Source organism: Rhinatrema bivittatum, chromosome 5, assembly GCF_901001135.1.
Source record: "Rhinatrema bivittatum chromosome 5, aRhiBiv1.1, whole genome shotgun sequence".
NCBI lineage: Eukaryota > Metazoa > Chordata > Amphibia > Gymnophiona > Rhinatrematidae > Rhinatrema > Rhinatrema bivittatum.
The window spans coordinates 319,239,218-319,383,396 of record NC_042619.1 but is presented as its reverse complement, the minus strand read 5'-3'; the positions used below and the strand labels follow the sequence as shown (position 1 = coordinate 319,383,396).

Genomic DNA, 144,179 nt, shown 5'->3' with positions numbered 1-144,179 from the left:
TTGCTTTGCTTTAATAGCCATACTGGAGCAGATGACAATTTTATTTTTATTTATTTAGATTTGTATTCTGCTTTTCACACTTTTTTCAGTGCTTCAAAGTGGATTACATTCAGGTACTGTAGGTATTTCTCTATCCCCAGAGGGCTTACAATCTAAGTTTGTACCTGAGACAATGCAGGGTAAAGTGACTTGCCCAAGGTCACAAGGAGCGACAGCAGGACTTGAACCCTGGTCTCCTGGTTCATAGCCCACTGCTCTAACCACTAGGCTACTCCAGCTTGAAGGGCACAGTTTTAAAAAATGCATTCCCTACTCTGTGCCAGGGCTAAAGTGGGCAAAAGAAGAAATAAAAGCTAAGACTATGGAAAGCCATGAATTGAAATTATAAGGGTATAAAACAATCAGTGTAACAAAGGAACCACAAGGTTGCTATTGATGATGGCAGACATAAATGACAATAAACGAAGATGGGATTTGTAACCAGGAAGAGTATGAGCCGTCTCCTGTAGAAATGCACCAGTAGGAGTAAACGCTTCGGCACATCCTGTGCATGCCCCTGGGTCAGATGTGGATAGTTCCCTCTCTCTTGTAAGGCTGTCTAGAGCAGAGAGCATGCTGCATAAAGCTATCATGGCCAACCGTATGAAAGGCTGAAACCTAAACAGCATGGATCGACTATAAACAGGCTTTTGATAGCAACCTATCCCACACTCTTGGATAATTTATTTATTTATTTATTATTTTGTTATACCGACTTTCATGATAATAATCACATCAACCCGGTTTACAATTAACAATGTGGGTAAGGCAGAGAATAACAAGTAACACTATACAAAGTTTAAACATTGAAAACAATAGTATGTATGTGGGAAAGTTACAATAAAACAGGGAGAGTAAACTTGGATCTAGAAAGGGGGAGATAACTGTACAGAAGGATCGTTACAGTACGGTCGATTGCATCAATAAAGCTGTATAGTAAGATGGATCTATATGATACTGGTGTGTAGCATAATAATATGATACAGGGTAAGAGTGGGAAGATAGTGGTTTCTTATTTCAGTCCAATTTTTGAATACGAGTTTGTGCTGTTAGGTGGAGGATTTAATCAAGGCCTGGGAATGCTTTTTTAAAAAGCCAAGTTTTCAGTCTTTTTCTGAAATTTAGTGTGCAGGGTTCTTGTCTTAAGTCAGGTGGGATAGAGTTCCATAAAGGTGGACCTGCTGAGGAGAAAGCTCTGAGACTGAGAGATTTATGTAGGTAAGTTTTGGGATGTGGTACATGGAGTGATTCTTTGTAGCATTCCCTGATGGGTCTGGAGGATGTATGTTTTTGAAAGGGGATTTGTAGGTCCAGTTGAGTGTGTTGGTGGATGGCCTTGTAGATGGTAGTGATGGATTTGTACATGATTCTATAATGAATCGGCAGCCAATGCAGGTCTCTGAGGATTGGGGAGATATGGTCGAATTTCCTGGCGTTAGTAAGGATTCTGGCTGCTGTGTTCTGTACCATCTGTAAGGGTTTGGTGTTTGAAGCTGGGAGGCCTAGTAGTAGAGAGTTGCAATAATCTAGTTTGGAAAAGATTATTGCTTGCAAGATTGTTCTAAAGTCCTGGGAATGTACAGTAAAAGCTGTCACCCCCTCTACCCTCCGGGTCTTCACCTCTCTCCCCCAGAACCCATTGCTGGTGCAAGAGTATTAGGTGCCCTAAGCAAATCTTATATCCTTGCACCCTGCCCTCTCTCTTGTAAGGCTGTCTAGAGCAGAGAGGGCCAACTCCAGCCCTTGAAAGCCTCAAACAAACCTGATTTTCAGAATATCCACAATGAATATGTATCAGATACATTTGCATATGATGGAGGCAGTGCATGCAGATCTTGCTCATGAATTTTCATTGTGGATATCCTGAAAATGAGACCTGTTTGTTTAGCCCACATCCTCTCATGCACTGCTCTACCTGCGTTATTTGCTTATTCTCTAGCCTGTACCTGGCACCTTGCAGGAGAGTCCATCTCAGTCTTCACGCTGAGGTAAGAAAGTGAAATCTGAGAGGAGAGGTAAAATACTGTGGGACTGAGAGAGGATGGGGGGCTATGGGGGAAGGGGGAAATGAAAGCAGGGAGCCCAGGGCTATAAAGGAGGTGCTGGTGAGGAGGTGGGAGCTCGCAAAGGAGGTGGAGGGTTGAGAAGAGGAATGGAATATAGATGGAGGAGGAGAGCATACCCACCTCCTTAGAAAATAGGACTGCACCCCAGGTGAGGCCCTCCTAGAAAGCAATTTAAATATCAGAATTACCCCATTAGTGCTATTGACAAGTTACCAAAATCTCATTTCTTTAAGACTCAAGCCTGGGAAGTATGACAAGAACAGGGTTTGAGGCATATAGGGTGGCCAACTTCCTGGTTTTTGCCTGGACAGCCCAGTTTTTAAACATGCTGTGTGGTGTCTGGTCGGAAGTACTGTCCAGGCACTGAATCCGGTTAGTGCAGGGGCTTCTCCTTTCTCCTACAGCACTTCCCGGTTACAGGTTAGGAGGCTGGGCCAGCACCTCTCAGCAGAGCGCCGTGCTGTGTCCCTGCCCCCACTGCCTTCCCGTGCTGTGATTGGATGCCAGGGAGAGAGGAAGCAGAGCACAGCCCAGCCCTCAGCTCAACAGATGTCCAAGGCACTGGCCATTTGGGTCCTGACCCCCTACCTCACTGTGTTCTGGGCCCAGACCAATGAGAAGGGCTGCAATGAGCTGGGGCAGAGGAGGAAAAGTTGGTGAGACAGACAGATAGAGATGGCACAGGGTGGGGAGATGAACACATGGAGGCATAGAAGAGGAGACACAGAGGGGGGCATGGAGGGAAGAAGGGGAAGGGGGAGGAAGCGGGGCAGAGGGAGAAAAAGGAGCAATATACATATGGGAGCATGGGGGGGGCAAAATGGTAAGGATGGGGGGGAGAGAGATGAGGACACTGGAGAGGAAAGAGAGAGATAAAGATGGGGGCATGGGGAGGGAGGGAGGGTTAGAGACAGGAGGACAGCACAAGAGAGGGGGCAGAGAGGAGGAAGAGGTAGGAGAGAGGCAGTAGAAGAGAGACAGAGATGAAAGGCTAGGTGGGGTTAAAGGAAAAGGGGGAGTGAGAAAAGGGAAAGATGGCTGAATGGAAAAGACTGGAGAAGGAAAGCTGGGATGAGGTGCTAGAAGAATGAGATGCGGGCTGAAGAATAGATAACAAGAGAATGAGATGAGGCATGGAGGGGGGAAAGGAAGAGGGACATAGAAGGGAAACGCAGGGAAAGAAGTCAAGAAACACCAGAAGATGAAAGTAGAGGAGGAGAACAGTATGATATGGGGGAAAAAGGTAAAGGTAAAAGTGTCTTTTATTTTCACATTATCTGATTATGTGACTGCAAAGTTTTCAATGATTTTTTTATTATATTTTCAAATTCTAGCGGTAATGTCCAACATCTGCCATTGGCAGTGGTCTACTCTTTTTAGCTTTATGTTCTGCCAATTGGGTGAGAGTATTGCACACATACTGTAACAATTTCTTCTCCCCCTTTTCCCCCAACCCTGTATCCTATAATACAACCTTGGGCTGTCTTTAGAGGGGAGATTTGGAAGGGAGAGGAAGAAAAAAGCCAGTGTGAGGAAGAGAGAAACATGCTGGATGTGCATGTGTGTATGAGAAAGGAGGTTGTGTGCTTGGGAGTGTGCATGTGTATATGAGAAAGGAGGTTATGTGCTTGGGAATGTGCATGTCTGTATGAGAAAGGAGGTTGTGTGCTTGGGAGTGTGCATGTGTGTACGAGAAAGGAGGTCGTGTGCTTGGGAGTGTGCATGTGTGTATGATAAAAGGAGGTTGTGTGCTTGGGAGTGTGCATGTGTGTACGAGAAAGGAGGTCGTGTGCTTGGGAGTGTGCATGTGTGTATGATAAAAGGAGGTTGTGTGCTTGGGAGTGTGCATGTGTATGAGAAAGGAGGTTGTATGCTTGGAAGTGTGCATGTGTGTATGAGAAAGGAGGTTGTGTGTTTGGAGTGTGCATGTGTGTGTACGAGAAAGGAGGTTGTGTGTTTGGAGTGTGCATGTGTGTGTACGAGAAAGGAGGTTGTGTGTTTGGAGTGTGCATGTGTGCGTATGAGAAAGGAGGTTGTGTGCTTGAGAGTGTGCATGCGTGTACAAGAAAGGAAGTTGTGTGCTTGAGTGTGTGTATTCATGTGTGAGAAGGAGGCAGCTGCATGTTGTGACTGTGTATATATATCAGAGAGACTTTAGTTATGTTACAGAGCAAAACTCTGCCTGAGAGGGGCTGTGGTTTTGAAATAATGAATAGCAATGTGTGGAGGGGTGCTTGGGGACCAAGTGATGAGCGGATTGTGGATTGACAACTGAGAGCAGCATCTCCTCCCCTCCTTGTAGTCCTCAGACTCAGAAGGTAACATCTCTCCCCTCCCCTCCCCATCCTGGGGCTTGGAGAGATGCTCATGGAAAAGCTGGCCCCTCGAGGTGCATGCCACATTTTAGCAGTACATCGAGTGGCATAGCCAGGTGAATGAAGGACAAGCTATAGACTTCTGAGGCTCATGGTGCAGGTATCCAGCCCTGGTTCCAATTAAGCTGGATGCTCAAAAGAGGAGAGAAAAACTGCTGCCCCTCGCCTCCAACTAAAACCAGCACCCTATGAGAAATGAAAGGCTTTATGCACAAAAGTCTCCCTCCACTTTTATTTTTTTTATTAAGGAAGCAAAGAGCCAGTTTCTTCTCTGTCCAAAGGTTGCTGCATTAGCTGCCAGAATACACAAGAACCTACCATAAGCAAGCACCGCAGTTACACCTTCCCAACCTTTTCATCTTCTGACTTTGCATATCAATGGCCACAACTGAACACCAGGTACAGTACAAACAAGAGATAATGGCTTCCCTTGCTATTGCGCATCTGTTCCCTGCTCAATCTATATTTTCTATTGTTCAACCTCATTTCACATCTCAGTCACACGTCAGCTTGTGTACAGAGTCTCTCTGCTGCATCTCCCAAAAACGCATACATGTTTTAACATTTTATTTCATTTTTTTATGCCACTGGATGTGAAATAAACCCCAGGAATTTAAAATTCTGTTGTGATTAAACCCAACTATGTCACATACAGGTAGGCAGGCCAAAAACGTTTGTTTCATTTCAGGAGGTGATCTGACCAAATTTCATTTCATAGGATGACCTTGTTTTTCAGGCAATAGTGCATGATATTTCCCAAAATGGAAAAAAAAAAAAAGGAAAATATGCTGAGCAGGCAGAAAAGCAAGGGGGAAGAGATTTTTTGAATTTTGGACTCTTGCATTGGAGACAACTAAGAAGACAGGTTGGACTTCTATATTAGAGACATCCGAGCAGAGTTGGATTTGGATTATAAATTGAGAGTTTTTGGCCCAAGGTTTGAGATTTTTGCTATAGATAATGGTGTAAGGGACATGGACAAGAAACAATTTTTTTCAGTGTGACTATTGGTTGATGCTGATTTTGATTTTTTTGTGATATTGGACTGGATGCTGTTTTTATAAATTGCAGTACCACTGGCATCCTCGCTTTATTTTTATTGACTGCACCAGGGCCATGGACATGGATATCTGTGATTCACACGTGCACTTTCTGTGCAGCACCTGCTTCAACAGCTTCCAAAACCACACTGTCTACCCTTGAGCGGTACATCATGTGACCTGGAGCCTGGCAGAATTGAGACAAAAAAATTTCCAGAGTTTCCTAAACAACTAACTGGAGCACACCTTAGACCAGGGGTGAGAAAACTGAGCTGCAATCCCCCTTCCATCCATGCAATCTGTTGGGCTCCCCCACAGGTTTGGTAGCATCTCTCATATATATCCTGGTCTGGTGTTAAAGTTACTTGCCAACCAATCAAATGCTGAACCAGTTGCGAAGTAATGAGACAACCACACTGCCAACCAGTGGCTTAGACACACACACAAAGACATTTGCTGTTGTGCTGCTGCTCGTGTGCTCATTCAGCAAGTGCCACCCTGCCTCAGCACTTTCACATCATTATGTAAAAAATTCTTGCTTGTTGCCAGCCTTTCCTCAGCCTGAAGCAGCCCCCTCTCTTTCCCACTCACCTCTTCTCAGCACCCCTCTCTCTCCCACAGACTCACCGTATCCATAGCCAGCTGCTCCTCTCAGTCCAGCCACCTCTGACAGAAGATTCAGTAACACTGCATAGACACTTCTTTCTGGCTCATCCCTCCCTTTCTATGATAGTAGTTTGCCTCCACTTGTTAGGGCACCACCCCAATACATTTATAGACTGGGGAACCAGAAATAATCCATGCTGTCAGTTCCTCCAGGGCTTAAGATAAAAGAAAATTAAAACTTGGCCAAGATGACTCCTCCCAGTAGCTGTTAATCTAATTACATATATGGGTATTTTAAATGTAATACTTTAATATCAGGAGGATCTTTAATCATCTTGATAGACATGATTGTATATCCTTTCTTTCTGCTAATTTTTTTGTTTAAAATAATAGTTAATTATTAATAGTACTCTTCCTTGATATAGTTTTAAAATTGTTATTTTTATATTGATCATGATACAGTTTGTATTTTTATTCTGTTTTTATTATTTTATTTTATTTGAACTTTCAATTTTATGTTTAATATTATTGTAAACCACTTTGGTCAATCTTGTATTGGTAAAACGGTATATAAATATTTTAAATAAATAAATAAATAACAGTGAGGCTTGGGAGGGCCTGGCTCAAAGTAGCACAGCTGCAGATGGAATCCTGCTTTCCCACATGGAGCCAATGCAGCCATAGTTAGTCTACTGCAAGGGTATTGGGCAACCTAGGCAAACCTTACAGTCTTGCACATACACACCCCACCAGCCCCAAACTCTCCACACACAGTTAACAGTTGTGCATTTATACTAAAGTTTTACATGAAAATGGACAGTTGTGAAGGCTACACTGAATGATGATATATAAAATCAGTAAATAAATAAAAATATCACAACATGTATATTATATTTACATGCACCGCTGTGGCATCAACCAGAAAACCCTGCATCAAAGTAAACAAGAAAATTAGAACTCATATGATATTAGGCCTATTGTAAATGAGTTAACTAAATTACAAAATAGTAAATCTCCTATACCAAAACATCACTAAATACCAGCACTCAAATAGTAACAATCCCACCTATGAAAAGGCAACACTGCAAAACCCAAAAACCCCAATACACCTCCTATTAGGAAAATAGAACAAGCCAGGCTTCTAAATATCCCTACAAAGAAACTACATGCTAACAAAATACTTCACCTCAATCACATAGGCAGAACACAGGTAGACTCATCTAATGCAGAATAAAGAGACCATATGGAATAAAAAGAATTGTGAAAACAAAAACTAAACTGGAAAATGCAACAAACCGGATTCTGTATGCAGTGCAACAATAGAAAAACACACGTTACTACTGCTCATAAAATATCGAATAATAAAAACTAAAATATAAAACAATAGTAAAACCAAACCAATAAATACTAATAAAAAGAACACATATTTCAAAGCATACATGTTTTTAAAAATTTCCCAAACATCAATAAAATATTTCAAAAGAAGCTGTCTCTTTCCTGGCTGGGGAGAATAGCAGCTGTAAAGATGAATGCCTTACCAAATCTGCTCTATTTGTTTCAAACTTTGCCTATTTCAATTTCAAATAACATGTTCAAACTCTGGCAAAGAAAACTTTTTAGTTCATTATGAAAGAGACAACCTCCCTGGGTTAGTAGGCAAGTATTATTTAAAGCCAAATGAGATGGGGGGTCTTGGAGTACTGAATCTTTTATGGTACTATGCTGCTGCTCAACTACGCCTGGTGATAGATTGCCATAACATCCATAATATCAAACAGTGGGTCACCATAGAGCAGTCTTGGATGAATAACATGCCCTTATTGGCTACTATTTGGCAGTCGAGGCAAACCTGGCATGAGTGCTCTGGAATAGTGCCCACTACTCGTAATACTTTAAATATATGGAAAATATGGAAAGCTAAATTGGTGGATTCTAGGAAGTATATCTATTCCACAGACCTTTTTCATAACATTTCCTTTACTCCTTGCATCATTCTTCTTCATTCATTTAAAATTTGGAAAGATTGTGGAGTTGTGCGTTTAGAACATTTATGGGAGATGGGTCGATTGATGTCATTTGATAACCTACAATGTACTTATCAAGTCCCTCAATCTGAATTCTTATCATGTCAGTAGGTATGTCATTTTCTCCTTAGTAATGAGGTGAGATCCCACCTGGAACTTGGGAAACTTCTTTTTGAGGGGTTCTGTTCCATGTTCAGTAAAATGAAAGGTTCCATATCTGATATGTATGCTGTTGAGTACTACTGCTACAATGGCTAAACTCTCTCATGTTAGAGCATAGGAAAAAGATTTAAAATGCAAACTTTCAGAGGAGGAATGAAATGATATCTTTCTCAGGATTAATAAATCTTCCATTTCGTCTTTAATAGTGGAAAATGGTTAGAAAATACTATACAGATGGTATTATACTCCTGAAAAACTGCATAAATTGTACCCCAATCACAGTGGTCTTTGTTGGAGAGAATGCTTGGTGGGGGGTTCTTTCATTCATTTGGTGGGATTGTCCTGTCATTTCTTTGAATTGCCTATGAGTGACGACTCTTATCTTTGAGATTACTTCTGTTGCAATTCAGCTACAACCAGAAGTGGTTTTCCTTAATTGCTCTGTCATTCTGAGAATTCTGCCTCTGATTCAACAGATATGTATAGCAGCCCAGATTGAAATTGCGAGCTTTTGGAATCAACCAGATGCTCCCCCCTGGAGAAGGATGGTATCTGGACTGGATACTCTATGTACCATGAGCAAATTAACTGTCACTAAACATCATACGCTTAAGAAATCTGATTTGGTTTGGGGGCCGTATATGCATTGAAGAGAATCTAATCTGATTTAATTCTGTGGTCCTTTCTCAGTGCTCTGTTATATATTTTTTACTGTTTTGGAATTCTCACTATGTCATATTTATATAGAATTTGTTGAGTAAGAAGGGTTAGAGGGAAGGATGGGTGGGGAAGGGGAAATAATTGCAAAATACTTGTATTAAGTTCTTGGTTTGCATTATTATTGTTACGTTTGCCGCCGGCGGGAGGCCCGTGGCGCAGCCTTCTCACCTTCCCAGACAGACCTCAACACTTGGTTCTCCGTCGCTGGCGGCTGGCGGCTCTGACCTTGGGACCCTGCCAGTGTCCCTGGTCCCACTGTGCTGCCCGGAACCTCCAGCCAGGATTCCACCTCCAAGCAGGCCTCTCTGCTCGCTCTGTGGAGAGATGCTGCCGATGGCACTGCTGATGGCGCTGTGCCCCCTCCTAGGTGCGGCAGGAACTTGGCCGCGGACCCGGATGTTGTCGTCATTGATCCCAGCATACTTAAACCCGGGCAGTGCTCCTAAGCGTTGCCTTTGCAACAGGTCTCCTCTGTTCCCTGTTGATCGAGTGCTCTTTCTTCCAGAGATTCGTCTCAGCCTGTGTTCCAGTTTCTTCGTTGTTCCTGATTCCTCGTTGTTCCTGGTTCCTGTTCCTTTGTCTACCTTGCTCCTTGGATTGACTTCACGGATTTGACTCTGCTTTGCCTGACCTTGCCTTGCAACTATCTCCAAGCCTGACCTCTGCTACGCCTGACCTCTGCTTCGCCCGACCACGTTTGCCTTCTCCAAGCCTGACCTCTGCTACGCCTGACCATGTCTGCCTTCTCCGTGCCCTGACCATTGCTACAGATAACCTTGCTATAGACTCTTTCTTGTCCAGAGTTCTATGTTGCTCACAGCTTCCATTGGCCACCAGTCTCCATCTGAGCTCAACAGTGATGCCGCTGCCTCTATCCTCTGGACATGGACTTTCAAGGCCTTGACCTTTCTTTGCTCAAGCACCTCCTGTCAGTCTTGGTTCCTTGGTGCTTGGGTTCCAATTCCATAACCCGTCTTGGATAGACTTACGCCACCTGCTGGCTGCTGTCTCTGGGCTGAACCATCTAATCTCATACCTCGAGGTCCACCTAAGTCCTGCTGGCCCCAGCACCCAAAGGCTCAATGGGAGGGGAATGTGGGCTGGTATAGGTGAAGCTCCAGTGGCCTCAGCTTCAGCCCACTCCACCTGCTGACGGTGAGGATACCTCAGCCCAAGAATCCACCTCCAACGCAACAGATTGCAAAGGCCATGGATTTGGTGGAGCCATGCGCCCTCCAGGCCATTCCAGGTCTGGCTTCCAAGGTGCAGGAACAGCAGCAGTTCCTTGAGGCACTGGCCTCATCCATGGACCATCTTCACACCCGGGTTGATGCCTTCCTAAGTGACCTGGTCCAGTCTCCTCCTCCGCCACCACCATCATTGCCACAAACCTTGTTGGCACTTCCGGCGCCCCCACATTTCAACGGTGACTCTAAGCTTTGCAGAGGGTTTATAAGTAACAAAACAATCAAATGGTTCAAATCATATCTAAATAATAGATACTACCAAGTACAGATCAAAGATGTAATGTACAAAAAAAACCCCTATTCAACATATACCTGCTGCCACTATGTCACCTGCTAGCTGGTCTAGGCATCTCACACTACATATACGCTGATGATATTCAACTAATTTTACCCATTGATGACACAATTGAAAAGACATTGAACATAGCCAACATGTATCTGGATATCATCAAACAGTTTCTAAACCAGATGGAATTAGTTATTAACATAGAGAAAACAGAATTCCTACATTTAGAACGTAAAAACATTGAAATCATTCAAAACCCATACTCAAAAACAACCAAAAAATAGATTTAGCAGAGAAAGTAAGAAACCTTAGAGTGATAATTGACACAGAGCTTAACCTGAAACAACACATATCTTTAAAAGTAAGGGAAGGATACGCCAAACTCATGACTCTTAGAAGACTAAAACCACTACTAACAACTAATAACTTCCGTTCAGTGTTACAAGCTCTAATTTTCGCTAGCACTGATTACTGTAACGCCCTCCTACTTGGTTTACCATACACCACGATAAGACCACTCCAAATACTGCAAAACATGGCCGCAAGAATTCTGACTGGTAAAAGTAAAAGAGACCATATCACTGAAACCCTAGCTGAACTACACTGGTTACCCACGGAGCAAAGAATACAATACAAAACCCTATCTACCATACATAAATTAATACATAATGAAAAAGCTGAATGGCTGAACACAGCCCTTCACGTACACGTCCCTCACAGAAACCTGAGATCATCAAATAAAGCTTTACTAACCATTCCCTCAATTAAAACAGCAAGACTAACCAAAGTAAAGGAAAGAGCGCTTTCCTTAGCAGGACCTATACTATGGAACACCATGCCTATCGAGATCCGCTTACAAAGAGACATCAAAACCTTCAGAAAAAATTTTAAAACATGGTTATTTAAACAAGCGTACAACAAAGAGAAAGGAGAATAGAACACAAGGAAAATGGGAGGCGATCTGCAGAACACCCACGCACACTACCCTAATCTATACGGGTATGTATTTTATTTTTAAATATTTTCACTCACCACCAAAGAATAAGATACTATAAGTTATCTATTTTAAATCTGTCACTGAAAAGAATGGACATGATGTATCACACCCACCAATGAGTAATTATAACAAACTATGTTACCGTAAATTGTTGGCACGTATTTAGTGGATAGAAATCAAGATATTTTTCCAACATTAATATTTGTGCCTTATTGTAAACCATTGTGATAGTACCTAACTTAACGACGGTATAGAAAAGTTTTTAAATAAAATAAAATAAAAATTTGCTCTGCAACCCTCCATCTTCCAGGATGATCTAACCAAAGTCATGTTATCCTGTCTTGCCTTGAAGGGAAGGCTCTGGCCTGGGCTTCCCCCCGTGGGAACGCTCAGATTCCCTGCTGAGGGATCAATTTGTGGCTGTCTTCAAGCGAACCTTCGATGATCCTGGGTGGCACACTGTGGCAAGCACGAATTTGCTCCATCTTCATCAAGGACAACAAAGCCTCTTCGATTATACTATAGAGTTCCAGACCTTGTCTACTGAGCTCGCTTGGCAAGAGGATTGCCTATGAACTATTTATCTTGATGGTCTCTCCTCGCAGCTAAAAGATGAGTTGGCTGCTCGAAAGCTCCCTTCCTCCTTGGAGGACCTTATAGATTTGATGGGCCGAATTGATCACCATCTTCAAGAGCGACACTGGGAGAGTTGGATGCCCAAAAGACTCCTGCATGTCCGCTCCCGCTCCTGCTCACCACCTGTTACTAACATTACAAGGTCAAGTCGGAGGAACCCATGCAGTAGGGTAGAGGGCAGTTGACACCGGAAGAGTGCCTCTGGCAAAGGCAAACCGGCCTGTGTCTATAGCTTACCAGTGCAGTAATAATGGGAGACTTCAATTACCCCAATATAGACTGGGTAAATGTATCATCGGGTCACGCTAGAGAGATAACGTTCCTGGATAGAATAAATGATAGCTTTATGGAGCAATTGGTTCAGGAACCGATGAGAGAGGGAGCAATTTTAGATCTAATTCTCAGTGGAGCACAGGACTTGGTGAGAGAGTAACTGTGGTGGGGCCGCTTGGCAATAGTGATCATAATATGATCAAATTTGATTTAATGACTGGGAAAGGAACAGTGTGCAAATCCAAGGCTCTCGTGCTAAACTTTCAAAAGGGAAACTTTGATAAAATGAGAAAAATTGTTAGAAAAAAACTGAAAGGAGCAGCTACAAAAGTAAAAAATGTCCAAGAGGCGTGGTCATTGTTAAAAAATACCATTCTAGAAGCACAGTCCAGATGTATTCCACACATTAAGAAAGGTGGAAAGAAGGCAAAACGATTACTGGCATGGTTAAAAGGGGAGGTGAAAGAAGCTATTTTAGCCAAAAGATCTTCATTCAAAAATTGGAAGAAGGATCCAACAGAAGAAAATAGGATAAAGCATAAACATTGGCAAGTTAAATGTAAGGCATTGATAAGACAGGCTAAGAGAGAATTTGAAAAGAAGTTGGCTGTAGAGGCAAAAACTCACAGTAAAAACTTTTTTAAATATATCCGAAGCAGAAAGCCTGTGAGGGAGTCAGTTGGACCATTGGATGATCGAGGGATTAAAGGGGCACTTAGAGAAGATAAGGCCATCGCGGAAAGATTAAATGATTTCTTTGCTTCGGTGTTTACTGAAGAGGATGTTGGGGAGGTACCCGTAATGGAGAAGGTTTTCATGGGTAATGATTCAGATGGACTGAATCAAATCACGGTGAACCTAGAGGATGTGGTGAGCCTGATTGACAAACTGAAGAGTAGTAAATCACCTGGACCGGATGGTATACACCCCAGAGTTCTGAAGGAACTAAAAAAATGAAATTTCAGACCTATTAGTAAAAATTTGTAACTTATCATTAAAACCATCCATTGTACCTGAAGACTGGAGCATAGCAAATGTAACCCCAATATTTAAAAAGGGCTCCAGGGGTGATCCAGGAAACTACAGACCGGTTAGCCTGACTTCAGTGCCAGGAAAAATAGTGGAAAGTGTACTAAACATCAAAATCACAGAACATATAGAAAGACATGGTTTAATGGAACAAAGTCAGCATGGCTTTACCCAGGGCAAGTCTTGCCTCACAAATCTGCTTCACTTTTTTGAAGGAGTTAATAAACTTGTGGATAAAGGTGAACCGGTAGATATAGTATACTTGGATTTTCAGAAGGCGTTTGACAAAGTTCCTCATGAGAGGCTTCTAGGAAAAGTAAAAAGTCAATGGGATAGGTGGTGATGTCCTTTCGTGGATTGCAAACTGGCTAAAAGACAGGAAACAGAGAGTAGGATTAAATGGGCAATTTTCTCAGTGGGAGTGGACAGTGGAGTGCCTCAGGGATCTGTATTGGGACCCTTACTGTTCAATATATTTATAAATGATCTGGAAAGAAATACGACGAGTGAGATAATCAAATTTGCAGATGACACAAAATTGTTCAGAGTAGTTAAATCACAAGCAGATTGTGATAAATTGCAGGAAGACCTTGTGAGACTGGAAAATTGGGCATCCAAATGGCAGATGAAATTTAATGTGGATAAGTGCAAGGTGATGCATATAGGGAAAAATAACCCATGCTATAATTACACAATGTTGGGTTCCATATTAGGTGCTACAACCCAAGAAAGAGATCTAGGTGTCATAGTGGATAACACATTGAAATCGTCGGTACAATGTGCTGCGGCAGTCAAAAAAGCAAACAGAATGTTGGGAATTATTAGAAAAGGAATGGTGAATAAAACGGAAAATGTCATAATGCCTCTGTATCGCTCCATGGTGAGACTGCACCTTGAATACTGTATACAATTCTGGTCGCCGCATCTCAAAAAAGATATAATTGCGTTGGAGAAGGTACAGAGAAGGGCTACCAAAATGGTAAGGGGAATGGAACAACTCCCCTATGAGGAAAGACTAAAGAGGTTAGGACTTTTCAGCTTGGAGAAGAGACGACTGAGGGGGGATATGATAGAGGTGTTTAAAATCATGAGAGGTCTAGAACGGGTAGATGTGAATCGGTTATTTACTCTTTCGGATAGTAGAAAGACTAGGGGGCACTCCATGAAGTTAGCATGGGGCACATTTAAAACTAATCGGAGAAAGTTCATTTTTACTCAACGCACAATTAAACTCTGGAATTTGTTACCAGAGGATGTGGTCAGTGCAGTTAGTATAGCTGTGTTTAAAAAAGGATTGGATAAGTTCTTGGAGGAGAAGTCCATTACCTGATATTAAGTTCACTTAGAGAATAGCCACTGCCATTAGCAATGGTTACATGGAATAGACTTAGTTTTTGGGAACTTGCCAGGTTCTTATGGCCTGGATTGGCCACTGTTGGAAACAGGATGCTGGGCTTGATGGACCCTTGGTCTGACCCAGTATGGCATTTTCTTATGTTCTTATGTTCTTATATAGTCTCCGATCGAGGTCCTCAATTCATTGCCAGGTACTGGCGCTCACTTTGCCGGAAATCCGGTATCAACATCAGCCTCACGACTACTTATCATCCCCAGGCCAATGAGCTTCTATTAATGACCAACAGGACAACTGGTCGGACCTTTTATCCTGAGCAGAGTTTTCTCATAACACTCACATTGCCACAGCCACCGGAACATCTCCTTTTGCCATCGTCTATGAGAAACAACCTCGACCACCCTTGCCCATGCCACTCTCTGTGCCGTCCCATGCAGCACATGCTACCGCAGACACCCTTAAGATGAAATGGGAACAGACGAATCTCCGCCTGCGTCAGACTGCCTCCCAGGCCAAGATGACATAAGAACATAAGAACATGCCATAGTAGGTCAGACCAAGGGTCCATCAAGCCCAGCATCTTGTTTCCAACAGTGGCCAATCCAGGCCATAAGAACCTGGCAAGTACCCAAAAACGAAGTCTATTCCACGCTACTGTTGCTAGTAATAGCAGTGGCTATTTTCTAAGTCAACTTAATTAATAACAGGTAATGGACTTTTCCAAGAACTTATCCAATGCAATTGGATACGTTCTTGTAGGAGAAGCCCATTAACTGCTATTAATGAAGTTGACTTAGGGAATAGCTTCTGCTATTACTGGCATCAGTAGCATGGGATCTTAGTGTTTGGATACTTGCCAGGTTCTTGTAGCCTGGATTGGCCACTGTTGGAAACAGGATACTGGGCTTGGTGGACCCTTGGTCTGACCCAGCAGGGCAATTTCTTATGTTCTTATGTAAACTGTTAATTATACAAAAAAATAAAATATTTCAAAAGAGTAGATTCATCAAATAACACCCAATATTTTAGTTTTTTTATCAGAAAAAAAAAACCTTCCTTTCCATAGCTGGGAACCTTTGATTTCCAGTCATCCTGAGATTGTCACAGATTAGCAAGGGAAGAATGGTGCAAACACACACACACACATAAGCTGCCTCACACACACACACACACACACACATGCACACACACGCACGCACATGCTACCTCGCACACACACAAACTGCTGCTTGCTCACACACACAAAAGCTGCGTCCCCCCCCCCACACACACACACACAAGCTGCTTCCCATGCATACACACACATACACAAACTGGCACTCACACACACAAGCAAGTTGCCTCTCTCACGAGGAGCCTCTTCTCATTCTTTGGCCCAGGCCTGGGCTGCAACAGTACTCCGCAGTCTCTCCACTCTTAAGGCACCACCAGCCTGGGCTCCAGCAGCGGTCTGTAGTACCTTCTCCTTCAGCTGCTGTCTCCTTTAGGCCCTACTATCTGCACACCAGAGTGCGGGGACATTTCATAGCAGAGGAAATGCTGGCGCCAAATATCACGTGACCAACTTTATCAATCCACAGGGGATTCCTGATCCCCCAATAGGCCAATTTGCCCAGCCCTGGAGATTAACTCCCCCCCCCCCCCCCATCCAGACTTGGACCCAGAAACATGACACCCCTGAATGGTGTTGGCAGCACAAGACAGGAGCCAGCTATATACAATACAACCAAACTCTTAGATAAATAATGACTGTTTCTGAGGACGGTAGCAACCAGATATTTAAGGTATTCAGACTTACAGGATTTGAGGTATAATACCACACTTTAAATGGGCAGATTGGAGTAGCCCTTCTCCATTCAGTTTGGTTTTCAGAATATCCATAATGAATAAACCTAAGAGATATTTGTATGCACTGCCCTCACTGTATGCAAATCCTTTGCAGCCAGAAGATTGAGGACAATTAACTATACAGCCATGGGACAACAACCCACTGGGGCCACCAGATCGAGCAAATGGCTGGGATGGCTAAATTGGCCAGTGTGTGTTAAAAGAAAGACATGGCGGCGACAGCAAAAGATGGGGACATGGGCAGGTGCTGGGATCAGATAGGAAGTGGGCATATATTCATTCTTCCACAAATATTTTACAGGTGTCTGCTACTCAGAATATACATTGTGGATGGGATAGGAGAAGGCTTTAAGACCCAAATTATGTATCTTACTGCTTTCTGTTTTTGTGTCTAGTTATAATAGTGGACAATACAATCACTTTTAGCATACATTGAATTTAGAGTCATGGCTTCGGGAATGCTTTCCAACATAGATTTTTAGAAGTGGGTGTTGCTGTGGGGTGGAGACTGTGAAGTAGGTGTATGAAGGTGGAATAGGTATGTGGGGAGTTGGGTGGGATTGTGTATGGAGGGATGACTGTGTCCATGGATGTGAGTGGATGTGGGTAGTGGTAGTGTGGGGTTGGGGATGTGGGGTATAGGGCTATATTTAGTGTGGGCAAGGTATCTGGAGGGATGGATGAGTTCAGTGTGTGTTTTTGGGTGAGTAGGTGGTTATGTGGGTGGGAAGGGTTGTGCTTATGGGGGTTATGAGATGTGCTTTTTTGAAGTATGGCTGTGTTTTGTAGGTAGTAGATGTGGTTGTGAGGGTTTGTGGATATGAATGTGTGTATGGGTGTTTGTGGATGAGAGTTGTGGGTATATGGGTGTAGGTAAGGGTGAGAGTTGTGTATAAGTTACATGTGTGTGGAGGAGTTGTGTCTGGGGTTATTGGTATGTATATAAATGTGGTTGGTTGTAGGTGTCAGGATGGAGGATGGATGTGTGTATTTGAATAAGTCTGTGTGTGTGGAGGTAATGTGTGTGGGCAGGTATGGTTGGGGCAAGTGGGTGTAGGGTGTATATGTAAATGGGGAGGCAGGATATTTAATTTCCCTATCTGTGTGTATATGGAGGAGTAGGGTGCAAGTAAAGGATATGCTGTGTATGTGTGATGGATTAGTAGTATTCATAATAGACTGCGCAAATATTGCACAGGTAGACAGGATCTAGCTACCTGTCAAAGTATGAAAAGCTAAGATGGATGCCTAAGGGGACTACAGTTCCCAGAATTCCCAGTACCCAGTATCAGAGAGCATGAGCCAGAAAAGGCTAGGCCAGAGTTATTCAGCAGGTTTCCCATAATTGGTGGCCAGGTGCTATAAGTGAGGGAGGTCCAGTTCCAGGTTCAGCAGCATTCCCACTATAAAGTCACATTTAAGAAGAAGCAAAGCAATCTGGAGACAGAACTCTCACACAGAGTTAAGAACGTTCTCTGCTCTTCTCTCTCTATCATGTATTTAGCAAAAAGTAAATTGAAAAGGGAATAAAATATATGGGGTGGGGATATCTAATGCTTCTCTGTGTTATGTATTTTGGATTTGGGAATCTTAAAAGCTGCGTAATCTATGAAAGAGATTTGCCTTGAAGCTACTAAGAGTTCATTTAAAGTTACGAAGTTCACTATTGAGTATTGTGAGCTAAACCTTGCCCCTGCCTGAATGTTTGTCTGAAATAATTGATTCCCTGTAAACTTTAAACTCTGGAAAGGTGATTCCTTGTTTAGAAGGTGTGGTGGGAAACTGAATGTTTTGCTGCAATAATTAATTCCTGGTATATTTTAAAGCAGCTGGTGAAAGTTCTTTCTCTGATGGCCTCGTTGGCTTAAGCCTCACTAGTATTTGCATTACTAAAAGTTTCAGATATGTGCACTTGTTATCCAGCCAGTTTAAATATCAGTAAACTGTAGGTGTCCGTGACCGTTAAAACTGGGAGGAATTAAGCCCTGGAAGTTAAGCCAGGAACCTTTCATAAGAATGTGTCTGATGTTTGCAGAAACTTAAGATCAGGCAAGCAAGACCGTCACCAGTTGGTTAGCCCTGAGAGGGCTGGATACCTCTCTCTAGGAAAAAGTCCATATTATAAGCACTGGTTTGAAGATGAAAAAGAAATAATTAGGACCAAAACAAAATGGTATTTTGTTGTGCAGTGGTTTGTTTTAATCCCCTGGAAACTTGCTTTCTGAAATTATAAAATCTTGTATTAAACCATAGCTTGGTTGTCACATTGGTTTTCTTAACCTTCTGCGTGAGTCTATCTCAAGCCTATCTAAGGAGGAGACAATTAGTGAGGTCCTTTTGTAAGTACTATGGTGAAACTACACCAGGTCCCTGCTCTACAACATTCCCTCTACTGGTAGTCCACCAGCCTAGTAAAGTTTAACTACAGCCCTTGTGTTTTAGAATCAGGCAGAAACAGTACCACCCACAACCAAAAGGCAGTGTCCATCGCTACAACACCACAGTAGGGTGTGTAAGAATGTGTAGGATGGGTGAGTGTGTGGGAAGGTAGGGTATGTACATGAGGGGTTTGAGTGGCTCAGAGGTGTATGTTGCAGATGGGATTGAGAGAGGGTAGGGATGGGGTATGTGAGAAAGCAGTGGCAGAGCAATGATCACTTATTTCTTTTTCTTTTTTTTTTAAAGTTTATATACTGCTTTTACGAGTGTCGGTCAAAACAGTTTACAACTGTCAATATACATAAATAAAAATAACTTAAAAACATATATCACAAACATTGGAATAAAATAGAAACAAAAAGTAAAGAAGTAAGAAAAGTCAGTAGTCTAGTAAGGAAAAAGGAAAAGAGTATGATGAACATCTAGCATGTGTCGTGAGAAATGCCTAGCGAGCAATGTGGGGGGGGGGGGGGGGGGGGGGAGCCAAAAGCCTGTGAAAACAGATATGGTTTTAGATTTTTTTTTAATTCATTGTGCGATGGAATCTGCCTTAGATAGTCTGGGACAGAGTTCCAGAGCGAGGGGCCTGCAACTGAAAAAGCACGTCTTCATGTAATGTTGAGTCTAGCCAAGCGAACTGATGGTATTTCAAGAAGATTTTTCTGCAGTGAGCATAATTGCCTATTTGGTTGATAAATGCGAAGACGAGAACAGAGCCAGGTGGAAGAATCTTTGTAAATCAAGTTATGTATAATGGATAAAACTTTGTATTGTATTCTGTGTTTAACCAGGAGCCAATGTAATGAGTGTAGAATTGGGGTTAAGTGCTTTTTTCTTGTTGACCCAGTTAGAATGCAAGCAGGCAAGTTTTGGATTTGTTGTAGTGGGTGAAGTGCATTGTCAGGAAGACCGAGATAGAGGGCGTTACAGTAATCTATACCTGTAAGAATAAGAGATTGTAGAACGGTGCAGAATTAGTTAGCAAATAGTAAAGGGTGGAGACTTTTTAACTAGTGAAGTTTGAAGAAGGAGTTTCTAACAGTAGTTGAGATGTGGTCAGGCATAGGTAGACTTGATTCTAGGATTACGCCAAGATTTCAGGCTTTTGATATGATTGGAATATGCAAGTCATCAAAGAGTAGATGAGATGGGGGGCTACAGGCAGAGCGTGGTATGGTTGAGAGGTGAAGAATTTCTGTTTTTGATGTGTTTAATTTAAGATTATGGGATATCCATAAATTGATGGTTTTAATATATAGACATACAGTAGAAAGTGTGGTGGGCCATAGTGTAGAATAGGACCCAAAAACCTGAATGTTGTTGGCATAGATTTTAAATTGGATACTAAAACTGCTTAGAAGTTGGCAAAGTGGTATTAGATAGATATTAAATAGAATAGCCGAACGTGATGAACATTGGGGAAAACCAGATTGTGGAGAGTACCATGTAGATGAATGGGGAATGATATTGATCTGATGTGGATGGTTCGATAAGTATGTACAAAACCAGTTTAAGACAGAGTCCATCAAGCTGATGGATTGCAGTTGGTAGAGGAGAATTTGATGGCAGCAGAGATGTCTAAAAGCACTAGAATGTAGCCTGTGTTGGTATCAAAACCTCTTATTAAGGTGTTGAAAGAAGAGAGCAATAAAGTCTCTGTGCTATGGCCTTTATGAAATCCTTGTTGGTCTGGGTGAAGGAGAGCATTTTCTGATAGATAGTCAGAGTTGATGTAAGACTACAGATTGGAGAATTTTTGCCAATGAATTAAGGGATGCAATGGGACAAAGATTGTCAATATTTGTGATCCTTTCATTTTTTTTCTTCAGGATAGGGCAGATGGAGGTTTTTTTAAGTGAATCTGGGAAAGTGCCAGAAATGAGAGATTGATTCACAGGTTGACATAAGAATAGACTTGCGAGATCACCTAAAGCTTTTAGTAGTTGGCCAGAGCAAGGGTTAAAAGGAGAAGAAGAGATCTTAGTTTCTGTAGTATGCGAGTAATAGATGAAATGTCTACATGAGAAAAATGCGACCAGGTACAAACTGGCAGGGGGGAGGCTGCTGCTGATTTTTTAGATTTTATCTTGAAAATGAATGGCTATATGATTTCAGAAGGCATCATCGATATCAGAAAGGTCAGAATGAGGAATGGCTGTTAAAGACTTAACAATGTTAAAAAGAGCAGAAGGATTACCATTGGCCGCAATTATTTTTTGTGAGTAGAAGATTTTTATGGCAATATTGAATTCTTTCTTGTATTTTCTCAAACAACAAAAATAGGAAGCTTGGGCTGTACTGGTACGATGTTTTCCCCAAAAGAGTTCTAGAAGCTTATGGTAGTTTTCAATGTCCATAAGGATTCAGACTACCAGGGAATATTATGTTTAGATTTTGCAGTAGGAGGAAGTAAAGGAACTCTGGAATCAAAGGAATTATGAATTGTGGAATCCCATGAGGATACAGTACTGTTCATGTCAGGACTGACAGTTGATGGCATATTCGGTAAAAAAGCTTCAATGAAAGCTTCTGTGGGCCACAGTGCAAGTTTTCAATTTGCCACCTCCCAACATACACACAACACATTCATAAATTAGAACAGAGTGTTACCTATTTATTTTAAAACATAATTTTAGTACATTTGGCACTGAAAACATACAAATCATGTCTAAAAATGTGTAAAATTCAGAATAAAATGAGTAAACTTGTTCATCGGAATTGCATTCCATATGCTTTTTGTTCAGCAAAGTTAGATAATATGCTGAAAGTTGTTTCCTGGCACATTAGTTTTCAGTATTTAACAGCCCTAATCCACAGAGCTCCATGAAGCTCCTCAGATAGCTCTTTGAGTTTTAGTTTACAGAATGACCTCTCGACCGTTGCCACTGTCACAGGTAAAAGATAAGAAAAGGAACAGAACTGGTCCTAAGACTAGTTCTTAAGGCACTCCACTAATCACCTCTTCTTTCTTTAGAGTGAACTTTCCTTCTGTCTATCTCTCAATCACGTTCTAATTTAGCCCATCACCTTAGGTCCTACTCCAAGATTGCTTGGTTTATTTGAGCCTCATATACGGGAGAGGATGAAAGCTTGGTTGAAGTCTAAGTATACCAAGTACATCCAGAACCTGCCCCCAATCTAATTCTCTGATCACACTTTGCCAGAATCTCCTTCTGGTAAACCTGTGCTGTTTTCGATCCCACAAACTGCTGGATTTAAAATGCTTCACTATCCTATCCTAAAGAAAAATGAGAATCTCCATTCATTTTTTCACCACCACAGTCAGGCTAATTGAGCTGTAATTTCCAACTTCCTCCCTATGAGTACTTCTATCCCACCTATTAGCACTTGCCCCATGCCTAGAATAGTGGATAATGGAGGCTGTGAGCTATAAGACCTTCAGATACTTAAAAGGTTTTAATGATGTGAAAATGTCAAACCTTTTCCATTAGAAAGAAATCAGTAGGGAGGCCGGAGGAGAAGGATATATACCCATTACCTGCAAAAGAAAAGCTGTTTCGCACCCGGGGGTAAGCATTTGCCCCAACGGTTTGCTATCACAGCTACAGCTGATTTCCTACGCGCCGGAGGGGCGTGGCCTCGACCAGATACGGAAGTGACTGTATTTAACCAGCGTTGCCAGAGGTATTCCTTGGAGGCCGGAGGAGAAGGATATATACCCATTACCTGCAAAAGAAAAGCTGTTTCGCACCCGGGGGTAAGCATTTGCCCCAACGGTTTGCTATCACAGCTACAGCTGATTTCCTACGCGCCGGAGGGGCGTGGCCTCGACCAGATACGGAAGTGACTGTATTTAACCAGCGTTGCTAGCGGCGCGCAGTCGACGCCGGCGCGCTGCTTAAGCCGCGCGCGCTCAAGGGGCGCGCGCAGTTAAGCAGGGCTTAACCGGGCTTTGCCGGGATTTTGCCGGATTTTGTCCTAAATTCCTCTGATCTCCTAGAATTACCAGATTGAAAAGGACTGAGAACAACACCTCCAGGTAGGATTAATATATATCTGACTCTATCTGGCTTCCCAAAGTGGAATCTCTCTATATAATATACAATAACCATTTATACCTCTTTTGGCTCTTGATAAAACTAATCCTGTAATGCCACACACTAAGAGGAAGGCCAGAATACGGCCTCCCAGTGAAGTGGCAATGTCAGAGATAGGTCAAAAGACAGTATTAGAATGGCTTGACCCTCAGAAAACCCCACAGGTGTTAGTCGCTGGGGGAAATACACAGGAACAAAGTGCTTCCTCCCTGATTACTGATATATCTTTGAGCCCTGGGGAGCCGGTTCCTCCATCACCACCTGGAAAAGAAGGGGATATTCCCCTAATTAATCCGAGTGGAATCTCAGAGGGATCATTAAAACCAAAGGATATCAGAAAAGAACTTGGAAAAGAAAACTCTAATGTAAATCTGGACTTAAATGACTCAAAACAACAAATAAGTTTGGAATCTTTGGAAAACCATATTTTAGAACCAGTTGAAACAAGTACTCCAGGAAAAGTGGAATCTGTTAAGAGCAAAATTGATAATATAGATGTAACAATTAAAACTAACAAGGTATGGTCAAAGCCGGTAAATGTAACTATGGATAGTTTATGGTCATATATGGAGAAGTTAGACACTTCGATAAGTAACTTAACAGATGTAGTATTAAAGACCTCTAATTCTCTACATCAAAATACAAATGAACTGGGAAAACAAAAAGAAGATATAAATAAGATAGATAAGCGGGTACTTCAGATAGAAAGGATTCAAACTCACCAGATTGTTAAAAAGGAAGAAACAAATAGGAGATTAGAAAATTTGGAAAATACCATAAGATCTTTAAATTTAAGAATTAATAATTTCCCAATTATTAAGAAAATGGACCCTATTGAACTCTAGAAATTATGTGCTTCAAGTTTTGAAAATCCCCGAGAAGTGTATGCCAGTGGTAGTTAAGGCTTATTATTTAAGTGGTAAGAAAAAAAGACTGGATCCAGAAATTGAAAGAAAGGCCGATGATGGTAAAGAACCTGAAGTAAATTCCATAGATCTATCAGATCTGTTACAAAAATCGCAAGATGAAATTGAGATAAAAGTAAGAGAAACTCTATTAATTCAATTTGCTTTCTCTACAGATAGAGATAATATATTGAGAACTTTTTTCAGAAATAGATTTACCACTTTCTATGGTCAAAAAGTCTGGATTTTTCCTGACCTTATTAAGGATACTCAAATTCGAAGAAGAAACTTCCTACAATATAGGAAAGTAGTAGTAGATAAGGGAGGAAAGTTTACTTTAAAATATCGATGTAAATGTTTCGTTACATTAGATGGTAATAACTACATATTTCTGGATCCAAAGGGTTTGAAAGATCTCCTTGAGAGTAATGAACGGCAAATAGAAAAGGAAAAATAGGTCAAGAAAAAATTGTATATCTTTTCGCCGACAATAGTAATTTCCCTATAAGTTCGTTCAAAAATTGTAGATTCCACTTGCATTGCCTTATATAAAAATGATGTCAGCATGAGGAAACTAATATAATATATTGATGTGATATTACCTGTATTTTTGACATAAGTTATCATAAGGTTGACTCCATTTTATTTCTGTGTAAAAATTGTTTATTGTGATTAAATATGTAAACAATAAATAAAGAATTAAAAAAAAAGAAAGAAATCAGTAGAACCTAGAGGTCACGAAATGAAACTCCAAGGAGGATGTCAGAAACAACGTCAGAAAACAGAGGGTACTGGATGCCTGGAATGCCCTTCCGGAGGAGGAGGTGAAAACCAAAACAGTGAAAGAATTCAAAGTGGCATGGGATAAATACTGTGGATCCCTAAAGGATGGAAATGTATTTATTTATTTATTTATTTCGTGATTTTTTATATACCGCGGCACGTTAATAACATCACCTCGGTTTACAATAAACAATAAATCAGCAACAAGCTTTACAGTCAATAAGAAATGAAGAAAAGAGTGCATGGGGGTAACTTGATGGTGTGGCAGTTACTACCCTTAACCAATAAGCCTTGATACTGTTTATGCAACTCCTTCATTGCTCTCTGCTTCAACGGCAGTAGGAAAAGGGAAAGTGGATTCGTTCAGCAACCAACAGGGCCCCGACTTTTATGATCTGGGGAAACAAATATGGGGGTAACTTGCTGATGCGATGGTTTCTACCCTTAACCGATAAGACTGATGCAACTCAAACATAGCTCTCTGCTTCAATGGCAAGGCATGACGGGGAATTGGATTCAAAAAGTAACCTCAAGGGCCCTGACTTTTATGGTCTGGGAAACTGATAAGCATGGGGTAACCCTCACAGCAGAGCAAATACTACCATAAGCTTGCTGCGCAGAGTGGATGGACCATTTGGTCCTTTTCTGCCGTCATTTCTATGTTTAAAATAAATAAGATGGCTAATATCTGCCTTATGAGCAGCAGGCAAAGGCATTGTGAGGTACTTAAAAGACTTGGAATTCAGATACCTACAGCCCTCACCCAACATTTTGATAACTAAAGCTTTGATCATATTCCCCTATCACCACCACCACCATCACTATGAAGAACAATCTTGTAAAAACACATAATTGGACATCCTACTGTTAAATATTAGGGCCGGGGGGGTGGGTTAAGTAGAGGAAGGGAGGGGAAGGTGGGGGAGGGCGAAAGAGAGTTCCCTCCGAGGCCGCTCCGATTTTGGAGCGGCCTCGGAGGGAATGGAGGCAGGCTGCGCGGCTCGGTGCGCGCCGGCTGCCCAAAATCGGCAGCCTTGCGCGTGCCGATCCAGGATTTTAGAGGATACGCGCGGCTATGTGCGTATCTTATAAAATCCAGCGTACTTTTGTTTGCGCCTGCTGCGCAAACAAAAGTACGTGATCGCGCAGTTTATAAAAATCTACCCCATTATGTATTGTTTGTTTTTTATTTTTCTGTATATTATTACTTTTGAATATTATTGTATGCCACTAGTATGGCATTAATTTTATGCTGTACCCCATAAGATATGCCATACTGGGTCATACCAAGGGTCCATCAAGCCCAGCATCCTGTTTCCAACAGTGGCTAATCCAAGTCACAAGTACCTGGCAAGTACCAAACATTGAATAGATCTCAAGCTACTATTCCTTATTGATTAATAGCAGTTTATGGACTTCTCCTCTAGGAATTTATCCAAACCTTTTTTAAACCCAGTTATACTAATTGCTCTAACCACATCCTCTGTCAATGAATTCCAGAGCTTAATTATGCGCTGAGTGAAAAATAATTTTCTTCGATTTGTTTTAAATGAGCTACTTGCTAACTTCATGGAGTGCCCCCTAGTCCTTCTATTCCAAGTATAGATCCCAGAGGCACTCCAATGTTTACCTTTTTCCACTGTGAAAACAGACCATTTAATCCTACTTTCTGTTTCCTCTCCTCAGTTGTTGCGAGCGTAGCGGTGGACTCTTGGGCCGGCCTGATGGAGTGGTGTGGTAGAAGAAGATGAACACTCCGCTGTGAAGAGGGAGGTCGAGAGGCGGAGACAAGCTGGACGTAGAGCAGAAGTCTTCACCCTGGAAGCCCGAGGTCCCCCCGGAAGCCCAAGGTCCCCCCGGGAGGAGCCCGTGAGGACCCGAGCCGCTGGGACTTAGGAGACTGGGAGAGCAGAAGAGGAGAAGACGACTTCACCCTGGAGGCCCGAGGTTCCCCCAGGAGGAGCCCGTGAGAACCCGGACCACTGGGTCTTAGGCGAAGGTAGCGGACAGCAGTGAAGGCAGACCAAGGTTGAGGCAGGCAGCAGTCACAGAGAGTCGGAAGCAGGCAGGAGTCAGGAAACTGGGAAGCAATCAAGAGAAGTCTGGAACGGTAGCAGAAGATCCGGAGCTGGAACTGAAGCGAGACCAGGAACTGAAGGAAAAGATCTGGAGCTGGAACTGAAGTGAGACCAGGAACTGAAGGAAAAGATCTGGAGTTGGAACTGAAGCGAGACCAGGAACTGAAGGAAGGGATCCTGAGCTGGAACTGAAGTGAAACCAGGAACTGAGGCAAAAGATCCAAAGCTGGAATGAAGCAGAACCAGGGAGAGGAACCAACGAAGATCCAGGCAAGGAAGACAGCACAGTGCAACTAACACCCAGCAGGGAACCTCGTTGCAAGGCGATTTGGTAAATCAGATACCGGGCTTAAGCACTTGCCGGCATCTGATGTCACTTCTGTGGGCAGCCTGCGGTCTGGCAGGAAAAAGCCCTTTAAATTGAGCCTCCTTGCACGCGCGCGTGCCTAGGAGGGGAGGGGCTTGGTTCCGAGGCTTGGCGGCGTCTCCCTCATGGAGAAGCTGCCATGAGAAGGCCTGCACAGGCCCGACTAACAACACGTCCTGCCATCGACCAAGCAGGGAGGGAGACCTGAGCAGCGAACCCCGTCGTCGGCACCCCGGGACCGGAGATAAGGACCCAGTCGCAAGACTTGTGACTGGGACCTCAACACCAGTTTGCAATCTACAAAAGGCATCACCTCCTACCATTTTGGGTGACTTCTTTTATAGAGCTAGAGAAGCAGTATATGCCCTGGTGTAATCTCAATAACAGCAACATATCTTTCCTTCATTGCTGAGCAAATTATGAAGTAAATAAAAAACCTGCAAAAAATGCACTCAGAACCTATAACAAACTTGTGATAACAGAACAGTACTGACAAGACTCAGGAACAAGTACCTATGAAAGGCAGCCCTGAAAAATTACATCAGATCCTAGAACACCAATACATTTCCCAATATTTCCTATTGGGAAATAGGATAAACAATTTATAAAGTATTTATTTATTTATTTTATTTGTTTATTTATTTATTTAAACACATTTATATGTCGCATCATCTACAATTCTGAGTGGCTTACAATAAAAACATAAATAATCATTACAACTTTACAATAAAATCATACTTAATAATTACAACATACTAACAAAAAAAGTCATAATCAATAACAAACATAAAATAAATCATAAGAATGTTATCTGCCCGCGGGTTCCCCCGCGAGCAGGCCACTTACCCTACGCAGCTGTTATCTTCAGCCGACGCGGCAGGACGCCGCCGTTGGCCCTCCCACGCAGCCGGAGCCGCAGTCTACAGTTCTTCATGCGGCCAGGAGGCCGCCTGCTTCTTTCTTCGCTCTGCGGCCGGAGCCGCGACTTCCCTCGGGGCTGGGACTGCCCCCGACGTCATCTTCATCTTCGCAGCTAGAGGCCGCAAAAGCCCCGGGCTCGATTAGTGGCAGGAGCCGCTGCCGTCGCTGGGCCTGCGTTCCAGGCCAGCCCTGCCGCGTCTGATGCTCCTACGCACAGACGCTGTGCAGGCCGCTGACCATGGACCTGCACAGCCTCTGTTTCCTGCTTCTAGGCACGCGGCCGCGTCTCTCCACACTATTTAAAGGGCCAGACACAGGAAGTGTCTGGGCCCCACCTTGTGGACTACTTCCTGGCTCAGCCCTATAAAGGGCTGCTCCGTCCATAGTTCCAGTGCCTTGCATCATCGTCAGTCTTCACTCTGGAGGCTCCTGCCTGCCAGAGCCTGTGTAAGGTCTTCTTCTCATCTTGTGGAGCTCCTCACCGTGATGTCGTTTCGTCTTGTCATGCCATGCCATGTCCATGTCTTCGCCTGAGGTCCATGTCCAGGTGTCTTCAGCCTTCGTCCTGGTGTTCCTGCCTTCCTGGATGTTTCCTTCCTACGCCATGCCTCATCTCTGCTCTCGAGCCTTCTGGTACCGGAAGGCCGGGAGTCCCTCAGATGCAGTATTCCTGGGTGGACTGCCTGCCGGTGGACGGTTGTCCTGTGCTCCTGAGCCGTCAAGTCCTGATGTGTCTTCCTGTGCTGTCCCGCTCCCGTCGTGGTCCGTGACCAGCCTTGGGGCTATGTAGGGTGCGTAACGGACAGGGTGGTCCGCGACTTAGTCCCGCGGGTGGCCTGAGTAGGGCGCCCTGAGAGACAGTGCCAATGTCCATGCCTTGTGTTGCCTCCCTTGATTGTCTTATCTAGGATGCCGTCGCATCAACCCTTGTCTTCATGCCATGGATGCTGTCACATCAACCCTTGTCTTCAGTCATGTGTCTCGTTCCTGGATGCCGTCGCATCAATCCACAGTCACATCTTCATAGCCTTGGTGTCATGTCTTCAGCCAAGGGTCTTCGTTCCATGTGATGCCGTTGCATCAACCACAGTGTCTTCGTGTCAAGGCCCGTCTGCCCTCAACCTCAGGCCAGGCCTGCTGCTCCATGCTGCTCGCAGCAGGTCCAAAAGGGCCCGGAATGGTCGGAGGACCATTCACCTTCCAACATCCTCGGATGTTTGGCCATGGGAGCTTGCCGGCCTGGCGGAGGGTAGACCATCAGCCATGCAGGGCCACCGTCAACCCTTGGCTCGGTTCCGAAGTTCGGGGTCGGGCTGAGGCCCATGGGCACACTAAAACCACCGAACATAACAAGAATGGACTTAAAATGAGATTAATTGAACAACTAACTTCTGGCCTCACTGCTAATAAGTAAAAGATACTTTAAAAAATGCCAATTTAAAAAAGTGAGTCTTGGTAATTTGTTCCACAGCTCTGCTCTTGCGACAGATAATAGTTTCTCATGAGCATCTGCTAGCTGTATAGCTTTATGGTTAGGAATATCCAACAGACCTTGACGTTTCTAAAAGGATGATGAATCTTTAACAAATTAAACAGAGTAACAAAATCCCTCTCCTCAGCCACTAAAACAGAACATGAATCAACTCTCACCAAAAAGAGAAAAATTAACTACAAGTTAGAAATAGAAACATACAGACAAATTAAATTGGAAACCCCCAAGAAACCAGACTCTGTACAGTGCAACACTGGAGAAATAGAAACAGAAATATATTTCCTTGTGTACTGAGTAAAATACAAAGACATCAGAGATGCATTTTCAATCACTAAACTTAAAATAAAATGTTTATTTTTTCTATCTTTGGGCTTTTTATGTTTCTAATCACCTCTCCTTATCCCCCTCTCACCCTCCAATCTACCTACCTGCCAGTGAGAAGTTATGTGTACATCCGATGCAAAGAGCTCCTATCTCTCAGAGAATGAGTCTGATCTCTGGAGGATAGAATGGCAGACCTGGAGGAGCTGAGGCAGACAAAGAGATAAATAGAGGAGACCTTCAGGGACATAGTAGCCAAGTCACAGCGGCACTGGTGCTGCCTTGGAGGAAGAAGTTCTCATGATTGGAGGTCATCAACCTGGTGTAGCAGGAAAGGATCCTGTAGCAAGGACCTTCTCTCCAGGTGGTGCATTGTCCTCTCGCACCAAGGATGTTTCTCCCAGGGCTATAGCCCAGGAAGGAAGGGTTAGGTCGGCCGTCATAGCTGGTGATTCGATTATTAGGAATGTAGTCAGCTGGGTGGCTGGTGGGCGTGAGGATCGCCTGGTAACATGCCTACCTGGTGCAAAGGTGGCGGACCTCACGCATCACCTAGATAGGATTTTAGACAGTGCTGGGGAGGAGCCAGCTGTCATGGTACATGTGGGCATCAATGACATTAAAAAATGTGAGAGGGAGGTTCTAGAAGCCAAATTTAGCCTCTTAGGAAGAAAGCTGAAATCCAGAACCTCCAAGGTAGCATTTTCTGAAAAGCTACCTGTTCCACACTCATGTCCCCAGAGACAGGCAAAGCTCCAGAATCTCAATTCGTGGATGAGACGATGATGCAAGGGTTTCAGTTTTGTAAGGAACTGGGGAACCTTTTGGGGAAGGGGGAGTCTTTTCCGAAGGGATGGGCTCCACCTTAACCAGAGTGGAACCAGGCTGCTGGTGCTACTTTAAAAAAGAGCAGCTTTTAAACTAGAGCAAAGGGGAAAGCTGACAGTTGCTCAGCAGCGCATGGTTCGGAGGAGGTATCTTCAAAGGATACTAATGACGCATTAGAATTAGGGCATCCCAACAGTGAGTTTCCAATAATATGACAAGCAGTCCAAGTGCCTGTAATTGGAAACTCATCTGAGCTAAAATATTCCAATTTATCCTTATCAATTAAAAAGCTGAATGAAAATACAAACAAAAAACAAACTTTGAAATGTTTGTATGCTAATGCCAGGTCTAAGAAGTAAGATGGGAGAATTAGAATGTACAGCAGTGAATGATGACACAGACTTAATTGGCATCTCAGAGACATGGTGGAAAGAGGATAACCAATGGGACAGTGCTATACCGGGGTACAAATTATATCGCAATGACAGAGAGGAGCAACTAGGAGGCGGGGTGGCGCTTTAGGTCCAGGATGGCATAGAGTCCAACAGGATAAAGATCCTACATGAGACCAAATGCACAATAAAATCTTTATGGGTAGAAATCCCTTGTGTGATGGGGAAGTATAGTGACAGGAGTGTACTACTGTCCACTTGGCCAAGATGGTGAGACAGACAGTGAAATGCTAAGAGAAATTAGGGAAGTTAACCAAATTGGTAATGCAGTAATAATGGGAGATTTCAATTATCCCAATATTGACTGGGTAAATGTAACATCAGGACATGCTAGAGAGATAAAGTTCTAGATGGAATAAATGACAGTTTTATGGAGCAATTGGTTCAGGAACTAGAGAGGGAGCAATTTTAGATCTAATTCTCAATGGAGCACAGGATTTGGTGAGAGAGGTAACAGTGGTGGGGCCGCTTGGCAATAGTGATCATAATATGATCAAATTTGAATTAATGACTGGAAGGGGGACAGTAAGTAAATCCATGGCTCTAGCACAAAACTTTCAAAAGGGAAACGTTGAGAAAATGAGAAAAATAGTAAAAAACTGAAAGGAACAGCTTCAAAGGTAAAAAGTGTGCAAGAGGCGTGGACATTGTCAAAAAATACCATCCTAGAAGCACAGTCCAGATATATGCCACACATTAAGAAAGGTGGAAGGAAGGCAAAATGATTACCAGTATGTTTAAAAGGTGAGGTGAAAGAGGCTATTTTAGCCAAAATATCGTCCTTCAAAAATTGGAAGAAGGATCCAACAGAAGAAAATAGGATAAAGTATAAGCGTTGGGAAGTTAAATGTAAGATATTGATAAGACAGGCTAAGAGATAGTTTTAAAAGAAGTTGGCCATAGAGGCAAAAACTCATAGAAAAATTTTTAAAAAATATATCTGAAGTAGAAAGCCTGTGAGGGAGTCAGTTGGACTGTTAGATGATCGAGGGGTTAAAGGGGCACTTAAAGAAGATAAGGCCATTGTGGCAAGATTAAACAATTTCTTTGCTTCTGTGTTTACTGAAGAGGATGCTGGGGAGATACCCCTTCTGGAGAAGATTTTCATGGGTAATGATTCAGATGAACTGAACCAAATCACGGTGAACCTAAAGATGTGGTAGGCCTGATTGATAAACTGAAGAGTAGTAAATCACCTGGACTGGATGGTATATACTCCAGGATTCAGAAGGAACTAAAACATGAAATTTCAGATCTGTTAGTTAAAATTTGTAACCTATCATTAAAATCATCCATTGTACCTGAAGACAGGGTGGCTAATGTAACCACAATATTTAAAAAAGGCTCCAGGGGCAATCCGGGAAACTACAGACCAGTGAGCCTGACTTCAGTGCCAGGCAAAATAGTGGAAAGTGTTCTAAAGATCAAAATCATAGAACATATAGAAAGACATGGTTTAATGGCATAAAGTCAGCATGGCTTTACCCAAGGCAAGTCTTGCCTCACAAATCTGCTTCACTTTTTTGAAGGGGTTAATAAACATATAGACAAAGGTAAACCAGTAGATGTAATGTATTTGGATTTTCAGAAGGCATGTGACAAAGTTCCTCATGAGAGACTTCTAAGAAAAGTGAAAAGCCATGAGATAGGTAGCGATGTCCTTTCATGGATTACAAACTGGTTAAAAGACAGGAAACAGAGAGTAGGATTAAATGGACAATTTTCTCAGTGGAAAAGGGTAAACAGTGGAGTGCCTCAGGGATCTGTACTTGGAGCGGTGCTTTTCAATATATTTATAATTGATCTGGAAAGGAATATGAGAGTGAGGTAATCAAATTTGCAAATGATACAAAATTATTCAGAGTAGTTAAATCACAAGCAGATTGTGATAAACTGCAGGAAGACCTTGTGAGACTGGAAGATTGGGCATCCAAATGGCAGATGAAATTTAATGTGGACAAGTGCAAGGTGTTGCATATAGGGAAAAATAACCCACGCTGAAGTTACACGATGTTAGATTCCATATTAGGAGCTACAATCCAGGAAAGAGATCTAGGCGTCATATACATTGAAATTGTCGACTCAGTGTGCTGCGGCAGTCAAAAAAGCAAACAGAATGTTAGGAAGTTGTTACGTTCTGTGTGTTTTAGAACTAGTTAGTGGGCCCTTGGGCCGTGGCAAGAGCAGACTCCACCGACAGGGAGGAGCCCTGTGGGGACTCACCCTGACAAGCGGGGTCTCAGCAGTGATGGACACCAGAGGCAGTAGTTTATTATACAGCAAGATAACCCGAGGAACGGGTTAATAGGCTCAGTCCAGAATAGATGACCTGTAAGCTGGTCTCTCCGGTAGTGACCCGCAGCGTGGGGTAAGCCGGGGAATACTTCCTCTAGATGAAGCTTGTGTAGGTTTTCCCAGTAGTGATCCGCAGTGCGGGGTAACCCGGGGAATACCTTCTCTCGTAGAGAATTGTGCAGGCTGTCTCTGGTAGTGATCCGCAGAGCGGGGTAGGCCGGAAGCTGGTGGTAAACGTTTACCCAAAGTGTGGAACCGGTAGTGGTCCGCAGAGTGGAGTAACCCGAGAATCCACACAGAGAAGGAGGAAGTTGTAGAGCAGATCCAGTACTCACTGAACAGAGTAGCCAGCTGTAGTGGTAGGCTCCAAGGAGAGCTAAGGTAGAGGAGCACTGAAGGGTCATCTGTGGAAATAGGAAGAGGTTCACTGGGTTAGAGAAGTGAGGCAAGTAGAGATGGCTCTCCGAGGAGTGGATAGCCCTGAGTGCAGTAAGGCCCCCGAGGAGCAGGTACCTAGATCACTCAGACAGGAGCACAGGAACAGCGAAGCGAAGTCCCAGAATGGCGGAATTGAGCAGGACAGGAATCCTTGCTAACTCGATGGTATGCTGGCCCGATGAGTTTATATTTATTTATTTATTTTTCTATACCGAAGTTCCTGTACGAATACAGATCACACCGGTTTACATGATAACAACAAAATTCGTTTAGGAGCGTTACATATAACAAATAACATATAACAAATAACAAAGAGCAACATAACAAAGAAGGCATCAAAATATGAAAAGAATTTTAACTTAATATATAGTAAGCAGAACATATCCTATCGTATCAATTAACTTCTCGTAAATATGTATCGGTGGAAAGCTTTGGAAAGGTGGGTGGGAAACAAAGTGTGAGCCAATTACGGTGGAAAGAGAGGGGAAATAAACAGTCGGAGGTTGCAAGAAATAAGAGACTATAAAGGCTGGAATCTGGATTATGGGAAGAATAGCATTAGGAGTCCGGGAAAGCTAAGCTGAATAGCCATGTTTTAAGTCTTTTTTTATATATATGTAAGCAGTGATGTTATGCGGTGGGTACGCCCCCGAGGTTCCCGCCATGACGTGGTTAAGACAGGGGCAGGTGCGTGCATGCATGCGTGCCCTAGGTCACCCCAGAAGTAAGATGACTGCTGGGAGCATCAGTGCCGCCCCGGGAACGGGAATGGTAGAGGTGTTTAAAATCATGAGAGGTCTAGAATGGGTTAATGTGAATCGGTTATTTACTCTTTCAGATAATAGAAGGACTAGGGGGGCACTCCATGAAGTTAGCATGTAGCACATTTAAAAATAATCTGAGAAAATTCTTTTTCACTCAATGCACAATTAAACTCTGGAATTTGTTACCAGGGGATGTGGTTAGTGCAGTTAGTATAGCTGGGTTTAAAAAAGGTTTGGATAAGTTCTTGGAAGAGGAGACCATTACCTGCTATTAATCAAGTTGACTTAGAAAATAGCCACTGCTATTACTAGCATCAGTAGCATGGGATAGACTTAGTTTTTGGGAACTTGCCAGGTACTTGCAGCCTGGTTTGGCCTCTGTTGGAAACAGGATGCTGGGCTTGATGGACCCTTGGTCTGACCCAGTATGACATGTTCTTATGTTCTTACTATTTTCTCAGCCTATCTCCCCACTGTATCATCACAGCCCTTAGCCAATCAGAGTGAAGAAAATGAAAATCATGACCACTCTCTCTTTTACATTCTCCTCAGCCTGTCCATTCCACCCTTTGTCTTATTCCTTCCCCAGCCTTTTATTCCCCATCTTTTACCCACTCCCTAATAGCCCCACCCACCTTCTGCATTTACCTCCTCCCCAGCCTTCATCATTTTCCTATCTCTCATCTCCTCACCAGTCCCATCTTCTTCCGTTTTGCTCCTTCCTTCCCCCACCTCCAGCCAATTTCTTCTCTTACCCAGCTTCCCATTACCCCTCTTTCACTTCTTCTCTACTCCATTTCTGTCACTTTCTTCACAGACTTTCTATATTGAACCAAAACTGTATCAGAATTGATAAATCACATACTATGGCTATATAAATGTAGTTAGTAATATGAAAATGAGACCATCATATCTTTGTATCAGTACTTTGATCTCCAGCCAGTTTAATAATTGGTCTCAAGGATTTTTCTGTGCATACTGTATAATCCACTAATTTTAATTTCAATACCTGATGCAACCAGTGTTTTGAGTTTAAACTCTGCATCAGGGGAACCTCTGTGCGCTCATTTCAGCAAAGATCAGAGTCTCACTGGAGCCCATATCTCTGTAAGGGTGGAAACAGATGTCAGTAAAACAACATGTGTTCATTCAAGCTGACCATTCATTAAAGATGTTTTCTATGTGGTTAATCACATTCAATCATCTCTCAAACGATAACATTATTCTGATGTCTTAAATGATCTAAATAATCTCAACCCAGTCGATGGCTTCATTTGATCCCTCCAGGGCTACAGAACCTAGAGTAAAGATCCAATATTGCTCTTTCATATTAAGTTTATATCCTTGATCACTTGCTTCATAGACCCATCCCTTTCCACCTGAGCTCGTCTCTAGCTTCTCCTATCTTTCTACTGTTCTGTACAGCCTCAACCCAACCCTCCAGGTCCTTCACATTAACTCTTAACTCCTACCCACCCTTCAGCTCCCCCAGTCTCTTACACCTATCTCAAATCTATAGCCCTTTCCCAAATGCTCCACTCATATACTCCCAACCCAACTATCAAACCCTATCCATAGCACACCCTTTTAAGATAGGGTCTCCAGAACTCAACACAGTACTCCAGATGAGGCCTCACCAATGACTTGTGCAGGGGCATTATCACCTCTTTTTTCCCCCTGCTGCTTATGCCTCTCTCAATGCAGGCCAGAAGGATGCTGGAGACAAGACTGAAGCAATCCAAATAGAGGCAACCAAAATGATGTGGAGTCTGCATCAAAAGTCATATGAGAGGAGAATGAAGAACTTAAATATGTATACCCTGGAGGAGAGAGAGGGCAGGGAGGGATATGGTACAGACCTTTCGTAATACTGGCCACTAGGCACCCCGCCCCCTCCACTAACAGGTGGCCCTCAGCACGATTCAGCAAGGTCAGCATTATATAACCTTTCCCTCAGTCTCCTCGAGGCCATTTTGTCTCTGCTTGCTCTCTGGGAAAGTGCTGGAAACTGGAGGGAGGGGGGTGGTGACCTTTGGAAAGGAGTGATGGTCAGCATTCTAACAGTTTCTCATCAAAAGCAATGGGCATTTTTATGGAAGATCTGTTCTCTGATATTTCTGTTTTTCTAATTTAAATTTTCTTCCTGCATGCCAAGTTTGGTGAATTTCTATCCCCCTTTTTATTGGAGATGGGCATTGATCTCTTTTACATGATTCTTTACAAGATTCTGCATTTTGGAAAGCATTAAAAAAAACTTTAAAAAAAAAAAAGGACAAGGCTTCTTAATTCTGCAGGGTATCACATTCATATGGCACAAATTTGTCTTGCTGTTTTCTCCAATTATTCTGTTCTCTAGTGTTCCAGTCAGGAGACTTTAATGTTTCCCCATCAAGGTCTGTTGTCTTGGGAGTTCAGATGTGATTTGTGATCATCTATCTTCTATCCTTATGTACAGAAATGATACAGGTACCGAAATGAGACAAGGGTGGTTGTTTTCTTCCCAGCTGTCAAAAATACTGTAGCCATCTAGAAAAGTGCTAAAAGAGATACAGAAATCAAATGGATAACATGCTTCTCTGTTTTAAAATCTTTCTGTAGTATTTTGTTATATAGAGTGCTTACATTTATGACGTGAGCAAGATCAACAACTGCTTCTCAGAATAAAGCAGATCCCGGCAGGTCGTTTAGGCGTGCAAAGTGGAGGTGCAGGCCTGAAACAATTCAGCCTGAGTGATGATCTCCACCCCCCCCCCCCTCCAAAAAAAAAAAGATTAAAAAACAGGGGGTGTTTCCCTGAGATATTGAGTAGGGGGAAAATGTACCTTCTGACCAACTGGCACTGCCAAGTGATTTCAGACATTGAAAGTGGGGCTACTGCAGCAGCAGCAGCACAGTGCCCAGGGCTGTCACCCCAATTGATGCTCATCCAAGGATGGATTTCTTCTATTATTATTCCTCCTCCCACCTCAGTGGCTATGATTTGCATGGGATGAGCTGGATGCTAGCCAACACCTTTGAGCTGAGTCATATAGCATGAGCATGCAAAGGTGTTTTTGTAATTAATGACGTGTTTACACTACTAGGTGCAGGTGTTGGTGAGGTAGGGCAAGTCATCAGATTATGTTAGTACACCAGTCGGTTGGAGGAGATAACATGCAATGAGTGAAATATCGTAATTTGCTCAGACTTCCCATCACCGAACAGCCCCTCCCCTGCTGTAGATATAGAATGACTATTTTAAAAAGCAGGCTGTTTATTTGCTTAGGCAATAAATGCATTCCTGTCTTCTCATGATCTTTGTAGTACTTCAGATGAAATGCTCATTACACCCTGTGTTCTCCATTTTGGATGTTAATGTTACTGTTTCCAGTAAAGGAGCCATTCCACTGCCAATCAGAAAACTATCACCACCCTCCTCCCTTCATGCTGGTCTGATGATCAGGATTTCAGTTTTTTATTAGATTTTAATATCATGTGCTGATTTTGTCCCGCAAAAGGCAATGTGGCAAACTCAGTCTCTAGCAGTTTTAAATCCATGTGTTTGACAAAAAACACCGAGCTCAAGCATTTTCCACTTTATTCCTCTCAGTAGAGGCAAGGCCTAGTGGTTAGAGTAATGGGCTGAGAAGGAGGGAAGCAGGGCGTCCCCACTGATGCTTCTTGTGACCTTGGACAAGATTCTTTGGCCTCTACTGCTCCAGGTACCAACACAGACTGTAAGCCTTCTGGAGAAGGGACAAACATATTGTACCTGAATTATATTTCACCTTAAGCATGGGTTTGGAAAGGTAAGTAACTACATCCAAAAACACATGAATAAGGCAGTAGGACTTCATTCCCTAGATCACCCGCCCTTCATTTCATTTCAATTTTTATTTATATTCTGCTCTTTATGACTTCCCTACACATCTCCAAAGGGGGTGGGTCCTATAAGTGTAGGCTTATTCAGAAAGGCCACCTTCCAAGGTCCAGCGCAGGGGTGGGGCAGGAAATTTGCATCTCTCCCCCCCCCCCTTCACACATTTTGCTGTCCCAGCCTATGTGTAAATCCAGGCTTGTACCTTTTTTGCTTTCTCACATATGGCTTGAGTTACACTTATCCTGTAAAGTGAGGTGACTGTGCTCAGCTATATCATGTTACTGTGTTCTGCCAGAAAGTTTTTAAGCATGCTGGCTCCATTTCAGGTGCCCTCTCACAAGCCAAGGAAGAAGGGGTGGTTGATCCAAATGTGTAATGCAAGAGGGAGGTAAAGCAGTTATCAGGCTTCCAGCATCACTGGTGAATCCGCAAATCTGCTGCGCACTGGAATTCTTGCTGTGCAGGCTATGCCACTTGATATCTCTCAGAGATGGCCTTCATAAGCAAAAGTCAGCAAGCATGGCTGTAGCGACAAGGCTTATCCAAAGAGTCCCAATGAACTGCTGGCATAAAACTAATACACAATAATCCCAAAACAGTAAAACAATGCAATAGAAAGTAGACAAGAAATGGGTTAAAGTTTACAAATGACCATTAAACACCACATTAATATATATTCTGCTTACAAGGGGAAAAGCTGTGCAGACTCATATTACCACGTTAAGGCATGCTGAGGAGCTTTTTAGTTGGTCCCATGATGCCTTGAGTCTTTTAAGAACAAAACTATACTATGTGTGACTCAAAGCCATAAATGTGTTGTAATACTGAGATAACTAATACATGATCTCCATCTCTGTCAATAAATGTCTCAACTTTCCTTTACCCTATCTCTTATCAAAGCCTTGGTATTTTATATTACAGCAGGAGACTATTTCCTGCTGCATCTTGCCATTCAATGGACAGTATTCCTTAATTATACATTATAGTAGGGTAGACTGCTGAATAGAAGACCTGCTTCATGGGAACTCTTCTGTGGGAGACCTAGGGAAGGTAAATTAAAGGCAATGAAATGCCTCTCTTCAGAGCTGGCCTGTGGCTTAGAGGCAGTGCTGTAGGCTGCCATCCAGAGGGACCTGTTTGCAGTTCTGGTCTGGTCACCACATCTCAAAAAGGATATAGTTGCACTGGAGAAAGTGCAGAGAAGGGCAACCAAAATGATAAGGAGTATGGAACGGCTGCCCTGTAAGGAAAGGCTAAAGAAGTTAGGGCTGTTCATTTTGGATGGATGACTGAGGAGGGATATGATAGAAGTCTACAAAATCATGAAAGGAACAACTTAATGTAAATCAGTTATTTATTCTCTCAGATAATAGAAGGTCCAGGGGGCACGCCACAAAGTTAGCAAGTAGCTCATTTAAAACAAATCGAAGAAAATTCTTTTTCACGCAGTGCATAGTTAAGCTCTGGAATTCATTGCCAGAGGATGTGGTTCAGCAGTTAGTACAACTGGGTTTAAAAAAGGTTTGGATAAGTTCCTAAAGGATAAATCCATAAACTGCTATTATTAAGAAGCAATAGTAGCTTGTGATTTATCTAATGTTTGGGTACTTGCAGGTACTTGTGACTTAGATTGGCCACTGTTGGAAACAGGATACAAGACTTGACGGACCCTTGGTCTGACCCAGTATGGCATATCTTATGTTTTTATGCTCTTACGTTCTAGTTCCAACTCAGATATCCCACTCCCGCAGTCAGCTGGGCTGTTGTGGAGGCAACATTCACAGTGCTCAGGAAGAAGGGAATCCTAGTCAATTCACAAGGGTGCCACCTAGTAGTTGGATCATTTAGAGCTCATGATTACAGGGGTTCCTGGGATGAGAACTGGTGCATGTTACTCAGCTAGAGAATGAGTAGACTAAAGTACATTGAGAGGGGAAATAAATCCTCAAGTTGTTGCAAATTAAGGGTCATGGTATCAGATTCCAGCCTTGCCTGCAATTAAGCCAGAAGCCCAAAAACTCAGAAGGAAACTGCTAGGCCAACAAAAAACAAGAGATGCTTTTTATGTATATTTGTAATTACCCAGAACAGGTACCAGCATAATTACAAGACTAAACTCATGTAGATAGTGAATAGGAAGATCACACTTTATTAAGTCAAATAAAAACACAAGCCAGAGGGTAAGCTTCCAAAACTGAAAACTTTCCCAGTTGACTCTCTCTGAGAAACATCTATAGGAAACATATTCTATCAACATGCAGACTATTTCCTCACAATGGTCCCTCCCACCCTAATTTGGGGGCTCACGTGCCATGTTTTGGGGCTCTGAGTACCACTGAGATACAAAGTGGGGTTGCACATACATTTAACATGGTAATGGTTAAAAATAATTTAAAAAATATTCTTTGTGAGGATCACGTGAGGCGATGAGCAAGTGAGACGCTTCTGCTAGCTCCGGGTGTCCTCCTGCAAATCCGCTAGTTCTTGTAACTTGCAGAGATTGTATTGTCAGAAATACCTACCTAACCACGTGTATTGGTGCATGGACAACTTCGTTGTGAAACCGCACCTTGAATACTGTGTACAATTCTGGTCGCCGCATCTCAAAAAAGATATAATTGCGATGGAGAAGGTACAGAGAAGGGCTACCAAAATGATAAAGGGAATGGAACAACTCCCCTATGAGGAAAGACTAAAGAGGTTAGGACTTTTCAGCTTGGAGAAGAGACGACTGAGGGGGGATATGATAGAGGTGTTTAAAATCATGAGAGGTCTAGAACGGGTAGATGTGAATCGGTTATTTACTCTTTCGGATAGTAGAAAGACTAGGGGGCACTCCATGAAGTTAGCATGGGGCACATTTAAAACTAATCGGAGAAAGTTCTTTTTTACTCAACGCACAATTAAACTCTGGAATTTGTTGCCAGAGAATGTGGTTAGTGCAGTTAGTATAGCTGTGTTTAAAAAAGGATTGGATAAGTTCTTGGAGGAGAAGTCCATTACCTGCTATTAGGTTCACTTGGAGAATAGCCACTGCCATTAGCAATGGTTACATGGAATAGACTTAGTTTTTGGGTACTTGCCAGGTTCTTGTGGCCTGGATTGGCCACTGTTGGAAACAGGATGCTGGGCTTGATGGACCCTTGGTCTGACCCAGTATGGCATTTTCTTATGTTCTTATGTTCTTATGAAAGGAGGTGGCAAGAATGCTTCTAAAATGCAAAAAAAAAGAAAAACCGAGGAGCAAACAGATGGAGATGAAAACGGTGGACAGATCACCCAGCCCTTGCTTTGCTACAGGGAAGGCATCGCTGATGAGCAAAGTAACTGAAGCAGTGGTCAGGGTTTTAGATACTAAATTTGAAGACATTCTAAAACAAATTGCGACTGGAAATGAAACTTTCCTGGATATTAAAAAACAAGCAGAAGAGATACAGCGACGAGTTTCTGATGTTGAAGTAGAAAGCAGGTGCTATCGATGACTCAAAAAGCACTCACTGCAAAGATCTCACAAACAGAAGAAAAAATGCAAGTGGAAGATCTCGAGAATCAAAATTGCGGAAATAATTTGAGATTTATTGGATTCCTAAAGGAGGGAAAGATCATGAAGTAAGATTGGTACTAGAAAGCTGACTAATCATAGAACTAGGCCTTAGCCACTTGGAGGGGAACTTTCATGTCGAACGAGCTCACAGGCTGGGGCGTAGACCGGAAGCTTCAGAGAGACCGTGCACATTAATTGCAAAACTCCTGAATTTCTCGCATAAGTTGGAGATTATGCAGGCATAAAGAAAAAAGGGTGAGCTGAAATATGAAGGATCTCGCATTCTGATTTCCCAGGATTACTCAGCCAGCGGAGTGGTTTGCTCAGAATTACATAATAAGCAAATAACATTTTCACAGCTTTACCCTGCTCATTTGAGGGTGGAATCTCAAGGAGTATGGCGATCATTCGATTCTGCAGCACAAGTTCTTTAAAGAACTAATTGGCACCTGAATTCAGGACAACAGCTGAAAAATAATCCTGTTGATGAATCTTAATAGAGTATTATAATTTTGAATTATGTGAATATGCTGTTAGATTTTGTTGCAGTTAAGATGCAATTACTGGGGGAGGATCACCCGCATGCTCCAACTCGTGATCTCCAAGTCCTTAGGGACTTTGCTCGACTTCCTGAGCTGGGAAAAGAAAGGGAGGGTGAGGGTTGGGAGGGTTTAGTCACATTTAAGTCGGCAAGTAGAAATAAACTTGGGAAGAGAGCAATTACAGTTAAGTTCAATGGTGGTATTATTTTTATCTATTTCTGTTGGGGGCCAAGGCTGGGTGGTCTGTGACAGATTGTATTTCATTTTACACACAACATGTTTTTAGTGCTGATAGTGTGGATCAAATATGACTGAACAGGTTAAGCTTGTCTCTTGGAACATAAACGGCTTAGGTTCCCCGACTAAGTGACAGAAGAGGCTGCAATCTATATGGAGGAAAAAAATTCAATTTGCTTTTATACAAGAAACACATTTAATTGAGGCATCCATTCCTTCTGGTTCCTCTCTTTGAAGCCTTGTCCTTGGATGTCCTTGGTTCTGGGTCCGCCCTAGCCACCCGCCAGCAGATCATGCTGTCAGTGGACCTGCCAGTGCACCGCCATGCCAGGTCACTGAAGCCTCTACTCCGGCTGAAATCTGTAAAGAGTGTTGCCCAGATTCCACCTCATCCTGAGTGTTGCGCCTGAGGTGGACCCTTGGGCCGAGGTGAGGTTGACGCTATCCATAGGAGGGATCCTACGGGTCCCCACCATTCGCAGGCAGAGAGGGCTGATAGATGGAGGCTGACTGGCACTTCACCAATACCAACCCTCATTCCCTGCGGGTTGAGCCTTTGGGTGCCAGGGGTGGCTGAACTTAGGTGGCCTCCATCAGTGGGCGTCAATGGATGGATCGAGGTCAGCCCAGTGGCAGCAACCAGTATAGGTAACAGTCTGTACTGGACGAGGCGGAGTCCCGGAAACCCGGGTGCCAATAGGAACACAGTCTGACAGAGGGCGCCCGAGCAAGAGCAGGCTGAAGCCTGAATGAACCACGTCCAGGACAAAGGCTGAAGAGGCGTCTTTAAGCAAGCTGGGTTCAGGACTGGCAGCAGGCTGGAAGCAGTGGCAAGCAAGGCTGAGGTCTGGACAAGGAGAGAGTCAAAGGATGGTCAGACGAAGCAGAAGTCCAGGGCTGGAGAGAAGCAACGGTGTGGTCAGGCGATGCAGAGGTCCGGGGTTGGAGACAGACAACGGAGTAGTCAAGCGATGCAGAGGTCAAACCAGATCAGAAATCCAAAGGAGAGACGAAGGAATAGGAACTCAGGAACAAGGAAACAGGAACGAAGGCAATCAGGATCAGGAACCAGGAACAGAAGAAGCAACGAGCACTCGACTAGCGAGGGGACCTGTTGCAAAGGCAATTTTAGACAGCAGAATCCGGCCTTATATACCGGAGCCTAGCCGACGTCATCATCCGGGGCCATGGCCAGGTTCCTGCCACGGGCCCTATTAAAGGATCAACTGTGCGTGCACGCCTAGGGAGGGGCGCGGCGTTAGTCAGAACAGCGTCTCTCCGCAGGCCACGTGGAGAGGTCCAACGTGGAGCATCAGGAACTATAGCAGAGCCAGAGGCCCAACAGCCGCCAGAGACAAGGGCCAACAGCCTCCAGAGACGAGGGACCAGGTACTGGATCACTTTGAGAGAGGTGAGGGGGCCGAGCTGCGGGTCTGCTGCAGCCGGCGCGTGTAACACTGAGTTTTAACTTTGCTGTCATCTATCCATTCTCCAAGAGTCTTCGTCTACCTAGTTCCCTTATGCCTGTCCTGGTGCAGATGTTCCAGGTTCCGGGGGCCAACTTCTGCCCATCCACTGGACCTTGCTGTCAGTGGACCTGCCAGGGCAACGGTCGCGCCAGGTCACTGAAGCCTCTTCCGGCTGGACCTGTCTTGAGCCGCCTGGTTCTTCTCTTCATCCTGAAGCCTCAGCCTTGCCTCAGCCTTGCAATCCTGCCTAGTGTTTTTGCCCGACCATGTCGTACCTTCGCCCGACCATGTCTCCAAGTACCTTGCCCGATTATGTCTCCAAGTACCTTCGTCTCGACCATGTCTTCTAGTGTCTTTGTCTTGTTCCAGTAGCATCGCTTGTTCTCGACCTCTGTCCTCTGTCCATCTGTCGCATCTGCCTTTTCCAGGCGGCAGGTCCGAAGGGGCTATCGAGTGGCCGGAGGGCTACCCCAGAGACCACCATTGCACTGTTGGGTCTTTTCCGATGTGTTCAGGTTCATCAGAGGTCAGAGTTCCTGTCTTCAGCCTGTCTGCCCGAGCTTGGACATGCCTTACTCGCCTCGGGGCTTCCTCGGAGCTTCTCTGAAGTCACGCCGTGATCCAGGGGCACACTAACCTCCCCGGAATTGGGACCGCTCCCTAGCGCTGCTGCAACAGATTGCGAAGGCCATTTGTCCGGTGAGCATGTTCCTGTGTCGGGCTCACATTTTGGACTTTCAAGAGTTTGTTTCCAGAAATTTTTTCTTCTCAAATTTTGTTTTTTGGAAGATTTCTGTGTATTGCCTATGACCCGCAGGAGGCTCCTGCTTCCACTTGATAGCCATGAACCTTCCTGAAGCATCTATAAGACCTGGGTATATTTTTTCCTTACAACTTGCAGGAGGCGCCTGCCATCTTCGTTCTTCCCACTGTGATGTTGGCACCTCTTCCTGGGTTCTATGCGACCTTCAGGAGGTGCCTGCGCCCAGGTTTCCACATCCAGTGCCAAGTATACCTTCATCGCCAGTATCATCGAGCTTCAGTTTGGGATTGTGTCCTCCAAGATGTGGCCTTGCTTATTTCATCTCTTCAGTTCCTCCACCAATGGAATTCCATCTCCAGTTCGTTGAACCCTCCAAATCTCAGAAAAGCAAACTTGAGGAGGGGGTCCTTAGAGGAGGGGGTGCTGTTATGATTCTGTTCGCTGCTAGGCCCACGAGCAGCCTCTCAACTTCACCGCCAGCCTGCATGCCCTCCCGACGCTGTCTTCTGCACTCCACGGCGGTCAAAGCCGCTATCTTTCAGCCTGCGCAGCCTGGAGGCTGCCGACGGCGTCACTCCTCCTGTGGCGGTCAGGACTGCTACCCTGATGCTGATCTTGCGGCCTGTGGCCGCTGCCTGTCTTCCACGACGGTCAAAGCCGCCGCCATTGCTCTGCCCAGAGGCCGCCGATGTCAGCTCCCTCCTGCGCCGCATGGAGCCGCCCTCAGCTTCCTTCCCTGAAGCAGGAAGTCGCCTCCGACATTGTGCCCTGCTTGTGGCCTAGTGCCACTCCTGCTCTTCGTCATGGCATGCACGCCACTGTTCCTGGTCCTGCCTCCTTAGGCGCACGGCCGCACCTTCCCTGCCTTCTTAAAGGGCCCGCGGTGGGAGTAGCCCTGCAGCCCTTCCTGATGATGTCATCCAAGCATTTCTTCTTCAGCCCTATAAAAGGGCCCTTCGCAGTCCATCTTCACCTTCGCAAGGAGCTGCCTGCTCCTGGATCCTCCGCTGTTCCAGCTCTTCATCCAGGAGGCGCCGACATCCATCCTTGCTTCTTCAAGGCACTCTATTTCTTCGTGGGAATTCCCTTGTCTTCATCTGTGGTTCCTGATCCTCGTTTTCATCTTCGTTCCATGGTTCCTGGTCTCTCATTGGATCCCGTGTCTTCGACTTCAGATGTCCCTGTCTTCACCTTCAGATGCTCCTGATATCCTCGTCTCTAGATGTTCCAGATGATCCTGCCTTCAGATGTCCTCGCCCTCTGATGTCCTGATGTCCTTGCCCGTAGATGTCTCCGATGTCCTTATCTTCCGATGTCCTTGGTGTCTTCATTTGCAGATGCCCTGATGTCCTTGTCTTCAGATATTCCAGATGACCTTGTCTTCAGATGATGCTGACGTCTTCGTCATCAGTTGTTCTACCTCCAGGCTTCCATTCCTTTCGGCTCCTCTCTTTGAAGCCTTGTCCTCAGATGTCCTTGGTTCCAGGTCTGCGCTAGCCACCCACCAGTGGATCATGCTATCAGTGGACCTACCAGGGCGCCACTGCACTGGGTCACTGAAGCCTCCACTCCAGCTGGCATCTGTTAGTTGCCCGAATTCCACCTCATCCTGAGTTTTAACTTTGCTGTCGTCTATCTATTCTCCAAGAGTCTTCGTCCACCTAGTTCCCTTAAGCCTGTCCTGGTGCAGATGTTCCAGGTTCCGAGGGCCAACCTCTGCCCATCCAGCGGACTCTGCTTTCAGTGGACCTGCCAGGGTGCCGGTTGCGCCGGGTCAATGAAGCCTCTTCCGGCTGGACCTATCTTGAGCCCCCCGGATCCTATCTTCATCCTGAAGCCTCAGCCTTGCCTTAGCCTTGCCTTCCTGCCTAGTGTTTTTGCCTGAACATGTCTCCTTCGCCCGACCATGTCTCCAAGTAACTAGCCTGACTATGTCTCCAAGTACCTTCATCTTGACCATGTCTTCTAGTGTCTTCATCTTGTTCCAGTACCATCGCCTGTCCTTGACCTCTGTCTGCCCTGTCACATATGCCGTTTCCAGGTGGCAGGTCCAAAAGGACTATCAAGTGGCCGGAGGGATACCCCAGAGATCAGCATTGTGTTGTTGGGTCTCTTCCAATGGTTTCAGCAGAAGTCAGAGTTCTTGTGTTCAGCCTGTCCACCCAAGCTTGGACACGCCTTGCCTGCCTTGGCGCTTCCTTGGAGATTCTCTGCAGTCACGCTGTGGTCCAAGGACACATTAACCTCCCTGGAATTGTGACTGCTCCCTAGCGTTCCCGCAATACTTCCTCAATCAATGCTGTATGCATTTTCCCCTCCAGCCGGCTCAATTCCCCAGTGGCGCAGTCAAGACCATGTTTATCCTCTCCCTGCTGGATGGGAAGGCCTTGGCCTGGGTGTCCCCCCTGTGGGAGTGGGGAGACCCCTTGCTACAGGATTTACAATGCTTCGTACAGACCTTCAAGCAGGTCTTCAACGAACCAGGTCGTCAGAACACTGCAGGCTCCAATTTACTTCACCTTCACCAGGACTCCAGGACTCTAGTGGATTCTGCTATGGAATTCCGCACTCTTGCAACCGAACTAGGCTCGCGGGAGGATAGTCTCCAAAGCATTTTTCTGGAGGGTCTTTCTCCGAGACTCAAGGATGAGCTGGTGGCATGGGAGCTTCCCGAAGGTTTGTATGCCTTGATTGACCTAACAGGCAGAATTGATTGCCACCTACAACAACGCTTCGGGAGGCCCGAGTACCTCGCCAACCAATAGTCCTTGCACCTTCCTTCTCACATCCCTTGCTGCCTAGCCTTCCAGCGGAGACCGGACCCTCTTATCCTGAAGAACCTATACAAGTGGGATGAACCTGGCTTACGCCTGAGGAGAGACAGCAGAGACTCACGCTGGGCCTTTGCCTTTACTGTGCCGGGAATGGCCACCTACTGGCATAATGCCCAGAGAAGAAGGGAAACTACCTAGCCTAGGAGTCAGTGCAGAGATGACCCTAGGCTGTACCACCTCAGTTCCCCAATGCACAGTCTCCATATCCATTGTTCTGCTTCACCGCATCTTCATTACCTTGGCATTAGACTCCGGCGCCGAGGAAATTTCATCCTGAAGGACTTGGTTACGCAGTTAGCCCTGCCTACATCACCCCGGATTCCTCCTCTCATCATCTCTTCTATCCATGGGGATCATCTTCCGGGCCGGATCACTCAAGTCACTACACCGTTGTGCCTATGGACTGGCATCTTGCATCAGGAGCTCATCAGCTTTCATGCTATAGAAACATCTGTGCACTCTATCGTGTTGGGGCTGCCTTGGCTCCAGCTACACTCCCCCAGTATTGTTTGCGAACGCTGCAGATCACTTCTTGGGGGTCCCATTACCAATCCGCTTGTAACTTCCCAGTTCAACAGCCCGTAATCCCTCTGGCTATTGCCTCCTTAGGTCTGCCGCCTCAGTACAATGACTTCAAGGACGTCATCTCGAAGAAAAGAGCGGAGACCCTTCTGGAGCACCGACTGTTTGATTGTGCTGTTGACCTCTTACCAGGTACCATGTCATCCCGGGGCCAGGTGTACCCACTATCTCTCCCAGAAACCAAGGCCATGTCACAATACATTCAGGAGAATTTGGAGAGAGGCTTTATCCGGCCATCCACTTCCCTGGCGGGAGCTGGGTTCTTCTTTGTGGTCAAGAAGGATGGCACTCTAAGACCCTGCATTGACTATCAGAGTCTGAATGCCATTACTAAAAAGGATCAGTACCCACTGCCCCTTATCCCAGAGCTACTGGATAGACTGCAGGGAGCTAAGATCTTTACTAAGTTGGACCTGTGGAGTGCATACAACCTTGTCCGAATCCAGCCTGGTGATGAGTGGAAGACCTCATTCAACCTCAGAGATGGCCACGATGAATACCTGGTCATGCCCTTTGGCCTCTGCAACGCCCCCACAATATTCCAACTCATGATGAATGAGGTCTTCATGGATTTGTTGCATACAAGCGTAGTTGTGTACCTCGACAACATTCTTATCTACTCCAAGGATCTTCTCTCTCATTGGCAGGACGTCAGACCAAACTTGAAATGTCTCTTCGAGCGTGAATCACTCCCCTTCCTGGGGTATATTATTTCCTGTTCAGGATTTCACATGGACTCGGAGAAAGTTTCATGCATCCAAAAGTGGCCCAACCATCCAGCCTACGGGCCCTGCAATGCTTCCTGGGATTTGCAAACTTTTACAGACAGTTCATTCCACACTATTCTCATCTGGTTGCTCCTCTCACCGCCCTCACTAAGAAAGTGACCAATCCCAAGAAGTAGCTCCCTGAAGCGGTAACAGCATTTAATGATCTGAAGCAGGCCTTTCTACAAGACACTTGCTTGCGTCCTCCAGATCCATCACGGCCATTTATCATGTAGGTAGATGCCTCTGCTACAGTGGTAGGTGTGGTGTTGAGCCAGTACTCTCACAAGGGAACCTTACCACCCTGCTCCTTCTTCTCCCGGAAGTTCTCCCCGGCCAAGAGGAACTATGACATCGGTGACAAAAAGCTGCTGGCCATCAAGCTGGCGTTTGAGGAGTGGCATCAGTGGTTGGAGGGCGTCCAGCATACCATTATGGTATACACCGATCACAAGAACTTGGAATACCTTCATCATGCACAATGCCTGAACACCCACCCTGCCTGCTGGTCTTTATTCTTCAGCTGCTTCAATTTCGTCCTACGCTACCATCCAGCTTCCAAGAACACCAGAGCGGACGCACTTTCACAGGCCTTTGACTCTGAAGATACGCCCGTCTCCCCAGGTTACATTATTGACCCGGCACGGATACTGCTGGCTGCAACTCTGCCAACACCTCCCAGGAAGACTGTAGACCCTTTACTGCATCGCCAGAAAGTTCTGGAATGGGCCCACAATTTATGTATTGCGGGTCACCCAGGAAGGGCTAGAACTTTAGAACTACTGCAATGGTACTACTGGTGGCTGCATGTGGAAAAGGTCATGAAAGCCTAGGTGGACTCATGTCCAGTCTGTGCCCCGCAAAAACCAATGATCAGATGACCTTGGGGGTTCTTACAGCCGCTGCTGGCCCCCAAGGAACATTGGTCCCACCTGTCCACTGATTTTGCGGTGGTCCTCCCTCTCTCAAATGACTGCCATATCATTTGGGTCATCATTGACCACTTTTCGAAGATGGCCCACTTCACTGCTCTTCCCAGCCAACTTCGGCCCCCGAACTGGTGAGACTCTTCCACTCACATATTCCGGCTGCATGGTCTTCCTCAGCATATTACCTCAGATCGAGGAGTGCAATTTATTTCTAAGTTTTGGTGCCCATTATGCCACAAATTCAACATTCAGCAGGATTTCATTACTACATAACCCCTCAGACAAATGGCCAAGTGAAGAGAACTAATCGCACCATAAAGACATTCCTCCGTTCCTTCATCAGCAATCGCCAGGACAACTGGGCCTTTCTTCTCTCCTGGGCCACGTTTTCACACAATTCTCATTTCAACTCAGCCACAGAGTCCTCGCCATTTCTCATAGTGTATGGGAAAAACCCTGCACTGCCACTGCTGATACCACTTGTGGTGCCTTCTCCCGCAGCTCAGCTGTCCACCCAGGCTCTCCAGGAGCTTTGGGTCTGAACCCAGAGAATGATCCAGGAAGCGGCTCACAAGGCAAAAGAAATGACAAACACCTGCGGGCAGCACCCCTATTCAACTCGGGTGACAGTGTGGCTCAGCACCCACCTCATCAGACTCAAAGTGCCCTCCATGAGACTGGCTTCCCACTATATCGGGCCTTTCTCAATCATTAGGCGCATCAGACCCATCACGTACCAGTTGTGACTACCTTCATTGTTGAAGATTCATAACAGCTTTCATGTCTCCTTGCTCAAGCCTCTGGTCCTGCCAGCCCCCAAAACCCCCAAAGTTATCATCTGATGAAGATCAGATTTATCAGGTAAAGGAAATCCAGGATGTCAGACGACATCACAAAAAATGGGAATTCCTGATTTCCTGGGAGGGCTTCAACTCCAAGGAGAACACCTGGGAAACCGCTTCCAACATTTTGGACAAGGACCTGCTCAAACACACAGCACACATCCCAGAAAACCCAAGCCTTCTGGAAGGGGGTGTAGAGGAGGTGATACTGTTGCAGTCTTCGGCCACAAACTTCTGCAGCCAGCCTCCCTCTCTACCCACTGCTGCGGGGCTCACCCCATGCTGGCTCCTTCTCCCCAATGGCCCCGGGATTTGACCGCGTGGCAGGGAGCCGCCACCACTTCGCCCAATGCAGCCGACACTGTCTTCCCTGCTGGGCCCCCTAGGCACGTGTGTGCGTTTCCCAGTTTAAAGGGCCAATGGCAGGGAGGCTGCTGGTGTCCCCTTCTGATGACGTGGGCTAGGGCTCTATTTAAGCCCAGCCGTGCTGCTCCTTCCTTGCCTCAGCAACAGGTCCCACTCTGTTTCAGAGTTGCTGGTTGCTCCATGTGTTCCTGATCCTGCTCCTGTTCCTGGTTCCGTGATCCTGCTCCTGTTCCTGCTCCTGGCTCCGTGATCCTGCTCCCACTCCTGTTTCAGCCCGCTTCCCCTCAGTTTGCTCTTCTGGTTCTTGACTCAGTTCGTCCCTGGCTTCTGCATTGTCTTCCACCTGTCCTGACCACCTGCCTGCTCACCATCTCTTCTTGCTAGCCACCTGCCCTGACCTCTGGCCTGTTCCTGGATTCTCCCACCTGCTGCCAGCCCCAACCTCTGGCACATCTGACTTTGCTTCCACCTTCTGCCTTCAAGGATTGTCTTTGTCTGGAGACCTGCACCTAAGTCTTGCCAGCCCTGGTACCCAAAGGCTCAACCTGAGGGGAATGAGGGCTGGTATATGTGGGAAATATGCGCTTGCCAGCAAGCCATTTCAGGGTTTAAACATTAACTTCCCTTCTCCCTGACATTTGCCTGAATAAAAGCATCACTTGTGCTTAAGCCTCTCTGCCTAGGAAAGGATACCTGACTTCATGTATTTCTCTGGCTTGTGCTTAGCCCTGAATTCCTGGGGGAGGGGCTGGGTGTTCCCTAGTCAGAGGCAGGACAAAGTCAGGAGGTATAGATTTCAGCAGCCAATGATATGATCCGTGCACACCCCCTGAGCCAAAGCCAATAGTGTAGGGACTCGTCTGTTGCTATGGGAAAGTAGCCAATCATGTAATGACACATCATCTGCCTTTGTATGAATGTACAATAAAAGAGAGTGCTACACTGTGCTCAGGGCCTTTTGACCTGCCTGCCATGAGAGCTGCCTCAAGTGTGTTCTTTGCCTCCATACGCTACAGGTATAGGTGAATGTCCGGTTGGGTCTCCATCACCTGCATCCACCTCCCGATGACGAGGACCTATAGGGGCCTTCCTCCTATAGGTTGTACCAACCTCGTCTCGGCTCAGGGGTCCACCACTCTGCGTAACAGTATTGTTGTAATAGCAGGCAGACAAGCATGGAAAATGTTGTGCAATATACTACACACTGATCAATCAGTATTACCCTACATATCCATTTGCGGAAATCCACAATTTCAACCTGGGTTACAAAATTCGATATTCTATACATGGAAACAAAATGGTCTACACCAATTCTGCCATTTTTTACAAGATGATGAGCAGACAGTGAAATCTTTCCCAGATCTAGTGTCAGAATATGATTTGGACAATAAGGAAATCTATGTTTACGTTCAGGCCAGACATTATATTACAAATAACTGTATTACTGTAGCACTCCTGCTCACGGGCCCAGCAGCAAGCAGGCGCTTACATTTGCGGCAGGAGCTGCCATCGTTCAGCCTGGCGGCCCAGAGGCTGTCGACATCCGTCTCCTCTCTCCCAGGAAGCCGTGGTCCTTGCTCTCCTCGTGGCCCGGAGGCCGCCGACATTGCCTTGCCCCCTCCAAGGGACGGGCCTCAATCCTCGGCTTTACTTTCAGCTGTCTCTTCTGTGGCAGGACACCGCCGTCGACGTCAGGGCCTGCCCTGCGGCCCGTTCTTCCTGTTCCTGCATGCAGCGGCAGGGACGCCACTGTCCATGGTCCTGCCCCTTCCTCCTAAGGGGCGAGGCCATGTCTCTCCTGGATATTTAAGGGGCCCGCGGCCGGATATACCCCGGGCCCCACCTGAACTCCTCCCTGGGCGCCTCCTCATCTTCAGCCCTATAAAAGGGCTCTGAGTTCATTCCAACGTTGCCTTGGCAATGGGCTAGTCCTCCTTAGGACTCCTGCTTGCTGCTCCTGCCTGGAATTTCCTTGTTCTTCATGGGATCCCTCGTCGTCTTGTTCCTGGTCTCTACTGAAGTCTCGTCTGTTCCTGGTGTTCCAGCTTTGATGTTCCGTGATCCAAATCCTGAAGTTCCAAGTCCTGATGTTCCTGTTATGACTGTCGCTGCCCGACATCTCCACTCCGCTCTCCTTACCTCTCTGGCGACTCCTCCCGAGGTTCACGGACGTTTGGCTGCTGCGGCATATGCCTGCCGTCCTCTCCGGTGTCCCCGGTCCGGCTTGGATGCTGCCTCCCGCCATGCCGTCCAGTTGCCTTAGGGCACGCGCGCGCCACTCAGCCCTGCTTCAAATACTTTCTTTGGCGTGAATCTCAGGGGCGTCCCCCTGTGATGACGTCACGCATCCCGGATACAAAAAACCTACACTACTGCTAGCTAATTGAGTTAGCAAGGTCAGGGATTCCTTACGGATGGGATTCACTCTCTGTACCTAGCTACTCTGCCTCTTCATCATTGGACTTACTCTCAGGCCTATCCTGTAAAGTGCGGCCGCGTTTACCCTGCTCCTAAGCCGCTTTTCACTCACGTTCCGGCCGCGTTAGCCCTTCCTGCGATCCCGAATCCCCTTTAACCTACTCCTACCGCGTCCTAAATTCCCCGGGCAACCCCTTCCGCCCGCGGCATGTATATTGCATGCAAACGAGCGAATTAGCTCGATATTGCATGCAAACGAGCGAATTAGCTATTCCCTAGCATCCCGTAACCTGCGCCCCGACTATCGCTAGTTTTCCCTGCCGTTTTGTCGCGCGTTTAACCTGCAAACTTACCGCCTACCCTGACCCCTGCGGTAGAGGCAGGGGTAAGGGTAGATGGCAAGCTTTCCCCCAGCCCCCGCTCACCTGCCCCGGCCGCGATCATGGGTGCCGGTCTCCGTGGCAGCCCCAGTCCTCTCCCCTGCTCCCGAAGCCAAAAAAAAAGCGAAAAAAACGTTGCAGCCCCCCTCCGATGTCCGGACTGGGGCTGCCACGGAAACTGCAATGGCAAAGCGACTTTTCGTTTTTTTTTTTGCTTCACCGCTGTCAGTGTGCCCCCTCCTCTCGGAGCAGGGCGCGAAAAGCAGCCTTGCTCGGGGAGGAGGGGGCACACTGACAGCGGCGAAGCAACGGCGAAGACAGCGGCGAAGCCATCACAGGAACACATGCGATCGTAGCTCCTCCCGACGAAGATGGCCGCCTGCACGGGGAAAGCGTGCAATTGGCCGCTGAAGACGTGACGTCACGTCTTGAGCGGCCAATTGTACGCTTCCCCCGTGCAGGCGGCCATCTTTGTCTTCGTCGGGAGGAGCTACGATCGCATGTGTTCCTGATGATGGCTTCAGAAAAGTAAGTTGGCAGGCGTCCAAAAGCGACTTACTTTTGGGATCTTGACAGATCCCAAAAGTAAGTCGCTTTTGGGAAAAAAAAAAAATTGTCGCTTTTGAAAAAAAAACCCAAAATTGCTTTTGGTTTTTTTTGCTTCGCCGCTGTCTTCGCCGTTGCTTCGCCGCTGTCTTCGCCATTGCTTCACCGCTGTCAGTGTGCCCCCTCCTCCCGGAGCAAGGCTGCTTTTCGCGCCCTGCTCCGAGAGGAGGGGGGACACTGACAGCGGCGAAGCAAAAAAACCAAAAGCAAGAAGTAAGTCGCTTCGCCGCTTCACTCTTCCCTCCTCCCGGAACAGGGCGCGAAAAGCAGCCTTGCTCCGGGAGGAGGGAAGAGTGAAGCGGCGAAGCGACTTACTTTTTGCTTTTGGTTTTTTTGCTTCCTGGTATCTGTCATTTCAAATGACATTTGAAATGACAGATACCAGCGTGGCGTGAAGCCTTAGGCCCGCGCACCCAGGATACTGTATAGGCGCTCTATCCAGTAAAATGGGTTGCGCGGGACTAAGGCATTACGGACGCGGTTTACATTTACATATAATTAGTGTTCAGGATCGAGCGGTAGGTGAGCTGCACTGTGCGGGCGGTAACCGCGGGTGCCATAGGCACTAACGCAGCTCTTCCTACCGCTCAGTACTGGATAGGCCTGTCTATTTGGGGTACCCGCTCCTCGGGGGCTTCTCTCTTCTCTTTCAGGTCGCTGTCTGGAACCGGTATTCACTCCTCGAGGGCCCATGTTCCTGGACTTGCTACCTGGACTTCACTTCTGCCTGGAAGATACCGCTGCCGACACCATCAGTGAGTTACCATCTACTTCTCTCAGAGCTGTTCCCTGGAACCAGGTACTCGCTCCTCGAGGGCCTGCCTCTCCTCCAACTCCTGTGATTCCTACCGAGAGAAACCGCAGTGTGAGTACTCAACCAACGAGGCTCTATTCCAGAACCCTGCATTCTTCATTGTATTCACTACAGCACAGCCATTGAGGGATTGCTGTTCCAGAGCCCTGAGGGACTACTAGCCCAGCTGGGCTTCATCTCTGCTCACTACTGCCACCTCTGGTGGCTCCTCAATACTGTTAATAAAAGATCTATCCGTGTTGTGTGTCCTAAAGCTGAGCCTGACCTGTGGCCCCTCACAGGACTTCCCCCCGTGGGCATGGTCAGCAGCCACAGTGTCCAAGGGTCCACCCAAAACCTTACAAACAATAACAGTTCCGTGGTTCTGTTCCTGTTCCAAGTCCTGGTGTTCCAGATGTTTTGTGTTCCTGATGTTTTGGTCCTGATGCTCTTGTCTTCGCCTCTGCAACCAGTTCCCAGGTTCCTGCGTCCACCTTTCCTGGCGTGCCACTGTCATGGTCCTTGATCAGTCCATGTGGGGCTGTGTAGGGCGCTTCATAGTACAAGACCTTCTTGTCTGCAGCACAAGCCTCCGGAGGGTCACCCTCACCTGAAGCCAAGTCCCATCTTGATCCTGTGTCTTGAATTTCCCTGTTTGAAGCCGTCTTGGTCCTGTGTCCTGAATCTTGTTCTGACCCTCGGATTCCCTTCTGTCTGCTTCCGTCCATGACCAAGACTCTGCCTGAACCTGCTCCACTCCAGCGTGGTTCGCGACCGGCCACAGGAGGCTGTGTAGGGCACGCCCCGGTGCAGGCTTCTACTGAATCTTCGACATGTTCCAGTCTCAAGTTCCACTACTTCTCCTGGAATTTGCTTCGCCCTTAGCATGGTCCACGACCAGGCATGGGCAGCTGTGTAGGGCGCTCTGCTATGCAGTTCTCACCCAGTACTTTTGTCTGAATCCTTGTTCTGAGTTCTTCCAAGTTCCTCGTCTGTCTCCACGTTCTAAATTCCTCGTCTGAGACTTCATGCTCCAGAGTCTTCATCCACCCTTGTCTCCTGTCTGGCCTGCCGCCTCTGCCGTTACCCAGCAGCAGGTCCGAAAGGGCTTGGAGTGGTTGGAGGACCACTCAGAGACCAACCTTGTGTGGTTGGCTTCACTGAGGCTGTGCAGGTCAGCGGGGGCCTGGGCTTCCGGTCACTGTCCAGGCGAAGTTCCATCTCACCTGCCTCGGTGATTCCTAGAGCTCCTCTCCCGGTTCGCCAAGGTCCAAGGGCACACTTCTCTTGTTCCCGCGCAACAGCTGATCATGGTCTCCCATGCACAACATCTTTCCAAAGCCTGTGCGTGCAACAATTACTGGTTATGAAAATATTCCAATACAAAGTTTTTATGAGATTCTGCAACTGCAGATGGTAAATAAATCGTCCTGTGCTGTATTCCTTAAATCACTATGCACTGTTACATTACAAAATGATTTTTCATGTTGCAGCTAGTTGCCTATTGGAGAAACGGAATTTAGATTCTTTGGGACAAATATGTCTGGATGATCTGCAGCAACGTCTGAAACAAATTCCAAAGCTTATGGAAAATGTGTTGCTTCATGAAAATCAATTCAAATTACTTCATAGAATGTTTATATCACAAACTAGAGCTTTCAAGGCAACGTTTATTTCCACAGATAACTGTATAAAATGCATTACGACTAAAGGCACTATTGGCATAATTTTTGGAGTTATGTAAAAGTGTGCCAATTTTGGTTAGAACGACTACTGGACTGCAAGTCGCCTTTTACAGCAAAGACGTGTTTATTTCATGCATGTGTAATTCCACAGATTAACTTACAACATTTGTAACTGGACTGTCATAGTGATCAAAACTTGTTTCAACTGCTAGCTTAAATGTTCTGTTATGTTAGGACACCCATCACTAAATACAGCTAAGCATGTTCCGAGAGTTTAATTTAATTTTTTCTGTGTAAAAAGAATAATTGTGCCCTAAACTAACGCCACCATTATTACTTTGATTTAACTGTATTTTCTTACTGTGTCTTTTTGAGTAACTTCTTGTCGAACGTATCTGTATAAGGTCCATTTGGGCAGATTTTAAAATGGTTACGCGCACCGGGCCTATTTTCAAAAGGCCCGGCGACTTGCGTAAAGCCCCGGGACGCATGTAAATCCCGGGGCTTGCAAAAAGGGGCAAGGCATGGGTGGAGCAGTCCTGGGCAGGGCGGGGGCGTGGCCAGAGGCCTCCACACGGCTGCTATGCCAGGGGATCGCGCGCCAGCAGTTGGCCAGCGCGCGTTAGTTACGCCTTCCTCTGGCAGGCATAACTTGTGAGATAAATGTACAGGGGGGGGTTCGGGCTGGGGGGGCGGGATAGGTAGGGGAAGGAGGGGGAGGTGGGGGAGGGAATGGGGAAGTCAGCTGGTCTCCCTGAGGGCTCGGCGCGCGCAAGATGCACTAGTGTGTTCCCCCTTGCGTGCGCCGACCCCTGATTTTTATAACATGCGCGCGAATGTTATAAAATCGGGCATACATTTGTGCACGCCGGGTAGGGGCAAAGTTATTGGTATGATGTTTCATTCTGTTATCATTTGCTATGTTGTGCTTGCTATAAAACTTATAAAGATTGGAAAAAAATATTCTTTGTAACAATCTTCTGTTATTGGAAACAACCAGCATCATAGCACCAATATTGTATTTCATTTCATTTCTTTGTTTTCTTACCTGTCCTTTTGTGCAGCACCTAGAATAGGTTATAAAGAAATCAGTAAAATACAATACAAAATATATTAAAAAAAACACAGTACAACAATAGACACACTCACCCCTTGCACTGCTATCAGGCTACTTTCCTTAAGTACGCTGAGTGTTTTTGATGAAGAGTTAACAGCATACATTGCAGTAAGAAATATCCCACAGCTGATTTACATTTATCAAAGATGGGGGCAGGTTTGAATCACCACAGATCTCCTTGAATGGGTACCACACAGCAAGGCCAGTCTGGACCTCGGTCATGTTCCTGTATAGAGGACAGTTGCATTTTGATGGATCACCCTGTCTGTATCACATCTGGATCACTGATGGGAGGGAGGAGGACCATAGCCTCTAGAAAAAGCTCCTGTACTGGAATCAGAGGAAGAGGCAGAGGCTGGGGAAGGCAGCCTGCTTCCATGAGAAGGGAATATGAGGAAGAAGTGCATCTTTCTTAGTCTCGTGTGGCCCCTATGCCACAAGAGTCTATCGAAGAAAACAGTGCTCGCAGGTTTTATATTGATATAGAGGTTTTTCCCTTATGGGAGCACTGAATGGTCTTAAGCAGTGAGTATCAAATATCAAAAGAACAAGGACTCAAACCAAAAATATTATGGGAAATGTAATCTCAAATGTAATCTACAGGCTCTTGTCCGCAATGGACTGCAACCAGTATCATACAAATGAGCACCTGATTTAACCTCATATACTTTTCCCCGTTATTTTAAATCCCAGTACTTTAATCCTATTATTTTATACCTAAATCTCTCAACTCTATCAATTTATCTAATTTTTTATTCATTTTAATACCACCTAAATTTTATTGACTAAACAGATTAAAAATCATTTCACTATTCTTCTCATTAAAATTCATTCTGAATCAATTTGGCTTGTCTAAAAGTGTTCCACTCATATATATCCCACACTGCTATTCATGTGCTGAAATGCTGTCTCGCATTCCCGACATTGGCAATGTTTCAGCACCCTCGGGCCTTCTTCAGAGGAAATATCATACTCTCCGAGATCGGCTCAAATGGCTCACATACAAGCCCAAAGAAAGATGGCGGATCCCCAGCACTCAGTGCAGAGATTTAATTCCCCTGTTCCCCGAGACTGGGAAGGTGACTCCAGGTGTACAGGGGGTTACACTTGTATGTACTGTTCCTCAAATATTCACGGTCCCGGATACATCTAAAGAAAGAACCTATGTGGTCTCAAATCTCATGTACAACATTGTCTTTGGAGAATTGTTAACTCGTAGAAGAGGGTCACGATATCTGAACAGTTCTGTTTTCTCCAGAACTCTCTGTTTTGAATATTGCTATAAGAGAGACACCCTGTCAATCGCGTTGGCATGCCAGCATGGCTGCACATTGATGTGAGATGCGGGTTTGATTGTGTAACCTGGTTTTATACTCATCAGATTGACAAGAGCTGGGGACACTATGGAGTCAGTCCATAGTGTGGCAGGGAATTCTAGCCATCGTACAAGTGTGATAACTGACAGAGAAAGATTCAGGCTGGGGATGTATCAGGGTTCCAAAAAGAGTCACTATCTGTGGCATGCAGATTTTAATTCTTACTGGTCCCAGACTGACCATCTCCTTGGTAGACTAAATGAGAAAATTGACCTTTACATACCATCAGTTACTATATGGGAATGAAGGTTAACAAATAATATATAGATATATAATGTGACACCTTTTTATAGATTGTTCAGACCTGAAGAAGGGAGTATTAGTTGCGGAAAGCTAATCAAGAAATATATTAATTTAGTCCAATAAAAAGAATCACCTTATATATTTTTTGTTTTTCTTTGTTAACCTTTATTTCCATGTATTCAAGTGCACTAACATGGCAACCACGCTGCTTTCTTTCATTTACTGTGTTACTACAAAATAATTCTCATTTACATAGTGCTTGCTGTTAGAATTGTTCCTGTCAGATCTATTAGCAGTTGGATAATGCATGCAGAAAAAGAGAATGTTCATAGACACCGAGTCACCCCATTCCTGGGAGGGAGATTTTAGGCCAGTCCTGGTTTTGACAAAACCTCTTCTGGTGCCTGCACTGCTGATTTCAAAAAGAGGCAAAGCCTACAAATACTAGAATGCATTACAATGCAATTTCAAATACCAGGACTGGTGTAAACTCCCTGCAGGAACGGGCAATGCCAGATCCTCCCCAGCCCAGTATTGTACAGATTGCTATGAAACAGGCCTTGAAAAAAAGAGGACCTGACTCAGCTCTTCCTTATAGCCTGAATCCAAGTGCTTACCACTGAGTTGCCCTGGTAGTGATTCTATGTTAAAAAAGCAAAATGTTTGTTTTCTTTTAAAAAAACATTTATATCACCCCATTATATTCCCCCATAGGCAAATGACTCACATCATCTTTTTATTATTATTATTATTATTATTAGTCATTTGTACAGCACATTTCAGATGCACACAGCACTGGGCAGAGACATGTAATTGACAATCCTTACTCCTTGGAGCTTACAATCTTTCCAAGATAGACAGACAAGTCATATAGCAAAAAGATATAAGCAGTTTTGAATCAAGAGAGCAAGACCATGACTGAGAAGGTTTATAGTAGGAAGGAACTAAATCAGGTGGCGTGTAGGTGGGCTTAAATATAGTAACACACTTTAAGTGGTAAAGAATCAACAACTTACTTAATTGGTGAATCAGCCAAAAATGGAATCTTTTCCCCAGAAGCAAATCTATATAAGAAAAGCAGAAGATGGGGTGCATGGGTGAGGGGAGGGAAGAAAGGAAGGAAAGTAGACCAGATTTGAATTTCAAAGAGCTTTTTTTGAAATACTATGTGATCCCTCTGTCCATTGGGAGTCACCTTCTCTGCCTTAGGGAGCCTGGGGTAACTCACCCAAAGTAAGGAAATTAATCTCAGTTGGGTCGTGGGCTGGGGACAGATATTCTGCAGGACACACACTCATGCACTTGCAAAAAGCCACTGTCCACATCCTCGTTTGTGCTCCAAATGAAAGAATAGTTTATTAGAAGTATCTTCAAGAATTATAGGCAAATATAGCGTACATCCTCCAGGCAAATCCAGTAAGACTTCACTCTCAGTCTTCCAGAAAACCTCAGACACTTTATGTTACATTCTATATACACACCACTCTTCAGCCTGTAGTAGGCAACTGTTGCGCTGGAGGTGGACCCTTGGCCTAGTGCAGGATGGATACGGCCCTCTGGTTGGACCCAGAGAGCGCCTGCCACCAGGAGGCGGAGCACACAAGGAGACAGAGGCTAGCTGGAGCTTCACCAATTACAGTCCGGGGTTTCCGCAGGTTGAGCCCTTGGGTACCCGGACTTAGGTGGGCCTCCGGTGGTCTCCTGGAGAGGTAGCAGAGGGGTGTGCCCACCATGAGCAAGGGGGCATGGCTGATGCAAAGTGGATGAGCTAGACTTGAACCGGAAGCTCCGGAGACCTCAGGAAGGTAACAGTTCAGGGAGGTCCTCCGAGCGAGGCAGGCAGCGCCTGTAGGTCTAGCCAAGTGTGAGCTGCGGTTGAGCCCTTGGATACCCAGATTACCTGGACTTAGGTGGGCCTCCGGTGGTCTCCCGGAGAGCTAGCGGAGGGGTTTGCCCATCACGAGCAAGGGTGCACGGCTGATGCAAAGTGGATGAGCTAGACTTGAAGAGGAAGCTACGGAGACCTCAGGAAGGTAACAGTTCAGGGAGGTCCTCTGGGCAAGGCAGGCAGTGCCTGTAGGTCTAGCCAAGTGTGAGCCGCAGTTGGTTTCCAAGCAGGTAGGCCCAATGGTATCAGAAGGTCAGAAGAGAGTGTCCAAGTGAAGCGAAAGCAGGGGTCAAAACCAGAATCAGTCCGGGCGTAGTCAAGGCAAGCGGAGGTCAATTCCAGGCGGCAGACAGAGAATGGTCAGGCAGGCAGTGGTCGGTTCCAGATGGCAGGCAGGAGAATAGTCAAGCAGGCAGGAGATTGGTCAAGCAGGCAGAGGTCAGTACCAAGGGTCAGTCCAGAGAGGTACTACCTGGGAAGGATACAGGAACACACGGAGCCACTGGGAACAGGAACATGGAGATGCTGGAACAGGAGACACTGGAACAGGAGGCATTGGAATACGAAGGCAAACTCACTACACCAACGATGTTGACCCGATTGCCAAGGCGAGGTCCTGGGGAAAGGGCCTCGCCTTAAATAGTGCATCTAAGTGAGGTCATCGGGAGGCGCCCCCGTGGGTTTTCCCGCCCTGGGCCCTTTAAAGGACTGTACTTTGGCCACGCGTGTGCCTACGGGCATGGCCGAGGACGCCGACGCCGCGGAGCCCCAATGGGAGCTCCGCCATGAGGCCAGTGAGGACGATGGCAAACTCAGAGCCCAAGGAAGCCATGAACTGGCTGTGGTTACGAGAGAGGGGTGCCCAGAGCTGGTTGACAGAAGCGCGAGGTGAGCAGGGCCGGCTGCGCTGCCAACGCGGCCAGGTCATGCAACAGCCACACTGTTTAAAATCTCTTCTTAAACCCAGTACATCTCAATGTACGCACTTTAGATCTTGGATGGCCCCAAGCTACTCATTTCCCTTTCTTGCAGGAGGAAACGAGAAACTTTCAACCCTGTTTCCAGGATCCCTACGGGCACAAGTTTTCTCTTTTTGGTCCCAACTGGTCTCTTCACAGTTTCCTGTCTTCCAATCCTTTAACTCTGAAATCCAGTCTTTAGTAGCTTCATACAAGCATCCTGAGACACCGCTGGTGTGTCTCTCTCCCAACCCTTTCCTCTTTTCCCCTTCAAACCCTTGGAGAGGGTTCCAGTTGCTGCTGTTCTTTTGCTGGGTGACTCTGGGGGAGCCCCCACCCTTGCTCTCAGGGTGATATTTCCTTCTCAAAACCCAATCCTTGGGTGCCGAACCGGTCTGTCTGTCAAGAAATTCGGGACCATTCCTTGACCAACAGGTAACCTTTTTACTAACTGAAACCTTCCCTGCTCTTTTATCCTCTCCAACACTTCCCACAGGGGGAAATCACATTAACCACAATACACTCTTTACACATTACACTTTGAAATCCTTTCTATGACACACAGGAGCCACAAGTAGAAACAACTTGCTCAACCAAGTTTAAACATTTCACTGCCCTATAAGACTGTGTACAGGAGACTTGTGGTGTTGACACAGGGACTGTGGGAATGGGGGGGGGGGGGGGGGGGGGACGGTGAGATCAGAGAGCACACACCAAGAAGAAAATGATTGCTCTGGTACTTTAAGAGCTTCTCTCCTGCTGCGTCGTTAGGCTGACTGAAGGAGAGGGGCTGAACCCCTCTATGTCTTGCTGGTACTGTGTGCCAACAAAAAATTTCATAATGGTACTCCCGATCATACCTGCTTACTTTAGTCCTGGGGGAAATCTGCACTACTGTGGAGCACAGAATTCGCACAGAATTCCATCCCCTCTCACGTGGCACACTGGGGCCTTCTTCTTCGCCCTTGAACATGACACATTCTGCTTGTGGCGAAGATGACGGCCACGGTGAGAGTGAGTGTGTGTAGAGAAGTGTGTGTGTGTGTGTGTGTGTGTGTGTGAGATAGCAGGGGGGGTGACAGAGAGCAGGGGGGTGCTTGAGTGTGGGTGCCAGAGAGAGAGGAAGCCCATGTGACTAGATTGTGAAGGAGTGTGTATATGTGTGTGAGAAAGGGATTGTATAAGGATGCTTGTTTGTTTGTGAGCGAAGGAGCCTGTGTGACGGGATTGTTTGTGTGAGAGAGAGCCTGTGGGAAAGGGTGTGTGTATATGAGAGAGAGAGAGAGACATAGGTAGCCTGTGTGAAGGTGTATGTGTGAGAGATAAAGGGAGCCTGTATAAGGGATGTGCGTATGTGCGAGAGAGAGAGGGACCTTGTATGAGGGGATGTGTGTGTGCAAGAGAAAGGGACCTGTATGAGGGAATTTGCCTGTTCGAGAGAGTGAGGAAGCCTATAATGAAAGTGTGTGTGTGAAAGAGTGAGGGAACCTGTATGAGGGGGGTATGTATGTGCACTAGAGGGACCTTGTGTGTGTGTGTGTGTGTGTGTGTGTGTGAGAGGAGAGGGACAGAGGAAGCCTGTGTGAAGGGCAGTACTGAGAATGAGGTCAAACTCTGAGTGTGGGGATAGAGTGGAAGGGATTGAGCCTAGAGGTGAGGGGAGAGATACCTGGCAGGTAGAGAATTTGGGGCCTGAGAGGGCAAAGAGGCCAGGGGAATGGGAGAGAGAGTGGAAGGGATACTCTTACAGTGAATTTCTAGGGAAATTCTGCTCAAAATATTTAAAATTCTGTATCTTAACTAATAACTTTTTCTGTACTTATTTAAAATGTAATTTACTTAAAGACTGTCGTATACATTGTATTTGTTTGACCAATAAAATGTTATGGTTTTGAGGTGTTTGAGTGGATTCTTGGGTACGGTAAAGATGACCATGCCCACGGGGAGGAGCCCCGTGAGGGGGACCACAGTATTAGGCTAGACTCAGGACGTAACAAACACAGATAGGGCGGATTTTAAAAGGCGCGCGAATAGCCTACTTTTGTTTGCGCTCCAGGCGCAAACAAAAGTACGCTGGATTTTAGTAGATACGCGCGGAGCCGCGTGTATCTGCTAAAAACCTGGATCGGCGCGCGCAAGGCTATGGATTTTGTATAGCCGGCGCGCGCCAAGCCGCGCAGCCTACCCCCGTTCCCTCCGAGGCCGCTCCGAAATCGGAGCGGCCTCGGAGGGAACTTTCCTTTGCCCTCCCCTCACCTTCCCCTCCCTTCCCCTACCTAACCCACCCGCCCGGCCCTGTCTAAACCCCCCCCTTACCTTTGTCGGGGGATTTACGCCTCCCAGAGGGAGGCGTAAATCCCCACGCGCCAGCGGGCCTCCTGCGCGCCGGGCCGCGACCTGGGGGCGGGTACGGAGGGCGCGGCCACGCCCCCGGACCGCCCCGGGCCGTAGCCACGCCCCGTACCCGCCCCCAGAACGCTGCCGACACGCCCCCGAAACGCCGCGACGACCGGGCCCGCCCCCGACACGCCCCCCCTTGGAGAACCCCGGGACTTACGCGAGTCCCGGGGCTCTGCGCGCGCCGGGAGGCCTATGTAAAATAGGCTCCCGGCGCGCAGGGCCCTGCTCGCGTAAATCCGCCCGGTTTTGGGCGGATTTACGCGAGCAGGGCTCTGAAAATCCGCCCCATATTGTCTTTATAGTACAGCTGATGTATACCACCAGAGGTGGCAGTAGTGAGGTGTTCCAGAGGTAGCAGTCCAGGGACCCTCGGCAGAGGGGACCCGTCTCACATAGATAGTATAGGGAGATCCAGTTGCAGGTTCCCAGTGCAGCAGAGCTATAGATGAGACAGACTGACAATGTTAGATTACTCACTATGATGGTGGCTGTATAGATGGAGATCCCAGCAGGCAGAAGTAGTTGTATACAGGCACCGAACCAGGGAGAGCAGGCCCTCGAGGAGTGAGTACCTGATCCCAGATAGGCACCTGCAAGAAAGCAAAGGGCCCCTGAGGAGCGGGTACTCAGGTTAGAGAATACCCCAAAGGGCAGAGAGAGCTTCCAGCGGCAGCAAGGAAGCGGCAGAATAGCTTAGTTTGGAGGCTTTCCATCCATTCACAATCCTTGCTAACTCGATGAGCTAGCAAACAAGACTACCCGGATGGCGTGATGTCACTCGAGGGGGACGCCCCTGAGGTTTCCGCCATGACGTGGATAAAGACGTGGGTGGCGTGTGCACCCTAGGAGGAGAAACATGGCGTGAGACTTTGCCATAGCTGTTCTGGGGACGATGGAGAGAGCGGCATGCAGACGCGGCGGCAGCCATCTTCCCAAGGCTAGCGGGGAGAGCAGAGAGAAAGGTGAGGCACAAAGGTTGCAGCCGCCTGAGACCGCTGGACGCAACAATAAAGAATGCAGAATTTTCCGTTTTCTGCGCAGAATTTTAAATTTTTTGTTCAGAATTCTCCCAGGAGTATTACTTGTAGCACTGCACACCCTTACCTTGCCGTGATGGCTGGCTGATGAAGGGGAGTAGAGTGAGGGAATGCAAGTGGTGGAGAATCCCTTGTTAGCTGAAAATGAAGAATTGTGGCATAATAGCTCTAGCTGGTGATGGTAGTAAGGTACCAATTGAACTGGAAGTCCAGAGGAGCAGGAGTAAATTGTTGGGCTACGCTGTTTCCCTCCCTGTCCCCACCTTCACAAATCTCATCCCCCAAGTGAATTCCTCTTCTGTTCTGAAAGTCACCAGACTTGTACTTTTTTACAAGAATTCCTACTTCAGTGCCTTTACAAGACAGTCAAGAGCTCTCTGATAATTAAATATTTGCACTGTGGTTAAAAAAGACAGGTGGTGAAGTCTTTTTTTTGCCAGCTTCCTTAAACAGCATACACTGGTGTTAGTTTTGGGGGGTTTTTTTTAAGCAAATATGTTTAAAACTTAGGTGGTCTTCCAGTTTGCTAGTTCAACAAATATATATTCATATGCATTTTGAAATTATATCATATAGCAAAACTGACATAATTGCCATAGCGTGTTAATTATTAACTGTATTATTTCATCGTTGTTGACTCAATGGGAGAGTGACGGTGAAGGGAATGCGTGTGCTGTAGTGCAAGGCTCTTCCTGAAGGCTCAGCACTTGTAAGGGACAGGCCATCCTTTCCTCCCCAGTCTCATGCCATCCCTCCGTTCAGCCGAACCGACGTCTGGGAACCAGCTGAAAAGTAAGAGTAAGCTTTGGGCTTTTCTTGCTGGTTTAACTTCCTGCTGGCTGCTTTCAGTCGCTGAGCAGGTGGGCTGGTTTGCTACCTCTCTCTGCTGCGATTCATTGGGTGGTTATTGAAAGACTGGCACGGAGGACTGGCGAGTTGTTGGGTCATTGAACTGGACTTTGCAAAGATAGAGCTTACCCTAACTGTAAGGTGGGTTTTTTTTTGTTTGTTTGTTTGTTTTTGCTGCAGGTTGAGCTTTGTAACCAGATTCATTTGATCAAACAAATTATAGGGTGAGGTAGCCTTCGGAAGGTGTCGGTAGCACGGATGATTTGCAGTTATAGTTTTAGAACAGCAGCAGATGCAAGAAACAAACCCATGCATCTCACCACCATTGATTACTGCAAGTGATGCTTATCATGGAACTTCTGCTTCCACAAATTGTTGGACCAGAATTTTTCTTTCATACCCAATAACATGGTGCATGTACTGCAAAAGGAGGCTTTCAGCACAAATTTCAGGCAGGGAAGGTGAGAACTTGGTTTGCTGGAGAGTTTATTTTGGGGTATGAGGAGGACTCGGGGGGGGGGGGGGAGCACAATACGAAATACTATTCTGTGCTTTATTACTTTTGTTAGATCCTTGTTTGCCTACTGTTTTTACTGCTAGACTAATGTAAAAGTGCATTATAGTCCCCGTGCAACACTGTATAGATCTGTATAATGATGATAATTATTATTAAGGAGGAGACTGGGATTACAGACTGGTTAGTCTGATCTCCGTGGTGAGCAAATTAATGGAATTGCTGCTAAAGCAGAGGATAGTGCAGTTTCTGGACTCCAACTGATTACTAGAGGTAGATCTTGTCAAATAACATCTGGTCAATTTCTTTGATAGGGTGACCAGAGATCTGGATCAGGGGAGAGTGCTGGATGTAGTGTACTTGGATTTCAGAAAGGCCTTTGACATGATTCCACACAGCGACTTAAAAATAAACTGACTGCCCTTGCTATGAGCTCTAAAGTGTCTGACAAACCCCTGGATTCATCATTCCGCTAAATATAGTGGAATGACGGCCCGTGGGAAAAAGGGGGCGGAGGCGAAAGTATGCAACCGGCCGCATCACAACGGTGCATTTTTGCCCACTGCAGTTGTGGCCGGGCTGCACACTTTCGCCCCCATAGCACCGCAAGAAAAGGTGTTGTTATTTCTTGCAGTACTGCCGGCGAAATTGTGGAAAAGATTATCATCTGCAGCGCTGCTGGGCCCATAACCCTGCCCACACGCCTCCCTTTCCCCTTTCCCCTGAATTAAATACTACCGCTGCGATGCGGCCTGTATCGTGTGCATTAGGGTCTTATCACGCTAGAGTGGGGAGGAGAGGATTGGTGAGGCCAAGTTGGGATTGAGAGAGAAAGAGCGAGAGACCTGTGGGGGGACAAGATGGCACTGAGAGACCGATGGGAGTCAGGTAGGGTGGGAGGATTGAGAGGGACTGGTAGGGGAGAGAATGGGATTGAGAGAGCAAGCCTGGTGGTGACAGGGTGGAAGGACTAAGAGAGGGACTAATGTGAGAATTGAAACGCGTGGAGGCAGGGAGGGATGATCGAGAGAGAGAGACTGGTGGGAACAGGGTGAGATTAGATAAAGGGAGACTGATGAGTATAGGTGGAAGCAGGACCTCATCTATGGAACCACCATGCCACTAGAGATCAGATTACAAAGAGACATCAAATCTTTTTTTAAAAAGTTTAAAAACGTGGCTTTTTAAACAAGCTTATCACAAAGAGAATGGGGAATAGAAAGTAGAAGGGGACAGGCAGTAGAACATCTGCACACAGCACCTAATTTGTGCGCATTTTATTATTTTACCTTACTGCTAACATAAAATATACAGCTTATAAAATTATACTTGTAAATGATATGATACCTGTATAAAAGGACAAGATTTATCACATTCACCAAATAGTACTGATCATAAAACTATGTAGCCGAATCTTAATGGCACCTGTCTAGAATGTATGTTCCTATACATTTATCATCATCATTTTATGTGCTTTCCTGTAAACCTTTGTGATGGTATTTAACTTAACGACAGTATAGAAAAGATTTTAAATAAATAAAACAAGGACAGAGGCTGGTGGGAACAGGGTGAGATTAGATAAAACTGATGAGTATAGGTGGAAGGACAGAGGCTGGTGGGAAAAGGGTGTGAGCCAAAGATTGGCCACCCCTGAATTGGAGAGCGTTAATTGACTGCTGTAGTGCCAACTATTGCTATGTTACTGCCGATATGAATGAGATAACAGTCCCAGTGTACTCAGCATGAGATCTGAACAGATCTCTCAGACTGCCCAGAGTTGCCCCACATCTCTCTGGGAAGAAGAAGACATTTGTATTTTTTTAAATCAGTCTCTGATGCTGATGTATACACTGCTGATTTAGAGGCCAATGTAATAAGGTACATTCAGCAGAGCGCACAGTTTAACCTGCAGTTGTGCACAACCTTTGCTACCAAAGGGGAGTTCTGTGCACAAAAAATGTGCATTTAAGTTAGCGCCCTCGCATGGAAATTCCATGCTAATGGTGGCATTAGCTATTCCCTCCCAGCGCAGAGAGCTGCGCTGATTTACCTCCTGTTTTCCTGGTGCTGGAAACTTAACTCCTGGTCTGAGGTGGAGTAAAGTTTCCAAGGCTAATGATAGTCTACGGGCAGTAGCTGTTCTGCTGCTGGGACCTATGAGTCGGGATTTATTTATTTGTATTCTATAATTTTGCACAAACATATTCAATGGATCATGTTTCTTGTAGTCTAAAATAATGAAGGCCGGGAACAACTAAAAGCTCTTGCTCAGAAGAACGCAGCATGCGTGGTGAAATTCACTGAACCAGAATTTTAGAAAGGCAATGCAGATTTTCAGAGCTAGAAACTATTTTGTGAATTAATGCTAATGATTTAATATGGACTTGATGTTGCTTAGGCAGCTAAATTGTATGTGCAGAACACACACACAAAGCGCTTTTTTTGTTCCAGTTGGCTTTTTCCTTGCCGGTGCTGTCTTTTCCTGCAAGTGCTGGATCTTACTCCTTTCCTCCTAAACTTCCCCTTCCCTTCTGAGTTAAGATATGTACTTAGCCTATGCAAAAAAGACGGAGGACACATCATAGGAGCCAATTTTTCAAAATGATTAGGGGTGCTAAACTCAACACAAATTCTCTCTCCCGGACACTGGGAGTTTGCTCAAACACCCACAGAGCAGGTTCCTATGGTGCACATTTTAACTCCTGAGGTATTAGCAAACCACTTGTTTACTGTATTGGGAGTTAAATTATTTTCCCAAGTGGGTTAAAAAAACTGCTGAATTTCATTCCACAGCTTTACCGCGTGCCTTATTACATTGGATCTTTAAATGGCAGCACACGGATCCACAAATCTATAGGATGCAGTTCTTCTGCCCTAGCAATTCTTCTCCTAAAGAAACAACCGGTCATGCGAATCCGCCTGTGAGGTTGACTGTACACACAAAGTTGCAATTTGCACGGTAAGAGGACAATGCAACAGGTGACCTAAGTTGCCTAGAAGTGATTGCAGGCATTGCATTAAAAGAACTGCACTTACAAAAGACGTCCTTCCTCTTCTCTCCTCTCTCCTGTCTCCCCCTCCCCACCACCCATGCATCAGGCACTATGAGTGAAGAGCTCCTGTCCCTTATAAACTTTCTCAGCAACTCTTTGCAGCACGGGGCAAAGCGCTTCGTTTTCCTGTGGCTCCATTTGCCCAGCTTTAATTGGGTATTAGAATAACAGCATAATGATTTTGTTCCCTCTCCTCTTTCAAAGCTGCCATACAGCATAGGCACAAAAATTGGTAATGCAGATCCCAGAAATGCCTGCATCTGTGCTTCTGAAGCATTACAATGTCCAAGCACATCGGGAGCTTTTATGGATTAAAGTTAACAGCATGCATTACATTTGCCTGGCTAACATTGGGAGACAGCCAGACAAATGTTGCTGTTGGGTGAAATCACGGTATGCACAAAATTCAGCCAGATAAAACGAGGCAGTGCTGGGAGCATTGCCAGCAGGTGGTTTCACTTTAGTCCCTGGGTGCTGGCTGGTCAGTTACCTGGATAACTTTATGTGTATGTATTCAGTGCCATTGGATATCCGGATGTAACCTGCCCCCGCCACCCTTTGGAAGGGGGCTTCATTTTCCAGTCCCGATGAGCACTGACTCACTCAGTGCAGGCTGGCGGAGCATGTGTTCTGTGAATTGGGGGCAGGAATACACTTGCAGGGTCACTAAGAGTTTCACCAAGTCTACCAGGAGCTGTGTTCCGAATCAAGAAAAATGATAAAAGACAAACCCACAGTGTATTTAGTTATTTATTTATTTATTTAACAACTTTTAATATACCGACGTTCGTATGGCACATCACGCCGGTTTACAATTAACTCAAATAAAGGAGGAATTACAATGAACAGGGGGCAGGGGATGGGAGCAGGCCAGAAAGAGGAGGGGGGGGGGGGTAAGGGAGACAGGAGAAGAGAGGGAAAAAATAGGTAGCGTGAAAAAGAGAATAAAAAACAACCGTCAAAATAGAAGGAACTTATTTACAGAAAGATCTATTTACAATAATTGCAACTAAAATAAGATTGTTTACCTCAGTTTAACTGAACAATTTTGTAATATTGCAGTACGATAAAATGATAGGGCGGTGGGGGGATGGCAATGAAATATTGCCTTAGGATAGGGGAAGGGCGGGCGGGGGAGGAAGGAGTGTAGAATCAGAAACAGCTCACAGTTCATTCGAGAATCTCAAAATCATTCGATGCAGACACAGTTCTTATTCGGTTTACTTCTCAGCACACTTGCACACTGCACTTTCTCCCACAAGTTTTTTGCCATTTAGCTCAAAGAAAAGGTTATCTGGTCCTTCTTGAAATTCCTCAGTGGAGTCAGAGACTGGCTGGCTGGCTCGAGTCAAACCTTTCCTCTGGCTTCTGGTGAATAGAAGTTCCTTGCCACTTGCTGAACAGATTTTTCCTCTTCTATGGATCAAGACTGGAACCCCAGGTTGTGTTGGAGGCTGTGCCACTTGATGAGTTTAGGATTTATTTGAGAAAACAAAACACCCATTGAAAACAAGAACTCTCTTTAGAATCTGCAGCGCAGTTGCTGGGCAGATCAGATGTGAAACTGAAAGCAGCGAACAGGGAGAGGCCGATGCAGTAAAGTGCACCCAGCCTAGCGCACAGGTAACGTGCGGTTGGACGGGCGTTTTGGACGCGCTTCTATAACCCCTGATGCAATAAGGGGATAAGAGCCTCCAAAGCGCGCATCCAAACAAAGGCGTAGCTAATAGCGCTCATCACATGTAAATGCCATGCAGATGAGGCTATCAGCTATCACCCTGCAATGCAAAAAATCCCCAGGCACCCGAGGTGCACTTTTTAACCCATCAAATTTTACACCTGCCCTGGAGCAGACATAAAGTCTTGCTGCACGTCAAGGGTATACTTAAAAACCAAAGATACTGCTTTTCCATGGTTCCTCCTACCTAGGATCGTTGCAGTACAAGTAGGAGGAACCACAGGAAGCAGCAACCTGGAAAAAAAAAAAGGCTTGAGTGAAAAATAATTTCAGGGCACACAATATACATGCACAGTATAGACACTCCAGGCCATGTATATTGTGCATGTAAATTTGCTGCTGTGGGATAAAACAGACGCTCGTAAATTGAGTGTCCATTTTGATAACCTGTACACAGCTACGGTCTCCTGGGTTCTCAATGCCAAGGATGCACTAGAGATGCACAATTTATCCTTAGTGCGTGTGTTTTAGTGCGGCAGCTCATTTACATATTGCATCGGGCGCCCGGGAGAGGTGGATGTGCGCGTGTTAAAAAATGGGAACGCACCACTTTATCATATCAGCCTAGGAGAGAGAGAAACACAAGGTGTGCTAACTTATGACAGCACCACCGCATAACCAATCACAAGCAGTAAGTGCTAAACAGAGAAAGAGGGGAAATAACATTTTAACATTATCTTATTTTACATAACTGTATATTAGTTCAATTAACACAAAAATACATAAGTACCTCTCCTTCCTTTTACACTTTTAGGAGTTGATGTTCCCAGCATTCCCCTTCTCAGTGTTATGGCGGCCAGCCGCAGCCACCCGCAGCAGGCTCAACTCCCGTCATGTCATGCTTGGCTCACTAACCCCGGTACACTTGCAGCTGTGGTCAGTTGCTGCTGCTTCTGCATTCCTCCTGGCTCTCTGTGCTCCACGTGGCGGCTTACTCCGCCGACCAGCGTTCTGACCCTGGGCCTCCCTAGGCGTGCGCGCGCCATCTGTCCTCCCTTTATAGGGCCAATGACGGGAACTTCAGGCTCGTCCCCGGCTGATGACATTGCAGGCTGGGATATTTAGCTTCACCTCCAGCCATCACTAACCGACTTGGCAACGAGTTCCTTGGTTCCTATTGGTGCCAGTTCCTTTTCTACGGACCTGTTGTACCTGCTCTTCGGATCTCTGCGCTTCTCCACCTAGGTTCCTGTTTCAGCGCTTCCCGCTCCTCTGGGCCAGGTTCAGCGCTATGTCACCAGGACTCTCCCTCAGCGCTTCCGCTCCTCGGGGCCAGGCTCAGCGCTACGTCACCGGGACTCTCCCTCAGCACTTCCCGCTCCTCGGGGCCAGGCTCAGCGCTACGTCACCGGGACTCTCCCTCAGCGCTCCCCGCTCCTCAGGGCCAGGTTCAGCACTATTTCACCGGGACTCTCCCTCAGCACTTCCCACTCCTCGGGGCCAGGCTCAGCGCTACGTTACCGGGACTCTCCCTCAGCGCTCCCCGCTCCTCGGGGCCAGGCTCAGCGCTATGTCACCGGGACTCTCCCTCAGCGCTCCCTGCTACTCGGGGCCAGGCTCAGCGCTACGTCACCGGGACTCTCTCTCTCTCAGTGCTTCCTGCTCCTCGGGGCCTGGCACAGTGCTACTTCTTCTGGACTCTCTCGTAGCGCTTCCCACTCCTCGGGGCCTGGCTCAGCGCTACTTCACCTGGACTCTTGTCTCAGCGCTTCCTGCTCCTCGGGGCCTGACTCAGTGCCTCAACATTGAGCCCCCTACTACAGTGCCTTCTGCTCCTCGGGACTCCCATGGCACTTCTACAGTGAGGATCTTGCTCCAGTGCTTTCACTCATCTAGACCTGGCTCAGTGCTGTTACTCTACTGGACTGTGTCATGGTGTCCCCGCTCCTCGGGGCACTCCCCAGCGCTTCTGCTACAGAAAGTCGTCACCGCATTGCCGTGTCTCGAGCAGTACCAATGCCCTGCTGCTCTTCCAGCACCTGCTACAGCGGGTTTCCCGCTTTAGCCCCTATTCAGCATACCACAGTTCAAGTCTGCACCTGCACCTCCTCATCTCGAGGCCACTCCCACGTGGTCCTGCTCTTCACTCTTCGGAGCTGCAGTGGCCTTGCACCCCTTGATACTCTCTCTCCTTCTCCTTCTGACAGTGCTCCTGTCCTGGACTGTACCTAACCTCTCTGACACTCTCTGCACCCAGTCGTCTACCCTATCTGGGACTAGCCACACAGAGGTGCTCCTAAATCCTTCCAGTCCCGGCACCCAAGGGCTCAACCTGCGGGGAACGAAGGCCGGCACTGGTGAAGACCCAGCTTGCCTCTGTTCCCGGCCAGCTCGCCTCCCGACGGTGGGGACCTGCGGGGCCCAAACCTTCAGGTTGCACCAACCCCACCTTGGGCCAACACTCGGGCCTAACACTCAGCAGCTTAACACATTTGCTGCACATTATTATTCTAGTCTAGGGGTGGCCAACCTTTCACATATCAAGAACTACAGAACCAGAATTCATAGTAACAGAAAGCTGCCATACCTTTCACGAATGGGTGGGGGTGGGGAGTGAAGGTAAAGTTGTTCCCGCCTTCCCTCTGAAAAAAAAGGCCATCTCTCTCCCAGACACAAATACACATTCTCTCTCTGACATGCACACCTCTCTCTTTTTCTGTCTCTCTGTTGCACACCTCTTTCTCTGTCTCAAGCACACCCCTTCCTCTTTCTCTCTCTGACACTGTTGCGACCGTCGCTGCCCGACGTCTTCACTCTGCCCTCTTTACCTCTGTGGCGACTCCCTCCAGGTCTGAAGGATGGCTGGCTGTCGCGGTGTCTCCCTGTCGTTTCCCTCCGGTGTCCCCGGACCGGCTCGACGCTGCAGATCCGCCTTCTTATGTTGCCTGAAGCCTAGGGCGTGCGTGTGATCCGAGTGAAATACCAGCAAGGGCGCAAACCTCAGGGGCGTCCTCCTGAGATGACGTCATCCGCTTCCGATATTTAAAGGTCTCTGATATCGCTGACAAACCGAGTTAGCAAGGGTTAGGACAAGGTTTACTCAGGTTACCCTGCCTAAGCTACTCTGCCTCCTCGGACTTACCAGAGGTACCCACTCCTCGGTTACAGACAGGAACCGGTACTCACTCCTCAAGGTCCCTCGTTCCTGACTATCTGCTGATTCTCTTCTGCCTGGAAATCATCACTGTCTACATCAGTGAGTTACCATCGCTCTCTCAGAGCTTTCCCTGGAACCAGGTACTCGCTCCTCGAGGGCCTATCCTTTCCAGCTCCTGAACTCCCTGAGACCAATATGTGAGTGTTGTCATCTAAGTTCTGTTCATGAACTCTGCATACCCTGTCTACTCACTGTTTACAGTTTCTCAACAGCTCAGCCATCCAGGGATCGCTGTTCCAGTATCTGCCCTGCCGGGCACTTCAGCTCACTACTGCCACCTCTGGTGGTTTCAAGACCTGTTTAGTAAAAGAACTAGTGTGTGTCTGTCTCCATACTCTAAGCCTAGCCGGTGTTCCCTCTCGGGATCTTCCCCCGGAGGCGTGGTCATCTGCCACCGGCCCAAGGATCCACCCACTACTTTCTCCAGCAGTCTATAACAACAGATTGCTACTCCGCCTACAGAATACATCAGATTGCTACTCCTAACTGATTGCTCCTCCCAACAACATACCGGATTGTGACAGATTGCTAACTCCATGGATCCAGCACAATTCTCTGTCTTGCAGGCCATACCGGGCCTGGCCCTGCACATCTCGGAGCAGCAAGATGCCTTGGAGAAACTTACTGCAGCATTTCATCAGCTACACACACAGAAGGTTCAAGGCACAGCTTCCAACCATGAAGGTCAGCTACAGGAGGTAACTTTGAAGACTGCTGTACCACTGGCAGCTCCAATCCGCTTTTCCGGAGAAATCCAGATGACCAGGGGGCTTTTTGAAACAGTGCTGCATGCACTTTACTTTACAACCATCTTTATTTCCTACGGCACTCTCTAAGACTACCTACATCCTTTCATACTTGGATGGCAGAGCTCTGTTGTGGGCATCCACCTTGTGGGAACGCAAGGACCCCATTTTGCAGGACATAGAAGGATTTATGGACTTGTTTAAATCCATTTTTGATGACCCTGCACGCATCTCTGTTACCTGTTCCGCATTTGGAGCTGCGATGAATGGAAAACGGCCTTCCATACACGAGACGGCCACTTCGAGTATCTTGTAATGCCGTTCGGGTTGTGCAATGCACCCGCCATTTTCCAAAATATGATGAATGACATCTTGCGGGACCTGCTGTACAAGAACGTTGTGGTCTACCTGGATGACATATTAATATTCTCCCAGGATTCGGACACCCAAATTGCAGATGTCAAGCAAGTACTCCACCGTCTCCGCGAACACCGGCTGTACGCCAAACTCTCCAAGTGTGAATTTCATAAAGACTTTGTGCCTTTTCTAGGCTACATAGTGTCAAAAGAAGGCTTCCAAATGGACCCTCACAAACTTGAAAGTATCAAGAATTGGTCCTGACCTACCAGTCTGAAGGCTTTATTTATTTATTTATTTATTTATTTATTTATTTAGGGTTTTTATATACCGACCTTCTCGATATACATACCAAATCAGGTCGGTTTTTTTTCCAGCTTTAAGGAGATTTCTGGAGTTTACCAACTATTATCGAAGCTTTATTAAGAACTATTCCTCCTTAACCGTACCCTTGACGTAATGACTCGCAAGGGTGCCAACGCTTCAAAATGGTCAGCAGAGGCCATTTCCGCATTTGAGAAATTGAAGACCATCTTCTCCACAGAACCATGCTTGCAGCATCCAGACCCCAACAAGCCCTTCATAGTTGAAGTTGTTGCTTCAGATGAGAGGTAGGGGCTATGTTGAGCCAAGCAGGAGACTCAAAACCCTTATGACCCTGTTCATTCTTCTCCAGAAGATTTTCTCCAGCCGAGAAGCACTACGGGATCGGCGATAAGCAGCTCCTGGCAATAAAACTTGCATTCGAGGAGTGGCGGCCTTGGCTTGAAGGCGCTCAACATCAAATAACCGTCTTCATGGATCATAAGAACCTTGAGTATCTCCGCCACGCACAACGTTTGAATTACAGACAGGCCAGATGGTCTTTATTTTTCAACCGTTTTGATTTTGTGCTTAAGTTCCGATCTGGAGATCGAAACACCAGAGAAGATGCTCTGTCATGCTCATTTCATTCAGAAGATGTGCCTGATGAACCACAGCACATAATAGACCCGAAGAAGATACCCTTGGCATCCAGCCAGTCTGTATCCGCTGGCAATGCCATCAACACTCATCCAGCAACATCTACTGGAGAATCACCAATTGAAGTGGTTTCTGGACGTTCCCTATCACTGCCACGTCCACTGAATCCCTCAGTGACGTCCACAGCAGCTCAATCCATTGCTACTATGTACAAACAAAATTCTTCCAAGACTCAAGATCCTCCTGTCATCGATGCAGAAGATGACTTAGAGATTAAGATCAAAGAGATTCTGGATGTTTGTATAAGAGGCAAGACTTTTGAATACCTTCTAATATTGGAGGGTTTCGGCCCCGACATAATCTCTTGGGAGCCTCAGACCAATATCTTGGACAAAGAGATGCTTCGTCAGTTCCACCTCGCGCAACCTTCTAAACCTAAGCCTGGTACCCGAAGAGGAGATCGCCCTTTGCAGGGGGGTACTGTTGCAACCGTCGCTGCCCAACATCTTCACTCCGCCCTCTGTACCTCTGTGACGACTCCCTCCAGGTCTGAAGGACAGCTGGCTGCCGCGGCGTCTCCCTGCCATCTCCCTCAGGTGTCCCCGGACCGGCTCGACGCTGCAGATCCGCCTTCTTATGTTGCCTGAAGCCTAGGGCATGCATGTGCTCCGAGTGAAGTACCAGCAAGGGCGCAAACCTCAGGGGCATCCCCCAGAGATGACATCATCCACTTCCAATATTTAAAGGTCTCTGATATCGTTGACAAACTGAGTTAGCAAGGGTTAGGACAAGGTTTACTCAGGTTACCCTGTCTAAGCTACTCTGCCTCCTCGGACTTATCAGAGGTAACTGCTCCTCGGTTACAGACAGGAACCGGTACTTGCTCCTCGAGGGCCCTTGTTCCTGACTATCTGCTGATTCTCTTCTGCCTGGAAGTCATCACTGTCTACATCATTGTGAGTTACCATCGCTCTCTCAGAGCTTTCCCTGGAACCAGGTACTCGCTCCTCGAGGGCCTATCCTTTCCAGCTCTTGAGCTCCCTGAGACCAATATGTGAGTGTTGTCATCTGTTCATGAACTCTGCATACCCTGCCTACTCACTGTCTACAGTTTCTCAACAGCTCAGCCATCCAGGGATCGCTGTTCCAGTATCTGCCCTGCCGGGCACTTCAGCTCACTACTGCCACCTCTGGTGGTTTCAAGACCTGTTTAATAAAAGAACTAGTGTGTGTCTGTCTCCATACTCTAAGCTTAGCCGGTGGTCCCTCTCGGGATCTTCCCCCGGAGGCGTGGTCATCTGCCATCGGCCCAAGGATCCACCCACTACTATCTCCAGCAGTCTATAACAACAGATTGCTACTCCGCCTACGGAATACATCAGATTGCTACTCCTAACTGATTGCTCCTCCCATCAACATAGCGGCTTATGACAGACACACATACCTCTCTCTTTCTGACACACATACTTCTCTCTTTCTTTCTCTGACACACATACCTCTCTCTCTCTTTCTTTCTCTGACACCCACACCTCTCTTTCTTTCTCTGACATGCACACCTCTTTCTCTCTCTCTCTCTGTCTCTGACACACACCTCTCTCTCTCTCTGCCAAACTCACCCCTCTCTCTCTCTCTCTCTCAGGCACGCACATTCTGTGCCATACAAACATATTGCTGTTCTTTTGCTGCTAATGTGATCACTCAATGAGTGCCCCCAAAACCAGCACTGCCATATCATTATGTAAACTTTAAGCTCTTGCTTGCTGTCAGCCCTCCTGAAGCAACAGTCCACTCCATGTCCCATTTCCACCATCACTTGGAATACCAACTTTTCCAGGAGACTCGCTGATTTCACTGTCAGCTGCCCCTCTGAGTTCAGGCCAGCCACACACCCTCAAAGCCATGAGTAAACTGAATTACAATTACAGTATAACCTCCTATACCAAAACAGAACTAATTGCCAGTATTCAAATAAGTTTTTATATAATGCTTATACAATGGGGTTAGATCAAAGCGATTTACAGGGAGCACACTCATTATAAATAAAAATAAAGTCACACATAAAATAAATAAAAACAAGTAAAAAACAGAAGAACATAACAAATGTCAAAAGTACAATAAGAATATCATGCCTCCAGGGGTAGACTAGATGGAACTCAGACTGCTATTGATTGTTTATAAGCAATGTAACATAGGTAGGTTTTTAGGTTTTTCTTAAATTCCTTTAAATTTGTTAATAGCCTGAGAGAATCTGGGATGGAGTTCCAGAGAGTAGGGTCAGCAACCAAGAAGGCACGTCTTCTAGTAAGGTCGTCTGGCCATTCTGACTGAGGGGACCTTGAGAAGACTTTTATTCATGGAGCACAGATGTCTAGTAGGTTGATACAAACGGTGAGAAGAGCACAACCAGATTGCAGATTTCTTGTGTATGAGATGATGAATGATCTGTAGAATTTTAAATTGTATCCGTGGTGAGACAGGAAGCCAATGTAAAGAACAAAGAACAGGAGTGATGTGATCTCTGAGGTTTGGGCTTGTAAGAATGCAAGTGACAGCATTTTGAACCAATTGTAAAGGACATAAGACAGAGCCTGGGAGTCCTAGGTATAGTGCGTTGCAATAATCCAACCCTATTAGGATCAGAGCTTGTAGCACTGTGCAAAAATCTATGGATATAATAAATGATTTAAATGTTTCAACAGGTGAATCTTGTAAAATGAGTTTTGTTTTTTTTTTACCACTGATGAGATATTTTGGGACAAAGATAATTCTGAATCTAAGATATTTACCAGGTTGCAAGCTTTTGTTGTTATGGGAATGGAGACACAATCAAAACTTATGTGGGATGGTGGATGACACAAGGACTGAGGAATAGTGGATAAATGCAAGATTTCAGTTTTGGATGTGCTGAGTTTCAGACAGTTGTGGGAAAGCCAAATATTTATAGACCTAATACAGAGGCTAATGATGGACAGAGTGTTAGACCTAGAAATACTATAAGGGATGAAAAACTGGATGTTATCTGCGTACATTTTGAATTCTATGCCTAAGCCGGCTAAAAGATGAAAGAGCGGAAGTGAATGTTAAACAGTATAGCTGACAGCAAAGATCCTTGAGGAACACCTGAGGAAAGAATATATCATTCAGAATTATAGGAGCCAATGTTTACCTGCTGCAAACCTATCAATGAAAAGGCAACACTGCAAATATTACACCAGCCCTAAAACACCAATACACCTTCAATTAGGAGAACAGAACAAGCCAAACTTCTATAGATCCCTATACTGCAACTACATGCAGGCAGAATACTTCACCTTGATCTTACATGCAGAACCCAGATAGATCCTCACCAAATATTGAATAAAGAAATCAAAAGTATAAATAGAAACATGCAAACATTAAAATGAACTGGGTGGACATTGCAAAAAGCCAAACTGTATTATGCAGTGCAACAATGGAAAAACAGAAATAACATGTTTCCTCATAACACTAAAGAATAAAATCATTCTTAACAGTAAAACTATACTTATAAATAGATATTTATGTTATGCTTGCCGGCCAGAGTGTTCCACAGCCGGCCTCACTCATCTGACGCCGAAACACTGCAGTGAAGACAGCCCCAGGCTCCCTTGTTGCGGTGGGGAGCCCCCGCCAATGCGGCTCTGCATCTTTGTGGTCCTGAATGTGCTCAGAGTGCAGCTGACGTCGTCAACTGTCTCCTTGCGGCTCTGAATGCCGAGAGCACCACTGTGCACCTTCATGGCGGGAGGACTCCGCCGACTTCCGCTCCTGCATTGGACTCCCTAGGTGCGCGCACATCTCTCCTCAAGATTTAAAGGGCCCGCAGCAGGAAAAGCTTCACGGCCCGCTTGAGGACATCATTGCCCTAGACCTATATAAGGCTGGACCCTACTTCCAGCCTTTGCCTTGGCAATAAGTCTCCTTGTCCTGAGTTCCTTCCTGCCTTCTGTGGTCTTTCTTTCCTCAGACTGATCTTGGCTTTGACTTTGGATCGGATTCTGACCTTTGCCTGGACCTTGACCATGAGCTATGCCGCCTGCCATGACCCTTGCTTGGACCTTGACTATGAGCTATGCTGCCTGCCATGACCCTAGCCTGGACCTTGACCACGAGCTATGCTGCTAACCCTGACCGTTGCCTGACGCTTGAGTTATTCCATTATTCTGGAACTCAGCCTGAGCACCAGCTTCATTTCTACAACAGGACTTCCATCACTGCAGATGCCCCAGCAATCGGCCCCGGCACCCAAGGACTCAATCTAAGGGGAATGTGGGCTGATAGTGGTGAAACTCCAGCTGGGCCTCTGCTCTTCACCAGCTTCACCTACCGACGGTGGGGACCTGTGGGGCTCCCACTTAGTCCAAGGGTCCACTTGCATAGCAATTTAAAATAGCTGAGAAATAAAGCATCCAGTCATTAAAAACTCATATTTTTTTTACATTTCCCAAACAGCAGTAAAACTTTTCAAAAAGCAGATACATCAGATAACAATAATTAAAATGAATACGGATTTAAAAATCATCCTTGCTTCCTATCCTGAGTTTGTTGTGGATTAGTTGGGGGTGGGGGAAATAGGGGCTGATGGTGGTGCACAAACTTGCTTTTCTCTCTCTCATGCATGCACACACATTCACTGACACCTGCGCTCGCTCACACTCACACACCCTCAAATGTTTACGGACACACTCACTCATACACATATGCTCACCAATATTCTCACTGACATACACTCAGACACATTCTCACTCACAGACACACATGTTCACTCACACACATGCTTATAGATAAATATGCTTACTGAGATACATGTTCACTAGCACACATGCGCGCTCACAAGCTTGCACTCTCATGCACTGACATGCTCACAGATAAATACAATTGCTCATTGACACTCACACACACTTGCTCACAGATATATATGCATGTTCACACACTCACTGTCTCTCACAGACTCGCTGATATAGACTACTTCTGGAAGTCTTCCAAACTGCAAGGCCCCCATACTCTTTTCTATTTTGCTACAGACCTAGGATGAGCAAGCTATTAGCAAAGGACAGCAGTAGGAGATTTTGAGGCAGTGGCCGGAGGTGTGCTAGGTGCCTCCCACCTAGAGAGCACAGCAGATGTAAGAAACAGGCAGCCAGTCTGTTTCCTGCTGCCGCGGATGAAGTTGCATTTGTGTGTGTGGTGTATCCCGGGGGGGGGGGGGGGGGGGGAGGAAGGGTTTATTAAGGGAGCAGGCCCAGGGAGCTCGTGCCTCAGCAGAGAAAATGAAATTAAATAGGATCCAGTGGGGAGACTATCATGGGGGCCTCTTGCTGGTTGCAGTGGTTCTTCAGGCATGGAGCCGCTGCGATCAACACCAGCCACCTAAACAGCCCCTCAGATCTGGGTCCGGGTGGTCTTAAGTGCTGTGGAGTGCTTTGACCTGGTGGGGAGAGGACAGCAGTGTGAAGGTGGGTAGTTTATACAGGCAACGATCTTCCCCCTTCTCAGCAGCTGACGCAGGTGGAAATTGCATTTGTTGCTGGCTGCTGAGAAGGGGAAGGATCATTGTTTGCGGGAGACAGAGAACAAACCTGGGTCTACATCAGAGGTCTGCAGTGGAAGAGGATTTTAATCTGGAGCCACAACTGAAGTTTGGAAAAGCTACCGGTTGGCCACCCCTGCTCTAGTCCCAATTCGTCACACAGGACCAAGAAATGATCTCTGGAGAAAGGCTTAGCTAATATACCTGCCACCATATTATCTATGGGGCCGTATTTCAATTTAAGCAGACCCTTCTCACACAAATCCCTCACATAGTGTACTTTCATGTCCACATGTTTCATACTTGGCCTAATTTGTTTTGTATTTGCCATTTTAATACACCATTGTTTGGTTTTGTTTTTTCAAAAAGCTGTACTGGGATTGGTTCATTGAGCCCAAAGCCTGAGAATAACTTGTACAGCCATGCAAGTTCTCTGAGCGCTTCCTCTGCAGCACAGTACTCTGCCTCCTGCAGAAAACAAAACCACAACTGTCTGCTTTTTACTTGAGCACATGATAGCTGAACCTTTGTGAAATAAAACATGTCCTGTTATTGATTTTCTATCTGTCCTGAATCTTCCCTAATCTGTGTCCACCACACAGATTAGGTCTGAACGCTCAGAAGCTGATAACTTCAGTTTTAAGTTCATTGTCCCTTTCAGATACATCCCCAGCCTTTTTACTGCTCTCTAGTCCCCCTGAGTTGGATTTGTCATTCTTCTGCTAAATACGTTTCACAGCATTGGCTGTGTTGGGTCTGGATATTGTTGCAATACAGAGAGGTTTTTCAACTGTCCTGTACTGAATTATTGGTAAGATTTTTTTTTGTTTTTTTTTTTAATTTCCACCTCCCTTTTGGTAGCCTGTTTCCATGGGAGTTCTAGATTTGTTGGGTTCAGAGAGACACAGAAACATAACACAAAATGTACATCCAGCTTCCATTTTTGGGTCTAGAATAAAGATATGGGTCAGCTTCGTCTTGCTTGAATCCCATGCTTCTCAGCATCTTGCTCAGCTTGTCAGCCCATGCTTTAGCAGCTTGATGCAGGCCACATATGGATTTGTGTAGTTTACACCCCATCCTCTCCTTGCCTGGATTTCTTGAATTGTGTAGCACATGCGTTGTGGTGGATTTCTTTCATGTGATCTTTCAGCTTTGGCTCTGGTTCTATAGTTGCTAGATCTCCTTCTCTCTCATTAACATTGTCCTGCTCCTCAGGTTCTGAGACTGTGAAGTTCTCTGTCTGAGGAAAAATATCATCAGCATCTGCATCTTCTTCTTCTTGTAGGTCATTATCACAGGCAGCTGTGCCTGCCTCTGTTTGCATGTCAGTATCAGCCTCTTGCTCAATAGCCTCTTCTTGTTCTCTTACTAGCTAGAGCCATGTGGTATTTGTGATGTGGATATTGCTTTTGTTATTTTAGATCCAAGGCTTAGTGATTCATCCTGGTTCATCTTTTCTTTTCATTAAAATATGCCACACTGCATATTTTTGCTTCTTTTGTTTTAAGGGTCAGGATGCTACAATCTTTAGTTCCTACTGCATATCCCAACATGATTCCCAATTCATTCCTGCATTGCAGTTTCTTTCTTTTCTCTTTGGGAAAATACATATAAGCTTTGCAGCCAGATACTCTCAGATGAGATAATTTAGACACCTTATGAGCTGTGGAATGAGTGTATTTTATCTGCATCCTTGGCAGACAATTCTGTAAAACGGTGGCAACACTGATTGCTTCACCACAAAAGTCATCAGCTGACTGTGCACCCAACGGTCAACATCTAGTCATGTTTGAAAGCTCTGATTCTTTCTTTCTGCCTGTCCAGGGCTCTAACTTATAGATTTTTTCATTCTTTGCCTTTTTCTTTTATAAATTCCTCCATTTCTTTGTTATACAATTCCCCTCCATTGTCAGTTCTATATCTCTTAATTTTTCTCTAAAATTTATTTTCAACATAGGTACAGTAATGTTTTAAATTTTCAAACACTTTTATTTGCAACAGATAGGTGTTAGTGTACCTTGAAAAGCAGTCCACAAAAATTGGAAAATAATTTATGCAACCCATTGTTTTTACTGCTTGGAGGCCCCAAATATCTGTACAAACCAGATCCAATGTTTGTTTGCTATCTTTTGTTTACAGTACAGGAAAGGAGCTTCATTTTGCTTTTGCTCTTACACAGCATTCACATGGCATGTTCTTATCATCTTTGTAGTTGCAAAAATCAAGTCCATCTTCCTCTCTCCTGATCTTGTTTAGGTATTTATAATTAATATGCCCACTGTGTTTGTGTCATAAATTAATCCCTCTGTTTCCATGTCAAAAAGCCTTAATTGCATTGCAGCTGTCTGCAGGTTGCAACAGTTCAAGTAAGTTTGCATTTGTTTTCATTGCTTTTAGCAAACTCTCACCATCTCACTTCATTATACATTCATTGTTCTTGAGATGGATCTCACAACCTTTTCCATCATATAACAAAGACTTAGATAATTCCCATCTGGTTCCGGTGTCCAATAGGCATCCATAAACTCAACAGTTTCAACTTCTCTCTCATCAATTAAACAACCTATCTGAAATTTTCCATTGTCCTTTGCTTCAACAGACTTGCCATCTGCAAGGCAAATCTTTGCTTTATAGCTTTTGTCTAAATAAATGAATATACTTTAATTGCATACATATTGGTATGATGCACCAGAATCCAGATAGTATCTGTTTGCTATCTTGATTTGGATTGTTTGCTATATTCAACAAACATTTGTCTGCTAATATCATTACTGACTTTTTCCTTTTGATCTATATTCCTGCCTTACAGCAGTTTGGAGCCTTCCATTTCCCTTCTTTAAAGGGCTTTAGTTTCCTGCTGGTAGAAGCAGTTCTAAAATTCTCTTTGTTTAGTTTGAAATGCCTTTTCATGTTCCCTTTTTTCTTACACAGATAATACAACACATCTTTCTTTTGCTTTAAAGACATTATGATGGTTTCCATTGATTATAAACTCTGACACATGTATAATCAGGTTCCCCCACTTCTGTTAGCTTTGTTCTTAACAGTATTTTGAAAATTATAGACGTGGAAGCCATAGACACCTGTTAAAATTTCTCTTTAAGTGTTCACCACATCTTTCCATGTAGGCAAATCTGCAGTTAGCTTTAAGATGTCATCCCTTACATGCAGGATGATTTCTGCTTTAAGCATGGTTTCATGCCTTTCCCACTGCTGCTTGGTTTCTCTCTCAGCTGGGCAGTCTTTTTCAAGTGCATCCATAATGTCCATTTTGTTGAAGAGGGCTTGCATCTTGGTTGACCATACAGAATAGGATTTTCCATCTTCTAGCATCACTATAGATGAAACCATGTTGCACAATTTTTTTTTAATCCTTGTGGAACTTTCTGGTGTGGCTAAAACACATTCTGTGTTTAAGACCTGTTACAGTCCAAAAATATGCTACTCACTGGGTGTCTGGACACATAACCCAATGTTGAAGACCATGCTTCAACCTTTATGATCAAAGTAGTCCAGCAGAAAGAATGCACACATCAATTAATAAACAGTTAATCAAGTTTCAAAAAATAGGTTTAGTATTTATTTGAGAAAACAAATCATCTATGCAAAACAAGGAAGCCTACTCTGTTAAGAAACTGCAGCACAAATGCTGGGCTGATGAGAAGTGAAACTGAAAGCAGCAAACGAAGAGAGAGAGAAACAAGGTGTGTCTTATGACATCAGCTCAACCCCTTTGTCCAATCACAAACCACAAGCAATAAGCGCTAAAAAGAAAAAAAGGTAAAGCATTTTAACATTATCTTATTATACACAAAGGTAGATTAATTCAACACACACAAACATATATAAGTACCTTTCCTCCCTATTACGCTTTGTTCTGGACGTGGACCCTTGGACCAAGGTGGGGTTGTCATTACCTGTGGGGAGGAGCTCTATGATTTCCCACCGTTGGCATGCGAGGCTGAGAAGAGCAGAGACCCCACTGGAGCTTCATCACTTCCAGCCCACGTTCCCCTTAGGTTGAGCCCTCAGGTACCAGGGCCAGCTGGACTTATGTGGGGTCTCTGTGGTCAATATCCAGGCAAGAGTTGAGGCAGGTGGCGATGCTCGTGGTCGGTGTCAAGGCACGTAGTTGGTGTCCAGGTGCTAAGTACAAATAAAAACATGTTTTTATGATAATTATGTTTGATGCTGATAGTGTCTGCAGAACATTGATCTATTAAATGTATATTGTTAATAAACAGATAAAGAATGTTATATAACTTGTTCAATATTCCTCTGATCATGGTTATATGTAACAGGCAAAGGTTGAGGCAGACGGCAATATTAGAAAGTAAAGTTTGTCTGTTTACAGATGATACTAAGATCTACAACAGAGTGGACACACCAGAAGGAGTACAGAGAACGAGACGGGATTTAAGGAAGTTGGAAGAGTGGTCAAACATATGGCAGCTGGGATTCAATGCCAAGAAATGCAGAGTCATGCATCTGGGGCGTGGTAATCCAAAAGAACTATATGCATTGGGGGTGAAGGGCTGATGTGCACGGAGCAGGAGAGAGACCTTGGGGTGATAGTGTCTAACGACCTGAAGTCGACAAAGCACTGTGACACCACTATAGCCAAAGCCAGAAGAATGCTGGGCTGCATAGAGAGGAATATCTAGTAAGAAAAGGGAAGTGAAAATCCCCTTGTACGGGTCCTTGGTGAGTCCTCACCTGGAGTACTGTGTTCAGTTCTAGAGACCTTATCTTAAAGGAGACAGAGACAGGATGGAGGCGGTTCAGAGAAGAGTGACTAAAATGGTGGGGGGTCTCCATCGAATGACTTATGAGGAGAGGCTGAAGAACCTGAATATGTATACCCTGGAGGAGCAAGGGTGATATGATACAGACCATGCATCCTTGATTGTGGTGGGCACATCTCTGAACTTCCTATCAAGGAGATCCTGCGAGGCCCACCTAAGATCAGGCGGCCCGGGTACTCAAGGGCTCAACCCGGGGGTAACTAGGGTTGCTAGTGGCGAAGCTCCAGCTAGCCTCTGTCTCCTCTTGTGCTCCGCCTCCTGGTGGCAGGCGCTCTCTGGGTCCGACCAGGGAGCCTACCAATCCCGCACTAGGCCAAGGGTCCACCTCCTGGTGCAACACTGGGTCGTGTAACTAGTTAGCATGGAAGAGTCTTGTTTATTATTGGAATTAATCAGACAAATTGCTCCACCAGCTAAAAACGGCCATGCACCATGAGCTTTCAATCTGTCAATCCTTTCTGTGTCTGGTTCAGGTGAGGTTTCCCATTAATTTATTATGGCACAAATAAATTAAACCACAATACTACAAAATTCTCTATTGTAATCCTTTTCTCAATCTCTTTTCTCTATCTGTGCAGTAATATCTCAAAACCAGGCAAGAGAACTTCAACTCTCCAAGGCATGCATATAGGGATAAATAACCCATGCTATAGTTACACAATGTTAGGTTCCATATTAGGAGCTACCACCCAAGAAAGATCTAGGCGTCATAGTGGATAACACATTGAAATCATCGGTTCAGTGTGCTGCGGCAATCAAAAAAGCAAACAGAATGTTGGGAATTATTAGAAAGGGAATGGTGAATAAAATGGAAAATGTCATAATGCCTCTGTATCACTCCATGGTGAGACCGTACCTTGAATACTGTGTACAATTCTGGTCGCCGCATCTCAAAAAAGATATAGTTGCGATGGCGAAGGTACAGAGAAGGGCAATCAAAATGATAAAGGGGATGGAACAGCTCCCCTATAAGGAAAGACTAAAGATGTTAGGACTTTTCAGCTTGAAGAAGCGATGGCTGAGGGGGGATATGATAGAGGTGTTTAAAATCATGAGAGGTCTAGAACAGGTAGATGTGAATCAGTTATTTACTCTTTCAGATAATAGAAAGACTACAGGGCACTCCATGAAGTTAGCATGTGGCACATTTAAAACTAATCGGAGAAAGTTCTTTTTCACTCAGCGCATTATTCAACTCTGGAATTTGTTGCCAGAGGAAGTGGTTAGTGCAGTTAGTATAGCTGTGTTTAAAAAAAGATTGGATAAGTTCTTGGAGGAGAAGTCCATTACCTGCTATTAATTAAGTTGACTTAGAAAATAGCCACTGCTATTACTAGCAACGGTAACATGGAATAGACTTAGTTTTTGGGTACTTGCCAGGTTCTTATGGCCTGGATTGGACACTGTTGGAAACAGGATGCTGGGCTTGATGGACCCTTGGTCTGACCCAGTATGGCATGTTCTTATGTTCTTCTTATATTCTTATGTTTCTTAACCCCTGAGAATGCTATATGTACAGTTAGAAGCCTCTTTCTACAAACGGAAAACATTTAACATTTAGAAATTATGAGGAAGTTTCCAGAAAGCATGCATGGCAGAAAAACAGGTCTTTAAAGAAAAGTGTGTTACGGGACTGGGCCGTGCCCCGGTCCCTCCTCCTACCTAAGGGCCGGCCCAGCCTGCATGGAGCTCTCCTCGGCCGCGTAGCCCGGCCTGCCATGGCTCTCCCTGCTCAAGGGAGATGCCACCGACTCGATGCTCTTGGCCCCGCCCCCTAGGCACACGCACGCCCGGGGCTGAGGCTTTAAAGGGACCAGCGCAGGAAATTCAAATGGGACACCCCGGATGACGTCAGACACTGCAGGGTATTTAAACCCTGCAGCTTGAACAGGACGGGGTCTTCTGCTTTCGTCCCTGGCTTTGGTTTTGATCTTTGACTCCTGGCTTCTGACCCTGCTTCGCCCTTGGACTCCGACCGGCTTCTTCATCACCTCAGGTATCCGGTACTTGCTGGCCCAGAGGATTCTCCTAAGTCCCAACTGGTCGGCCTCTCACGGGCTCCTCCCGGGGGAGCCGTGGGCTTCCAAGGGTGAAGACTTTTCAGCCACCTGGGCCCAGCCGTCCTTCGGGCTCCTCCTGGGGGACCTCGGACTTCCAGTGGTGAAGCCTCATCCGAGTCTCTTCTGTGCCGCCTCCCAGCTGTGACGCTCGCTGTGGTCCGCCACAGCATACCATCCACCGCCTCAGCCGGCCCAAGGGTCCACGACCGTAACAGTTTGCAAGGCCATGGACCCAGCGGACCTTGCCGGCTTGAAAGCCATCCCTGGTATTGCCCAGAGGCTGCAACAGCAGCAAACCTGCCTCGACACCCTGATGGCGACAGTGCAGGGGTTAGCCGACTGTGTCGGCGGAGCCACAGCTGCCAGTTCCGCGGTACCTGGAGCTGGGGCTAATTCCGGAGCTACAGCATCCATCCAGATGCCGGTACCTTTGTGGTTTCAGGAGACGCGAAACTTTGCCGGGGCTTCCTGAACCAGTGCTATATTCTATTCAACCTTCTTCCGCTTCAGTTTCTGACAGACCGGGTCAAGAAAGGCTTCATTATTTCTCTGCTGGACGGGAGTCCCCTGGCATGGGCCTCCAACCTCTGGGAGCGCCAGGACCCTCACCTGGACAACCTGGTGCACCTCGTCTCTGCCTTTAGGCGGGTCTTCAACGAGTCCTCCCGCAAACCTACTGCTGCATCAGAGCTGCTCCAGCTGCGACAGGGTAACCAGCCTTTGGCGGAACACGCCGTGGACTTCCAGACTCTCGCCGCCGAATTGAACTGGGGAAGTGATAGCTTGCACGGTATCTTCCTGGAAAGTCTCTCTCCAAAGCTCCAGGATGAATTGGCAGCCAGAGACCTCCCAGACGACCTGAACGATCTCATTGATCTAGCAGGCCGCGTGGACCGCCGCATCCAACGCCGGTTCCGAGAAAAGAGGTCGGCTCATAGGCCTGGGACCTTTGGAACCATGCCTTCCTGAAGCGGGAGTTCTCCGCCAGTTTCTTCAGGGGCCCAAGACGCCGAACACATGCAGGTGGGTCAGGGACCCATCTCCCAAGAAGAAAGAAGGAGATGCCGGTCTCTGGGCTTATGCCTGTTCTGCGGTGGCAAGGGCCATTTCGTTGCCCGTTGTAGCAAGCGTCCAGGAAACGCTCGAACCTAGGGACAGTCGGGGAGCTAACCCTAGGTCACACCACTTCTGACTCCCCATGCATCGTGCCGGTGACCTTACTCCTCCCCGAGGGGGAGTTCGACACGCAAGCCCTGATCAACTCTGGAGCCGGGGGGAACTTCATACTTAAGGATTTAGTTCAGTAACTCCACATTGGAGTTCAACCCCAAAGTTCACATTGGAGTTCAACCCCATTCAGCGGAGTCTCCTTCCTGGCACCATCGCTACCCACACCAAGCCTCTCATCCTACGCACGGGCATTCTGCATCAGGAGGAGATCTCCTTCCTCATCCTAGAGAAGTCCATGCATCCAGTCATCCTGGGGCTACCTTGGCTTTGGAAGCACTCGCCTGTAATCTCATGGGATTCCCTCCAGGTGGCATCCTGGGGACCAGCGTGCTTTGATTCCTGCCTGGCTACGGTCTCTCGGCCACCGATACCTCTCCTGACATCGACCGTGGGCCTGCCACCCCACTACCAGGACTATCTCGACATGTTTTCCAAGGAGAAGGCTGAGATCCTCCCGGAGCACCGTCCCTTTGACTGCGCGATCAACCTGCTCCCGGGTACCACACAGCGAGGACAGGTCTACCTATTGTCCCTCTGACCCTGCATAGATTACCGTGGCTTGAACAGCAATACCCGGCAAGATCGGTACCCTCTGCCTTTGATCCTGGAACTTCTGGACAGGCTACAAGGGGCCAAGGTGTTCACTAAGCTGGATCTCCGTGGGGCGTATAACCTGGTACGGATTCGTCCGGGCGATGAATGGAAACCGCGTTTAACACAAGAGATGGCCATTATGAGTACTTAGTCATGCCCTTCGGCCTCTTCAATGCCCCGGCGGTTTTTCAAAACCTCATGAATGAGGCCCTCAGAGACATGCTACACTTCTCGGTCATCGTTTACCTCGATGATGTGCTCATATACTCCAAAGACTTGGAGACGCACCGCCAGGATGCCCGACGAGTACTACAGAAGCTGCAAGACAACCGACTTTACGCTAAGTTTGAGAAGTGCATTTTCGAGCAGGATTCGTTACCCTTCCTAGGGTACATTGTATCCTCCACAGGTTTTCTTATGGACCCTGAGAAGGTCGCAGCGATCAGGGACTGGCCACAACCACAGGGGGTGAAGGCGCTCCAACGATTCCTGGGATTCGCCTACTTTTACTGGCAATTTATCCCCCACTATTCCCAGAAGGTAGCTCCGCTGACGGCCCTTACCAGGAAGGGCACCGATGCTAAGCGCTGGCCGCAGACAGCCCTACGAGCCTTCCAGGACTTAAAAGAGGCGTTCCTCCAAGACACTTGCCTCCGTCACCCTGACCCCCAATGCCCGTTCATCGTGAAGGTTGACGCTTCCAAAGTGGTGGTTGGGGCCGTTCTAAGCCAGCTATCCAAAGGAGGAAAACCCTTGCCGTGTTCCTATTACTCCCACAAGTTCTCTCCCGCCGAGAGGAACTACGGCATAGGGGATAAAGAACTACTGGCCATCAAACTCGCCTTTGAAGAGTGGCGCAAATGGCTGGAGGGGGCTCAACATCCGATAACTGTCTACACAGACCATAAGAACCTGGAGTATCTGTGTCGTGCCCAGCGCCTTAATCCACGGCAGGCACGCTGGTCGCTTTTCTTCAGCCGTTTTAACTTTGCCCTCTGTTACCGATCTGCCTCCAAGAATGTTCGAGCGGATGCTCTCTCCCGCACGAGGGAGATGGAAGATGTCACCCACTCTTCTCAGTACATTCTGGATCCAGCCAAGGTTCTCCTAGCAGCTTCTGAGGTGGCTCCCGCGGGGAAGACTGTGGTGCCATCTCGTTCCCGTCGGAAAGTGTTAGCCTGGGCCCACGACTCCCTGACTGTTGGACATCCAGGAATGGCCAGGACCCTGGACCTCCTGTCAGAATTCTATTGGTGGCCACAGCTGAAGAGGGGACGTTCGCCTCTACGTCCAGTCATGTCCCACCTGTGCCCGGCAAAAAGCCCTGCACGGACGCCCCTGGGGTCTTCTTCAGCCGCTACCTATTCCTACCGAGCCCTGGACCCACCTGTCCACCGACTTTATTGTCAATTTGCCAGTTTCAGACGGGAAGACCGTAATCTGGGTCACGGTCGATCGTTTTTCAAAGATGGCTTATTTCGTGCCCCTCGCTAAACTGCCTTTGGCACCAGAATTGGCCACTCTCTTTACTCAACACGTCTTCCGCCTCCATGGACTCCCTTTGCACGTAACCTCTGATTGTGGTCCACAGTTTACTGCAAAGTATTGAAAGGCCCTTTGCAGGAAGTTCAGCGTGCAGCTTGACTTAACTAAGGCCTTCCATCCCCAGGCCAACGGGGAAGCCGAGCGCACCAATAGGACGTTGAAGGCATTCCTCCGGTCCTTCATGGGGGACCTTCAGGACAATTGGGTTCCCTTGCTACCATGGGCGGAGTTCTCTTATAATCATCACAAGCACTCAGCAACCAACCAGTCCCCATTCCAGTTAGCCTATGGGAAAACTCCAAGACCTCCCCTGCCATTGCCTTTGACAGTTCCGTCCCCGGCGATCCAACTTACGGCGTGACAGTTGCGCAACCTCTGGAGCACCACCCAGGAGAAACTTCGTCAGATGGTGGCCAAGGCCAAAAGATATGCTGACCGGTCACGACAGCCTGCTCCAACCTTCCTCCTAGGGCAAAAGGTATGGTTGAGTACCAGGAACATCCACCTACGGACTCCCTCTATGTGCCTGGCTCCCCGGTACATTGGTCCCTTTGCGGTAGTGGAGTGAGTAGGGGCAGTCTCCTACCGGTTACGCCTGCCGTCCACCCTGAGAATCCACGTGTTCCACATGCCGCTGCTTAAGCCTGTGGTGCTCTCCACCTTTCATGGTAAACCCCCAGACGCTACCGCCCCCGAGGCCGAATCCGACGTCACATATACAGTAAAAGATGTTCTGGACGTCCGATTCCACCGTCGCTGCTGGGAGTACCTACTCTCGTGGGAGGGGTACGGCCCGGAGGAGAACTCCTGGGAGCCTTCTTCTCACATCCTAGACAAGTCTACCCTTCGCCAGTTTCACTTGGATCATCCAGGTAAGCCCAGGCCTCCAGGAAGGGGGCGTAGGAGAAGGGTACTGTTACGGGACCGGGCCGTGCCCCAGTCCCTCCTCCTACCTTGGGGCCGGCCTGGCCCACATGGAGCTCTCCTCGGCCGCGTAGGCCTGATCCCCAGCCTGCCGCGGCTCTCCCTGTTCGAGGGAGATGCCGCCGACTCTACGCTCTTGGCCCCACCCCCTAGTCGCGGGCGCGCCTGGGGGCTGAGGCTTTAAAGGGACCAGCGAGGGAAATTCAAATGGGACACCCCGGATGACGTCAGACATTGCAGGGTATTTAAATCCCGCAGCTTGAACAGGACGGGGCCTTGCAATGAGGTTCCTCAGTTGTCTGAGTCTCAAGTTGCTGCTGTATCCCTGGTTTGCCTCCGCCTTCTGGATTCCGACCCGGCTTTGCTTCCTGACTTGTCTTCAGCTTCCGCCCCTTGGTTTTGGTATTGACGTCTGACTTCTGGCTTCCGACCCGGCTCCGTCCCATGACTTCGTCTCCAGCTTCTGCTCCTGGCTTGGTATTGCCTTCTGACCTCTGGCTTCCAACCCGGCTCCGTCCTACGACTCTGTCTTCTGCTTTCGTCACTGGCTTTGGTTTGGATCTCTGACTCCTGGCTTCTGACCCGGCTTCTCCCTTGGACTCCGGCTTCGGCTTCTTCATCACCTCAGGTATTCAGTCTGCAACACTTCACCATAGATTGAATTTGTATTTTTGTGGGGGGTTTTTTTTTCTGCACCACAATTATAAAGAAGTGTCAGTTAATACAGTGTAGCACATTGTGGTTCTACATCTTTCAAACTTTCATTAAATAAATATAGAACAACAAATAGCCAAAAGCTGAAAACAAATGCAAAGGATAATTAAGTAGGTAATGATAAATATCAATGAGATAACAAATATTTTTCTTGTAGGGTTTTATTTATTTATTTATTTTTAATTTTTATATACCGAGGTTCTTGTATCAGATACAAGTCACTCCGGTTTACATAAAACAGTGAGATGCCCAAAAGGAAGGGGCTTTACATATAACTATAACTATAAGACAACGGGCTTTACATCTAACTAGATAAACGACGCTTGACCAACGTGCCACAAATGCGCAGTAGAGAGCAGCTCTACTGCGCATGTGCGGGCGAGCACGTCGGTCTTAGGCAGTGTCAAAAAAAAACAAAACATGGTGGCGGTGGCGGTGGTACCGGCAGCGGGCGGCGGCGGCGGCGGTAGCGGCAGCGGGCGGCGGCGGTGGTGATAGCGGGCGGTGGCGGCGGCAGTGGGCGGCGGCGGCAGCGGCGGCAGCAGCGGCCAGTAGCGAGGGAGGGAGGCGAGAGAGAGAGGGAGGGACGGACTGAGAGGGAGGGAGGGAGTGAGTGGGAGGGACGGAGAGAGAGAGTGAGAGGGAGTGACTGAGTGGGAGGGAGTGACTGAGTGGGAGGGAGGGACTGAGTGGGAGGGAGGGATTGAGTGAGGGGGAGGGACTGAGTGAGGGGGAGGGACTGGGAGGGAGGGACTGAGTGAGAGGGAGGGAGGAGTGGGTGAGTGTGTGGGAGAGAGGTAGGGGGTGGGGAAGAGTGAGGGGAGAGTGAGAATGAGGGAGAGGTGAGAGTCAGGGATGTGAGTAAGTGGAAGGGGGAGAGGGAGAATGAGGGAGAGGTGAGAGACAGGGCCGCAGCGGCGGCGGCGAAGACGGGCGGCAGCAGTGAGGGAGGAGAGAGAGAGGGAGGGACTGACTGAGAGAGAGGGAGGGACTGAGTGAGAGGGGAGGAGAGAGAGGGAGTGGGACTGAGTGAGAGGGAGGGAGTGGGACTGAGTGAGAGGGAGGGAGGGAGTGGGACTGAGTGAGAGGGAGAGGGGGGACTGAGTGAGAGGGAGAGGGGGGACTGAGTGAGGGGGAGGGAGTGAGTGGGACTGAGGGAGGGAGTGGGACTGAGAGAGAGGGAGGGAGGGAGTGGGACTGAGGGAGAGGAGGGAGGGAGTGGGACTGAGAGAGTGAGTGGGACTGAGTGTGAGTGAGAGGGAGGGAGAGAGGGGGGAGGGAGTGAGTGAGACTGAGTGGGAGGGAGGGACTGAGTGAGAGGAGAGGGAGGGTGGGGAGGAGTGGGTGAGTGTGAGGGAGGGAGGTAGGGGGTGGTGAAGAGTGAGGGGAGAGAGAATGAGGGGAGGTGAGAGACAGAGGGATGTAGCCCGTTTTAACGGGCTTAATGGCTTGTATAACTATAAAACAACGAACAACTTGAACATGGTATAGAGATAGTTACAAGATAAGGAAAAACTTTTGATATCAATATCATATTATAGTGATAAATAACGATGGGTATGATAGTTTTGAAAATAAACTAAAATAAATAAAGGTAAAAGTAATGCAATAACACACAGTATAAATTCGAAAGTAATAAGTGCAGTATATACAATAAAGCATATTATCTTAATGGGGGAACAAGTGGAAGCGTTGATTTGATTGATTACTGTTTATTACGCGAGAATGCGAGCATCTAGACTGCGTTAAGTGTCTGGGTAGGCTTGGCGGAAGAGCCAGGTTTTTAGTTTTTTTTTAAACTCCTGATCACTGGGTTCATGTCTTAGATCTGGGGGGAGCGCGTTCCACTGGTGGGGGCCTGCTGAAGATAGTGCTCTTTTCCTTAGTAGTGTTTTTGCAGGTGGGGCATAAAGTGTGCCTTTGTAGGCGCTTCTGATAGGTCTGGCGGATGTATGAGGTTGCAGTTGTGTGCTTAGCCTGATGGGTGTGAGATTGTTAGTCGCTTTGTGAACGATAGTGAGAACTTTGTAGAGGATCCTATATTTTATAGGAAGCCAGTGAAGGTTACGGAGGATTGGAGTGATATGTTCTCTTTTGTTGGTGTTTGTGAGGATTCTGGCGGCAGCGTTCTGTACCATCTGTAGGGGTTTGATCGAATTTGTGGGGAGCCCGAGTAGCAGGGAGTTACAGTAATCTAGCTTGGAAAGTATGATGGATTGGAGTACTAGCCTGAAGTCATTGAAGTGTAGGAGGGGTTTTAGTTTTCTGAGAACTTGTAATTTGTAAAAGCAGTCCTTTGTGGTAGTGTTTATGAACTTTTTAAGGTTTAGGTTGTTGTCAAGCCAAGCTCCTAGATCCCTGACGTCGGGGGAGAAATTGATGTTTGAATTTGCTGATTGGGAGGAGCTTGATGCGATAGTGGGGGGGTCATGGGAGATAATGATCATTTCCGTTTTGCTGGCATTCAAAACTAAGTTGAGCCTGGAGAGTAGGTCTTTAATAGGCTGAAGGCAGTCATTCCAAAAGGTAACGGTTTTTTGCAGGGATTCCGTGATTGGGATCAGGATTTGTATGTCATCCGCATAGAGGTAATGGGTAAGCTTCAGATTTGCGAGTAGGTGGCAGAGAGGGAGGAGGTATATATTGAAAAGGGTGGGTGAAAGTGAAGATCCTTGAGGGACTCCTTGGTCTGTAGGGATGGGATGAGATTCCTTGTTGTTAATCCTGACTTTATAGAATCTATTGTTCAGGAAGGACCGAAACCAACTGAGCGCTGAGCCTTTGATGCCTATGTTGGCTAGTTGGTCTATAAGTAAAGTGTGTTTTACCGTATCGAAAGCTGCGGACAAATCTAAGAGAACCAGCAGGTAGGATTGTTTTTTCTCCAGGTTTATGAGGATGGAGTCCGTGAGTGATAGTAGAAGAGATTCTGTGTTTAGGGATTTGCGAAAGCCGTACTGAGCCGGAGAAAGAATGTTATGTACTTCCAGATATTCTGACAATTGCTTGTTGACAATTTTTTCCATCAATTTGGCAATGAGAGGTAAGTTTGCGATTGGACGGAAGTTGGCTGGGTCAGATGGGGAGGCGTTAGGTTTTTTGAGGATTAAACCTCTACTTAAAAAACCTTTAAGTAGATTTAAGTAGAGGTTTTTCACCTACTCTGCCAGTGTACATTAGATGACTTTAGAACATAATGTAAGCCAGATGCTTAAGATATTGTTTTTGCTTTAGCTAGCAAAGGTGAATTAAACTGCAAAGGGGAGAACCCCTGTTCACCCTCTGTTTGAAGTAAAAAAATGCCAAGGAAGAACAATAAAGGCAAATGGTGACATATGACTTACTTGGCAGTACCTTTGTTGGTCCAGATAGAGAAAGGCCAATGCAAATTCTTTCCTTTGAAGCCTACAGAAGTCCTTCTCACCTATATAAATGTTAAATTACCCTCTGGCTCCACTATGGGGGGAGGGGTGCATGGCTGGAGGCCAGTGGTATTATCCCCTGAACTGCAGGGATACCAAGTGGACCTAGCTGCAATTGCTAGGATTAAATAAATATTTCCACAGAAGGAACATTTTGAATTGAATGGACCTATCTCAGTTCTTGGAATCAGAACTGGGGTGTAATGTCAGACCAGAGTCAACGAGGAGCAGGGGATCAAGTGCTAGTGACCTTTTTAAATTAGGTATAAAAGAAAGGTTATGTTTTGTATACAGTCAGACTGAGGAAAAGATAGACAAACATAGCAATGAGGTGAGGTTCCTACCCCAGCCACATGGCTGCTACCACAAAGGAAAGAGCAGTTGCAGATAGATGGGAGCATTTCTCATAGCCATAGTCTGTAGAATAGTAATTATATAGCAGTATCAAAAAAGCAGTGGTTTGCTATTTTGTAGTGATGGAAAAGAGTGTGAGTTTCAAGTATTTCCTGACCTTTTGTTTCATTTATATCTAGAAGGACAGTATTTAGAATAGTATCTGCATACATTCAATATCAGGATTAGCAGCCAAGTGTCCAAAAATTGAATTCCTTTATTGCAGGGTAACACGAGTGTATGATAAGTGCCCAACTCTGGCCGAGTTTCGCCCTCTTACAATGGGGCTACATCAGGGGCTCAACTCAAATCGTGTATGGATCAAAGGATCAAAGTCTTGAAAAAGACTGTGCATTTATGGTTATTGGGTTGGCTTGAGAATACTTGTATCAACGGTATCACTGTTTTAGCATGTGCTGAGGTAATGATTGTACCGGTATGTTTAAAACTTGTGACGACAAACAAAGTCAGCAGCATAGCTTTCCCCGTCTACTCGAAACGGCTTTGTTAGACAGCCTTCCTTGCTGTTTCTTCAGTACATTCAATATCAGGCTGACTTAGTTGCAGGGAAATTTGGAAGATTTTGTTGTGGGAGTCTCAGTTTAGTGGACCCTTGGGCCAACCTGCTGGAGACTAGGAAAGATGGACAGTGTCTCTGATGAACAGCGGGCCGGGAGGCAGATGTTCAGGTGGGACGTAGATGCTCTTCACCCTGGAAGCTGGTGCTCCCCCGGGAGGAGCCCGTAGGAGCCCAACCGCTGGGACTTAGGTGGCTTCACCCTTGGAAGCTGAAGCTCCCCCCCGGGAGGAGCCCGTAGGGGCCCGGCCACTGGGACTTAGGTGGGTTGTGGATCAGGACAGGTAACTGGAACCAGACTAGGACAGTAGAGATACTGTAACTGGGTACGGGTTCTGGAACCAGGCAGGAACTGTAGCAAGACTCGGGTACTAGAACCAGGAAGGAACTGTAGCAGGCTCGGGTACTGGAACCAGGCAGGTACTGGAACCAGGCAGGAACTATAGCAAGACTCGGATACTGGAACCAGGCAGGAACCAAGCAGGTACTGTAGCAAGCAGGCAGAAACTAAGCAGGTACTGTAGCAGGAACGGAGCAACGTAGCCAAGCAGGTCACTCCGGGGCGCAACACAACAGGAAACCAGGATGTTAACCCATTGCAAGGCAAAGGTTGGATGGCCGCGGGCGGCTTATCAAGGCCGCGGCATCTGACGTCAGGAATTGGGCGGAGTCAGCAATGGCGGGAAACTGGCTACAAAGGCGCCCTTCACGGCGGTGCTGCCCCAGCAGGGACGCCGCCAACAGGCTGCAAGCCAGGACTCCGGAGGCTGGAGCAGGTCCGGGAAACAAGAGGCAAGGGCCTGGCCGCGGTGCTCGCGGCCAGGACCGCAACAGATTTGTCACGATTTTATATAGAGTAGAGAGGCAATTTATATTTTTTTTTGTGAGACCCGGGACTTCCAATCTCCTGAAAAAAATGGACCCTGCAGCAGAACTGGGCACAGGATCTCAAGCATCTGCATCGGCTTCATCAAGCTCACAGTGGAGCAGCTTGTCTAAAGAAAAGGAAAACAGAACTCACGTGGGACTTAACTGAGAACTTATATTATTATTCTGGCCAGAATTTAGGTGGGAGTTTGAAGTATTTTGCAAGTGAACGGAACTGAGATACAGAGTAGGCTAGTGATTTTTCTTTTATATCTTGCAAACTGATTTTCCGCACTTTTCCATGTTAATAAATTCTTCATTCTTGTTTTACTATAATGCCATATCTGTGTTTGCTATAGACTATAAGAATCCTAATGCACTGTGTAACTGTGCATGCACTGATTTTATATGCGATACTTGCTGTAGCTACATAAGGTGGGTTTTATGTTATCACATATTGTTCTATTCTCTGCTCCTGCCGCTCCTCCCCATCACTGGGAGACCCTTTAGTTGTGTGGGTGTATTACATGTGTCTGTCCCTAAAAACACAGCTGAGAGGTGGAGTTATTTTTGTGACCCCTCCCACAATAGGGGAGAGGCTTACAATAAGAACATAAGACTTGCCATGCTGGGTCAGACTAAAGCTCCATCATGCCCAATATTCTGGCCCATCCAGGTCACAAGTACCTGGCAGGATCCCAAAAGATTAACAGATTCCATGCTGCTTATTCCAAGGATAAGCAGTAGATTTCTTCAAGATTTCCTTAATGGTTTATGAACTTTTCTTCCAGGAACTTGTCTAAACTTTTTTTAAACCCAGCTATACCAATTGCTTTCATCACATCCTCTGGCAAATAATTCCAAAGTTCAATTATGCATTAAGTAAAAAAATATATATTTTCTCCTATTTGTCTTAAATGTATCCCCTAATAACTTCATTGAATGTCATCTTTAGCCTTTCTTGTAGCTCCAGGACCGGTGGGACTAAGTATCTTTTACCAGTAAATTAATAAGGTGAGAAAAAATAAACCAGGCCAATTGTGTTTATCACATACAGAAAGAGCATATCATAGTCCTGACAAACACTGTACATAAATTACCTGTTGGGGGATGCAGGGAGGGGGCCATCGATGGAGGCGGAAAGAAAGGATTAAGACTTCAGCTGGTTATAACCAAGGCTTGCTGAGAGATTGCTTACAAAAAGGATTTATTGCATTTCTCTGCCAATATTTGTGCTGTTTAAACAAATTCAGATAAATGAAATTTAGAAGGAATGTCATGTCCACTATGATAGCAGAATTTGTCTTTGCAGCAACCAAAATCAGTTCTTATAAATATTTCCAGCAGAAAATTATTTGGCATATTTGGAAAATAAAAATAATCAGATCTTATTTACAAAGTTAATTCAAGTGCTCTACAAAAGCGGTTCTCAACTGGTGTGTTGTGAGACACCAGTATGTCGCCAAGCAAATGCAGGTATGTCACCACACTTCCCAATCCCCCGCTGCCCCAGCTGCTCCCGCTGCCCCAGTGAAATAGGAAGTCATCCTCCGCCCAGGCTTCAAATGCTGATAGCCCGGGCAGAACAGCTGGAGTCAGTGGCACCTGCATGGTCACTTCTTCCCTCCCTCCGCGACCCAGAAGAGGAAGTAATATTCAGTAGGGATGTGCATTAGTTTTGAACGAATGCGCAATCCACAACGTATAGGTCCCTATTTGTTGCATTCATGGGGTTCTGAAACAGATGGCGAACTCCCACGAATGTAACATATCACTAACGAATAAAACCCCCACCCTCCTGACCCCCCTAAGACTTGCCAAAAATCCCTGGTGGTCCAGCAGGGGTCCTGGAGCGATCTCCTGCACTCGGGCCGTCGGCTGCCGGTATTCAAAATGGTGCCGATAACCTTTGCCCTTACTATGTCACGGGGCTACCGGTGCCATTAGTCAGCCCCTGTCACATGGTAGGAGCACAAGATGGCGCCGGCCGTCCATTGCTCCTACCATGTGACAGGGGCCGACTAATGGCACCAGTAGCCTGGGCGGAGGATAAGTTCCTATTTTGCTGGGGCAGCGGGGTATCGGGAAGTGTGGCGACATACCTGCATTTGCTTGGCGACATACTGGTGTCTCGTGACACACCAGTTGAGAACCGCTGTTGTAGAGCACTTGAATTAACTTTGTAAATAAGATCTGATTATTTTTATTTTCCAAATATGCCAAATCATTTTCTGCTGGAAATATTTATAAGACCTGATTTTGGTTGATCCAAAGACAAATTCTGCTATCATAGTGGACATGACATTCCTTCTCAAATTTCATTTATATGAGAGATCATGTGTATGTATGATTAAGAGCCTGTGTGTATAAGTAAGAGAGACAGCATGTATGTCTGCATGTGACTGAGAGCCAGTGTAGATGAGAGAGCATGTGAGTATGTGATTGAGAGCCTGTGTATAAGTGAGAGCAAGAGAGAGCATGTCTGTAACTGTGTGAATGAGAGTCTATTTGTGTGAGAGAAAGAGACAGAATGAATGTAAGTGTGTGATTGAAAGCCTATGTGTGTGTGTGTGAGAAAAGACAAACAACATGTGTGTAAATGTGTGATTAAGAGCTTATATAAGTGAGAGAGAAAAAACATGTGTATCTATGCATGATTAAGAGCCTATGTAAGTGAGAGAGAGAGCATGTGAATATGTGTGTGATTGAGAGCCAGTGTGAGAGAGAGTGCTTGTGTGTGACAGAGAGGAGAAAGTTTCAAGCAAACCATCCCTCCTCCTGTGAATTCAAAACAAACTCAAGGCACCTGGATATCAAATGTTCCTAGGTGTGCAGAGCAAAGCATTTTTTATCCTTATTTTTCATTATTGAATCTTTGTGTCTACTATTTTGAAATATTTTATTGATATCTAGAAAATTTTGATATGAGCTTTTAATTATTGGATATTCCATTCATCAGCTATTTTGAAATATGTTCTTTTTGTTAATATGGTTTTACTGCTATTGATTTTATATTTCTTGATTTGTTTTGAGGACTGGTGACGTTTCTTTTTCCTTTGTTACTGTTAGGCATGCCGGTCGCGGCAGACCCATGGCCTGACCCCCTCACCTCTCTCAGATGAATCCAGTGCCTGGTTCCTCATCCCTGGCAGCCATGGACCGCAGGCTCTGTCCTCGTGCCGCCCCCAGTGCCTCAGTCTTAGCTGCAGATCCCTGTGCTCCGCGATGGACCTCTCCGCGTGTCCGCGGAGAGACACCGCCGTCCAGCACCACACCCCTCCCTAGGCGCGCGCATCATTGAGTATTATTCAGGGCCCGCAGCAGGAACTTGGCTGCAGCCCCGGATGTTGATGTCAGTGGAATCCTAGTACTTAAGGCCGGGCTCCGCTCCTAAGGATTGCCTTTGCAACAGGTCTCCATGCTGGTCGTGTACTCGTTGCCTCCTGGAGATTCTCCTTCATTCCTGGTTCCTGATCCTCGCTGACTCCTGTTCCTGGTTTCCTCATTCCTGCATTACTGATTCCTAACTTACACTTGGATTGCCTTCTCGGACTCGACCCCTGCTTTGCCTGACTATGCCATTGACTCTCTCCAAACCCAGACCTCTGCATTGCCTGACCATGCCGTTGACTCTTCCAAGTCCGGACCTCTGCTTTGCCTGACAACACCATTGACGCTCTTCAAGTCTGGACCTCTGCTTTGCTTGACCACGCCGTTGACTCTTCCAAGCCCGGACCTCTGCTTTGCCTGACAACACCATTGACTCTCTTCAAGTCTGGACCTCTGCTTTGCTTGACCACGCCATTGGCTATCTCCAAGCCCAGACCTCTGCATTGCTTGACTACACTATTGACTATCTCCAAGCCCAGACCTCTGCATTGCCTGACTATGCTATTGACTCTCTCCAAGCCCGTACCTCTGCATTGCCTGACTACGCTATTGACTCTCTCCAAGCCCAGACCTCTGCATTGCCTGACTACGCTATTGACTCTCTCCAAGCCCAGACCTCTGCATTGCCTATCTACGCTATTGACTCTGAAGCCCGGACCTCTGCATTGTCTGACTACACCATTGGCTGCCTCCTCATCCAGACCTCAGCTTTACCTTGCCACTGCTTCCTGATTGCCGCCGGCCCTGACTCCAGCTTGCTCTATGATGCTTCTTCAGTCTACGTCCTGGACGGCCTCTTCAGGCTTCGGCCTGTTCTTGCTCGGGCCCCCTTGTCTGACTTTGGTTCTATTGGCGCCTGGATCTCCAGGACTCTGCCTCATCCAGTACAGTCTTCTTCATTCTACTGCTGCCGCCTCTAGGCTGACCTCTCTATCCTTCCATCAACGACGACATACGGAGGCCCACCTAAGTCCAGCCGGCCCCGGTACTGGTATTGGTGAAGCACCAGCCGGCCTCTGTCCTTCAGCCCATTCCACCTGCCGACGTTGGGGACCCGTAGGATCCCTCCTACAGTTAGCACCAACCCCACCACGGCACAAGGATCCACCTCCGCCGCAACAGTTGCAATGCATACAGAGTCTCTGGCTTGTTGCGGTTTCTAGTTCAGTTTTTGTCTGTGTGTTTATAGTTATGCTTTATGGTCTCTTTATTCTTTGTTAGGTGAGGGTCAACACATGTGATTCAGGTGAGGTTTTCTGCTGGCAGGTAGTTTCTGTGTAGGGCTCTAGAGCAGCTTGGCTTGGTCCAATTTCCTAATAGGAAGTGTATTGGTGTCTTAAGGCCTGGTGTAATATTTTTAGTGTTGCCTTTTCTTAGGTAAGGTGGTTACTGTTTGAGAGCTGGAAATTGGTGTTTTGGTATGGGATGTATACTACTTATGCAATTTCTGTTCAGAAAGAATAGGTATCTTTCCCTTGTGTCATTCTTAACAATAAAATTAATACTGGACCTTTATTTTTTATTTTTGCTGTGAATTGTAATGAGCAGTGTGTCACACATGCGAGCGTGGTCTATCAGGTATATCACGATGGGAAAAAGGTTGAGAACCACTGCTCTACTTTCAGGCAGATACTGTAAAAAGTGTGGGAGAGTGGGCACTCTGTGTTGAGCGCCCGCTTTCCTGACGCACGCCCAGGCACCTCTCTTGGGCACACAATTCTCTATTTAAATGAGGTATTGCACTAATAAGGAGGTGCTAGGGACAACAGCATGTCCCTAGTGCCTACTTATTAGCAGTAGAAGTGGCTGTCAGCAGGTCCGACAACTGACGCTCTATTTTACCAGCGTCAGTTTTTTAACCCGCTGACAGCCACAGGTTAGGAACACAGACATGGGTGGAGGAGTAGCCTAGTGGTTAAAGCAGTGGGCTATAAACCATGAGACCAGGGTTTGAGTCCTACTGTTGCTTCTTGTGATGTTGGGCAAGTCACTTTACTCAGGTACAAACTTAGATTGTCTATCCTCTACAATTAGAGAAATATCTACAGTACCTGTTTGTAATCTGCTATGACGTATCCTGGGATGCATTGCATCAGGCCCCATTGTCTTGTCTACTTTCAGTTATACTAGTTCCACCCAAACACTCTCTTCTGTAAATTAGGTGTTATCTACCTCACTCCCATTTGTACTCTTGCCAATCAGAGCCTTTTTTTTTAGTGAACACTGAAGTCTTTGTTTAATATTTCTGCTTTTTCCTCATCTTTCTCCACACAATGACCCTTGCCTCCTTCAATCTTAGAGTACCACCTCTGGCCTTCCTCCTTTCCCTGATATACAGTATCTGAAAAAATGTTTTGTCACCTTGATTTACTTATTTGGCAATACTTTCTTCCACTTGAGATTTTGCTATCCTGATTTCTTTCCTTGTTACTTTCAACTTTCTCTTTTTGAACATTTTTGTACTTTTTGGATGCTGACCTTTTTGCCTTTATCAGCCTCATCTTTGTAGAGCCATATTGGTTTCCTTTTCCTCTTGTTTTTTATTTTCCTTACATAAAGATTTATTTCCTTTATAATAGCTCCTTTTCATTTGGCCCACTGTTCCACCTCACCCAATTTAACCCAGACTTCTAGTTCCTCCTCAAAGCAACTCCCCATTTTAATAAAGTTTGAATTTTTGAAAACTAGGACTTTTATCTTTGTGTGACTTCTCTCCGTCTTGGACGCTGTGTGCAACCATACTGTCTGATGATCATGGGCACTCAGGTGGGCACCTACCCAGACATACTAGGTAGGCACCACGTCCAGTATATCTACTCCCTTTATTGAGTTCCTTCTAAACTGAAGGTCATCCACAATCTCTCCCCTTCTTACAAATCCTGCAGCAGTGATACACCAATCCACATTTGTCAGATTAAGATTAAGTTCATATTTACCTGGCGTTTGGCAAGAAGATGTCTCATTATCTAGGCAGCCGTCAAGCCCCCTGATTTCTAGCCGCACTTATAACAGTAAGACGTTGAGGGAGCGCTTTTCAGTAGCCCGCATAAGTGCAATGTATGCAGGACTTTTATATCTATAGACCTAGGAGACAATTTTCAATTAGAACTATCCCACATAGTTTTTCTTTTGAAAATTCACTTACATGGATACCCAGGGACAAAAGTATCCATGGACTTTGCACCTCCTCATTAGATGGGAAAATTCCATTCTGTGCTCTTACCTTACTCTCCTGACTTAAATGTAGCCCCCAGGAGTATTCCTTTTTAATGTGGCACATCTGCACATTGTGAACCCTGCATACACTTTCTAACCACTCTGAGGATGGCAAGTTTCAGATAAATGGCTCTGGAGGCTGTCCGCTGAGTGAACGTACAGATACTGTGGTTTGGTTGCCAGAGAAAGAGTAAGGAACCTGAGCCAAGACGGGGCTGGTTAACCTTCCAGAAAAACAAGTGACGATGTTTCCATTTTGAGCTGAACTTTATCGGTTCACAGTCTGCTGAAGCTTAGATATATTTGACCATCCCACTCCTTTCCTCTAAATTTCCATTCTGAGGAATTTTAATCTGGAGGATCTTGTCCTTCCTTAGATATAACGACTCAGTGCTTTGAAAAAATAACCAAGACATGATGAGCCACAGGTTGTGAGAGTTTTGCTTTTCACAGATTAGGCGGTAGCTAGGGTTACCAACTTTTCTATAGACCAGGTCTGGACACTTGAGGACTGGGGGGTAGAGGTGGGGGTATGGTACCCCCTCATGTGCATAAATGTTAGATCCCTGCCAGTGAACTGCCTAAACAGTTTATCTGTGTATCTGCAGAACCACTGGGAGCTGAGGGCTGAGCTGTGCACCAACTCCTCTCCCTACGCTGTCCAATCACAGCCTGGGATACAGCACAGCTCTCCTCCAACTTGTCTTTCTCTTCCTCTAACTAGGAGGCTGTGGGAAAAAGGAGGATTCACCTGCAAAACTGGACATTTAGCGTCCGGTCGTTACCTCTGACTGGACTCTGTACTGAATGCCTGAAAACCTGGCTGTCTGGTCCAAAACTGGACAGTTGGCAACCCTAGCGGTAAGTGAGGCTGCTAGATTGGTAGCAAATGAAAGTAGTAATTCTGATCTATTAAAACAAAACAAACAAAAAAAGACTAGTGACAAGTGTATAGCTCCTACATTTATCTATGCATGCTCAAATTAAACTCACTATCAATTCCCCGAGTCATTTTATAAACAACAAATCTGTTCATTTTCAAGACACTGACTGATAAGAAATGAAAACCTTGACATAAAAAACCCTCTGTGGGCCAAGTCATGTTTCACGCCACAGAATAAACTATAAATGCTCTTTCTTTTGAATATGTGCTGTGCTTTGTATGTGCTTCCTGGCTGTTGGAAGTGCATACGGATGCATGTATCCTATGGTCATGAGTTATCCATAGTCAGTTATGACCCTTGCCTCCTTTGTATCATATCATGGACTCATGTGAGGATCTATGAACATTTTTTGGACTCGGCAGTTTTCTCCAGCTCCTCTGGGCCTTCACTTCTGATGGAACCAGGGCAGGGATCCTGGTGCCATGAGCCTTCGTTTGCAATCACCAGGGAATCCCCCCTCCCCCCTTATTTCATTATCCCCCCACTCCAATTTACCTACTCTGGTTATTATAGCGACAATCCTTTGGCTGGAAAACATGGGCCAGGACTCCTTTTGGAACCCTGTAATCATGGGCCCCGAATCTAGCCACGGGGGCCCATGATTACAGTGAAAACCATGGCTCTCTTCCCCCTCTCGTGCTTCATCCCCACCATCCCACCCCTGCTCACAGGGGCTATGAACACTGCCTCCGCAGCCTCCCCATCCCCACACCAGCTGGTGATCTCAGCAACGGAGCTGGGGCTTTCCGCAGAGCAGTGCACAAAACTTTCCCTTCTCCAGCTAGAAAACATGGAAAATCCCTTACTCTATGTTCAAATCTGAACCAGCACCCAAAATGCATAATTCAAGGACAGCTGAGCTAGAACTGTGCTGGAAAAAGTGAATGAAAATTTGAGGAAAGTCAGCAGCAAAGCTGGCACACAATCTGCTGGCCAATTTCTAATCAAAATAACTAATAACACTGTTTTGTTAAATACCAAGGTTTCTTGGTTGTACCAAATGAAATATCAAGTGTGCTATTGATGCATTAAGAAATTGTGTGTGTGTATGTGTGTGTGTGTGTGTGTGTGTGTGGTTGTGTGTCTTGGAATATAGCAGAGTGGCGATAAGCAACTAGCAAGAGATGCAGGAGTCAAATAATGTGCTCTGTTGTTTTACAGGGAGTGGTTGAATTAAGGCAAAGTTTTTGAGCTATGCATGCACGTGCTATGCTTACAAACCAAAATCACAGTTTCTTTACACTGACCCAAACTTTCTCATTCGTTTTTGCATTTGACTTGAAATTCCTTACTAACAACCCCCAGAATGCATACAGAAATCTGAAACCTGCAGGCTGATCGTGCTCCAGAATTTAAAGATAAGTCCAGATCATGCAGAGTGAGGCTCGGGCTGCCTCTCCTTGCTGCTCACATTCTCAGAATGGCATGAACACTTAGGGCATCTGATTTCTAATTATTGCAATTATAAAAGGAAAAACAAGCATGTCTGCAAGTGTGCTAGTGTCAAAATACAGCACTAACATGATGAGTCAATCACAGCAGCCAATGAGAAGACATTTTGTTTCTCTTCCTCTCAAAACAAAATCAGGTTTCAGCTTCATGCATTTGCCAGTCTTACGTATATATAAACCCATATCTCATACCTCCTCTCGGTAAAGGGTACCTGTCTGCTAAGGTTGTATACTGAATGCCAAATTATCTACCGTATTGAGCTATAAATGTAAAACTGCTGCATATAGAATGTTGTAAAGATTTCTGTAAAAGGTATCTAATTGTCTGGCCCTTGGGGTGGGCAAACTAACTCTCCAAAGATGTGACGGAAGGCCACTAAAACTGACTTGCTGGAAGAAAATGAAAATATCTCAGATATGTTTGAAAATCAAACATTGGGTAAGTATTTTTGGAGAATGAAGCCATCCAAAAAAATCCCCATTGCTTTACTATGGCAGGCAGTCAGAGACTGAGGGAATGCTGACAGACAGAAAAAAGATCCGAAGCAGCTGATGAAGGATGGCACTTTTGAAGCCACATGCCCATATGTGTTCCACACATACTCATCCCTCACATATACCTCTCTCCATAACACCTCCTATACCCACCCTCATGTACTGTCCCTGCCCTCACACACACCTCACACATCTCTGCAACATAACCCTAATACACTCCCACACCCCTCCCACACTCACAGTCTCAAAAATACTGCCCCACAGCCCAACCACCCTCCACACACTGCCTTGTCTCCTCAACCCCCACACGTCACACACACATTCCCTATACCCTAACTCTTTCATAACATCATCCCACCACACAGACTCCAAAATTTCCTAAACTATTCCCTTCATATACCTCTACACTCTGCCAAATGCACAAACATAGAAATGATGGCAGAAAAGGACCAAACGGTCCATCCAGGATACCCAGCAAGCTTATGGCTGTGCCGTGTAGGTTACCCCATGCTTATCAGTTTCCCAGATCATAAAAGTCAGGGCCCTCATTGATTGCTGTTTGAATCCAATTCCCCATTACACCTTGCCGTTGAAGCAGAGAGCAATGTTGGAGTTGCATCAAAGTATCAGACTTATTGGTTAAAGGTAGTAACCACCACATCAGCAAGTTATTCTATGCACTCTTTTCTTCATTTCCATCTTTTAGCCTTTAGGGATCCACAGTATTTATCCAATGCCCTTTTGAATTCTTTCACTCCAGAAGGGCATTCCAGGCATCCCTTTCCGTGAAGAAATATTTTCTGACATTGGTTCTGAGTCGTCCTTCCTGGAGTTTCATTTTGTGATCCCTAGTTCTACTGATTTCTTTCCAATGGAAAAGGTTTGATGATTTACATCATTAAAACCTTTCAGGTATCTGAAGGTCTGTATCATATCCACCCTGCACCTCCTCTTCCAGGGTACACATATTCATATCCTTCAGTCTCTCCTCATAAGTTTTCTGATATTGACCCCATACCATTTTGGTAGCCCTTCTCTGGACCACCTCCATCTGTCTCTACCCCTTTTGAGATATGGTCTCCAGAACTGAACACAATACTCCAAGTGAGGCCTCACCAAGGACCTGTACAAAGGCATTATCATCTCCTTTTTCTTACTGGTTATTTCTCTCTCTATGCAGCTCAGCATTCTTCTGGCTTTAGCTATCACCTTGTCACATTGCTTTGCCATCTTCAAATCACCAGACACTATCTCTCCAAGATCCCTTTCTTGGTCTGTGCACATTAGCCTTTCCTCCTATCTCATACAGCTCTTTTGGATTACCACATCCCAGATGCATGACTCTGCACTTCTTGGCATTGAATCCCAGTTTCCAAATCTTCAACCACTCTTCAAGCTTACGTAAAACCATTTTCATTCTCTCTACTCCTTCAGGCATGTCCACTCTCTTGCAAATTTTGGTATCATCCTCAAATAGTCAAACTTTACTTTCTATCCCTTCCTCAATGTCACTCACAAAGATATTGAACAGAGCTGGTCCCAATACCAATCCCTATAGCACTCCACTTAGCACGGCTCTCTCTTCAGAGTAGGTTCCATTTACCATTGCACGCTGTTTTCCATCAGTCAACCAATTTGTAATCCACTTCACCACCTTGGTGCTCACTCCAAAGCTTCTCATTTTGTTCACAAGTCTATGTGGGATGGTATTAAAAGCTTTGCTGAAATCCAAATAGATGATATCGTGCTCTTCCTCGATCCAATTCTCTAGTCACCCAATGAAAAAAATCAATCTGATTTGTCTGACAGGACCTTCCTCTGGTGAATCCATGCTACCCCAGGCCCAGCAACTTACTGGATTGTAGATAGTTCAGTATCATTTCTTTCAACAGCATCTCCATTAATTTTCCCAACACCGAGGTGAGACTAACTAGCCTGTAGTTTCCAGACTCTTCTCTGCTACCACAATAGCTCTTCTCCAATCTCGCGGCACCATCCCGTTTCCAGGGATCTATTGAACAGATCATTTAGCGGACCCGTCAGGACATCTCTTAGTATCCTGGCCCTATGGACTTGTCCACATTCAGTTTCCTAGCTCTTCCCATACATACACTTCTGTAAAAGGAGCTGTGTCTAGCCCATTCCCTTCTATGGTCTTGTCAACCAGCAATGGTTCTTCTTTAGTGAACACAAAACTGAAATATTTGTTTAATATTTCCACCGTTTCCTTGTTTGTCTTGGTACATTGCTCCTCATCACCTTTCAGTTTCACTATACCACTTCGGGCTTTCCTTCTTTCTCTTATATTTCTGAAAAATGTTTTGTCACCTCTATCTCTTGGGCAATCCTTTCTTCCACTTGACCTTTAGCTTTTCTGATTTCTTTCTTTGTCTCCCTCATTTTCACCAGGTATTGTTCCCTGTGTTCCTCTTTTTGGGATCCTTTATACCTCTTGAATGCTGATCTTTTTGCCTTTATTTTTGCAGCCACTTTCTTTGAGAACCAAATTGATTTCTTTTTCCTTGAACTTTTGTTTTGTTTTCTAACATATAGTTTTGTTACCTTTATAATAACTCCTTTTAATTTAGCCCACTGTTGTTCCACCTTGCCCATTTTCTCCAAGCCTTCTAGTTCTTCCTCCAGGTACGACCCCATTTTGTCAGTCCATATATTTGAAATTCAAAACTCAGGTCTTTGTGTGACTTCTTTGTATCTTATTCGCAATTTCAAGCCATACCGTCTCATTATCACTTGTACTCAGGTGGGCACCTGTCTGGATATTACAGTTACTATCCCCATTTGTGAGCACTAGGTCCAGGATTACCCCATCCTTTGAGGGATCCATTACCATTTGTTTGAGCATAGCCCCTTGCAGGGCATCCACTATCTCTTTACTTCTCATAGATTCCACAGAAGGGATACTGCAGTCTATATCCAGCAAATTAAAATCTCCAATGAGTAACACTTTTCTCTTCTTTCCCATCTTTTCAATATCTTCGATCAGATTACTGTCCAGCTCTTCTGTCTGAATTGAACACAGAGATGACATCAATGTAAATGGAAGCATCATCATCTTTTTTTAGGACAGTCCATAATACATATTCCCTACCCCATGTCCCTTGCATTTCAATTGCTTGGTGTTATGGTTTTGAAGAATTAGTGAACCCTGGGCTGAGGTGAGAGCTGTCTCCACCCACAGGGAGGAGCCCCTTGGGCCTCACCATCAGTAGGCGTGGTCTCAGTGACATAGGACACAGCTGTGAGAGAGACTTTATTAAGGAGAGAATAATGTACATAACCCGAGGAGCGGGAAATGTAATAAAACACAGACTTTAAGTAAATGCTGTAGTCAGGATGATGATGTAGATACAAGGGTCCTGTAGTGGCCCGCAGCGCGGGGTACACCCGTGGATTCCTGTAAGCTGCTGTAGATACCTCTGAGTGCAGATCCGATAGTGACCTGCAGTGCGGGGTATGCTGTGGAAGCTGAACTACAAGACAGAGGTCGGTGATACAGGAACCAAGTTGCAGACCCTGTAGAGATGGTGATATCCTGAAGCACAGATAGAGTAGCGAAGACAGATTGAAGAACAGTAGTAGCCCGAGGAATGGGGTACACCGTAGAATCTTCAGTAAGCTTGATAGAAGTTGAAGAGTGTACTCACACAAGAAAGTCCCAGCAGAGATACCCGAGGAGCGGGTCAGGAAGTCCCAGGCAGGAGGGCCCTCTGAGGATATTGCTCCTGACTTAAAACGCTACTCCTCACCCTTTCCTGTCCTCTCTGTCCTTCCTTAATAAGTTGTAGCCAGGGATGGCCATATCCCAGTCATATGACTCCGTGAACCATTTTTCTGTAACAGCAACGATGACCAGATCTGCTTCTATCATTACAGCCTGCAGGTATGGGATTTTATTGCCAAACCTTACACACACACACACACTTCCATATCTCCTCACGCATTCCCACTTCTCACCACTCTGTAACCCCCATATACACAAAGTTTCCAACACATCCCTACACCCCTGCACCTATTCATACCGATCCCCACATGCACACTGCCCCCTCATCTTCGACATACAAACATCCATCCCCTCAAACTACTACTACTGCTGCTGCTTACCATTTCTAAAGTGCTACTAGATATATGCAGAGCTGAAAAACTCCCTCACACACAACTTATACTTATCAGTTTCACATGGTTTTGTGTGCCTGCGTATATGTGTGTGTGTGTGTGTGTAGATCTCTGTGTGTATGTAGCCCACTCTTATTTACTTTTTTTCTAAAGTTTATATTTACATCACAATGTTTTCTAGTAATTGAGCATATTGGCATACTACTTCAGTTTTGTTCTAGTCCAAGTTGTTGGAGGCAAGGGAGGCGTTTGGAATAGAGCAATTGGCAAACATTCCACAATATCTAACTGCCTCTCTGTTGCGCTTGCCGCTCGCGGGGCCTTTCCCACAAGCAGCTTCACTCACCTCCCTAACCCGACGCCTGCCCTGCTGCTTTCCATGACTGTGGGCCTCTGCTATTGGCCGCTCCCGTGCGGCCCGGATGCCGCCGACGCCACTGTCAGTCCTGCAGCTCAATGCCGCCTGGCGCTGCTGCTGCTGCCTGCCAGCTGTGTGCAGGTCCTGGTCTTTTGAGTGGCTGGGAGGCCGCCGCCGCTGCTCTTCGTGGTGTGGAGTGCCACTGCCAACTTTGTGTCCTCAATGGCAGAGAGGGCCGCCATTGATTCCACTCCTTTGCAGCAGGGACGCTGTTGACTCTGCTGCTTCTGCCTGTCCTTGGGCTCCTGCTTCAGTGCACACGCATGCCTCTCTTCAACATTTGTGGCAGGAAAAGCCCTGCGGCCCCTACTGATGATGTTATTGCCTCATCCTGCCTGCAGTCCTATAGTTATTTATTTATTTATTTAAAATATTTTCTATACCGTTGTTAAGCTAGTTGCCGTCACAACGGTTCACAATAAGGCACATAATTTAAAACTTAAATGTGTTGAGTTATATTAAACAGGTGCCATCAAATACTGTAACATAGTTTCATATTAAATAGTATTCAGTGGTTGTGATAAGTCATGTCTACTTTAAGTATATCAGCTGTAAGATAAATAAGGGCTCTTCATCAGTTCCTCGGGGTGTTGTTGCCTGTTCTATGTTCCTAGCCTCCTGTTGGTCCCTTGTCCAGTCTTCTGAATCTTCATCTCATCCGACTCCAATCAAGCTCCTGATATTTCGGTCTTCTGGATTTTCCCTTGTCTTTCCTCCAGGTGTGCCAGCATCATGGTCCACGACCAGCCATGGGTGGCTGTGTAGGGTGCCTCCTGGCACAGGGCCTGTTTCCTAGTACATCTTCGCTGGATCAAGTCCTCGGAGTTCATCCCTGTTTCTAGAGTTTCAAGTTCCAAGTCAAGTCTCGAGTTCGTGTTCCTAGTTCCGGGCTTGTGGAGCTTGTCCATCCAGCAGATCTCCTTTCCTTGTTCCAAGCCTTGTTATGTTCTGACTCCTGTCCTCTTCTGAGCCTGAGCCTGTCCCATTCCCTGCGTGGTCCATGACCAACCTGTGGTGGGTTGTGAGGGTGCGCAGTGGGAAAGCGTAGTCCATGACCAGCCCATGGGGGACTGTGTAGGGCGCGCTGAGGTGCAGTGTCCCAGGAGGCTGGACTCCTCCCATACCTGAGTCTCCATTTCCAGTTCCAAGTCTTCAGAGTTTTCGTCTCAAGTGCCATGTCTTTGTCCGAGTTCCATGTCATGCCGTGCCCTGTCCTCGGCCTTCTTCTGTCCTGACACACAAGCCATTCCCAAGAGGCAGGTCTGAAAGGGCTATCGAGTGGCTGGAGGGCTACCCCTGAGACCAGCATTGCATTGTTGGGTCTCACTCTGTGCATTCAGGGTCAGCGGAGGTCCGAGTAAGATTCTTTCCAAGCTCCCAGCAATATTCCAAGATTTAAGCTACGTTCCAAGATCCTAGCTACGTTCCAAGACCCAAACTACATTCCAAGTTCCAAGTCCAGCCCGTGCCCGAACCACTCGCCTCCCATGGTGCCTTCCTCTGGGGTCACGCCGTGGTTCAAGGGCTCACTCTCCTCGAGCAAGCAACCGCATTCCCCGCGTTCGCAACCCTCTCATAACTACTGCAAGACTATCTAAGGCCACCCATACAATATATAGATATACACATACACAATGGCAACTTCCAAGCTACACTGCTCATGCTGCAATAAGTGAACAAAACATAATGAAGCATAGCAAATATTCAATATGTAATGTAAGAACCCAGTGCACCCTTCTACAAACATGTATCGGAAAGCATTCCCAAAGCCATGCCTCTGCATGTTTTCTAAATTGTTACCCTTGTGGTGGCTTGCATAGAACATCACATTCAGAAGAGACTAGAAAATGACAACAGGAACCAATCTAGTAGAGGTCATCATCTTATATCAGTGTTTCCCAAACAGTGTGCCATGGGACACTGGTGTGCCTTCAGACATGATCAGGTGTGCCACAGAAATGTCACCACTGCCTGATGCTCAGATCCATAACAGCACCCGTGCTCTATTCTCAGCTCTTCACAGAAACAAGAAACACCAGCAGTGGCTCTTCAATGTGTAGGAGCTCCTTTCTGAGATCTTGTGTAATCAAGCATGCTTCTCCTTCCTAGCTGTAGCATGAGCTCTGGAATGTGCCAGTTAATAGGCAGCCCGCAGGGTATGAATAGCTGGGCCCTGCATTGTGTGGCTTACACATTGCACACAGCACCATCTTTCCTTTCCTGAGTGTCCTCCTTTGACTTATTCCCAGGCTGAGTAAGACAGGGAGAGCATGCATTGAGCACTAGATGTGACTCACTCTGAGTGTTGGGAGCAGCACAGCAGATGAGATCTGGCAGTCTCATGCAGCACTCAAGGTAACTAACCAAGCCAGCTGCTCGCACCACATTGACTTCTCCCTTTGTGATGGGTTCATTTGTGTTTCTATCTCTTTGTCCCACTTTGTTTAAAAATTTGGAAGCAGGATTGGTGAGGCTTTCAATGCTTTCCTAGCTCTTTTACTTATATGAGTTCCCTCCATGTCTGCACTGCTTGCTCCGGGGAGGCTAGTGTGCCACGCAACAGTTTTGTTAATGTAAATGTGCCTTCGGCATGAAAAGGTTGGGAAATACTGTCTTATATTGTACAGGAAATTGGCTGCACGTAACATGCCAAGTTGGTCTTATGCACTGTTAGGAAGTTCATGCTAAGGAAAAGTCTCTTACCAGGATTTTACACAAGCTCTATTTATAGATTTATTTATTTATTATTTTATTTCGTATTTTTATATACCGGCATTCGCGATAAAAGTTCACATCATGCTGGTTTACATTTAACAAGGGGTGTAAAATGAAAGTAACATAGAACTGTAACAAGTGAGGAGAAACTCTGAAGTTACAATAAAACAGGGATGTTTAAAACTGGGAGAAGGAGAAAAAGGCGAGAGGAATTTAACAGAAGAGCAATTATTTACAATTGATTACAATGTTCTAAGAATGTCTGACTGTGGTTGTCGGTGAATTAGGTATCAGTTATTTTCTGGAAAGGATTGCTTGAACAACCACATCTTAAGCCTTTTTCTGAAAGTTAGCAGGCACGGTTCTATTTATCCTTTTAGGCTTGTTTTATTTACTTATATATGCAATTTTATTGTCCATCCTGCTATGAATACCCGAACAGATCATAATAAGAATATTCATAATAACACATACATTACAACACACAAAATATAACACACAAAGTAGACAGCATAATAACCCGGGCCCAGCATATGTCTCCCCTCCACCAAAAAATAAATATGTTTTAAGATCCCTTCTAAACTGTTTCAACATCCTCTCTTGACGCAACCATGGATCCTCACAGCAGAGCACATAGGATCAAACCCTTGCCTGTTTTATAGCACACGCTGATGGAATTTCCAAATACCCTGCCAATTGGGAATGAAGTGCACAAATTGGCTGGGCCCATACTATTTCGAATCTTAAAAGCCATAGTTAAAGCTTTAAACACCCATTGGTTCAGGCAGCCAATGTAATCTTAAAATACGTTCTCTCCTCCCTGCCTTTACCCAAACCTTTACTGCAGCACTTTCCACTCACTGCCCATGCTTCATGTTCTGCTTAGACAACCCTAAGTCCAAGGAATTGTAGTAATCCAAGACATTACATAAGCAGTGCATGGACAAGTTCCACTTGCATAAAAAGTCTCTGGATTTTTTGCAATTGATGTTTAAAGAATTTGATTATGGCAGCCGCTTGACCTTTCATAGACAGAGCTGAATCGAAAACAACGCCTAAACTCTTAACCCAATCTGTCATCAGGATTGCCTGCCTCCCCTGACATACAACTGGACAGGGTTTCTCACACCTTTGGCCCCCAACCCACAAAACTTCAGTCATCTGGGATTTTTAATCTATTTAGGATCATCCATTTTTTAATCACCTGTAAAAAGACTCCTTTCTCAGCTGATTATCCCGGTTCACCCCTCACAGGGGTATATAACTGGATATCATCTGCAAATATATGATAAGAGACTCCAAAAGAATAGATAATTGAGTCAGTGGTTCCAAATAAATATTAAATAAAGGAGATTATAGAACCCCTTGAGGAACTGCAGTAAGAGGTGAATATAACTGTGACAACTGCTCTCCCACATGTATCTGTTGGTATCTAGTCCTTAAAGAAGCAATGTCATCTTTTGCACCTCTTGGAATGCCAAGTGCTGTAACAGAATACATTGGCATTCAGCAATAATTTCCAAATCTGTCCTAGCGGACCCCCAGCCAGTTGGGTTTTCAAGATATCTGCAATGAATATGCATGAGAAATTTGCATGCAATAGAGGTAATGCATGCAAATCTCTCTAATGCAATATTCATTGTAGATATCCTGAAGACTTAACTGGCTTGGGGTTCGCCAGGATAGGTTTGGAAACCAGTGGTCTATAATATCAAAAGCAGTGCTTAGATTCAAAAGTACTAGTAATGAATCTGATCCTTGTTGTAAATGCATCAATGTCATTCAAAACTGATCTCAACATTGTCACTGTACTATAGTATTTCCTACAACCTGATTATCTCTCATTCAAAGGGCAATGTTAATCCACAAAATCCCATAGCTGATTCAATGCTGCTCTTTCAATGAGTTTTGCCATATATGGTAACTGTTGCGAAGGTCGCTGCTCGATGCCCTCACTCCACCCTCTTTACCTCTGTGGCGACTCTCTCCAGGTCTGATGGACAGCTGGCTACTGCGGCGTTTCCATGCCGTCTCCTTCCAGCATCCCCGGACCGGCTCAACGCTGCAACTCCGCCATCTTGTCCTGATGCCTAGGGCGCGCGCCCGCGCACATCCCGACTCTTGTACCAGCAAGGGCGCGAACCTCAGGGGCGTCCCCCTGAGATGACATCATCTGCTTCCAATATTTAAAAGTCTTTGAAAATGCTAACAAACTGAATTAGCAAGGATACGGATAAGGATAAGCATACGGATACATACTCGCTTCGGCTATCCAAGCTACTCTGCCTCCTCGGACTTACCAGAGGTACCCGCTCCTCGGGGGGCCTCGCTCTTTTCTTTACAGATAGGAACCGGTACTCGCTCCTCGAGGGCCCATGTTCCTGGACACTCTGAAGATTCTCTACTGCCTGGAAGCTATCACTGCTAAAAACAATTGTGAGTTACCATCACTCTCTCAGAGCTTTCCCTGGAATACTCGCTCCTCGAGGGCCTAATCCTTTCCAGCTCCTGAGCTTACTTGAGAACTTACATGGGTTTTGTCATCTAGTTCTGTTCATGAACTCTGCCTACTCTGCCTACTCACTTTCTACAGTTTTTCAACAGCTCAGCCATCTTGGGATCGTGTTCCAGTGCCTGAGAGACTTCAGCCCTGCCGGGCATACCTGCTCACTACTGCCTCCTCTGGTGGTTTCTAATAACCTGTTTAATAAAAGAACTAATGTGTGTCTGTCTCCAGCCTAGCCGGTGGTCCCTCTCGAGGTATCCTCCCGGGAGCGTGGTCATCTGCCATCGTCCCAGGGACCCACCCACAACTATATCAGATTTATTACAGATTGCTACTCCTAGCAAGACGATATCTGAGACACTACAAGATTGCTGACTCCTCCCTCTCCAGGAGTCCACTACACAGAGCTTTCTCTACAGATTGCTCCTCCTATCTGATTGCTCCTCCCATCAAGCATCTTCTCAATAGCAAAACAGATTGCTATCTCCTCACGGAGATCCATAACAGACTGCTAACTCGAGCATCAGATATATAACAGATTGCTAACTCCCTAGCAAATCTATAACTGTTGCGGCTCCGGGTCGGCCCCGGCCGCTCCGCTCACCTGTGCAGGGCTCCACTCCGTCCCAGCCCTCCCCGGACCTCCGAGGGCCCGTACCGCCACGCTTCCGGCGTCCCCACGCGGCGCCCGGGCCTGCCTCCGCTCCCTCTATGCTGCTGCCGCGCCCCCGGAGCAGCCAGCGTCTTGCCGCGGCTGGCTCCGCCCCCTAGGGGCACGTGCGCGTCTCGGCCCGGGATTTAAAGGGCCAGGCGCGGGGAACATGCCTCCTCCCTCCAGTGACGTCAGACGTGACTGGGCTACTTAAGCCCTGCAGTCCCTCTCCTCAGGGCCTTGCAACGAGGTTCCCAGGTTCGCCCTGCTCCCAGTTGCTGAGTTCCTGCTCATCGTTTGTTCTTCTGGTTTTCGACTTCGGATTGGCTTGTGGTTCTTCCTGGCTCCTGACTTCAGTTTGGCTTCGGTGATTTTCTGGCTCTCGACCCGGTTTGGCTTACGGTACTCCTCTGGCTCTTGACTCAGACAGGCTGACGACGATCCTCTGGCTCTTGACTCGGACAGGCTGACGACGATCCTCTGGCTCTGGACTCGGACTGGGCGACAGCGATTCTCCGGCACCCGACCCTGGCCTGGTGAGCAACGACTCCGTCGGTAGAGATCTCCTAAGTCCCAGCGGCCGGGTTCCTACGGGCTCCTCCTGGGGGGACACCGGCTTCCAGGGTGAATCTCCTAAGTCCCAGCGGCCGGACTCTTACGAGCTCCTCTCGGGGGAGTACCGGCTTCCAGGGCGAAGATCCTCTTCCACCAGGTCAGCCTCTTCTCCTGGCCCTTGGTCGCATAGGGCCCTTCGTGTCTTCCTCTCAGCTGTCTGGGAGCCTGCCTTCGCCGCCTCCCGGTTGGAACCGGTGTCACAACCTCTCTAAGGTATCCCATCTTCTGGTTCCGATCGGCCCAAGGGTCCACGAAGCTTACAATAACAGTAACTGTGAGACTGGTCTATTGTTTTCTAATTTAACGGGATCCAAAGATACTTTTTTCAACATCAAGGATTCAAGTATAAGTCCTAATGTTAGCTAATTATTAACAATAGACTGATCAATCACAGCAATCTTGTCCTTTTTGTATCTGTGGACCATTGGGCCAAGGTAGAATTGACTGTACCTGCAGGTTCCCATCATCAGCAGGCGGAACCAGGTGAAACAGAGACCAGTCGGGACCTTCACTCTACCAGCCCATGTTCCCCTTGGGTTGATCCTTTATGTGCTGGGGCTCGTAGGACTTAGGTGGGGCCTCTGCTGGTGGTAGAAGAGAAGGTCCATAGTATCTAGGGTCATAGGCAAGTGGCAGTCAGGCATATCCAAGGTCCATGCAATGGCCAGAGGCAGGCAGCAGTCAGGCGTATCTGGGGTCCAGGTCGAGGTCAAACTAGGTATCCATCTGAGAGTGGAGAAGAGGGATAGATAGTAAGGGCGGGCAAGCAGGCAAGGTGTGAGTGAGTGAGCAACGTGGTTGGAACAGACTGGAGTGAAGATAGAAGATGAATCAAAGATAGCTGGACAAGCTCTGAAGGCAAGCTGGACGACTGAAGTCAAGCTGGATGAAGAGTGGAACGGTGGGAAGCAACATGCACTACTAGGAAGTAGTTGGACCTGTTTCTGAGGCACTGAGGAAAGAAGAGCCCTTTATAGGGCTTGGCATATGATGTCATCAGCAGACACCAGGGGCTTTTCCTGCCACAGGCTCTTTAAAAGGAGTGAAGCTGGCCGTGCGCGTACCTAAGGAGGAACGCGGCTGGATGGGCCCAGTGGCATCCTGCCATGTTCAGAGCTGGCGGTATCTCACCGCGCTGGAGTGTGGCATCTTGCTGCAGGGAGAACCAGTAGCATCAGGCAACAATGGGAACTCATCAGGACAGCTCGGCTAGTTAAGTGAGTGCGGCGGTTCACAGGGGCAGCCCGCGAACTGCCAAACTTAACAGTCCTTAGCTGATCTTAATAACCCTGAAGAACAAGAATCAAATCTTGAAGTAGTTGGATGAACAGAATTTAAAAGTAGAATAGTCTCTTCAATATTAAGTTTCTAAACTCAGATAACTTATTCCTTTGTTCTATACTTACTACAGTATTTTCAGCTTCTCCCCCCTCATAAGAATCCAATTCCTTACTGATATTCCTGACTTTATCAAAGAAAAACAAAGCCAATGAATTTACCCTAAGACACAAAAAAACATCACATTTATCTTCTTGGAAGACTAACATTACCTCCTGTACCACTTTATAAGTTCCTTTGATCATATCAGTGGATCTTGCTTCAACAGCAGCCACCCTAAAATTGAACAGTCTCTTCACAAATCCTTATTAGATGGCTTATTATTTAAAACCTATTTCCTCAGCCATTTTAACCCACGAAGCCTTTCAGAAAACCATGGTGCTCTATTGCCCATTCCATAATTTGGATGCTTCATAGGGACAAGCTCTAATCTCAGAATTCTAAGCCACAACCTATTCTGGTAATGGCAAGGAATAAAGCTCATATTGAAGATTCTCCAAGCTCTCCACAAAATTATCCACATCTATAGCCGCAAAATCCCTCACAATCCTCGGAATATTATGTTTACGCTTCTGCAATCCTATCCCTCCAAGTTCCAAGACAAAAGAAACAAGAAAATAGTCTAAGGGATCAGGGGATACACCCAAATCTTTACATTTATTATGATCTTTCTTTCTAACTGAACTGGAAAAAAAGATTAAATCCAATGTATTTCCATGTTCATGCATTGTCTCCAGAACCATCTGCTGAAATCCCATGTCCTATAAACTAGACAAAAAGTTCCCTATAAGCCCAGAAGCAGTAGAAACTGAAGGAAAATTGAAATCATCCAATACTATAACATAAGGGAAGGAAGCCATAATAATAATAATAGATTCTAATAACTCATTTAATGCTTCCATCTGAGAATGTGGTGTCCTATATATCAATATGAATGCAAGTTGGCTCGCTGCAGGCACTTACTAATAAACACTACATAGCAGCAGGCTGAACACAATCTAGCTTTAAAAATGCCAAAGAATTCTTAGCCACTACTGCTACTCCTCCCTCCCACCCCAGATATTAGTTATGATATTGCAAAAAACTGATACCCTGGGGGACATAATGAATCTCCTCGTTGCATAACCAGGTTTCTGTAAAAAAAATAAATATAGATATCAAAACCCTCTTCTCTCAGCAAGTCAATGGGCAAGTGCAGCTTTGCATTTACATTCAATAAACCTCCCCCGGCTAATCTAATTTTATTATTACCACCACTTGACTGTATCCTCAAAATACCCACCCTACTTATAGGGTTGCCAACTGGTTCCAGATTTTCAGGACTGGTTGATCCAGTACTGATTTTACTCCCTGGCATGCAGGTACTTATAGTCTTGATTTTCTTAGGGAATGCAATAGATACATCAGAATAAGTCCCGGCATGCAATGGGGTAAAACCAGGACTGGATCAACCTGTTCTGAAAATCTGGAGCCAGTTGGCAACCCTACCTACTTACTGGGTACAATAATATTCCCTAACCCCCACTCTCCTCCTCCCTCTAACTCTTAACCTCATATCGACTCTGACCACTTAGTACTGGAATAGAAAAAAAATACTTTCTTGCAATTCCTCTCCACTGCTCAGATCAAACCCATCTGAATTAAATAAACAAACAAACAAAAAAAAACAATATAATCCTTACCAGCCATCTTCCACCCTCCAAATAAAAACAATCATAACGTAAAAAATCTCCCTGCTCAAACATAATGAATTTCACAGATATTAGTTTCTAAGCTACGGTATTTCCTTAAAATGTATACAAACCTGTTGACTTCATGGACAGAATAAATTAATTATTGGGCCTTAATCAAAAAGGAGTTTTTTTCCATTTTGTGTCCATGGAAAAAATCTTTATTGACTAAGTCCTAACGGGCGGATTTTCAAAGCCCTGCTCGTGTAAATCCGCCTGGATTTCCGCGAGCAGGGCCTTGCGCGCCGGCGCGCCTATTTTCCATAGGCCGCCGGCGTGCGCAGAACCCCGGGACCTACGCGCGTGTCGGGGGCATGTCAGGGGCGGGGCCGATCGATGCAGCGTTTTGGGGGCGGGGCGCGGCGCGGGGGCGTGGTTTCGGGCCGGGGCGTTCCGGGGGCATGGCCGCGCCCTCTGGAACCGCCCCCGGGTCGGGTCTCGGCATGCCAGCAGCCCGCTGGCGCGCGTGGATTTACGTCTCCCTCCGGGAGGCGTAAATCCATGGATAAAGGTAGGGGGGGGTTTAGATAGGGCCGGGGGGGGGGGGGGGTTAGGGAGAGGAAGGGAGGGGAAGGTGTGGGGAGAGCGAAAGAGAGTTGCCTCCGAGGCCACTCCGATTTCGGAGCGGCCTCGGAGGGAACGGAGGCAGGCTGCGCGGCTTGGCGCGCGCCGGCTGCCCAAAATCGGCAGCCTTGCGCGCGCCGATCCAGGGTTTTAGAGGATACGCGCGGCTATGCGCGTATCTTATAAAATCCAGCGTACTTTTGTTTGCGCCTGCTGCGCAAACAAAAGTACGCGATCGCGCAGTTTTTAAAAATCTACCTCTAAGGGGAGGATTTTCAAAGGCCCGCGCGAGTAAGTCCTTCCGGATTTACGCGTGCAGGGCCCTCATGCGCCGGCGTGCCTATTTTGCATAGGCCGCCGGCGCGTGTAAAGCCTCGGGACGCGCGTAAGTACCGGGGCTTCCTGTCGGGGGCGTGTCAGGGGCGTGTCGAGATGACGCGCCGTTTAGGGGGCGGGGCGCAGCATTTCGGGGGCGGCGACGTGGGCGTGGTTTCGGCCCGGGGGCGTGGCTGCGGCCTCCGGAACAGCCCCCGGGACCGGACCACGGAGCGGGGCACCCGGCCGACGCGCGCAAAGTTACGCCTGCTTTCAGCAGGCGTAACTTTGCCGACAAAGGTAAGGGGAGGTTTAGATAGGGCCAGGGGGGTGGGTTAGGTAGGGGAAGGGAGGGGAAGGTGCGGGGAGGGCGAAGGAAAGTTCCCTCCGAGGCCGCTCCGAAATCGGAGCAGCCTCGGAGGGAACGGAGGCAGGCTGCGCGGCTCGACGCGCGCAGGCTGCCGATTTTGCGCAGCCTTGCGCGCGCCGACCCCAGATTTTATAAGATACGTGCGGCTACGCGTGTATCTTATAAAATCAGGTGTACTTTTGTTCGCGCTCGCGCAACTTTTTAAAATCTGCCCCTAAGTGTGTTAGCAAAGAATAAATGTATTAACTATGCCAGAGGAACACAATAAGATCTATTTAATAGTTGATGTTTTGTATTTCAGATTGAAGTTAGATGTAAAAATGGTATTGCCCTGTTCTCTATATACTTATGGGTAAAAGGCAGTAAAAAAATGTACAAAAGGTTTATCCCAAAACGTGACATGAAATATCATATAAATTAAAGAACCTTATGATCATAATAAATGTTTTAACCAAAAAATAATTTTTACCCCAGTTATAACCAAATCTCAAGTGATTATTAAAAGAGTGAAAAAAGACCCACCTGTGAGAACCCTTTATAAAGTAATTATCTTGGGCCAAAAATTACTCCAAACAATACCAGACTTTTTTGTGCAATATTGCACAGATTTTGCCATGTGCATATCTCATGAAAAATTATAGTCTAAACCCCTGAATAAGGTTCTCTGTTTCACCAATACAATGGCTTTTTCAATCTCTTTTCAATAATAAAAATGTTTTGAATATCCAGTGCACATGTATCTGACACAGTTGTGTATTTTCTCATTTATTCAGTATCATTTAACAATTTTCATCAGCCGCTCTGCAAACAAAACATAATGCAATACTGAATTTCCTCTATAATCACTTTATAATCATAGCCTACATAAAGAGAAATCTTACGGAGCTAGGGCATTAATTTGGTATCTTCTTTTAATTTTTCATGAGGTTGGTACTGACAAACACCAGGTCTCACTTTGATGTTTAAACAGCCTCACATTTATCAGTATGCTCCTCCCACATATACAAACTATCCAATCAGACCTTGAAGTGCCGGAAAATGCGGAATATAAATCAAATAAAAATATCAATGTGCACGCTATACATTATAATAAGAATGCTTGCCATTCTATATCACAATTTAACCCTTGCAGATAGAGGTTTTGCCACTTGTTTGTGGTTTGAAGCACAAAGAATGTCAGATCTTCCACTGAATGGACCTCCGACAACCAATGCGCTGCCAGTGGAGCTTCTCTTATTTCTGATACAGCTTTCATGCTCCACTATCAGAGTCCTGCTCTGATATTTTGTGTGAGCAATATATGTTTTTTGGCTAGGACACAAAATAGTATAAATCACTTGTGTGGTGCTGCAGTCAAAATATCCTGATAATACATATCAAAAATGTACTTGAGGAGGATTAAAAATTGGAATTTGCATAACATGTTCACATATAGAGCATGAGCCACAATAATGCCACTTATGTTCCTTACTTTGAGTGAAATTTTGTTACGAGGAGACCGAAAATTCTAGCTGGTCATCAAAATTCTCATATTGGTAAATCTTTAAAGACTGAATGTGCCATTAATATATTCCAATGACCAAGTAATATATTTTTAATAGAATTTGCTTGGAAAGAATATGGACCCCTATACTGTTTAGTATGTGCATTACCTATTGTGGACAGGTTGGTTGAACATAAATGTGAATAAAACATAGCTAATTTAATCTGCTGAATGTCAGAGAAATCCGATTTCAGTGAGTGGAAGGCAAGTGCATATCGAGAGAGGCAAGACTGGGGCATAGTGATAAGACCAGGGGTTGAACAGGAGTCAGCTCAACACATAGCAGGACAGTGGCACTGTAATTAGATTGCAGGAACACACTTATAGAACAGGAATACTGGAACATGGTTACAGGACAGGAACTCTAGAACATGAGTACAAGGTTGGACTGCTGGTACAAGGTCAGGATCATAGGCCGGACAAATAGAGTTTTCACAGGTTAGATGCCGAGAGAGCTGTTGGACCAGAAAAAGTGTGTCAGGCTAGGGATCCTTATGTACAGCCCTCAATTTGGGACATACCTAATGCTGGTCCATTAGGGAGACTCCGGAGCTGTCTTCCTAACACTGTTTTGGCTTCATAGTTTCTTCATGAATCGTGCTTAGCCAGAGATCATGTGGCTCCACTGCAAGATCCTCTGGCCTTGAACATCTAGGTCTGTGGTCTCAATCCCTGACACTAAAGAGTATGGTTTACCTGGATTTTATATAGAAGCAATCTGAATGATTCCGACTTATCTCTTTCTATCCTCAATATTGTAATGTATTCTATCTTGAACTTTTGAAATGCCCATAGGTTGCAGTTTATGCAGAATGCTATAGCTGTACTCTTTTCCTACACTTTTCCTACTCATGAGAGGTCCGTGGTCCTAGTAGCCACCCTCTGCTATGCTGCCCAGTCAAGCACAGTTCTCTTTCTTGCACTGCGGACTTTGACATACTGGTGAATGTTACTCATCCACAACTTTTTAGGTCTTCCTCTAGGCGTTTTCACCTTCTTCAGCATTTACATTACTTTCCTGCTGACATAAGTTTTGTCTTTTCTTTCCACATGTCCAAACCACCCCAGTCCTTTCTCTCAATTTGTCTGCAATCTGCAATTTCAACCACGTTCAGCCTTTTCCTAAATTCTTCATTCTTGATCTTGTCATTTCATGTCATCCCAACCATCCTCCTCTATGTTACACTCATTATTTGTTCTTTCTTTCACGCCAACGTTTTGCTCTGTCAACTAGTACTGGTCTTTTCACCCTGTATATCTTTCCTTTTCACCAATCTAAGGGTTCCTTATCACAGATAAGGTCACTCATTTCTCTCCACTTTAGCCATCTGGCCCTGATCCTAACTCTCTTCTTTCTAGCAAGGGATCAACTTGTATTTTATTGTAGCTCTTGGGTATCTAAACTCCTCAACTCTCAAAGCATTAACTGCAATGCTTTTTGGGAAAAATCCATGGAAAGTCTATAATGTCTGAATTGCACAAATTGCACTGGCTGCTGAATAACTTTCATGTGACCTTCAAGCTTTTAAGATTAACATATAAAGTATAGCATGTTCATTTCTTGCTGCTGCTGCTACTACAGCTATTTCATTGTAAGTTACTTGATGGGACTCGTAAAAAGAATTTACTGAAGGTATAGTTAGCTGAAACCAAACCACAACATACTTTACTGATTTGTGATTGACACATATTACAATATTCCAAACAAACAAATGCCCTAATTGTATACCACCATGTTGACATTTATGGCTGACACCAGACAACATTTGTTGGGAGGACATAATGACAAAGACGTAAGATTCAGGTACTGTTTCAGTTACCCGCCCTCATTACTTTAACGGAGAAACAAAATCTCAAGGTTTGTTTCTGGTCTCCTGGCAACTCAAGATAACAATTAGGCTAATCCTATAGCAAAGGTGAAATGTCTGTTTTTGTGTTGCACATCCTGATAATCAACAGTGAGCAGCACCACCATAACAGAGCATGGAGTCTCCACTTTTATCTACAATGAATATGAAGAAGTCTACAAGAAGTTTACAAATGTTTTAACTACTGAAATCAAGAAAGTCTGTCAAAACATTTTGATTACATATAATACAATGCAGTACATTTAACTGGAGCTTACTGGCTTCAGAAAGTGTAGTATGTATATAGGAGGGGAAGACAGAGTGTGAAAGTGATTCAGAAAATGCATTGATTTATTTTTTGCTTTGTTTCATAGTGAACTATTTATCATCTCCATGGCCGTGTTGCTCCCGGTTTTGAAGACATCCAGGCCATGACCTACTTGGCTCACACTGTTCACCTCCAACTGGCTGGCCTTGCTTTTGCGACCGTGGGCTGGATCTTATCCTCCATCACAACAGGACTTGTGCAATGGAGAGTGTGGCATGTGGCTAACACCACCATTATCACCTCTGGCATTGCCTGGGTAGGAATATGGCGATCCTGCTTTTTCAGTGATATCCTGATCTCCCCCAGCTTAAGAACAATGTACTGTCAAGAATTCAGTGCTCAAGATTCCTTTTTACCCCGAGAGATTTTTGTCGCCCAGGGTCTGATGTTGGTAGCTGTCATCCTGGGAGGCATGGGGAAGGTCAGCACTGTCTGTGCACTGAGGAACGTTTATCAGGGCATGCCTTCTGGGACAGAGGTCATGAAGTGGTTTATAACTGCAGGAGTTTTGAATCTAGTTGCTGGCGTTTGCATCTTAATTCCAGTGGCCTGGAATTTCTATTCTGTGGCACACAACTTTACTATCTCCTTCCCGTCATCGTTTTATATGCCCACCAGCCCGTTAAAACAAGAAGTTGGAGCTGCTATTCCAGTTGGTATTGTATCTGCAGTTTTGATGTTACTGAGTGGGATTTTTTTCCTGGCTTACAAGCTACCTGCAGTGTCAGTCCTTAGGGTACATCCATTCACTACAGAGGAAGGCAGCAAGTCAGATAACTGCAGTATAAGCGCAAAACATACTTTTCCATCTAAAAACCGCACGTCCATTGGCAGCTCTCTGGATCACAAGCCCTACTGCAATGGCATTAGCAATGATGCATTTGAACTAAATGAATATCTGTGAAGTTCATGGGCTATGCTTTTGCCCTCAGAGCACCTTCACCTTAGTTTCCCAATTGTTCCACAGACTTGCGGCTGTTATAAATGTTTACAGTGCTGTAACAGTTCCCAGCTGAATACTGTTGCTTGTTACATAGTCATGTGAATGGTGTTGGTGTTATTAATGTTTTACCTGACAGGGCTGAACACTGAACCGTTGGATGTCAATTTATTCTCTCAGATAGTGACTCAGTGTCATCGGAAGAAATTTACTGCCCAGTGTTACAAGTCTAAGGCAAATCAGCATTGAAACTTAAAGACTTTTCTGCCGAACATTTCCTTACCTTCCTTACTGGCTCTGTAGATCTGCCCTTACTAATTACAACCAGTTTTGTTTAAGGGGAGATGAATGGACTTCTCACACACATGATGTAAGTCTGAGTTTTCTGCTTCCAAATTCCTAATTTTTTGTTGGCTAAGAGTTTTTCATTATTGCTGAAGAGAGAATTAATATAGAACTGCTTTTCTTATTTATTTGTCAATGATGCATTTCCATAAAAAAAGCTGGCTGACTGATGAAAGTTTGTTTTTTCCCTTGTTTCTATTTTTATACCACCTTCCAATTTTATCTCAAGGAGGTTCAATAAAGTTTTATGACATAGATCTGTAGCTGAGCAACAGATGCAACATGGAATATGTATGTGTGAACAAAATTATGTGCACTACATTCACAAATGGTACCTTTAACTGCATGTTATTCTTGCTAAGGAGAAGGACTACTTCTAGCTTCTTGTGGACTATGCTGTAATTCCATTACCCATCTAATCTAAGATAGCTTGAAAAAAGCCATTTTCTGTGCATGTCTTTTTTGTGCAAAACAATTAATTATTATGTCTGTGTCTTGGGAAAGGACTAAAAATGGTAGACTAATTCCCTTCCCTAATCCAATAGGACAATAGCTCTTGTAACAGATGAAATGATGAAAGGAAGCTCTGCTAATGCTTTTTTATATATAGGATCCAGTTTACATTTAAGTGTATTTAACAAGTCCTTTGAAATGCTTTCAAACTGGTTTTGCAAACATTTCAAGCTAGCTAAAGATTGTTCTTGTCATTTTTTAAAAGCGACTTGAATACTGTTTCTCATCAGTTTGGTTGAGTAACGAAAGTTAAATGCATGCTTGATAGTCAGAAGTGTTTTGCTAGAAACACACAACGCTAGAAAAATCTACTTTCCCTCCAAGAAGTCTGGTAGGCTTCCCATGCTAAGACTAATATTATGTGATCAGAGTTACAAAAGTTATGTTGGTATCAGATTAAAAGCTATGACTGCCCCTAATAATGCCCACTGAAATAATGAAGCTAACGGAGGAATTCTTGTGGCCAGGCTGGGGACTTATTGGCTGAGAAACTTTCTCTTACTTGTAAAAAGGCTGAAGTCAGCTCATCATTGCCAGAACAACAAGAGAACCAGAAATAAATACCCAACATGAAGTCTAGGATTACTATAAATGTGTAATACACAGGAAATGCAAGACAAGACTAGAACCAAACAAACAAGAATGGGATAGAACAAACTATGACTAGCAGGCTTCAGACTAGGGCCACAAACAAGCAAACAAATGAGAATAGGACAGAACAAACTAAGACTAGAAGGCCTCAGATTAGGGCCACAAAGGCTAAGACTAGAACAAACATAGGGCCACAACTAGGACCAGAACTTGGACCAAGCTAAGGCAAGGCACTGACTATGAGACTGATTTAAATGTAAAACAAAATAGGACAGACATAGCCGCCAGTAGGATATAGAAGCCATAGAGTTTGAAGAAGCAGGCAGAGTGTCTAGGCAGCAAGCATAGTGCTGGGAAGGCTTACCGAGACAGTCTATAAGGTTCAATGAGGGCCCCCTGCTGGCCAGAGGTGAGAAATGTCCACAAAACCTTACAACCAACTGGCCCATCTATTCCAACAATAATCCTTCAGCAGGAACCACAGCCCACACCTCCTACCAGAACCTGGCACATGTTTCCTGTGTCTGGCTAGTATGTGTCACTGCTGTGTGATGGCTGGGACTATGAATGCTGCTTCCACAGCATCTCCAGTCATCACTAGCCCAAGCAGCAGAAGCTGAGCTCAGGAATCATAAGAACATAAGAAAATGCCATACTGGGTCAGACCAAGGGTCCATCAAGCCCAGCATCCTGTTTCCAACAGTGGCCAATCCAGTCCATAAAAACCTGGCAAGTACCCAAAAACTAAGTCTATTCCATGTTACCATGTTATCAAACTCTGATCTCCCATATGGCAGCACACTGTGCCATTGGGCCAGCTTCCATATTTCTACTGGACACCCCCCCCCCCCCCCACACTAGATATGACTATAAGCTGAGGCCACATCGTTACCAGGGCTTAGCTTGTCTCAGTTCTATAAGCCTGAAATGGATCCTACGATGGGGGGAAGGATTGCCTTCAAGGACCAAGGCAGTTAGGTGGTTTATAACCAAAGAAGCACTTGACACAAAGGGAGTGATGTTCCAAAATAAAAAGTCTTTACTAAAAATGATTCAAATTAGAAAGTTGCAATTTACAGCCTTTCAGTAATGAAAACCCAGAAGCAGATACTGACATTTAACAAGTGGATTTCTAATCCTTGCTGATCCCTTCTGCCCCCTTTCCACCCTTCTCCCCAGGAAAAAATTGGAATTGATGGCAGTGGGATGGTACCGCTGCCATCTCTCTCCCCCCCCCCCCAATCCCCTGACTCACCCTCCATGCCAAGAAATAGGAGGAGAACAGTGGTCTTGCAATGCCTTGAGCCACATCCTTCTCTTCCTTCGCTGCTGGGGCCTGAATGTTGCTCTTTGAATCACATAGTTCAAAGCAGGACTAAGGCTCTGGCAATGGAGGAGGATGCAGCCCGAGACATTGCAAGGCTGCTGTCTTCTTCCTGCTACTTGACATGAAGGATGTGAGGGGATCGTCAAGGGGAGAGGAGAAGATGGAGTGCACCAGAGTAAATGAGGGGATCAAGTAGGGGGGAAAACAATGATCCAGAGTGTGTGAGGGGATCAGCTAGGGAGAAGAGAGTGATCCTGGGTGAGAGGATTGGGGGTTAGGGAAAGAACCAGCTTGAGTGAGGGGATCAGATGGGGAGGAGAGAGTGATCCATTGGTGAGTGAGGGATCAGGGGGGCAGGGGAGTGCACAAGATCAAGTGGGGGGATCAAGTGGGGGAGTGAACCAGGGAGAATGAGGGGATGGGGAGGGAGGAAGGGAAATGAACAAGGAAGAATGAGGGGATCAGGTGGTGGGAAATAGTGAACAAGGGACAGAGAAGGGGTGGGGGAGGGAAGTGAATGTGGGAGAGTGAGGAGATGGTGGGCAAGGGAAGTGAACTAGGGAGAATAAGGGAATTGAGGGAGGGGAGAGTGAGAAGATGTGAGGGAGGGAAATGAATGAAGAAGCATGAGAGGATGGTAATGGATGGAAGACTCAGTGAGGGGATCATGGAGGAAGGGGAGGGAATGAGAGAAAAAGTGAATCAGGCAATGTAGGATGAGAGAGAGTGGCAGTAGAAAGTAAATGAGAGAATGAGGGATTATATGGGAGGACAGAAGAGTGAGAGAAAAATTTACTGAGGAATTATGGGATGAGAAAGTGAGGGAGGAAACTGAAAAAAGTGAGGAGGTTGGAGTGGGTGTTGGGTCTGAATGAGGGATCATTGTGGGTGCAAGTGGAGGAAAGAGTTTGGAAGAGGTGTAGGATGTACATGAGAAGACTGGAGGGATATTGTGGTGTGAGGTAATCAAAGGAGTTTTGGAGAGGGGATAACGGAAAGAGGGGATAGGGTGAGTAATTGTGGAGGAGGAGGAAGCTGTGGTTTCCTTCTTTCTCCACTCCATGCCAATCTTCCCTCTTTCTCCTCCAATCCCCATCCCTAGTCCTCCCTTTTCCTCCTCCTCTTGTTCATCCCAATCTTCCATTCTTTTTTTCCACCCTTAAATTCTCTTTTCTACTACCTCCCCATCATCCAATCCTCCCTCCACCTCCCTATTTCTCATCTCCTTCCCTAATTCCCTTTCCTTATCCTCCCTGAATCCCCATCCTCTCCTCACTCTCCCTCTAGGCCTCTACCTCTTCTATTTCTCTCTCTACCCCTCCTGCCTAACATTCTTTCTTCAGTTCCCTCCTCTGAAATCCCCTTTCCAAGATCTCATCTCCTTCCATTCCCAGATCTCTTCCCTTCATCCCTTTTCCTCTGGCATAGAAATATCAGAAAATAACTATTTGCATAAAGGTTTTTTTTATTACAATATTTAAATTGAAAATGCATGCAAAGTTATGTAAATTTGCCATATAATTGAAAAATTTTGAAAAATCTGTCACAGAATTTGCTAGCTCTTGCCACAGAATCTTGAAAAATCTGCTGCAGGAAACTGGGAGCTCTGCAGTATCAGATGCATCACCACAGGGCCTTTTTTTTTTTGTGAGGCCATTTATACTCATTAAAGGACTCTGAAGACACTGGGAAGAAAGCTGGCTTTCCCCTTTCCCCAAACTTCTGCAGAGAGACGAGAGATTGAACTTCTCTCTCCCTCTGTCAGTTCCAGATTCTCTGACTAGAGCATTCTTGGGCTTCACTGACAAAACATCCTGGACTGTGCCATTCTGACCGCTTCTAGTGCCCCAGCAAATGGCTCACTGACAATCTCAATGTGTCCTCTGATGGGAGGAGCATAATCCTCGGTGACGGGACCATAGGCCTCTTTATGCTTACAAGGCAAGATGTTCTCAACCCAAATCTCTCATATACTATAAGTAACTTTGAAACAGAATCTAATAAAGCATTTTAGGATACCGTAGAGGCTAGGCAATTATCCACACATACACTGAAAATCAATGATTTTTCTTAAAGATTATTTTTATTGTAAAACAGTGTTTTCTATGTGCTTTTACATAGAGAATATGTTATTACTAAACTTACCAGTGGACATTAAGTGATGGCAAAAAACCTGTATCAGTTAATGTGACTAAACTATGGAAAGGGACACTATGATCATGAAAGAGAATGGAAAATATAAGAACTGGCAAAAAATATATTTCTGACAGCTGTTGAAAATAAGTACCGTTCAGTCCTTGTCACACAGACTCCATCTTGGAAGGCACTTCTGTATAAGCCAGTGGTTGTACAGGGGAATGTCCCATCCTCTCAGGCATTCTGCCTACACAAAACTGTGATTTGATCAGGATAATGCTTCCTACCAAAAGCAAGAATCCACTGAGCCAGGCACTGATCATTGCATTGCCACATTCCCAGCGAGGCACCAGGCTTCCTAAGGTAGGGTCCCAGAATTTCACCGCCGTGGTATGAGTCATGTAGGCCACAGGAACCAGAGTCAAAACTCCTGCCAAGAAAACAAGAATTCCTCCACAGATGATCATGTTTCTCTTTGTATGGATTTCATGGTCACCCAGGAACGTCACGCAAGTCAATGCAGGTGTGGCCACCGCAAACCCCAGGAAACCATGGGACAGAGAAAGGCACATAAAGATCCGGGTCATTCGGATGTCAGGAGGGAGAGCCAGTAGATTGCTGTGGCTTTTGCACACACTTCTATTCAAATCCTGAATGACGCAGGTTTCCCACAAACTAAGCAGAAAGTTTTCATTCACGAGCAAACCTGATGAGACAGTCAACCACTGGGGCATTAGTATAGCCACTAGTGAGCACACACAGCCGAGAAGGGATAGGAGCAGTCCGATAATTTCAGCTAAGCAAGGCCCCATCTCCATTCTGCTTTGGCCTCTGCCGTTAGTCTGGATGGAAATGTGCTGTGTTTCAGTCCTTCAGAGCAGCTTTACTGGCTGCATAAATCTAAAAGAACAGGGAGCGGCTCATACAAGACCATCCCCTTGTTTGAGTTCAGTCCTTGAAACTGCCTACCAAAAGGCAGCTTTTAGCTAAATCACAGCAGTTTCTTATCATGTGAGCTCCTATTGTTCTGCTCAGCCCACTGAAATGCTGGGGGTCCTCTCGGGAGTTCTTGGGATCCCCTTTTTAAATTATTTTATGAAAACTAGTGGCGAAAGCCCCTTAATAGGGAGTTGGCAGGACACATCACTGACCCATTCTAAGCCAGGACCCCCACTCCCCGTCTTATCCACATTGTCTCAAAGTAAAATCCAGCACAGCATGCAAATGTACTTTGGCTGACAGGAACAGAGCGCAGCAATAGTAGATGATATGATATGATATTCTTTGTGAAAGCGTGACAAACGAGCAATTGGCCAACAAAGAAAAAGATAAAGTCATTTAATGACATCTGGATGTTTTGTTTAATAATAACACCGATATCAATGCAGAAGAGACACAAAGGGAGTTAGATAAAGATAGAAGAAAAAGGAAACAAGAGGTAATAGTTGTGGCGTAGAGAGAGGAAAATAATTATGGACAAGGGTCACTTCATGTTTTCTCAGACTGTGGTTGTTTGTAAGATACTACAGGGCAGTTAAGGGCTACCCAACAACTGCTTACAATGTCTAGTAATAAAAATTTAATATGCAGAACTTAAAAACTCAGCAAAAACAACCCAAACCAGTAGAGAAAAAACAAATTGAAACATCAGCAAAGATACCCTATGTTTGAATGCTCACAGCTAAGGTGATTCTCATACATGCGCCATAATGATTCATAACATAATCACGCCAGAGACCACAAAAAGTGGACAAAGCATCGTCGTGCGTTATCATCATCGATCCCCCAACTTACAACAATTTTATAAATGCACTTAAAAACTTAGCTTGTGAAATTGCATTGATGTTCACATACTCTAAAGAGTGTTCAAACTTAGGGAATCTTTGTTAATTTGTTTCTGTCTGAATTTAAAAACTCCACAGGATGGGTCAGCTGTCAACCCCAGCTCTGGTTGGTCTTAGCAGCCAGCATTGTTTAGTAGCTTCCTTTTTCCAAACTGGGCTGTGCCAGGGCAGTTTTAATATGTAGGCAAGCTCGGAACATGCCTAGAGCCCAAAGTCAGGAGGAGTCCTACAGACCTGCCAACAATAGCTGAGAGTCTCCCATATGAGAGCAGGTAAACTCCCACCAGATCTGGGAGACCTGGAGGCCAGGATAGGGTGGCAAGCCATCAATTTTAACTGAGAGAGGCCAGCGGCCCGTCCGTGATGGTGGTAAGTGCCTTGTCCATTTCAGGCTTAGGTGATCTTGTAACACCATTTTACAAACTAGCCACCTCAGAAATGTTGCTTCAACCCAAACAATTTAGTACCTAAATTTCTGGACAGGCAGGAGACTAACAAACAAGAGGGCGGTTGCTATCAGTATGTCCCAGCAGCATCTCTGCTCTAACCGTCCTGTACAGCATTCCACTTCAGCTTCAGACTCAGTGTTTAAACTTGAATAGAATACATTTCAAACTTTACTGAATCGGCCTGTCAGTCTGTTAGCAAAAGTAAAGACCTTTTATGTAGGAAGCGGATGACGTCAATACAGGGGGACGCCCCTGAGGTTCGTGCCCTTGTGGTACATACTTAGGAGCGCGCGTGCGCACGCCCTACGTCATCAGGAACATGGCGGATCCGCAGCGTCGAGCCGGCCCGGGGACGCCAGGGAGAAGGGGCATGGAGACGCCGCGGCATCAAGCCGTCCATCAGGCACGGAGGGAGTCGCCACACAGGTAGAGAGGATGGAGCGAGGGCAAAAGCAGGCACGAACGCAACAACTCTTCCCCAACACACAAGGGATTTCTACCTATAAAGATTTGATTATGCATTTAGTCTCATACAGGATCTTTATCCTGCTGGACTCTGTGCCATCCCGGACATAAAGCCCCACCCCCACCTCCCAGATGCTCCTCTCTGTCATTACGATATAATTTGTACCCCGGTATAGCACTGTCCCATTGGTTATCCTCCTTCCACCATGTCTCTGAGATGCCAATTAAGTCTATGCAATCATTCACTTCTATACATTCTAATTCTCCCATCTTACTTCTTAGACTTCTGGCATTAGCATACAAACATTTCAAAGTGTGTTTTTGTTTTTTTGTTTGTTTGTGTTTTCATTCTGATTTTTAATTGATAGGGATAAATTGGAATTTTTTAGCTCAGGTGAGTTTTTAATTACAGGCACTTGGATTACTTTTCTTATTATTGTAACCTCACTGTTGGGATGCCCTAATTCTAATGCATCATTAGTAACCTTTGATGATACCTCCCTCTGAACCATGCGCTGCTGAGCGACTGTCGGCTTTCCCCTTTGTTCTAGTTTAAAAGCTGCTCTATCTCCTTTTTTAAAGGTTAGCGCCAGCAGTCTGGTTCCACCCTGGTTAAGGTGGAGCCCATCCCTTCGGAAAAGACTCCCCCTTCCCCAAAAGGTTCCCCAGTTCCTTACAAAACTGAATCCCTCTTCCTTGCACCATCGTCTCATCCACGCATTGAGTCTCTGGAGCTCTGCCTGCCTCTGGTGACCTGCGCATGGAACAGGGAGCATTTCAGAGAATGCTACCCTGGAGGTTCTGGATTTAAGCTGTCTACCTAAGAGCCTAAATTTGGCTTCCAGAACCTCCCTCCCACATTTTCCTATGTCGTTAGTGCCCACATGTACCATGACAGCCAGATCCTCCCCAGCACTGTCTAGAATCCTATCTAGGTGCCGCGTGAGGTTCACCACCTTCACACCAGATAGGCATGTTACCAGGCGATCCTCACGCCCACCAGCCACCTGTCTACATTCCTAATAATCGAATCACTAATAGAGATGTGCTTCGTTTATCACGAATTAGGCAATTTCAACGACATTGCCTAATTCATCGTGGGTCGGAGGCCCCGAACCCCGAAACTGATTTTCCCCGAACTACGAGGAAAATTAGTTTTTCAGGTTTGTACGGGGGGAGAGGCACATTTTATTTTTTTAAATAAAAAACCACCCCAAGCATTAAAATTTACTGTAATACAACCCCCCCCCCCACCATCCCGATCCCTCCCCAAGACTTACTAACATCCCAGGTGGTCCAGCAGGGTCCCACGAGGGATTTCTCCCTCCGTGCCGTCGGGCTTTCGGGCCTGCCTCACATCAAAATGGCGCCGATAGCCTTTGACCTACTATGTCACAGGGGCTACTGGTGCCATTGGTAAGCTCCTGTCACATAGCCATCGGCCCCATCTTGTGCTCCTACCATGTGAAGGGGCTGACCAATGACACCAGTAGCCCCTGTGACATAGTAAGGGCAAAGGCTATCGGCACCATTTTGATTACTGGCAGCCGACGGCCCGAGTGCAGGAGATCGCTCCCGAACCCCCGCTGGACCACCAGGGACTTTTGGCAAGTCTTTGGGGACCATCCTGTCCCCCTCAAGACTTGTCAAAAGTCCCTGGTGGTCCAGCGGGGGTCCAGGAGTGATCTCGCCGTCAGCTGCCAATAATCAAAATGGCGCCGATAGCCTTTGCCCTTACTATGTCACAGGGGCTACCGGTGCCATTGGTCAGCCCCTGTCATATGGTAGGAGCACAAGATGGTGCCGGCCATCCATTGCTCCTATCATGTGACATGGGCTGACCAATGGCACCGGTAGCCCCTGTGACATAGTAGGTCAAAGGCTATCGGCGCCATTTTGATGTGAGGCAGGCCAGACAGCCCGATGGTATGGAGGTAGAAATCGCTCGCGGGACCCCGCTGGACCATCAGGGATGTTAGTAAGTCTTGGGGAGGGATCGGGATGGTGGGGGGGGGGGTTTGTATTTAATGTATTATAGTAAATTTTAATGATTGGGGTGGGTTTTTTTTAAGCTTCGTTTTCCTGTGTCGTTTTTTGGGCCCATTTAGTTTTTCCCCATTTAGTTTTTTGTTTGTTTTTCCAAAAAAATAACCGAGGAAAAACAAACTTTACCCCGAAGCGTCCGACTCAAAAAATGACCTGGTAGAAAAAAACGAATCTCATCTCTAATCACTAACTATGACAGCCGACTTAACCCTTCCCTCCTGGGCAGTAGACCTTGGAGACACATCCTTGGTGCGAAAGGACAATGCACCTCCTGGAGAGCAGGTCCTTGCTACAGGATCCTTTCCTGCTGCACCAAGTTGATGCTCTCCAATCATGAGACCTTCTTCCTCCAAGGCAGCACCAGGGCTGCCAGTCTGAAGTTGGGACTTGGCTATTATGTCCCTGAAGGTCTCATCTATATACCTCTCTGTCTGCCTCAGCTCCTCCAGAAGTGTAAGCTGGAAAATCCAAAAGAGGAGTGTGAGGGGAGGAGAGGGAGGAAGATGGTAGAAAGAGAGGGAGCCTCATCAGTCTGAGGTACTGAATGCAGAAGTGGCATAACAGGCAGAATGCAGCACAGGAACTCCACAAAGCAGATCCCAAACCTGCTTCTCCACAAGATCCTGGAGAACTACTCGGCACTTCTTGGGGACGAGTGCAGCAAGAGGTTCCTGGAGGCAAATGAAAAACTGTTGGAGACTAACACAGGCATCACCAGTTCGGGGTAGATATGGCACAGGGATTGCACATGACTATTCCAGCAGACGGCATCTGATTTACCTGGGTCATCTAACCAAGACTGGAGGAGGAAGGATATGCTCCATCCAGCTCTGTGCCATGGAGGAGAGGCTTAAAGAGATTGTGGGACATGAACAAGTCAAAGGCATAATGCAGGAGCTTGAAAACCTGGCTCTGCTCTGCCTGTGTTGCTCCCCCTTCAGTGCTGCTTGCTGATTGCTCTCCTTTTGTCTCCCTTGCTACTTCTGAGTTATTTTCTGTCTCTCTATTCCTCCTCCTTCTGCTTTTCTCACTCACCACTTTCTCCCTTTCTCTTTTACTCCTTTTTCCCCTCTTGCTCTTTCTCCCTCTCTCACTCCTTTCCTTCTTTCTCTCTCTAAAGCTCCATTTTCTTTCACTCCTTCTTTCCCTTGCCGCTTCCGTTTCAGCCAGAACACAAATGGAGGATCCGGTTTGGAGAAACACCTTATTCTGGTAAGGACTTTTATCCTTATGCAATCTGCCTTTTACACCACTATCCAGGTGGCAAAATATTTTCTGACTTATTTCCCACAATAAATATTGCACCACTTTAGTAGATAAGGGGTGAATGCCTAATCAGCTAATTAATTCACATTTGAATGGGTATTACTATATATATGGTAATATCCATCATACCATATATGCAGCTGTGATAACATTCATCACAGCCACAATAATGTCATTTACTGTATCCTATCAAGCTTAAAAATGGTTACTACATAGAGTGAGGTGCTTATCATGTGATAAGTGCCTTATAGCACTTTCACACCTCAACCGCTAAATGCAGCATGAAGTGGAGAGGATACGTCTTACTGAGAACTACTGTGCACAGAGCTGATATTTATTTATCTGAAATGGTCCCAGCTGGAATCACCAGATGAAAAGCAATGTCTTATTCTCAAGGGGGCACTAGGAGCCAGAAGCACACATTCAGAGAGTAAGTTTGCAATAGCCCGCATAAATTTGACAGCAAATATATGCATAAATTACACCAGTTTTCAAAGCAAACATATATGCATAAAGTCACTTTGAAAATGATCTTGCAATTATACCTTTTTCTACTTTGTGTGCAGAAATATTTGGGAAATTTGTGTGCAGAAATATGTTGGGAAAATTTACCCACATACTTTTGAAAATGCAAACGTATACATGGAAGTGCAAAGCCCTCCATAGTATCACCCCTGGGAATGCCACTGTGCAGTCTGGGTAAACCTATGCGCATACATCACTATTTCCCAACCCTCTCCAGTTGGCTTTTTAGGATTACTACAACGAATATGCATGAGCTAGATTTACATACACTGAGTGTCCGATATATGCCAATCATCTTATGTGTACTCATGAAAACCTAATCGGATAGGTATGCCTGCTGGAGAGGGCTGGGAAACACAGGCATGCATGACAAATGTGTGTACGTTTACCCCACATATCAGACAAGTGATTTTGCAAAAAGAATTTCTGCAGGAAAACACTGTTTTATTTTATTTATTTAAAATGTATTTATATCCCGCACCTTCCAAAGTTCAGGGTGAATTACATAAAAATATTCACATTCTTACAGCACATACGTATATAAAAACAATTCATAAAACATTATTATCTATATATGCCCTGAGTCAGCGAGAAGTGTTTAGTGCTATTCAGTTGGAGCTCTTTGAAGCCTTTCTGGAATAAAAATGTCTTTAGAGCCTTCTTGAACTCTTTTGTATCCTGCATGTTGTGAAGTTATGGAGGTCCACAATGTAGGGCCGGTTATCGAAAACGCCCTTTCTCTCACCGAGTCCAGTCAAGCGTGACTTGGAGCAGGCATGTTTATGGTTTATGGTTTATTAGATTTTATATACCGATACATTGGACAAGCCTTCACATCGGTTTACACAAGATAAAACAGGATCAGAAATACAATATTCATAAAATAGTAACAGCTAAAAAACTATATAAAATAAAAGAATAAATTAGCTGTTAAGAAAAGATAAAAAACTCATAAAGCATAAATAAACATAATCAAAACTCTAAAGTTAAAAAATATTAAACTAGATGACGTACTAATAAATAAATAAAATACAGTGAAAATAAAATAAAATAAAAGGTAGCTCATCAAGATGGTTTAGAGATAGAGCATGCTTATGCTGTGTTGCTTATTTCTGACATTGCTGATTGATCAAATCGTACTCTGCGAATGCGCATTTAAACAGCCAGGTCTTTAGTTCAGCTTTAAATTGCTTTTTTTCAGTGGTGAGTCTCAGTGAGGTAGGTAGAGAGTTCCAGACTTTTGTTCCTGCGATGGATATAACACGCTCCCTTACATGGGATAATCTAGCTGACTTGATGGTGGGGATTGAGAGAAGGCCTTTATCTGCTGATCGCAGGTCTCTCTGAGGTACATGAAGACGAATTGATGTGTTCAACCACTCAGTGTGTTCGCCATAAATGACATTGTGAATTATGCAAGCAACTTTATACTGGATACGGTATTGAACTGGAAGCCAATGCAATTTAATCAATGTTGGTGTAATATGGTCACACTTTCTCTGACCAGTTAGAATCCATGCTGCAGCGTTCTGCAGGACCTGCAAAGGGTGAATACTGGACAGTGGCAATCCGAGAAGCAAAGCATGTCTACCAGGTTTGTACTAGAGAAGCATAGTGTGCGACTAGGGGTATAAAATCTTAGAGCTGAATTTATCCATAGTGAGGTAACATAAGTGTATTATGGATACAAGTTTGTACTGTATACTCCAGTTTATGGGGAGCCAATGCAAGGTATGGAGAACTGGAGTGATGCGATCATGGAGTTTTGTCTTACTTATGGAAAAGCCTTTGAAAATTGTCCTCCCTGTGATTATTTAGAATTCTAACACTATAAACAATCGTATAATCCCTACAAGGCTCTTTATCTATCAGGGACTTTCCAAGAAATGAACTCAAGATGGAGAGTTTTATTCACTAATGCCTGGCGACACCCAGTGGTGAAGAATGATAATTCTGTAAATAACTCTGTACTTAACCATTTGCATATATTAGAAGCTTCAGTCCAAGGACAGAGAAATAATGATTGAGCAGGGCACTACGGAACAAAAGAAGGAAAATTCCTCCATCCTGAACAGGATGGAGCAGGAAGAAATTAAAAAGATCGCCACAGTATTTACGGTATTCTTGCTTAACTATATGTCACACAGTTATTGTCACAAGAAGATGTGAAGTAGAACAAGGCAATGGACAAGAGGGGACACGGGTTTCATGAGAGCTCTTTCTTTCTATTTCATGTTTTAGAGAGGCAGGACTTGTTCTCCTTTATTTTTAACATGCACTTTCTTTATAAGCAGTTTTAACAAGACCCCATTTGACTTGCTGTTTTTGCTCTGACATGACTGGTGTGGCTTTGAACAGTCTTACTGAGAAGGAACCAGGTTGCTGAGCTCTGGGATGCTCATTCAATGTCATCCACCTTCCTCCCTAGCTGCTGAACCAAAAGACAGATCTCACAGTTGATGCTGATTTGCCTTTAGAAAGAGCTGAGGGGCAGAGCACAAGAGTGGCAGTGAGGCCGCAGGGTTAGAGTGTGGGCCCTCCACTTCTGCTCTAGGCAAAAAGATAGTACAGGAGGGGAAAGGAGGATCAGCCACGGGAAGTGAAACTCTTGCAATCTCTCTCT

The 144,179-nt window shown here is 45.8% G+C and overlaps 2 protein-coding genes across 2 annotated transcripts; one reads left to right on the top strand and one right to left on the bottom strand.

Annotated features, from left to right (window-relative positions):
• Positions 1-67,187: 67,187 nt before the first annotated feature.
• Positions 67,188-130,801, top strand: CLDN34 (claudin 34). The gene is made up of 2 exons (XM_029601842.1): positions 67,188-67,271; positions 129,156-130,801. The coding sequence occupies exon 2, from the start codon at positions 129,213-129,215 to the stop codon at positions 130,011-130,013; it is 801 nt and encodes a 266-aa protein (XP_029457702.1). The 5' UTR covers positions 67,188-67,271; positions 129,156-129,212; the 3' UTR covers positions 130,014-130,801.
• Positions 130,802-135,090: 4,289 nt separating this feature from the next.
• Positions 135,091-135,779, bottom strand: LOC115092449 (putative claudin-24). Its single transcript, XM_029603282.1, has one exon. The coding sequence runs from the start codon at positions 135,777-135,779 to the stop codon at positions 135,126-135,128; it is 654 nt and encodes a 217-aa protein (XP_029459142.1). The 3' UTR covers positions 135,091-135,125.
• Between the last annotated feature and the right edge of the window lie 8,400 nt (positions 135,780-144,179).

Excerpts from the sequence above, each read along its gene's own strand:
- CLDN34 (XM_029601842.1), top strand. The coding sequence starts at position 129,213 with ATGACCTACTTGGCTCACACTGTTCACCTCCAACTGGCTGGCCTTGCT.
- LOC115092449 (XM_029603282.1), bottom strand. The coding sequence starts at position 135,779 with ATGGAGATGGGGCCTTGCTTAGCTGAAATTATCGGACTGCTCCTATCC.